The following is a 108,066-nucleotide window of genomic DNA, read 5'->3' as shown; positions in this document are numbered from 1 at the left end:
GAAGCGTTTTTGTGTTTAGTTAAGAGGTTTCAGTCTTGAGGGAGAGAGCAGGCCTTCTGCAGCCCTGGAAGGAAAAGAGGGGTGACCCTGGAAACAATAGGGCCACGTCCCAGCCTGCTCCAAACCTGCAGCATAAACTCCACGCCTCAGACCCTCTGTGTGCTTCTAGCAAAGTTTCTAAGAGGCCTCAGTTGGTTTTAGGGCAGGCAGACGGGCAGGATAGTAGGGTCATATTTATTGGGAGGGATTCCGATTGAGGAAATGTACGCCATTCCTACACACGCCTGTCCTATAACCTCAGTATTTGGTATTCAGACTTACCCTATTCAGTCCTGTAATGCACTCTACAGATGTGCCTACCTTCAGGGGAGGACTGGGACAATAATTAGTTCCTGGCATTTTGATCACACCAGCCCACATCAATGCATGCACCCCCATCCCCCTACCACCCACCCAGCTGGCCACCAACCATACACAAACACCCCATCCCCACACACCTACAACTGACCCGACACACCCTACTTAGACAAAGGCAGTAGTGCTGACACAACATTGGCAGTACAGTACAGCATTTCTCAACCATTTCTGTACCAGTGACTGACGAAACATGGTCCTCCTCTTTTTTTGAACCAGCTCATGTTGAAAGCAAATACAATATGTAAAAACACACTGGAGATAAAACTGACCACTATAACCTTGCCTCTGCTCTAGCCATTTTGTTTTCCTCCATGTTGTTGTGTCTGTCTGTCTCAGCATCTTCTCTGCTGTCACTCTGTTCTTCTTCTTTTGTTGTCGGTCTGTCGGTTTAAGACATATACAGTTGAAGTCGGAAGTTTACATACACCTTAGCCAAATACATTTAAACTCCGTTTTTCACAATTCCTGACATTTAATCCTTGTAAAAATGCCCTATCTTAGGTCCTTCATAAAACACCTTTGAGCCAGTCAGTTGTGTTGTGACAAGGTACACAAGATAGCCCTATTTGGTAAAAGACCAAGTCCATATTATGGCAAGAACAGCTCAAATAAGCAGAGAGAAACGACAGTCCATCATTACTTTAAGACGTGAACGTCAGTCAATCTGGAAAATGTCAATAACTTTGAAAGTTTCTTCAATTGCAGTCGCAGAAACCATCAAGCGCTATTATGAAACTGGCTCTCATGAGGACTGCCACAGAAAGGAAGACCCAGAGTTACCTCTGCTGCAGAGGATGAGTTCATTAGAGTTACCAACCTCAGAAATTGCAGCCCAAATAAATGCTTCACAGGGTTCAAGTAACAGACACATCTCAACATCAACTGTTCAGAGGAGACTGTGAATCAGACCTTCATGGCCTTGCTGCAAAGAAACCACTACTAAAGGACACCAATAAAAAGAACAGACTTGCTTGGGGCAGGAAACATGAGCAATGGCCACCGGTGTAAATCTGTCATTTGGTCTGATGAGTCCAAATTTGAGATTTTCGGTTCCAACCGCTGTGTCCTTTTGAGATGCGGAGTAGGTGAACAGATGATCTCTGTGTAGTTCCCACCATGAAAGCATGGAGGAGGAGGTGTGATGGTGTGGGGGTGCTTTGCTGGTAACACTGTTGGTGATTTATTTAAATTTCAAGGTACACATAACCAGCATGGCTACCACAGCATTGTGCAGCGATACGCCATCCCCTGGTTTGCGCTTAGTGGGAAGATCATTTGTTTTTCAACAGGACAATGACCCAAACACACCTCCAGGCTGTGTAAGGGCTATTTGACTAAGAATGAGAGTGATGGAGTGCTGCATCAGATGACCTGGCCTCCACAATCACCCGACCTCAACCCAATTGAGATGGTTTGGAATGAGTTGGACCTCAGAGGGAAGGAAAAGCAGCCAACAATTGCTCAGCATATGTGGGAACTCCTTCAAGACTGTTGGAAAAGCATTCCACTTGAAGCTGGTTGAGAGAATGCCAAGAGTGTGCAAAGCTGTCATCAAGGCAAAGGGTGGCTACTTTGAAAAATCTAAAATGTGACCTGTTTCAGGAAACCATGTGTATGTTGTGGGTCACTACTTCACCGTTTGAACGTAAACATTTTTTTATTATCAAAATGCTTTTTGTTGTTGTTGCAGAAATGCCTTCTCGAACATGTGAACTTTCATGTGCCTTAATTACAAACTTGTATGCCATCTGTAAATACAAATGACATTGTTAAATTATGAGCCTAGTTGGTTTATCCACAGAAAAAGCGAGCAACCTTCCCGCTAACCATGATTGGCTGAGATAATGAGTGGGCTGGACATGCCGAGAGATGGATTGGTCTGCCATATAGCATACTTCTGTCTATTTGAGCTGGTCAGTATGTCTAGGTAATCCTGTCTAACGAGGCTTAAAAAAATGTACCGCGTAGTAAAACTGCATAAGCCTAATGTCAAGTTAAAGTCTACTGTTAGCTAGCTAAAGTTACGTATATGCTCTCCACTTTCTGGAGGATTGAATTTTGAAATCAGTGGAATTCGAGTATGATAGCTAAGGAGATGGAGAAAACACCTGTCTGCGGATTTCATCTTTAAACTAAGGGCAGCCATGGTATCCGACAGGAGACATGTCCATCCATGATGTATACGGGTAAGATAGTCTAGGTAGCTACATTTTCAGATAATACACTTTTCTAATTTTGACAGAAAGTGGCTTCATTTCATGTTAAAGTGTACTGTTAACTAGCCAACCTTAGCTGGCTGGCTCCCTAGCTAATGTTACGTGTATGATCTTATTATTCATATCTCATAGCCATTTGCTTGACTAGTTATAGCCTAATGTTAGCTAGTTAATATTGAATCTGGTTGGTTAGCTACCTGCAGATTCATGCAGGGTAGTAACATCATGAGTTGGGATTATGGTTCATTGTTTACCTAGCTAGCTAGCTACATGTCTTAACAAAAGACTCTCGTCTGAGTGTGCCAGAGCGCAGAATAACTGATGAATTTACGAACGCTCAAAACCCATTGAACATGGCCGGAGTCAGTAAACGTCTGAAAAAAAGCATAAATAAATCGTTTCCAGCAGCACAGTTTTAGTCCCCAACGCTCTGGATAACATGAAAAATCGAACCAGCTCTGCTAGGGTGAGTAAAATGGTCAGAGTGGGGTGTTCTCTCATTATGTGTCTGGAAGTAGCTAGGAAGCCAGCCAATGTTAGCCAGTTAGCTTGGGTGCTTGAATGCTGTTGTCCGTTCGTTAATTCAGAGTTCTGACCTCACAATCTGACAGCACAGTTACAGTCACCGACGGTCTGGATAACACAACAGCCTAACAAGCTCTGCTAGGGCGAGTAATGTTCAGTGATCTGTTCTCTCATTTGTCTCTGGAAGTAGCTAGCAAGTTAGCTTGGGTGCTTGACTGCTGTTGTCTTATGGCTGCATGGGCAGTATTGAGTAGCTTGGATGAAAGGTGCCCAGAGTAAATGGCCTGCTCCTCAGTCCCAGTTACTAATATATGCATATTATTATTAGTATTGGATAGAAAACACTCTGAATTTTCTAAAACTGTTTGAATGATGTCTGTGAGTATAACAGAACTCATATGGCAGGCAGAAACCTGAGGAGAAATCCAAACAGGAAGTGAGAAATCTGAGGTTGGTAGGTTTTCAACACAGTTCCCATTGAAATCCCCTTGAGATATGAATGAAGTTGCACTTCCTAGGGCTTCCACTAGATGTCAACCGTCTATAGAATTTTAAATGAGGCTTCTATTGTGTTGTGGGACTGAATAGAACAGAATGAACAGGTGTCAGCCATTTTCTGGTCACGCGCATCCCACATAATATAATAATATATAATATATATGCCATTTAGCAGACGCTTTTATCCAAAGCGACTTACAGTCATGTGTGCATACATTCTACGTATGGGTGGTCCCATGATCCACTTGTAATCCGTTGCTCCTCAAGACATAAAGTAATTCTCCGGTTGGAACTTTATTGAAGATATATGATAAAAACATCCTAATGATTGATTCTGTACTTAGTTTGAAATGTTTCTTCGACATGTAATATAACGTTTTGAAGTTTTTGAAAAGGTCGACCAGCACCAGTGTTTGGATAGGTGTACCAATAAACGCTAATAAACGTAGCTAATTGGACATAAATAACGGACATTATCGAACAAATCAAGCATTTATTGTGGACCTGGGATTCCTGGGAGTGCATTCTGATGAAGATCATCAAAGGTAAGGGAATATTTAGCATGTAATTTATGGTTTATGTTGACTAAAACATGGCGGCTCATTTGACTTGATTGTTCTGAGCGCCGTCTCAGATTATTGCATGGTTTTCTTTTTCCATAAAGATTTTTTGAAATCTGACACAGCGGTTGCATTAACTACTTACACCTGCTTTCCCTGTAATGTTGTGTTAGCAATCTTTGTTGAAGAAAGCCACCAGGGACGGGTGGCCCACGTCAAATTCATCATTGGAACCACTTGATATGATTGGTCATATAAAAGCCTTGGGACCCAAATGCATAATGAGTGCTCTAACTCCCCCTTGTGGTGGTCTGAAGCAATGAAGCCATGACACTGGGTATCTCTAAGTCCTGCGGTGTAAGGTCCCTACTATTAAAGGAGGAACCACGGTATGCAATTAGGCAGAGCTGGGTTGTCGCCAGCAGAACGGCAATACAGGATCAACACGAAGAGTTGTCTTTATTGCGGGACTCTTGGTCATTTTGTGACCTCTTGTACTTTAAAAGACCAGGCTCACCGGTAGGAGCGAGTACTCTGCTTGGCCATATGGAGAACTGTTCTGCTTCCCTTGCTCGCACCCCTTTTCATGCCATTCTGCTTTGGGGAAACCAGTCTAAATCTCTCGGGGGCTGATGAGATGCTACCCTGGCTTCCGAGCTGAACATCCCCACTCAGCCCCTCTCCATTCCCATGGATGTTAGAGTGCTGGACGGGCGCTCTATAGGCTGGCTCACTCATAATACCACTCCCATCAACCTACATGTGTCAGGGAATCACAGCGAGACTATTTAATTTATATTTATCAAGTCTCCTCAGATTCCTGTGGTTTTGGTATTCTCCTGGCTCCAGCAACACAATCCCCTCATCAACTGGTCTACTGGTGCCATCATGGGCTGGAGTCTGATCTGCCACGCCCATTATCTGAAGTCAGCGTAACCTGCCCCAGGACATCTCCCTGGGGGCTCGGAAGGTGCCCTGGACATCTCCGCCATCCCTGCGGAGTACCAGGACCTCCGGGAGGTGTTCAGCAAGGCCCAGGCCACTTCGCTTCCGCCACACCGACCCTATGACTGCGGGATTGACCTTCTCCGTAGCACCACGCCGCCCCGGGGACGTCTGTACTCTCTGTCAGGACCGGAGACCAATGCTATGGAGACCTACATTGGGGACTCCCTAGCTGCAGGACTTATCTGTTCCTCTCCCGCCAGAGCAGGGTTCTTCTTCGTGGAGTAATGGGACAAGATCTTGTGCCCATGCATTGACTACCAGGGACTCAATGGCATTATGCCAGCAGCATACCACCCTGCATACCACTGCTGGCTTGCTTCTAAAGCTAAGCAGGGTTGGTCCTGGTCAGTTCCTGGATGGGAGACCAGATGCTGCTGGAAGTGGTGTTGGAGGGCCAGTAGGAGGCGCTCTGTCCTCTGGTCTAAAAAAACATCTAAATTCCCCAGGGCAGTGATTGGCAGTGACACTGCCCTGTGTAGGGTGCTGTCTTTCGGATGGGACGTTAAGCTGGTGTCCTGACTCTCTGAGGTCATTAAAGATCCCATGACACTTATCGTAAGAGTAGGGGTGTTAAACCCTGGTGTTAACCCTGGTGTTAACCCTGGTGTTAACCCTGGTGTTAACCCTGGTGTTAACCCTGGTGTTAACCCTGGTGTCCTGGCTAAATTCCCAATCTGGCCCTCAAACCATCACAGTCACCTAATAATCCCCAGTTTACAATTGGCTCATTCATCCCCCTCCTCTCCCCTGTAACTATTCCCCAGGCCGTTGCTGTAAATGAGAACGTGTTCTCAGTCAACTTACCTGGTAAAATAACGGATAAATAAAATGTAGAAACTGTTCAGAACCGCTACCACTAATTTACTTGGCCTTCAAGCCGCTCCAGGGGGCCACAGTGTTTTCCAAGCTGGATCTACGGAATGCCTACCACCTGGTGCGGATACGAGAGGGGGACGAGTGGAAGGCCGCCTTCAACATGGGTAGCGGCCACTACGAGTATCTGGTCATGCTTTTTGGCCTCACCAACGCCCCTGCTGTGTTCCAGGCTCTGGTAAATGATGTTCTCTGTGACATGTTGAACCGGTTCGTCTTTGTCTACATTGATGACATCCTCGTCTTCTCCCGCTCTCCCCAAGAATATGTGCTCCATGTCCGGCAGGTTCTTCAATGCCTTCTGGAGAATCAGTTGTTTGTGAAGGTGGAGAAGTGCGAGTTCCATCGCTCCACCATCCCCTTTCTGGGTTACTTCATCTCTGCTGGGAGTGTCCAGATGGACCCCTGGAAGGTGAGCGCCGTGGTGGATTGGCCTCAGCCTACGTCCAGGGTGCAGCTGTTTCCTGGGGTTTGTCCGTTTTTATCGCCACTTTATCCGGGGTTACAGCACCTTGGCTTCCCCCCTGTCTGCACTCACCTCTACCAAGGTTCCATTCACGTGGTCCTCTGCCGCTGACCGGGAGTTCCGGGACCTCAAACACTGCTTCACCACTCCTCCTATCTTGGTTCATCCTGAGCCTTCCCTTCAGTTCGTGGTGGAGGCCGATACTTCAGATGTCGGAGTGGGAGTGTCCTGTCCCAACGTTCTGCCCTGGACCTTAAACTGCATCCCTGTGCCTTCTTCTACCACTGCCTCAGCGCCACGGAGAGGAACTACGATGTGGGGAATCGAGTGCTTCTTATGGTGAAGATGGAGCTAGAGGAATGGAGGCACTGGATGGAAGGCGCGGAACATCTGTTCATTGTGTGGACCGACCACAAAAACCTGGCAGATAACCGGATGTTTATGCCTGACGCTGTCCTGGAGGAGGCCCATTCCTCCAGGCTTGCCTGCCTTCCGGACTCCCGTCAGAAACCTGGCCTTCGTGCGACAATGCTTTTAGTGGCCTACTATGGTTCCGGATGTCACCGTTTTTGTCGCACTGTCTGTGCTTAGAACAAGACTCCTCAGCAAGCTCCGGCTGGTCTTCAACCACTGCCTGTCCCTCACTGTCCCTGGTCCCACATATCCCTGGATTTTGTCGCGGGTCTCCCCCCGTCTCAGGGCAACACTGCCTGCCCTTGACCTGTCTTTTGCCTGCCTCTGTTGGATTAATAAACTGTTGTTAATTCGACGTTGTCTGCATCTGGGTCTTACCTGAAACGTGATACAGCATCCAGCCCAATAGTGATGAGGTAATGAGGTGTCTGAATTAATTTGTTGTGGCAGAGAGGATTGAAGTAGAACCCTTCAGGATTTAGCCAGGTTATCATTGTAATCCAAATGAGTGGTTCAGATTTATTCATTCTGATTTGTCTTACACAATTATTCCTCAGTTGCTTAAAAGCTTGCCAGTCCGGGCCTAAGCCTGTGTTCCTGGCCTTGAACCAAGCATCATCACTTTTTTGAATCACTTCTGATAATTCCGGAGTGTACCAAGCATTCAGTCTACCTTTAACCTTATTTTGTGAAGGGAGAACGATAATCCACAAAAATATTGAAGACATTGGCAAAAAAAAAATATCTTTGTGATGATGCAAGCCTTTGATTTTTGTATTCTCACATCACTAACACATTTGGGGATCAATGAAAGAAAGTAATCTAAATATATGAATACTCGTCTCAATTTCAGCACCAATTGATAGATTTAAAAATACTCTGATCTTGTAGATTATTTAAATTTAGGGAAGTATTTATAAATCATTTAAAAAAAATCTGGTTTTGATGGCCTTTACGCACAAAAGACAGAAAACGGTAGTTTGAGTCATTCTGAAAATTACCACATTCAGTTCTTCAACCCATGCTAATGTTGGATGATTCATGTACATAGTATTATAGTAGGGAGAATACTGTACAATAGTAGGCTCTACCCTCATCTAGTACCTGCACTAACCATGGAACTGTGTGATGACACGACCAAGTATTGCATCATACTATGGGTTCAAACTGTTACAGCTCGGTCTGCCCTCCGCTCCATAAAGATTTAATTTAGCCTACATCTTTAAAAATATATTATCAACTGTTACTAAGGATCCTCAGCCACAACTACACTTTCATGCCAGTGATTACAGAGGAAGCAACACATATTTTCTTTATGGAATGATAATGTAGGTTGTACCAACTGTAGCGAACTAACAGTAAATTGGCAGTTGAATATGTGTGGTCATTATGCCTACTGACGGTGGATACTGATAGTGGCTAATATTTAACATGATAGGAAACAGAGAAAGTCAGGGTAACCTAAAATTAAGAAATTGTAGAGTGGCCATCCCTTGAGGTTAAAAGGCAGTACAATTTAAAAAATCTGCATAATGGCACAGCATTTCACAAGTTCATATGTTGATATACTTCAGTTTGCTGACTATTTTTTCCATTTTTCTAAAATAGATGTCATTGAAATGTATATCTATATTTAAAATTCCCGTATCCAAATGGATGACTCATCTACTTGCTCTTATCAAGTTGTATATTATTATTATTATATTATTATTATATTATATTGCAGTGCACGAATGGTGTTATTTAAGTGCAATATATGCTTTTTCCACTTGGAAAAGGTAAGTTGGCTAGACTTTAATCATTGTTTCCTCAATGAATAAAGGTGGTGGAATTGTTAGGGAATTAGGTCGAGGTCAGAATATGCTGTATCTGTAGAACACACCTCTGTCACACCTTCATTTATTCCACCTCCATCCCAAACGAACAGCGGGTGAATAGCATGATGATTGTGATGATATCGTAATGATTGTTTGTTTTTGTCTTCCTGTGCAAAACAAAATCTGCTCCGATGTGCCCTAATTAATGTGACCTTGCAATCTGGCCACTCAGCAGTCAAGCAATCAGGTTTCTCCAGGGGTCGAGTGCTGTTTGTCCCACTGGTATGGTGGTTGCCTCTTTTAAAGAAGGGCAAATAACACATGTACATGTGTATAGTATATTACAATGGAGGGCTGGGGGGGGGGGGGGTTCTAGCTGTTTGCATTTCACACTTAAAATGTCATTAAGAGATTAGATTAGACCTGCAGTTTAGATTCAATACCAGAGCTGACCTTCCACTGCCTGTGCATCAACATGCATCACTATCAACACATCACACTGTTCTTAGATACCTCATCTTCAGCTTTTGGGAACTACATAGTCCCTTCTCCCTGGGCGGAGGGCTGAGCAAGCACCCAGAAGACCGAGAGGAGACCCACAGGATTTCCTGTCTCTGACCCTGCTCCAGACTGCCCATGCCTGGTTCTGTCTGACTGGGCTGCACACTGGGTGATTCCTGCGCTCCAGCCGCTTCCTGAACACATATCAGCACCTGCAGCACAACGTCCTGTGCTCAAGAGCCTTCCACTGGCTAGAGCGCGAATTGACTAGCAGAGCTCATGGTTTTGTCTCTCTCACTGACATTCTTTAGCTCTGTCACTCTCACTTGTTCGCTCATTTCTGCTCGCTCTTTTTTTGTCCTGAGTTAAACTTTTCTCTCATTTTTATCTGCTCCTTCCCTTTGTTCTGTGTCCTCGGGAACCCATTCTGTTTCTTTTTCTCTTGTTTTATAGCCCTACTGCTATATTTACTACTCCCTTCTCTATTTATTTTTTGCTTTCTCTCTCTTTTTCTCTCCCCCTCCCTTTTGTCTTTCAGCCAACGACTCTCCAAAGTGTTATTCAACTTCCTAATCGACTGTAATATTCCAGAGCCATTTTGGCTGGATGAAGTATCACTCCCCTTCCTTGTTAACAATAATATTCCGATAGGAAAGCTATTCTATTCCTGTAAGCCTAATTACAATTTCAGCCTATCAGGCTGCGAAAGCTAGAATTTTAGTAGAACTAAAAAGGGCTGATTTGATGGCTACTCATACAGCACACACAGTAATACCTGTTGTTATGATTAGCACTTCCTTCGTTTTATCTGCTGATTTTCCATAATCACATCAGTGGAGGTTTTGGGTGGTGTGTGTGTGTGTGTGCACGTGCGCAAATTTGTGTGTGTTTGGGAAAGTACATGCTTATGAGCGTGTATATGCAGACATTAGGTGTGGCCATTGTAGATTCAGGTTTGTGCAGTAAGAACAATCTCCGTGCCTTGCCCCTGTTTGGTGCTCTGTTGCCCCGGAGCTATGGGTTAACCCTGTTCCAGAATGGGACCCATGTCACCCAATCCTCCTCCTTCCCCACCCTCACCCTCTCCTTAACCCCATCCTCCCCCGGCCCCACCCTCACCCCGGGGCAGCAGCTGGGGGGGCTCGCTGGGCCTAATGAGTACCATGTTGTCTTTCCAGGACAGGATAAACTAAGGGTGGGAGGGTACGGCTGGAAACATGGCGCCCGGTTTCCAAGTACATGGAGCAATAAAGTGGAGGCTATTTCCACTCAACTGTCACAGTACAGAGGACACACAGAAAGTGTCTAGAATGGTTTGTAATGAGAGAAGCCAGTATAAAAACCATTGCACTGTCTCAGTCCTTGTAGAGATCACTGAACTGTAGAAATGCACTTTCTTATTGATTGATAACTGATAAGTTGGTGACAATGGGTTGTGGTATTACACGAATGTCACGTTCGTCATAATGATCGGACCAAGGCGCAGTGTTGTAAGCGTATATTTTTCTTTATTTAAGAACGAACACTGAACAAACGAACAAAATAACAAAACGAACCGTGAAGCTAATATGAGTAGTGCATCGGGCAACTAAACATAGAACAAGAACCCACAAACACAAAAGGGAAATGGCTACCTAAATATGATCCCCAATCAGAGACAACGATAAACAGCTGCCTCTGATTGGGAACAATATCAGGCCACCATAGACATACAAATACCTAGACCTACTAAACCCCTAGACATACAAAAACCCTAGACAATACAAAACGAGCATACCTACCCTCGTCACACCCTGACCTAACGAAAATATAAATAAAACAGAGATGTTAAAGGTCAGACTGTGACAATGAATGCCAATTACATAATTGGAAAAATGTGTAATTATAAGTTCACAAGAAAGCTGTCTAGTAAATCAAGCTGATGGAAAAACATAAATATGTATTGTCATTCTACACATAAAAACAACAGTTTTACTGCAGCTGGAAAAACCTGGGATTGGGCATGGGATAGGTGTGTGTTGTGTTGAGCATGCTGTAAGATATACCCTATCTGCATGACTCAACACATTTGTTTGGCGATAAGAAGACTGCTGAGGAACAGAGGAAATGGGAAGGATGGAGCTAAACCGAGCAGAGCATTCTTTCCATGGGCACTTCACTTGATTCATGAGGAGTGTGTAGTGTTTCAGCTGAATGTAAACTGTTTTATCACTGCACATTGTTTTAGAGTCTTAGAGTGATACTGACATGATATGATCATGGTGTGTGTGTGTGTGTGTGTGTGTGTGTGTGTGTGTGTGTGTGTGTGTGTGTGTGTGTGTGTGTGTGTGTGTGTGTGTGTGTGTGTGTGTGTGTGTGTGTGTGTGTGTGTGTGTGTGTGTGTGTGTGTGTGTGTGTGTGTGTGTGTGTGTGTGTGTGTGTGTGTGTGCAACTTGCAGGACCCTAGACTGTTACAAGGCCTTACCCCCAATGCTGAGTGCCAAGCAGAGATGCACCTTACCATGTTTACAGTCTTCGGAATGACTCGGCCGGGGATTGAACTTGCAAACCTTCCAATCTTCCAATATACTACATACTAGCTAGCGAAGCATTTAGGATGGTGGTTCACTCTACATTATGCTTCCCTTATATCCTCTTTCCACGAGACAGTGACACACGCCAACCTCACATCCCTAAGCTGACTGTCACTTCACTCGGTGTCACCCCATCTGACTAACCACAACACTGTCTTCATCTCCTCTGATGATTGAGGCGGCTGGGTGGATGCTGTTTATTATTACACAGAGCTGTGGCCGGATAACTTCTCCAGAGCAGGCGTGGGATTTGCTGAGTGGTTTATTCCACTGGCTGCTGGAGGTGCGGGAAACATGACAAGGCAGGCGAGATGACAAGTGTCATCACCATGCACCATGGTAAACACACACACACTAAACACACACTAAACACACACACACACACACACACACACACACACACACACACACACACACACACACACACACACACACACACACACACACACACACACACACACTAAATGCACACACACATACACACACACTAAACACACACACACATACACACACTAAACACACACACACACAGAGAGAGAGCACTAGAAGTCTCCTTGACTTGTTGTTCAGCCATACTGATGACAGATAGCACTCTGACTCTGAAAGTGTACAAAACACAGGAGCCCCACGGCTTGAGATTCCGAGCCCGGCCATAGATTTCACTTCTTTATCTCTGGGTAACTTCCTACACGTTATATACACACTGAGAGAGGTTTAATGTAATCACTGGTTGCCCTGAAGCCCCCAGGGGTCTGGGTTAGGGTCCCAGGAGTCGATTTCCTTCCCAGACTGAGGAGAGGGGGCAAGGGAGGTAGGTGGTCTCAAGGGGCCAGAGAGGTGTACACTGCACCCCTACCCCAGTTCACAGGGGCTTGCGTGAGTGAGTCAGTGCATGTGGAATTCTGCCAGCTCTTCCCACAATGGGTGGAAATGGGAATTTAATACAAAAGTTCTCACAGTCTCAAGGACCTTACCCCCTCCCTCCTCCTCCCCTCCTCCTCACTTTCACCCCCACTCCCGACACCACTGAAACCACAACTAAATGTCCAAAAAGTACTAAAACATGGAGGGGAGTGCACAGCTATAAATTCACCTCTACGGTTTGAGATTTAGTCACAGAACAGCTTTTGTCCACTAGATTTTGAGGTTTGGTGTTTTCAATTCAGATTAGCTTCAAGTAATACGACTGTAATGCAGTCACAGTGCAATATGCACGATAATGGATGCTGCTGTCCAGCATATCCTACATTCTTGGGGAAAAAAACTGCTATCTAAGAACATAAAAGGGTTTTTCCGGCTGTCCCAGTGGGAGAACCCTTTGAGTTCAAAAGAGTTCCACCTAGAACCAAAAAGGTTTCACCTATAGGGGACATCCCGAGAACCCTTTGAGTTCAAAAGAGTTCCACCTAGAACCAAAAAGGTTTCTCCTATGGGGACATCCCAAGAACCCTTTGAGTTCAAAAGAGTTCCACCTAGAACCAAAAAGGTTTCACCTATAGGGGACATCCCGAGAACCCTTTGAGTTCAAAAGAGTTCCACCTAGAACCAAAAAGTTTCTCCTACATCCCGAGAACCCTTTGAGTTCAAAAGAGTTCCACCAAACCAAAAAGGTTTCTCCTATGGGGACATCCTGAGAACCCTTTGAGTTCAAAAGAGTTCCACCTAGAACCAAAAAGGTTTCTCCTATGGGGACATCCCAAGAACCCTTTGAGTTCAAAAGAGTTCCACCTAGAACCAAAAAGGTTTCTCCTATGGGGACATCCCAAGAACCCTTTGAGTTCAAAAGAGTTCCACCTAGAACCAAAAAGGTTTCACCTATAGGGGACATCCCAAGAACCCTTTGAGTTCAAAAGAGTTCCACCTAGAACCAAAAAGGTTTCTCCTATGGGGACATCCCGAGAACCCTTTGAGTTCAAAAGAGTTCCACCTAGAACCAAAAAGGTTTCTCCTATGGGGACATCCCAAGAACCCTTTTTGGAACCCTTTTTCTAAGAGTGTATTGCTCTTTACAATAACAGTAACAGAATACAATCGTCATGTGATATGAGCCAATGTAAACTCCATAAACTTGATTGTTTGCTCTCCCACTGATGACCTTGTGCGAAGCAAGCGGAGAGACGGGGCGCTTTGCCTTTTGTCTGGCGGTGCCATCCAAAGCGAACCCGAAGTAATCAGCAGAAATCGCTCTTACAACAAACACTACTGATAATTACCTCAGGACAACAAAAGAGCTCGCTGGACAATAGACCATGTCTGAGGAGGGCCTGGGTTCCACCCTTTATATCCCCCTAAAACACATCCACGCAGGAAAGCACACACGTACATGCGCACCACACATCCATGTAACACACACACACACACGCACGCACGCACACACACGCACGCACGCGCACGCACACACACACGCAAGCGCACACACGCACACGCACACACACACGCACGCACACACACACGCATGCACACACACACGCAAGCGCACACACGCACACGCACATACACACACGCACACACACACGCACGCACACACACACACACACACACGCATGCACGCACACACGCACACACAAACACCCTGTCTCATGCTTCTTGAAGCCTCACTGCAGCCAGCAGTCAAAAGTAACTATGTTGACACAGCATCCAGTCTTTTCCCCTGTGGGCTTCCTCTCAGAGTCCACTCTCCCTGCAACTAGCAAGATGTCTGTTTGTCTCCCTGCATGTCTGTCTGCCCATGTGTTCCACCCTCGCTCCAGCTACCTCCTGAGAGCACATGTATGAAAATGATTTATTTATTTGCATTTTTATTTTCTTCTGGGAACTAGTGGTGCAACGTTTTTCAATCTTTCTGGGAACAAGCAGTGGTAATTCGGTACTGATGCAAACAAAAGAAGTGTGGAATTCACGTGACCCTGAGAGAGTCTGGTAGTGTGGCTGATGAGATGAGTCTCTGTCCTCATTGTCTTCAGAGATAAGTCGGGTCTTGCGAGCGTCATTTTTGTGACCTTGTGTCGAGGAAATAGGAAGGCCCTCTTAAGGTGATGGTCTATTTACATTATCAGGGACATGGAGGTCTCTGTCATAGAACCGAAGAGCCAGCAAACCTGAATCAACACGGTATCGTCCTCTGTTTAGATTGCATCAAAATGTAAACGTTCTGACCTGGAGACATAACAATAGTCTCCTGCTCTGGGCACCTCATCATAGTCTTTGTATTTTCCTGTGTGTGATCACATACAATGGTAACAGTGAAACGTTGTTTCCTCACCTATTTCAAGCTGTTTAGTACAATGACATAAAACAAGCATAACAAGTGAATTGTAGATTATATCAGAAGAGTATTTATCTGAACCAAACCCTTAGAAATAATTACGCTCCGTATAAAACCAGTTTCATGTAACTAAATGCAATCGAAAATGTAACCTACGGTCATCCCCAAAAGTAACTATTTATCATGAGAAGGGCCATAAACATTAACTAGTAATGGTGCATACTCCAAGAAAGGGTAAGATCTCACCTTTCTGGAAAAAAAATTGTTGTCAATTGCTGAAGTGTTGTCACTTTTGAGAACTCTCTCATCGAATACAGGACATTTCAAACAATTAGAAGTTGAGTCAACTTCAAATGCCTGGGGCCCATCAGGAAACATTAAGAAAACATTCCATTTCAAAGCCTGCCCCTCCAGAAATGAGACAAGTGTGTGGTACTTTAGTGTTTCTCATAATGAGTGTTAGAAAGTGAGAGAATGGACATGATCCATCCGATTGCAGCTGTAAGCATAGATACAACAAGTAGAATCTTCATAATCTTTTGGACCCTAACCGAAAGGTTGCTGGTTCGAATCCCGAGCTGACAGGGTATATTTCTGTCGTTCTGCAAGGCAGTTAACCCACTGTTCCCTGTGCGGCGATGACATGGATGTCGATTTCTGCAAGGCAGTTAACCCACTGTTCCCCGTGCGGCGATGACATGGATGTCGATTTCTGCAAGGCAGTTAACCCACTGTTCCCCGTGCGGCGATGACATGGATGTCGATTTCTGCAAGGCAGTTAACCCACTGTTCCCCGTGCGGCGATGACATGGATGTCGATTTCTGCAAGGCAGTTAACCCACTGTTCCCCGTGCGGCGATGACATGGATGTCGATTTCTGCAAGGCAGTTAACCCACTGTTCCCCGTGCGGCGGCCAAATGGCCAAATGACCACAATCTGCAGGGATCACAACTAATTTACTTGAGGGAAAGAACACAGCTATTACGTTACCCGGCTGTTGTTATTTCATAGATCTGACTTTGAAGTTTCGGAACATATCTGCAGAACAACACAATTGTGCATACTATTAGCATGGCGTCAGCATTGTGCATGTAGAAGCAGAGAGTGATAGGATATGTCTGAGGGAAATTCAAAACGCATGCATTTTTTTTTGTTGGGCATCTTCAAAACAGTGTGCAAATACATAAAGCAATGAAGACATCTGTTCCTAGATACATTTTCTATTATTGACTTGGCTAACAATGCATTTGTTGGACAAATGGAAATTGACTGTGAAAATAACTTCTATGTCTACTCTATAAAATGGTGCAACATTCTTCTCCAGTTCCTGAAATCAAAACCAATCTTGGCTGGAGAGTAAAAGCGACCTCTTTCCCCTCGTGACGCCCTTCCTTCCTCTCCCACCCAGAGTAAACCCATTTCACGAACAACAGATTCAGAACACTCAGATTGCAGAGGAGAATGTGAAACGGCCTGGAACAGAAACAGGGACAGAGTTATCGTCAAAAACAATTACTGGAATTTATGGAAATGCGCAAAGACGCGCGCGGTTCTTTGGCACACTGGGGACCATCGATGGAATGTAGAAGTGTCTACTTTTAAGTCAATCATTGGATTAGACACAACTGATTTCGGAATTGTCGCTGTGAGGATTACAATTATGATATACGTCTTATTTTTGTTGTGCCTCGTCCATGTGTCAGGTAAAAGTAAAACTTATTTGTAAAATCTTATTTGCATCCTAGAAATAAAAGGTCAACCAAGTGTTATCTTCTAAAAATACAAGTACATGGCTCAAGGTGCTTGTCCTTATTATATGAATCATGTCGACAGAGAGTGTAACCTACAGTAACCCCAGAAAGTATAACTTTTGCACGGCAAAACCTAACTACGATTTCTGAACATCAAAATGAATTTGACACAACAAATGAAGGGCTACAATAAAAGTCAAAGTGAAAAGCAGAAGGCAGCAGCCTCTTGAGAGAGCAGGATCTCATAGCAGTTTCCTGCCATTGTTCTGTAGATCAGGGATAGAATGCCACAGGGTTAGAATGCCACAGGGCTAGGATGCCACAGGGCTAGGATGCCACAGGGCTAGAATGCCACAGGGCTAGAATGCCACAGGGATAGAATGCCACAGGGATAGAATGCCACAGGGCTAGAATGCCACAGGGCTAGAATGCCACAGGGCTAGGATGCCACAGGGCTAGAATGCCACAGGGCTAGAATGCCACATTTGGATTTAATGGAGCAAAATGACCCACCATATGACTGGTTTTGTTATTTAGCTCAGAATGATTTCAGTTGGGGGGGGGGACTGATCCTAGTTCAGAATGTAACTGGAATGTGTCAAAATGTTGTTGTGTTATGCCTCGCCTAAGGCCTTCAAATTAAAATCTGGGCCTCAAGCCAGTTCCACTGCTTATTTTCATTATTTCCTTGAAATCAGGCACTGATTTAGACCTGCGACACCATGTGGGTGCAATTAATTATTAGGTAGAACAGAAAACCAGCAGTGTTCTGGACCTGGTAGTCGTAGGGTAAGATTTAACTACCCTTGCCCTAAGGTCTAGTAATGTTCATTTGGATTAGAATAGATAAACTGATCTCACATCAGATTGTAATAAGCAATAGGTCATTACAGTAGCTGCCCTTTGTTGTTTTACCTCATAACAGTTTAGATGACTGTATCAAATGAGTGGCGCCATCTCGTCCCTACAGGTGCGGTGACAGACCTGACCGTCATCTCCAACGCTGAGGCCTCCACCCCTCAGCTCTTCTCCATCTCCTGCCTCACTGGGGAGCGGGACGCAGCAGAGCTAGACCTGGACATCAAGAAGGACAACAGCATCCTCATCCTCTCCTCACGGCCACGTTACAGAGTCAAAAGGCCCAAGACCAAGGAGGTGGTGGCGAACGAGTTTGTGGGTGTGATGGACCTAACAGGCATCTTCTACTGCCATGCGTCCCAGGGAACTGATCCTCTTATAAACCTGGGTAAAGTGACTCTCATCAACAACTTCGCCAAAGGTAAGGAAGAGGCTCTAACTGAAAGAGTGTGTGTGTGTGTGTGTGTGTGTGTGTGTGTGTGTGTGTGTGTGTGTGTGTGTGTGTGTGTGTGTGTGTGTGTGTGTGTGTGTGTGTGTGTGTGTGTGTGTGTGTGCGTGCGTGCGTGCGTGCGTGCGTGCGTGCGTGCGTGCGTGTGTGCGTGTGTGTGTGTCTGTGAGAGAGACAGAGTTAACTTGTCTTCTTCTGTATGGCTCCTATCAGCCCTGTTTGTCCCGGCCCACCTCACGGTGACAGCAAACAGAGGCGACACAGTTCACCTGGCCATGCAGGTCCTGAGCTCCCAGAGGAGAGACGTCACCTGGAAATACAACGGTGAGTCGCACAGGGATAGAGGGAGGCATGGATGGGTGGATGGATGAAGGGCAGGCATTTATGTGTGAGCAGGGAATATATTCATCTGAATGAGACGATGGCAATATAGGCATTGTTGAATCATTCCCTTTGTATTTTAGAAACAAGTATCGAGTAGCCCCACCATGTGGATTATAATGTGTTCACATTAGTAAGAGCTTGTCCTATGTGCTGACTCGCTGTGTCGCAAAACCAGGTAACTATCACTACACGACCCACTGGGGTGATGTGTCCAACAGTACGGCTGTACTAACCCTGGAGGATGTGGCTAAAGCCAACGAGGGCATCTACAGTGCCAGCTTCGTGGGAGACAGTCCCATCAATGGAGCCTGGATGAGGCTGATTGTCAGAGGTGCAGTAGGGCTGTTCCCATTACACACACCTCCCACAAGACATGCACACTTGATATGCGTGGATGATGGTGTTGATACACTTTACTGACACTAGTCTGTGCTGTTGTTTATCTATTTTCCATCTGGATAGAAGCTTAACCAATAAGTTTTGTTGTTTTCCTCTGAAACATTTTTGATTGGTTGTGTCTTTGAATGTACATTTTTAGTACTCGGTTAGCGTTGTTAACGTGTTTATTACTACTGGCCATTACAAGAGTATGTATGGTGATTCACATATGGATGAGGTGCTTGTATCTGGGTGCGTCGGCCACTGACGCTCCTCCGCTGTCCTGCACAGACTGTGGCAGTAAGAAGTGGGGTGCCGACTGTGACAAGGACTGTCCAGAGTGTCTCAACGGAGGGGTGTGTCACCACCGGGACGGGGACTGCATCTGCCCACCGGGGTTCATGGGGATGCGCTGCGAGACAGGTGGGTGTGTGTGTAAGGGGCAGTGGCAATATGTTTAAAGCATAAGATTATAGTCGTTGAAGCTGACACATACGACAAATTAGCAATAGTGTGTGTGTGTGTGTGTGTGTGTGTGTGTGTGTGTGTGTGTGTGTGTGTGTGTGTGTGTGTGTGTGTGTGTGTGTGTGTGTGTGTGTGTGTGTGTGTGTGTGTGTGTGTGTGTGTGTGTGTGTGTGTGTGTGTGTGTGTGTGTGTGTGTGTGTGTGTGCGCGTGTGTGTGTGTGTGTGTGCGTGTGTGTGTGTGTGCGTGTGTGTGTGTGTTTGTTTGTGTGTGTGTGTTTGTGTGTGTGTGTGTTTGTGTGTGTGTGTGTGTGCGCGCGTATAAGTGCATGTTGGTAAAGACAAGTATATTATATTTCCAAACTGTCTGAAGTAACTGTACCTGTACTGTATCTATGTGTACTGTATTCCCACCCAGCCTGTAGAGAGGGAATGTTTGGGCTTAACTGCCAGGAGTCATGCAAGCCAGAGATGGACTGTAGAGGGCTGAGGTTCTGCCTGGCTGATCCTTACGGATGCTCCTGTGCCAGTGGCTGGTCTGGGAACCACTGCAACAGATGTGAGTTCATTTGTTATGCAGTGCATTCGGAAAGTATTCAGAGCCTTTTGACTTTTTCCACGTTTTGTTCCCCCTCATCAATCTACACACAATACTCCATGATGACAAAGCAAAACAGGTTTTTAGACATTTTGCGAATGAAGCTCCTTTGGCTGCGACTACAGCTTCCAGTCTTGTTGGGTTTGACGCTACAAGCTTGGCACACCTGTATTTGGGGAGTTTCTCCCATTCCTCTCTGCAGATCCTCTCAAGCTCTGTTAGGTTAGATGGGTCGCTGCACAGCTATTTTCAGGTCTCTCCAGAGATGTTAGATCGGGTTCAAGTCTGTGCTCTGGCTGGGCCACTCAATGACATTCAGAGACTTGTCCCAAAGCCATTTCTGCGTCGTCTTCGCTGTGTGCTTAGGGTTGTTGTCCTGTTGGAATGTGAACCTTTGCACTGAACCTTTGCCCTGAGCGCTCTGGAGCAGGTTTTCATCAAGGATTTTTCTGTACTTTGCTCCGTTCATCTTTCCCAGTCCTTGCCACTGAAAAACATCCCCACAGCATGATGCTGCCACCACCGTGCTTCACTGTAGGGATAGTGCCAGGTTTCCTCCAGACGTGAGCTTGGCATTCAGGCCAAAGAGTTCAATCTTCGTTTCATCGGACCAATTAGTCTTGTTTCTCACGGTCTGAGAGTCTTTAGGTGCCTTTTGGTTCACTCCTCGGCTCCGCCGACCACCCCATGTGCTCCGCCGACCACCCCATGTGCTCCGCCGATAACCCCATGTGCTCCGCCGACCACCCCATGTGCTCCGCCGATAACCCCATGTGCTCCGCCGACCACCCCATGTGCTCCGCCGACCACCCCATGTGCTCCGCCGACCACTCCATGTGCTCCGCCGACCACCCCATGTGCTCCGCCGACAACCCCATGTGCTCCGCCGACCACCCCATGTGCTCCGCCGACCACCCCATGTGCTCCGCCGTCCACCCCATGTGCTCCGCCGACCACCCCATGTGCTCCGCCGACCACCCCATGTGCTCCGCCGACCACCCCATGTGCTCCGCCGACCACCCCATGTGCTCCGCCGACAACCCCATGTGCTCCGCCGACAACCCCATACAAACCCCGGCGTCGTTGCTGTCCTCCCTTCTCTCCTTGTGTCTCCCGCCAAATCCTCCCAGGATTTCCTCCCAAGTCCAGGATCCCTTCCCATCCAGAATCTCCTCCCAAGTCCATGATCCCCTCTCCTCCTGGGCACACTGCTTGGTCCTGCTGTGGTGGGATATTCTGTCACGTTTGTCATAATAATTATCGGACCAAGCTGCAGCGTGATCTGGGTTCCACATCTTTATTTAAAATAAGTGAACCACACAACAAAACAATAAAGACTAAATGAAACGTGACGACAATGGAGTGCTAACAATATCCCAGAAATCACCAACATAGAAACAAAACTAAACCCCCAAATAGAAATTATAAACTAGACTAACCCCCAGTCACGCCCTGACCTACTCTACCATAGAAAATAAGGGCTCTCTATGGTCAGGACGTGACAGGAACATTTTTTATTTAATACATTTTAGAAAAAAGCTGGAACGTAACAGAATGTGGAAAAAGTAAAGGGGTCTGAATACTTTCCGAATTAACTATGTAGGGCTATGGCATATCTTAGATGGCCCAATTAATATTGATTGTAATTGTACAACCGACCTATCAACATGACTGCATGTGTTGAAATAGATACACAGAGTACATAACATGCATAGCCATATCAGGTAGCAATTCCATCACGACAGATCCCAACACCTTGGTTTTCCCATCCTAATGTCACCTCTCCCCCTCGTCCCCAGTCTGCCACAGGGACATGTACGGGGCAGACTGCAGGCTGCGCTGTAAGTGTAAGAACGGTGGAGTGTGTAACCGTTTCAGTGGATGCCAGTGTCCCACTGGCTGGAGAGGACGGCACTGTGAGAAATCAGGTAGGTAAGCATTACTTCCTCCTCCTCTTCCTCCTCCTTTTCCTTGCCCTCCTCCTCTTTTTCATCGCCACTGACACTACCAACATCAATACTAATAACGTCATCACAAGTAGCAGTAGCATCTTCGTCATCAACATCATAATCATCACCTCATTTATCTTCCTCTTCATCATCTGTTTCTTTCCCATCAGACCGCGCCCCCCAGATCTTGGACATGGCCAGTGGTCTAGAGTGGAACCTTCACTCCAGCCCCAAGATCCTGTGTTCCGCCACAGGCAACCCCCTGCCCAGCCACACCAGCATTGAGCTGCGCAAACTGGACAGCACTGTGATCAAGGTAGAGGCAATGGGAGGATGGGCGGCCATTTTACATTTGATTATTCAATTACTGGGAAACAAACTGTGATGGTGTAGTCAGTGAGATTTGTGAAATTCAATGTTTTTGTAATAGTGAAAATATGTCAATATTTATTATGATAATGTCAGTTGGCTCAGCATTACATCAGTCTGTAAGCAGCCTTATCAAAATATTTTTGGACCTCTAATTCAGGCGTCTCGTACTACCATGGACTCCAATAAGAGCACAGCCCAGTTTGATATTCCCCGTCTGTCCACTGAGCATGCTGGGTTATGGGAGTGTAGGGTTTCCACCAATGGGGGACAAGACTCAAGGAAGTTCAACCTCAGTGTCAAAGGTGAGAAGAGAAAAGTATTTTACTGGTCTATATCAGTCAATGTGAGGTGCTTAACATTGAGGGCAGGTTTCCCAGACAAAGATGAAGCCTAGTCCTGGACTTGAACATGCTTTTTAGTCCAGGACTAGGCTTGATTTGTGTCTGGGAAACCAGCCCTAAATATACACTGAGAAATGGTCTGGCGATAAAGATTTAATGTTCTGGTTGAGACTCATCAGATCACCCATTACTCAAATTCTCACCCACTTTTACTCCCCTCTCTCGCCAGAGCCACCGTGCCCCAGCACCCCTCCCAAGCTGCTGGAGAAGAGGAGTAAGCAGCTGGTGGTGATGCCTGTGGAGTCCTACAGAGGAGACGGACCCATCGACTCCACCAAGCTCCTCTACAAGCCCATGGAGACAGGAGACTCCTGGTCCTCCATCATAGGTGCATACAGATGGCGTTTGATCTCATGTAAAGTCACGGGAGTTACAACTACTATCCTGGCAACATAACATGTCATCCATTTCACAGGAAAAAATTGCCTTGCCTAAAAACAACGCAAGACAATTTGCCAATTCGTCATTATCAATATTAGATCCCTACTCTATATGGGTAATCCTGCCTGATTCTCTATGTTTCTGTGTTCCTGTCTTTTAGTGTACAGTAGAGAGCCTATAACTCTGATGAATCTGAAGCCATCTACACGCTACCACGTCCGTGTCCAGCTAACCCGTCCTGGGGAGGGAGGGGAGGGGACTCTGGGGCCTGAGGCCATCATGGAGACTGACTGTCCAGGTGAGCAGCAACAGTATGCCGGGATTCGTTTTTGTTTTTGCGGTGTCGAAATGCAATAGTCAGAGCAGAGGTTTGTAGGTAATTGGTGATGTGGTGTATGTGTGTGTGTGTGTGTGTGTGTGTGTGTGTGTGTGTGTGTGTGTGTGTGTGTGTGTGTGTGTGTGTGTGTGTGTGTGTGTGTGTGTGTGTGTGTGTGTGTGTGTGTGTGTGTGTGTGTGTGTGTGTGTGTGTGTGTGTGTGTGTGTGTGTGTGTGTGTGTGTTTCTAAGTTGTTTCTAAGTAGTAGTAGAGCTGAGTGCAGGCTCTAAATCTGAAAGAATGGTTCTTTAATTCTGTCTAGTGACCTAATAAGAATGTTCTTTTCCCATCTGTAAACGAGAGGCTGTGTCTAAGTAAATAGGAGAAGGAGAAAGTATCCCAGGCTGGAGGACCTTTCCATGACTGCGTGTTCTGTGTTGCTGCTGTAGAGCCCACTCTTCGACCAGAGATTGACTTCAGCTCGCTGGAGGGCCGCAACGCCACTGTGCGCTGGCTGTTGCATGGCAACGCGGACAGGGCCAGCGGGTTCTTAGTGCAGCTCTTCGGGCCCTCCCCCTCAGGAGAGAAGCTGAGAGAGGAGACCACCCTGCTCAATGTGCTCTCCACCAAGTTCTACAACCTGCAGTACCACCAAGACTACACAGTGGTCGTCAGGCTGCTCAACTGTGGCAGTCTGGGGCCCGCCTCTAAGCCGTACAGCGTCCGCATAAACAGCCAGGGTAACTAACAAGAGCTCCTCCTATTGGCTTAGCAGTGAGTGTTGACGACTGTCATTGGTGGAAGGATGGTGGATGGTTGGTGGCTCCCCCCTGCCCTCATGTCATATTTAAAGATGGGTTCATAAAGGAAAGGACATTTAGGAATGGATGACTTACTAAGGAAATACAGAAAGAAATTCAAGCACTTTAATGGTACAATTTGGCAATCGCCATATAGCCTAAGCTAACACCTTCTGACCAATACTAACCCCATTGATGTCTCCACTCTGTCCCTCTCCTCCCCTCTTTCCCCCAGGTCCCTCATCTCCTCGGAACGTCCAGGCTCTGCCCCTGTCTGTGTCTGCGGTGCAGGTGAAGTGGCAGCCCCCTGAGGACCCTAACGGGGGCATAGTGAAGTACATCATAGAGTACCAGTCGGTGGGACAGGGCAGCCTGCACCCCTGGGTAGATACTGACGATGGCAACAGGACAGCTAAAGATGTGACAGCGCTCAACGGGAGTACTCTGTACCAGTTCAGAGTGAGGGCCTTCTCTAAAGTACCCGGGGAGTGGAGCAAGTTTGTCCATGCCAGGACCCAGGGAGACGGTGAGAGACGGTTTAAAACAAAAAACATGTATGGAGTAAAAGGTGTTAAAGAGGTTCAAAAAGGCTTCAAAGTACATGGATTTAAAGTTTTCCACTTGAAAATCTACGGGGTTTTTTTCTTGTCCTTTTCAGTACTCATTAGAGGTCAAACGCCAAGTTTTGTTTGAATCCCACACGATCTGTGGTTTAGATCAAGCAATGCTGTAATCCCAAATGAATAACAAAGAAGGGTACCTCCATCTCATTGAATCACTTTAGATTGCCAATCTTTCCCTCTTGTTTGGGATTGAACTGGATGTAAACAACAGATCGTTGTCGGGACATGGACTCATTTTGACATTTGAACACATTTGAGGTCTGAAAATGTCCCAAAAACGTTGAGTGAAATTTTAGAGTGAACATAGATTTTTGTTGTTGTGAACTATCACTTTAAAACGTGAGGATACTTACATAATAAAAAGGATATTGTCAATGTGCATCTCCTCATATCACCTCTCCCTCTAGGTCCCCAGGACTTCACTCCTACCACCCAGGGTGTGGGGGGGCTTCCAGGCAGTGAGGGCTACCATTTGTTGGTAGCTGTGGTGGGGTCTGTGACGGTCACCTGTGTCACCATCCTGCTGGCCCTGCTGGCTCTCTTCTGCATCCGCAAAACTCTGCTCAACCGCAGACGCACCTTCACTTACCAGTCTGGATCGGTGAGAGATAGAAAGAGAGGACTCACAAACACACAAATATGCCATAAAAAAAAGCACCTAAACTGCAGTACCAGTCAAAAGTTTGGACACACCTACTCATTCCAGGTTTTTTCTAAATTTTTACTATTTTCTACATTGTAGAACAATAGTGAAGACATCAAAACTATTAATACCACATATGGAATCATGTATTAACCAAAAAAGTATTAAACTAATCCAAATATATTTTTTATTTGAGATTCTTCAAAGTAGCCACCCTTTGCCTTGATGATAGCTTTGCACACTCTTGGCATTCTCTCAACCAGCTTCATGAGGTAGTCATCTGAAATGTTTTTCAATTAACAGGTGTGCCTGGTTAAAAGTACATTTGGGAAATTTCTTTCCTTCTTAATGCGTTTGAGCCAGTTAGTTGTGTTGTGACAAGGTAGGGGTGGTATACAGAAGATAGCCCTATTTGGTAAAAGACCAATTCCATATTATGGTAAGAACAGCTCAAATAAGCAAAGAGAAACAACAGTCCATCATTACTTGATGACATGAAGGTTAGTCAATCCAGAAAATGTCAAGAACTTTCTTCAAGTGCAAAAACGATCAAGTGCTATGATGAAACTGGCTCTCAAGAGGACCGCCACAGGAAAGGAAGACTTACCTCTGCTGCAGAGGATAAATTCAATTGAGTTACCAGCCTCAGAAATGGCTATATAAATGAATGCTTCACAGAGTTCAAGTCACAGTCACATCTTAATATCAACTGTTCAGAGGAGACTGCGTAAATCAGGTCATCGTGGTCAAATTGCTGCAAAGAAACCACCACTAAAGGACACCAATAAGAAGAAGAGACTTGCTTCTGCCAAGAAACACGAGCAATGGACATTAGACTGGTGGAAACCTGTCCTTTGGTCTGATGAGTCCAAATTTGAGATTTTTGGATCCAAACGTTTTGTCTTTGTGAGGCGCAGAGTAGCTGAACGGATGATCTCCGCATGTGTGGATCCCACCGTGAAGCATGGAGGAGGAGGTGTGATGTTGAAGCATGGTGGAGGAGGTGTGACGGTGTGGGGCTGCTTTGCTGGTGACACTGTCTGTGATTTATTTAGAATTCAAGGCACACTTCACCAGCATGGCTACCACAGCATTCTGCAGGGATATGCCATCCCATCTGGTTTGCGCTTGGTTGCACTATCATTTGTTTTTAGACAGGACAATAACCCAACACACCTTCAGGCTGTGTGAGGGCAATTTGACCAAGAAGGACAGTGATGGAGTGCTGCATTAGTTGTCTTGACCTCCACAATCACCCAACCTCAACCCAATTGAGATGGTTTGGGATGAATTGGACCGCAGACTGAAGGAAAAGCAGCCAAACTATCCAAACCTTTGATTGGTACTGTATATTCCTTCACTAACAAGTAGGATAACCTGATTAGATAAATAAACACCCATACGTAGAATGTATGCACACATGACTGTAAGTCGCTTTGGATAAAAGCGTCTGCTAAATGGCATATATTATTATTATTATTATTATTAAACATTCCACACTATCTCAAACTTCGCATATAGACATGTTATGAGAAACACACCTCAATTCTGATAATTTCTATGCGTCGATTAAAAACAAACCCAACAAAATGATCATTGCAACCCGTAGGGAGAGGAGACCATCCTCCAGTTTAACAGTGGGACCCTGACCCTGACAAGGAGGCCGAAGCCTACCTCTGAGCCCCTCACCTACCCCATCCTGGAGTGGGATGACATCAAGTTTGAAGATGTGATCGGAGAGGGCAACTTCGGACAGGTCATCAAGGCCATGATCAAGAAGGACGGGGCCAAGATGAGCGCTGCTATCAAGATGCTAAAAGGTAGTAGATACCACACACACACATGTACCAACGCACGCATGCGCGCAGGCAACTCACTCAGACAGCAGTGGTGGTCGGTGATGTTTAAGATGGAGGATGATATATTTTTTATGAGCATGGATTTATTTCTATTATAGCATATTGGATGACTGTCATTCATATTCCATTCACCCAGCTCAATGTAACATCGATAGGTTAAGCCTACTACATGATACTTGAATTTTCCCAATACCCATCATGATGTTGCTACAACTTAGTCTATGAATGACAGTTTACAACGTAGGTGCACAGGTTGAGAGAACATTTTGAGTAATCAAGGTGACAGACAGTGACACTTTCAATACCGGCTTGCACACTATTGCTTGCATCTAGCTGATCTAGGGTGTATTCATTAGTCCAACAGTTGCAAACAAGAGTTTCTAATGGACAAATTCAGGTATGTTTATCCCAATTTTGTTCCGTTTGCTTCCGTTTAAGAAACGTTTTTCAACAGAATCGGCGGAATGAATACACCCCTGATCACACGCAAACACAGTTCACTTTCATAGTAGCCACATACAAACAGTATGAACATTTGGCTTGTTGTATAATTCCTTCTCGCATCTACACTCTCTCCTCTCAACTTTTCCCTTCACTTGTGGACTTCAGTGCATAACACATCAGCTGTCTGTGACCAGGGGAAAAAACCTTTCCAAGCCAAACCTAATAACTGCTAACCACTAAACACAGCCTACATCGTTGTCACCATATTAGCTAACGACATTAGCAATGTCATATTCAACATAGCTAATAGAACAAACGTGTTAGTAAACCCGCTACAATCATGCAGTACAGTATACAGTCAGCATCAGTATAGCAGTTACACCGGCGGGCCCCGGTAGCAATAAATTAATAAAACCAAAAGCTTACCATGACTTGGAAGAGTTCCAGTGTTGGATAGCCATAGCCAGCTAACTAACATAGCACCCCTCTCTGTTTGAACTGGGTGTTTGAGTAGGCTAACTAACATAGCATCCCTCTCTGTTTGAGCTGGGTGTTTGAGTAGGCTAACTAACATAGCATCCCTCTCTGTTTGAGCTGGGTGTTTGAGTAGGCTAACTAACATAGCATCCCTCTCTGTTTGAGCTGGGTGTTTGAGTAGGCTAACTAACATAGCATCCCTCTCTGTTTGAGCTGGGTGTTTGAGTAGGCTAACTAACATAGCATCCCTCTCTGTTTGAGCTGGGTGTTTGAGTAGGCTAACTAACATAGCATCCCTCTCTGTTTGAGCTGGGTGTTTGAGTAGGCTAACTAACATAGCATCCCTCTCTGTTTGAGCTGGGTGTTTGAGTAGGCTAAAAGTGAAAAAAAAGTCTCTATCTCGCGTCACATTCATTTTTAAAGAAATGAATTTGTTCAAAACTGTTCAACTATTGTTTTTCATTCTCTTTGCGTCAACTACTGACCACATTTTATGCACTGCGGTGCTATCTATAAATTATGCTTTCAGTACTAGATTCATTTTCTGATTCTTTGATTGGGTGGACATCATGTCAGTTCATGCTGCAAGAGCCCAGATAGGTTAGAGGATGTCATCTGTAAATTGTCATAATTACTGTGTAAGTCCATGGAAGGGGGTGAGAACCATGAGCCTCCTAGGTTTTGTATTGAAGTCAATGTACACAGAGGAGGACGGAAGCTAGTTGTCCGCCGGCTACGCTATGGCCCTACCCTACAGAGTGCTGTTGAGGCAAAATCGTGTGTTTTAATTAATTATTTGGATTATTATGTGAATATACAGTATCGTTCAAAAGTTTGGGGTCACTAGAAATGTCCTTGTTTTTGAAAGAAAAGCAACTTTTTTGTCCATTAAAATAACATCAAATTGATCAGAAATACAGTGTAGACATTGTTAATGTTGTAAATGACTATTGTAGCTCGAAACGGCAGATTTTTTATGGAATATCTACATAGGCGTTCAGAAGCCCATTTTCAACAGCCATCACTCCTGTGTTCCAATGGCACGTTGTGTTAGTTAATCTAAGTTTATCATTTTAAAAGGCTAATTGATCATTAGAAAACCGTTTTGCAATTATGTTAGCACAACTGAAAACTGTTGTTCTGATTAAAAGAATCAATAAAACTGGCCTTTAGACTTGAGTATCTGGAGCATCAGCATTTGTGGGTTCAATTACAGGCTCAAAATGGCCAGAAACAAAGACTTCTTCTGAAACTCATCAGCCTATTCTTGTTCTGAGAAATGAAGGCTATTCCATGCAATAAATTGCCAAGAAACGGAAGATCTCATACAACGCTGTGTACTACTTCCTTCACAGAACAGTGCAAACAGGTTCTATCCAGAATAGAAAGAGGAGTGGGAGGCCCCGGTGCACAACTGAGCAAGAGGACAAGTATATTAGAGTGTCTAGTTTGAGAAACAAATGCCTCACAAGTCCTCAACTGGCAGCTTCATTAAATAGTACCCGCAAAACACCAGTCTCAATGTCAACAGTGAAGAGTCGACTCCGGGATACTGGCCTTCTAGGCAGAGTTGCAAAGAAAAAGCCATATCTCAGACTGGCTAATAAAAATAAAAGATTAAGATGGGCAAAAGAACACAGATCCTGGACAAAGGAACTTCATTTCTCAGAACATCAATAGAATGACGAGTTTCAGAAGAAAGTACTTTGTTTCTGGCTATTTTGAGCCTGTAATCGAACCCAAAAAAGCTGATGCTCCAGATACTCAACCAGTCGAAAGGTCAGTTTTATTGCTTCTTTAATCAGAACAACAATTTTCAGCTGTGCTAACATAATTACAAAAGGGTTTTCTAATGATCAATTAGCCTTTTAAAATGATGAACTTGGATTAGCTAACACAATGTGCCTTTGGAACACAGGAGTGATGGTTGCTGATAATGGGCCTCTGTAGGTCTATGTAGATATTCCATTACAAATCAGCCGTTTCCAGCTACAATAGTCATTTACAACATTAACAATGTCTACACTATATTTCTGATCAATGTGATGTTATTTTAATGGACAAAATATTTGCTTTTCTTCCAAAAACAAGGACATTTCTAAGTGACCCCAAACTTTTGAATGTATGTATATTTAGTATAGTTTTATCTAAAAATGATATATATATTTTTTTAATGTTCCACTATTTTTATTTTTATGAAATTCACTGAGGAGGATGGTTTTCCCCTTCCTCATCTGAGGAGCCTCCTTTGACACACACTTACACTACCACACAAGCATGTACACACACACACACACACACACACACACACACACACACACACACACACACACACACACACACACACACACACACACACACACACACACACACACACACACACACACACACACACACACACACACACACACACACACACACACACACACACACACACACACACACACACACACACACAATCACATCAATAACTCATACTCACACACATAACAGTCAAAGAAACAAAACACACATTCTAACACAGTGATATAGTGTCACAAAGCTTCTTTCTCTGTACATGTTTGTAACTTGCTGTGTGTGCTGTTTTGTTTTAAGCAGAGTTTGCCTCGGAGAATGACCACCGGGACTTTGCAGGAGAGCTGGAAGTGTTGTGTAAACTGGGCCAACATCCCAACATCATCAACCTCATAGGAGCCTGTGAAAACAGGGGTGAGCACACCACCTACTGGCCATGCTGGGCAATGCTCTTAATTGATACTATACTAAAGTATGGACATTGTAATCTCAAGGGAAGACTTTTAAAGTACTGTATCTCTTTAGGAAACATTTAAATAAATAAGTCTGTATTCTTATATGATAGCTATAGTATTCTGATAGTGATTTTAATATTTACATTTGAAACTCTGTTACACTACATTGTGTTAGCGTATAGCCTTACGTTATCTACGTTTGGACCAAGCTCTGAGCATGACATTTCTATTTCCTAGCCACTTCTGACAGTTTTGGGAAATAATTGAATTGCCTGTTTCTCTTTGTATAAAGATCTACGATCGATAACATATGGTGGGGAGGAAGTTTAGAGTGGAAAGTACATTACCAGAGATTAAAAAAAAAAGATATATATATACATCCTACTAAACCACCGTGTGCCACAATCCTAATGGTTCTCAAGTAGCCTTGACTTAGCACTGGTGGTTCTCTCTCTCTCTTTCCCTCTATATATATTTATGATGATTACAGCGCAGAACTCAAATTCTATTTCTATGGATTACAGCATGATACTCAGTTAATGCCTTCCTGCCTTGAACATGATATTCTTATGGAGGCACAAATGGAACTGTTAGCGGGCATAGGTGTGTCTGTGATGGCCAATACAGCACGGCTTGGAACACTGCTCGTCCAATCAGCATCCAGGATCCAAACAACCAGTTTTATAATGACGATCACAGCACAGGACGAGAATTCTATTTCTATGGAATACAGAATGACGCTCCATTAATGCCTTCCTACCTCTCCATGGCAAACTTGAATGCAAACGGTGTCTCGCTAAACAACCTTCTCCATACAGTGTAGCAGTAAATCATTAACGTTCTTTACTTTCCTCCAACTGCTTCTCTCTACCCGTGTAGGGTACCTGTACATTGCCATTGAGTACGCCCCATATGGAAACCTGCTTGACTTCTTGCGTAAGAGCCGGGTCCTCGAGACAGACCCTGCCTTCGCCAAGGAGCATGGCACAGCCTCCACCCTCACCTCACAACAACTGCTGCAGTTCGCTGTCGACGTGGCCACTGGCATGCACTACCTTAGCGACAAACAGGTAGAGTATACACACGGGCATAGCCGTGAGCAGTGCTGAGTTTGCTGTAGCATCCCCCTGAAAAATCAGAATTTAAAAAAATGTATTGAAGAAAAAAAAAATGCAAAAGTAGTGGGCTTGGCCTTTACTAGTCCTGTATTAGTGGACCAGTAAAAAAGGTATATTACCAAACTTGGATATAAACAACATACAATTGGAAACACCCCCCCGCAAACGACTTCCCGTGGCTATGCACACAGGTACAGTTGAAGTGGGAAGTTTACATACACTTAGGTTGGAGTCACTAAAGCTTGTTTTTCAACCACTCCACAAATGTATTGTTAACAAACTATAGTTTTGGCAAGTCGGTTAGGACATTTACAAGTCATTTTTCCAACAATTGTTTACAGACAGATTATTTCACTTATAATTCACTGTATCACAATTCCAGTGTGTCAAAAGTTTACATACACTAGTTGACTGTGCCTTTAAACAACTTGTAAACTTCTAGAAAATGTTATCATGGCTTTAGAAGCTTCTGATAGGCTAATTGACATCATTTGAGTCAATTGGAGGTGTACCTGTGGATGTATTTCAAGATCCTACATTCAAACTCAGTGCCTCTTTGCTGGACATCCTGGGACAATCCAAAGAAATCAGTCAAGACCTCAGACCTCCACAAGTCTGGTTCATCCTTGGGAGCAATTTCCAAATGCCTGAAGGTACCACGTTCATCTGTACAAACAATAGTATGCAAGTATAAACACCATGGGACCACGCAGCCGTCATACCGCTCAGGAAGGAGATGCTTTCTGTTTCCTAGAGATGAATGTACTTTGGTGCGAAAAGTGCAAATCAATCACAGAACAACAGCAAAGGACCTTGTGAAGATGCTGGAGGAAACGGGTACAAAAGTATCTATATCCACAGTAAAACGAGTCCCATATCGACATAACCTGAAAGGCCGCTCAGCAAGGAAGAAGCCACTGCTCCAAAGCCACCATACAAAAGCCAGACTACGGTTTGCAACTGCACGTGAGGACAAAGATCGTACTTTTTGGAGAAATGTCCTTTGGTCTGATGAAACAAAAATAGAACTGTTTGGCCATAATGACCATCGTTATGTTTGGAGGAAAAAGGGGGATGCTTGCAAGCTGAAGAACACCATCCCAACCATTTAGCACGGGGGTGGCAGCATCATGTTGTGGGGGTGCTTTGCTGCAGGAAGGACTGGTGCACTTCACAAAATAGATGGCTTCATGAGGTAGGAAAATCATGTGAATATATTGAAGCAACACAATGAAGACATCAGTCAGGAAGTCAAAGCTTGGTCGCAAATGAGTCTTCCAAATGGACAATGACTCCAAGAATACTTCCAAAGTTGTGCCAAAATGGCTTAAGGACAACAAAGTCAATGTATTGGAGTGGCCATCTGTGGGAAGAACTGAGAAACCGTGTGCGAGCAAGGAGGCCTACAAACCTGACTCAGTTACACCAGCTCTGTCAGGAGGAATGGGCCCAAATTCACCAAACTTATTGTGGGAAGCTTGTGAAAGGCTACCTGAAACGTTTGACCCAAGTTAAACAATTTAAAGGCAATGCTACCAAATACTATTTGAGTGTATGTAAACTTCTGACCCACTGGGAATGTGGTGAAAGAAATAAAAGCTGAAAGAAATCATTCTCTCTACTATTGTTCTTACATTTAAAATAAAATCAAGTGGTGGTCCTAACTGACCTAAGACAGGGATTTTTATTTGGATTAAATGTCAGGAATTGTGAAAAACTGAGTTTAAATGTATTTGACTAAGGTGTATGTAAACTTCTGACTTCAACTGTACGTTGTGAACTCAAGGATATGGGAGGGTGGTTGCCAATTCCATGTTGTTTATATCCAAGTTTGGTAGTATCCTTTTTTTTTTTTTTTTTACAGCAATGCTATTCAATACACAAATGATGATTGATAAATATGACAGGGAATCTACAGGATCCTACATCAATGTAGATTTCCTCTCAGCATAAATTCATATGATATTCCCAGATGTGAGCTTCATATTTTCACCCTCTCCTCTCCTCTCTCTCTCTCTCTCTCTCTCTCTCTCTAGTTCATCCACAGAGACCTGGCAGCGAGGAACGTTTTAGTGGGAGACAACCTAGTGGCCAAGATAGCAGACTTCGGTCTGTCCCGAGGGGAGGAGGTCTACGTCAAAAAGACCATGGTGGGAGCTCAGTCACATACAGCACAGCACATTAAGGAACAATAGCTAGGATTCTAGTGTGTATCATCATTGGTCAGCCAACATCAAGTAGTACATTCTGAAGAGAATGTGAAAATGTTGCTCGGTGTCTCACACAAGAGCACTACTTACACTCTGTATGCATTTGGACACAGAAGCAACATTTTTATATTTGTCTCTTTACTCCAGCATTTTGGATTTGAGATGAAATGTTTGATATGAGCCGACGATACGGAACATCACTTTTTATTTGAGGGTATTTTCATGCTTATCTGTTGTACCATTTAGAAATTAAATCACTTTATGTATCTAGTCCCGCCTTTTGGAGAAGTCCAAAGTATTTGGACAAATTCACTTAGTGTATTCAAGTAGTCAAAAGTGTAGTATTTGGTCCTATATTCCTAGCACACAATGGCTACATCAAGCGTGTGACTCTACAAACTAGTTGGATGCATTTCCAGTTTGTTTTGGTTGGGTTTTGGGTTATGTGTTGCCTAAAAAATAACTGAATGGTAAATGGAGTGGACTGGAGTAAGTGAGTGGATCGAGATAGATAGAACACTTCTAAATGAATCCTGATAATGCCATGATTAAGAAACAGAATTAATGAATCATGAATAATGATGAGTGAGAAGATTACAGAGGCTACAACATAAAATCATTGATTAGTGATATAGTGGGGGGAGGGGGGGGTGATCCTTGTGCCTCTAACTTTCTCACTTGTCATTACTCACAATTCAGCCATGATTATCCATAACCGCATTAATGTAGAAATGTTCAGAAACATCTTTTATTCTTACTTACAATAAAATGGACTCCAAAATGACACATTATTCAGCATTTTGTTGCTATTTGATCAAATATAATCCGAAAGACGAACCAAAACAAACTGCAAATGTATCCAATGTGTTTGTGGAGTCACGAGCTTTGATGTAGTCATTGAGTGCAAAGAATATGGGACCAAATACTAAAGCTTTTGAAACAAATTGCTGGAGTATAGAGCCAAATGCTAAAACGTTGCTTTTACTGTCCAAATACTGTACATGTGGAGGGGAGAGTATGTCAGAAATGGGAAATAAGTCTGACATAAAAGTATCAGCTGAAGAGGGCAGTAGTGTGTTTGACATGGCAACAAGTTACCTTACAAGTCCAATGTTCCCTTACAGCTAGTAATGAGAAGAGAGAAGCACAGGACTTGGAGCATTATAATTCTGTACCAGACATACTTCATACTGTCAGTCAAAAGCACATTTTACAACTGAATTATACCAAGTTTTCCAATGGGATGTCTTGGCATTTTCTCTTTGTGCTGCAGGGGAGGTTGCCAGTGCGTTGGATGGCGATAGAGTCCCTAAACTACAGTGTGTACACCATCAAGAGTGACGTGTGAGTATCTGACTGGGAAAAGTATATTCAACTACACTGAACAAAAATATAAACGCAACATGTAAAGTGTTGGTCCCGTGTTTCATGAGCTGAAAAAGAGGATCCCAGAAATGTTCCATATGCACAAAAAACGTATTTCTCTCAAATGTTGTGCACAACATTTGATTACATCCCTGTTAGTCAGCATTTCTCCTTTGTCAAGATAATCCATCCACCTGACAAGTGTGGCATATAAAGAAGCTTATTCAACAGCATGATCAATACATAGGTGCATCTTGTGTTGTGAACCTTAAAAGGCCACTCTAAAATGTGCAGTTTTGTCACACAACACAATGCCACAGATGTGCCAAGTTTTTAGGGAGCGTGCAATTGGTATGCTGACAGCAGTAATGTCCACTAGAGGTATTGCCAGAGAATTTAATGTTTGTTTCTCTACTACAAGCCGCCTACAACGTTTTAGAAAATTTAGCAGTACACTCAACCAACCTCACATCCACAAACCTGGTGTAACAACACCAGCCGGGGACCGCCACATCCAGCTTCTTCACCTGCGGGATTATCTGAGACCAGCCACCCGGACAAACTGTCAGAAACCGTCTCAGGGAAGCTCATCTGCGTGCTCCTCGTTCTCACCAGGGTCTTGACCTGACTGCAGTTCGGCTTCGTAACTGACTTCAGTGGGCAAAGGCTCACATTAGATGGCCACTGGCACGCTGGAGAAGTGTTCTCTTCACGGATGAATCCACGTTTCATTTGTACCGTTTTAGATGGCAGACAGCGTGTGACGTCATGTGTGCGAGCGGTTTGCTCATGTCAACGTTGTGAACAGAGTGCCCCATGTTGGCAGTGGGGTTAGGGTATGGGCAGGCATAAGCTACGGACAATGATCACAATTGCATACATTTCACCCACTAGGCATGTTTGGGATGCTCTGGATCAACGTGTATGTCGGCGTGTTCCAATTCCAGCCAATATCCAGAAACTTTGCACAGCCATTGAAGAGGAGTGGGACAACATTCCACAGGCCACAATCAACTGATCAACTCTATGTGAGGTGGTCACCAGATACTGACTGGTTTTCTGATCCATGTGACCAACAGATGCATATCTGCTTTCCCAGTCATGTGAAATCCATAGATGAATTTATTTCAATTGACTGATTTCCTTATATGAACTGTATCTCAGTAAAATCTTTGAAACTGTTGCATGTTGCGTTTATATTTTTTAGTTCAGTATAGAACAAATCTTTAATTTATCTTTAGACACTTATGCCATGTCTTACACAGCTTCTGGTGAGGGCTCGAAGAAAATACAATGCCAGCAGTCACATCATTTTGCTCTCTCTCTCCACCCGGCTGTCCAAAACAACAAATCATGCCCCCCCCCCCCCCCCCCCCCCCCCCCCCAGCCGATGGTGAACTGCTAATTTAGTGCAGGGGAACTGACAACAGAACCCAGGGAGCCTAGAGGCATGGCCCGGCCTACTCATTAGGCAGGATTAGGATTAGGCTTTTTAGGTGAGCGCTGATGCCACCCTGTGATAAGCAGTGCCCACGTTGTCAAAGGCAGGGGAGCAAAGTATTTTGCTTTGTCCATTCCCAGCTCTCCTCTCCAGGGTGCTGTTGGAGAGACACATTACTGCTGCGGTCCACCACACAACGTTCTGTCAAAGAAAGAAATAAACTCTTAACAGAAATCACCTAGCAGATGTAGGATGTGATAGAACGAGTATTGTGGCCTTTTCTGTCGTCTACAGGCTGGAGATCAAATGTGTGACAAGGAAATGAGACGGGACACTTTTGACACCGTGCCGGTTTCTCCCATCAAATAGCCAAAACTAAAATGGCGCCCAATCAACAACAAAAATGTGCTGTCATGTTAGCAAACAACATATCCTAAAAACAGGACTGGTCAAAGTAGAGTGAACAATATGGAAACGGAACGTTACAACTGTTGTCAATGAGTTTCACCCCGTTGTAATGATTAGTGGTTTCAAGTTTGCATCTGTACATTTTGGACAAGCTGATCGGAGCTAGGCCCGACTTCTGCATTTCCTTCTATGTAAGCACATTGCAAATAGGCTCACGATAACTCCCGATAAAGTTGGGGAGCTGATATTCAGAGCTTAAATAACCACATTGATTAGTCACGGGAATCAGGACTAATGAAGCCAATGCAACAGCTTGTTTTACCACATAGATGGGCGTTCATGAAACTCCATAGTGAGCGACATGGATGGGCGCCACACCACAGTAAGCACGAGTCAATATCTTTTTGGGGTGTTTTACAAATGTTTGGCCTACCACATAGACGGGCATTCATAAAATGTTATTTCAGGCAACGCTGTAAGCACGGACCAACACTGACACTTTTTGGATGTCTTTTTTTTGGTGCAGTCCTGACCGGCCTTGATTTCTACATCCACGGTGGCTGGTTTTTGGTCTGGTCCGTACCACATCTGAGCCAGTCGTAGACGTTTATGTTTGGTTCAGATTCTTTCCGGTCTGGATCAGCCTTGACTTGGCCCAAACATAGATGTCTCTAAATGACGTATTTTCAACTTTCATTCAGAATCAAAAAAGGAACCTGATTTTAATGTCCGGGAAGATACAGATTTTCAACATCTGGAAAATACGTATTTTCTACTTTCATTCAGAACTTAAAATGGACCTAACTTACTTGTCTGGAAAATACATATTTTAGACATCTTTGACTTCATTTAGGGTGGCACAATGGCAAGGACCGGCCCTGCCAAGAGGAGCATAGTGGAGAGGCCACACTACCACATAGAGCCTGTCAAACACACACTATTTATACCCGGTTCAGAATTGACTGGAAGGCCCGAGGACAGCTACAGGAAGTGGAACGACTGAAGCTGGTTAGGTTAGCAAAGAGGAGAGACGTTTCTGTAGTAAACATGTTGTTAACAAGCTAGCTGCAGGTGTGTGTGTGTGTGTGTGTGTGTGTGTGTGTGTGTGTGTGTGTGTGTGTGTGTGTGTGTGTGTGTGTGTGTGTGTGTGTGTGTGTGTGTGTGTGTGTGTGTGTGTGTGTGTGTGTGTGTGTGTGTGTGTGTGTGTGTGTGTGTGTGTGTGTGTGTGTGTGTGTGTGTGTGTGTGTGTGTGTGTGTGTGGAGCCTTGTGTTGACGAGAGCAAAGGCACTAATTTGGTGACACACCACAGAATATAAACAAAGATAACCAGACCGCTACTCTGTGTTTATGTTCTAGAGAAAGGTAGAGCGAGAGAGAGAGAGAGAGCAAGCGATAGAGGGAGAGCAGAAGAGATTGTTTACCTCAAGCTGAGTCAATGGGTTCATCACTGTATTTGTACAGAATGACTGGCAGTTAACTGATTAACTTGCAGTGAGTTGGCTACATTGTCTTGTTAGTTGACAATCACATAGTCAGATGGTGGCTCTGTACAGATAGTGAAGAGTACTTGTTGTTTCTCTCTCTGCTTTTTACAGTTGTGAGGCTGCTCTAAAGTCATCTGCTTTTACTGTAATAAGACACTAGGATGCATTTACATTTCGTGCTATTACAAAATGATTCGGTATCAGTCAGTTGCATTCACACGCTAATGTAAAAATATGTCATTAAAATATATAAATAATTTAATTACAAGGCCACTAACTGTTCAATATCACTTAGATCTTCCTCATTCTCTTCCTACATTTTCCCTCTCTTTCCTCTCCCCTCTTTCTTTTTCTCAGGTGGTCTTTCGGTGTACTTTTATGGGAGATAGTGAGTTTAGGTAAGTTGATGTATAGTGATGCTGTGTGAATGTTGTACATATTATTAAATGAGGAATAGTAATAGCCCATATTCCTAGCAATGTGGGTTGTCAGTGATAAAATATATAACCAGTTCCCCCACAGCTTTCACACCAGAGAGAGAGGGGGAAGGTTCCCCAGCTGAGAGTTAACAGAGTAGGCATGCACAGAGAGTCAGCAGGACATCCCCCCTCACTCTGGGAAATATACTGTATCACATGAAAGGAAAAATCTACTTTGCATGCCCGCCTGATGATGATGATGATGATGATGATGATGATGACAATCATGAGCATGACAAAGAAAAAGATGAGTCAATCAACTCCTTTCTCTGTGTCATTGTATCAACGTAAAAGTGACCCGTTCCCCCCGTCCTCTCTTTGTGTATCAGGTGGTACTCCCTACTGTGGGATGACCTGTGCTGAGCTCTACGAGAAACTCCCCCAGAGCTACAGGATGGAGCAGCCCAGGAACTGTGACGACGAAGTGTAAGTGATGACCTGTGCTTGGACCTGTGCGTTTGTGTGTGAGAGAGGAGGAGGGAGGGGGTGTGTAATATGTGTATACTGTTTGCGCGCACCGTTATAGCTGGTTCATTGGTTATTTTTTATTCAGGTATGAGTTAATGAGGCAGTGCTGGAGAGACCGGCCGCATGAGAGACCTCCTTTCTCTCAGATCTCTGTACAGCTCAACAGGATGCAGGAGGCCAGGAAGGTAAGGAGACATTCACCTACAGTTTCACCTAGGACTCATCTTTTCAATAAGCTAGCAATTCCCTGATCTATCCCATAGGGCACAGAGGTAACCTGGTTCCAGACCTGTTTGTGTTGTCTTTCAGGAGTTGGCTGAGAGGGTCCTAGTTAGATAGAATTCCTCTTCAAATTGCATTCCTCACCTTAGTTCTCTAAATCATTCTACAGTCGTGGCCAAAAGTTGAGAATGACACACATATTAATTTTCACAAATTCTGCTGCCTCAGTTTGTATGATGGCAATTTGCATATACTCTAGAATGTTAGGAAGAGTGATCAGATGAATTGCAATTAATTGCAAAGTCCCTCTTTGCCATGCAAATGAACTGAATCCCCCTAAAAAACATTTCCACTTCATTTCAGCCCTGCCACAAAAGGACCATCTGACATCATGTCAGTGATTCTCTCGCTAACACAGGTGTGAGTGTTGACGAGGACAAGGCTGGAGATCACTCTGTTATGCTGATTAAGTTCAAATAACAGACTGGAAGCTTCAAAAGGAGGGTGGTGCTTGGAATCATTGTTCTTCCTCTGTCAACCATGGTTAACTGCAAGGAAACACGTGCCGTCATCATTGCTTTGCGCAAAAAGGGCTTCACAATCAAGGATATTACTGCCAGTAAGATTGCACCTAAATCAACCATTTATCGGATCATCAAGAACTTCAAGGAGAGCAGTTCAATTGTTGCGAAGAAGGCTTCAGGGCACCCAAGAAAGTCCAGCAAGCGCCAGGACCGTCTCCTAAAGTTGATTCAGCTTCGGGATCAGGGCACCACCAGTATAGACTCAGGAATGGCAGGAGGAAGGTGTGAGTGCATCTACATGCACAGTGAGGTGAATAATTTTGGAGGATGACCTGGTGTCAAGAAGAGCAGGAAAGAAGCCAATTCTCTCCAGGAAAAACATCAGGGACAGACTGATATTCTGCAAAAGGTACAGGAATTGGACTGCTGAGGACTGGGGTGAAGTCATTTTCTCTGACGAATCCCCTTTCCGATTGTTTGGGGCATCCGGAAAAAAAGCTTGTCCTGGAGAAGACAAGGTGAGCCCTACCATCAGTCCTGTGTCATGCCAACAGTAAAGCATCCTGAGACCATTTATGCGCGGGGTTGCTTCTCAGCCAAGGGGGTGGGCTCACTCACAATTTTGCCTAACACAGCCATGAATAAAGAATGGTACCAACACATCCTCAGAGAGCAACTTCTCCCAACCATCCAAGAACAGTTTGGTGACAAAAAAATAATTTTCAAGCATAATGGAGCACCTTGCCATAAGGCAAAAGTGATAACTAAGTGGCTTGGGGAACAAAATATCAAAATTTTGGGTCCATGGCCAGGAAACTCCCCAGACCTTAATCTCATTGAGAACTTGTGGTCAATCCTCAAGAAGCGGGTGGGCAAACAAAAACCCACAAATTCTGACAAACTCCGAGCATTGATTATGCAAGAATGGGCTGCCATCAGTCAGGATGTGGCCCAGAAGTTAATTGACAGCATGCCAGGGCGGATTGCAGAGGTCTTGAAAAAGAAGGGTCAACACTGCAAATATTGACTCTTTGCATCAACTTTGTAATTGTCAATAAAAGCCTTTGACACTTATGAAATGCTTGTAATTATACTTCAGTATTCCATTGTAACATCTGACAAAAATATCTAAAGACACTGAAGCAGCAGACTTTGTGGAAATTAATATTTATGTCATTCTCCAAACTTTTGGCCACGACTGTACACAATTAGAAAAAAAGGTGCTATCTAAAACCTTAAAGGGTTATTTGGCTATCCCCATAGGAGAACCCTTTGAAGAACTAGTTTTGGTTCCAGGTAAAAAAAACTTTTGGTTCGAGGTTGAACCCTTTTCGGTTCCATGTACTGTCCAGCCCTTTCCACAGAGGGTTCTACCTGAAACCAAAAAAGGTTCTACCTGGATCCAAAAATAACCCCTTTGGAACACTTTCTTCTACAAGTGTACTATCTAACTACCATCGTTTCTCCTAACCTCCCTCCCCAGGCCTACGTGAACATGGCGCTCTTCGAGAACTTCACCTACGCCGGGATAGACGCCACGGCCGAAGAGGCCTGACTACCAGCCCCCACAGCCCCCGGCAGGTCACGTAGCCCACGGGAGAGGCCCCGGGGCTCAGCCCTGCGTTACTGCCGCCCCCCCAGCTGCTGCCCAACGTGGGGACCGATGGAGTAGCAGACGATCCACCTGGACCACAAGGGTAAAGAGGGTGAAAGGTGAAAGGACACTGTGGAGGTCTTATGGGGGCTGGGAAGGGAGATGTGGAACTGGACACTGCAGTCCTTTCTGAAGGAGAGTATAGAAGAATGAGGGGCTGCATGACGTGCTTAACAACCCTGCCAGGTGGGTTGGCGGGTGGGGCTGAGGGTTGCCTTTGGGGGCGTGTTTGGGAAATGTGACACTAGTCTTGGGACACGTTGTGGTCCTTGTTTGGAGGACAGGATGGACAAGGAAGATGCTCCATGACATGATACTGTACTGCCGGAGTCACATGCTATTACACTGCCAGAGTCTGATGGGTGCTCAATGAACTTACAAGCCCTTCGTCAAAACGGAGAGAGGACTTTTTTTTTTGTGGACATATGCTCACACGTGTAGTTCGCTGTCCATTCTGAGAGATGGATTGAGATGGATCCGACTGGGGAAAAAACACTATGTTGCACTTGTCTATTCACTTATTTCTTGTTTTGTTGTAGGGGAGAGTGGGGTAAGCTGAACACTTTTTTACATTCATCATCACTCCGTTAAGGGAAATATAGTATCTTTCCATCAACAATATCTACATATATTTCAGGATGTTGTGTATCCCTGGAAGTAATAAATATGCATGTAAAAATGAGTTTTGAAAACATAGTGTGACCAAAAAAAGTGGTCTCTTGGTGACACCTACCTGTGTACTGAATTAACTATTACCACTACATGTTAAATCATCAAGCATATTTAAACACAGGCTTAACACCGAACAAACACTTTATTCTCGTTTTTGACACTTAACATAGGCCCTGTCGTCACCTCATATCCCAGTGATAAATGCATTATGCCTGGAAAGAAAACACTTGAATTTGCTCAACTTGCCATTGGCTCAACTTAACCCAAGGCAAACATTTTGACTATATTAGCCCACACAGCTACAAGGATGAACTTTCATGCTCGGTTTAGGCCCTCATATTGAAGCTCCCGTAGGGTGGTGCACAATCGGCCCAGTGTCGTCGGGGTTAAGGTTTGGCCAGGGTAGGCCATCATTGTAAAAAATAATTTGTTCTAAACTGGCGTACCTAGTTAATTAAAGGTTAAATATTAAAACATGTAAAACATCTAGAAACCCCAACTGATCCATAGAACAATCTTAAAATGATCTACTTTGGTTTAGATTAAAGCATCATGAAATCTCTAACACATTAAATGTATTTGACTTGGTGAAAATCAGTTTTTTTTTTTTTACCTAACCTGCTTATCATTTTTGACCTCTTCCTAAATATTAGGTCAAAAATGATTTATTTTTGTGTATTGTTTCCTAGAAACAAGGGTGGCTCAACTTACCCCACTCTCCCCTGTATCGCTTGCTTTACATAAGTATGTACCTCCTGTACTGTATTTGTTCCTTAGCGTGTCCTTATCGAGTTATATCATCCTCTTGTAAAAGTGTAGTATAAATCTTTTATACAGACAATTTGTTTACCTTTTTTGACATACTGTATGCTACCTGTATCCCTTTGGATGGTGTATCTACTGGAACTACTCTGTGAGAAAAGGGTTTGTTATCTTTAATAAAACCTCTCAGTGGTGACTGACTGGACTGAGGCACATAAATAACTTTAGCATTGAATCATCCCCCCCCCCCCCTGTTGGATCTAACCTAGCATCACCGGGAACCCGGTTTTGTGCCACGACGTGATTTTGGAGGTATGCCAATGCGAGACTAGATCTAAACCCATCAACTATGCCCCTATTGCCACTGTTTCTCAGAGTCCTGAAGTAAGGTAGAATAAACTGTTGTTTTTACTCATGGTGGAGAGAGGGGGCACACTATTGGCTTACTATTGTCCCTCTGAATGTCAGTGTGTTTGTGTCAGGGCTAAACCGCAGCCCAGGCTCTGACCGGGGAGGTCTGAGGTTGACAGGGCCCTGGCCTCTTCCCTGGTGCACAGAGCTGATCTTTTAGGACATACACCGACACACACCGACACCAACACACACACACACAGGGCCTGGCCTCTTCCCTGCTGCAGGGAGCTGATCTGTCAATGTATTTCCTCCTGCTGACAGGCAAAGCACTGAGGACTGACACGCAGGGCTCCGCTGACTTGAGCTTCCTGACAGCAGAACACACACACATACCGTAGATGGACACACACACGCACGCACACGCACGCACGCACGCACGCACACACACGCCTGTTTTACCAAACAATTGATTCCCATTCAAACCTCACCTTCACCCTGAACCTAACTCCTAACCCTTAACCCTAACGGTGAATGTGCTTAAAGATGGCGGCTCCCATGTACTTACCACAAATGCCTAGTTTGCTAAGTTCGCCATATTCTACATTGCTCTCCATTAGCACAGAATACATTATCCAATTTATAGCTCCAAGGTGGAGTCAGTAAAAAAACAAAAATGAAAAAGTAGATTGTGCTGATTTACTGGCACACTGAACCAGAGCATTGTAGTTTAACTCTGTGGGTAGTGCTAAAACGATGACATATCTGAATTCCTCCATCTTGATGTACCTTTGCCATTCTAACCCTAACTGTAACCCTAAAATAGCCTTTTTCCTTGTATAACCCTTCAAAAGGTCACCACGAATTTTCCTTGTTTTACTGTTCTTAGGACTTCTGTCCTCACAAGGATAGTCAACCCATAAACACTATAACATAAACTGGACCTCAGACAGTGCACCCAGGAGAAACGCACAGCTGTATTCTACTATCGACACAGATGGAGAAATGCACAGCTGTATTCTACTATCGACACAGATGGAGAAACGCACAGCTGTATTCTACTATCGACACAGATGGAGAAACGCACAGCTGTATTCTACTATCGACACAGATGGAGAAACGCACAGCTGTATTCTACTATCGACACAGATGGAGAAACGCACAGCTGTATTCTACTATCGACACAGATGGAGAAACGCACAGCTGTATTCTACTATCGACACAGATGGAGAAACGCACAGCTGTATTCTACTATCGACACAGATGGAGAAACGCACAGCTGTATTCTACTATCGACACAGATGGAGAAACGCACAGCTGTATTCTACTATCGACACAGATGGAGAAACGCACAGCTGTATTCTACTATCGACACAGATGGAGAAACGCACAGCTGTATTCTACTATCGACACAGATGGAGAAACGCACAGCTGTATTCTACTATCGACACAGATGGAGAAACGCACAGCTGTATTCTACTATCGACACAGATGGAGAAACGCACAGCTGTATTCTACTATCGACACAGATGGAGAAACGCACAGCTGTATTCTACTATCGACACAGATGGAGAAACGCACAGCTGTATTCTACTATCGACACAGATGGAGAAACGCACAGCTGTATTCTACTATCGACACAGATGGAGAAACGCACAGCTGTATTCTACTATCGACACAGATGGAGAAACGCACAGCTGTATTCTACTATCGACACAGACGCCCCTATCGAACTGTTTAACATTTCAGCCCTTCTACCAGGAAATAGGAACTGAAAAAGGATGCAACTTCTATAGAAGCACCCCTGTCTATCATCCCTGTCTGCGGTCCTCTTTGAGGCGATGCTCCAGCTGGTCCTATGGACCTAGCTGTCTCCGGTCAACTGACCAATAGATTAGTTGGAAGAGATAGTTGCTGAATTGTGGTCACAATGTGTTGACACAGTGCCTTCAGAACGTATTCACACCCCTTGACCCTTTTCCACATATTGTTGTCTTACAGCCTGAATTTGAAATGGATTACATAGAGATGTTGTGTCACTGGCCTACACACAATAGCCCATAATGTCAACGTGGAATTATGTTTTTAGAAATGTTTACAAATGAATAAAAAAATGAAAAGTTGAAATGTCTTGAGTCAGTAAGTATTCAACCTGTCTGTTATGGTAAGCCTAAATACGTTCAGGAGTACAAATGTGCTTAAGAAGTCACATAACATGTTGCATGGACTCACTTTGTGTGCAATAATAGTGTTTGACATGATTTTGGAATGACTTCCTCATCTTTGTACCCCACACATACAATTATCTGTAAGGCTCCTCAGTTAAGCAGTGAATTTCAAACACAAGCTGTGTTCGAATAGCCCTATTAAAATACTGTATACTACATACAGAATGAGAATATACAACATACTATATACTATTAGTTCATTTTAGTAGTGTTAATTTAACAACCGGTATCCTTTCAGTTGAGTGTACTAGCGTTATGTCTGTCTACCAGAAGTTGATGCTGTTGCTATGCAACCTTTTTTGCTAGCATGACAAATTACTAGCTAGACATTTTACAACTTTGGGTATATTTCGTAAATTCAATTTGGTGTGCCAGAGTGCGCTCTGGGTGTTCGTAAATTCAGAGCGTTGTCAGGGTCTACAAAGATACAGACCTCCTTCCTAACTCAGTTTCTGCTCAGGGATTTCACTATGAAGCCAATGGTGACATTAAAATAGTCACAGAGTTTAACGGCTGTGATAGGAGAAAACTGAGGATGGCTCAACAACACTGTAGATACTCCACAATACTAACCTAAATAACAGAGTGAAAAGAAGGAAGCCTGTACAGAATAAAAATAGGTTAAAAAAACATGCATCCTGTTTGCAAAAAGGCACTAAACTAATAATGAAACAAACGTGGCTAACCAATTAACTTTAAGGCCCTGAATACAAAGTTTTATGTTTGGGGCAAATCCAATACAACACATTACTAAGTAACGCTTTCAATGTTTTCAAGCGTATTGGTGGCTGCATCATGTTATCGGTATGCTTGTAATCATTAAGGACTGGGGAGTTTTTCAAGATAAAAAAGAAACAGAATGGAGCTAAGAACAGGCAAAATTCAAGAGGTAAACCTTCCACCAGACAACGGAGTTGCTTAACAAGTAGGCAGTGAATATTCCTGAGTGGCCAAGTTAACATTTGATTTAAATCTACTTAGAAATCTATCGCAAGACCTGTTGTTGTCTAGCAATGCTCAACAACTCATTTGACAGAGCTAGAAACATTTTGAAAATAATAATGCGTGGAAAGCTCTTAGATACTTACAGAGAAAGACGAGCTGTAATCTGTGCCACGGGTGCTTCTACAAAGTATTGCCTCAGGGGTGTGAATACTTATGTTAATTCGATATTTCTGTATTTCATTTTCAATACATTTGCACACACTTCTAAAAACATATTGTCACTTCGTCATTATGGTGTATTGTGTGTAGATGGGTGAGAAAACAATGATTTGACCCATTTTGAATTCAGGCTGTAACACAACACCATGTAAAGAAGTCAAGGGGTGTGAATACTTTCTGGAGGCCCTGCATGAGTCATATAACTGACTTTTTCTGCAGACTCTGAATAAAGGATGACATGTTCAAAGATTTCCATTTGATCTTAGATGTTTGGTGAGAGAGTTTAGAGTAGCCATAATGGCTTATAGTGTAAGAGAGGTATGTAATTGAGTGTGTGAAAAATATAAGTTTACAATGTGTGTCAGAGGCCAACCTCTCTTTCACCCCCATCTGGGTGCCGGACTGGCTCAATCCACACAACACACACTTCCTGTAGCATGAGGACCTGTCAGATAGGGCCTCCCCTCATTACTAACCCCCAGACCACACAACACACTGACACTCTCGGACATAGAAGTTAATGGATAGTGATGGGGTAGGTTAGACATACCTGTCTGGATGTAAATGTCATGGATCTCAATCTCTGCATCTGGCTCTGGACCATATTATGCTGGGTGGATGTTCTGGGGCAGGGGACCAGGGATGGGGCTGTCCCTCATCTGTCAAAGAAAGGTATGACATTGGAGCACCTGTTTTTATCTTAAACAACAAAATAGATAACAATAGTAAACTGTCCACCAGTATGTACAATATCTGAAATAGTGTCACTTGTCAGAGCTACCCAAATCAAGGCAATAATGTTGATCCTCTCACAGCTGTCCCTTGTTCTCTGCTGAGGATTTATGCCAATTTGTCTGTTAAGCACTGATATGACATGTTCACAGACAAGTGCATCAGTAGACGAAAGGAAATGTAGAACTTTCAAAATACAGAAAGTGTCACAGTAAACCACAGAAAAACGCATCATACTGTGACACTTTCTGTATTTTTGAAAGTTCTACATTTTGAAAACTTGATTGCTGACATGCAAAACGTTTTGGTACTTTATCAACAGTGGACTAATGAAACAAATACCGAATTATTGTTTTTTGAGTAGTATTTTCCTTTAACGACCTGGGGAATTCTATGTTAACGTGTCATACTAGGTGTTCTACATTACACGCGTCATTTTTATGACACGGTATATTTCATGAAACCCATCCTATCGGTGTGTACTACACTCCATAACAGATGTTCTGATGTTGGCGGATGATGCAGATCCAAAGTGTTTTACCAGGACTCAGTATGACTTCACCTGTTTCTGGGAGATGCCAGACAACAAGTCTTGTGACTTCTTCTATAGTAACGATGAGTATGTTCAGTGTATTCTGGTCATTCACAAAACAACAATCATTTCAGCAAGAAATGAAATACACTAACAGTTGAAGTGGACCTGACACTACACTCCATTCTGCCAGTCACCGATGCCAGTCATATTCTCTCTGTCTCTTCAGTCGGGAGGAGAAGAGGTGTAATCTGATTCTCCAGAGGACAGAGGAAGGGAAAGTCCTCCATGTCTGCTCCTTCCCTCCCTCTGATGTCTTCCTGTTCACCTTCACACACATCAGAGTGATGGAGGGCGGCTCCAACTACTCACTATACGCACGCACGGTCAGCGTCGAGGACCAGGGTGAGAGAGAGAGCGAGAGAGAGAGAGAGCAAGAGAGCGAGAGAGAGCGCAAGAGAGAGAGAGAGAGAGAGAGAGAGAGAGAGAGAGAGAGAATGCTAATTTTTTGGTTGTTTGAAATTTAATGTTCTTACTTTCCAGTAGTGGCGTATCTTTTCGGCTTCATTCTTTCTTCTCTCTTATTTCTCCTCCGCCTCTCCTCAGTTCTCCTGGATCCTCCTGTGAATGTATCCCTTCACCCGACAGGGCAGACTGGGCAGTTCCAGGTGGAGTGGCACACACCCAGAGAGTGGGAGAACAACATGCAGTATGGGATACGTTACTCCTCCCAGAGCCTGAGGGAGAGAACTGAACTGGTAGGCCGACTGAAACTCGAAATCAACACCAATTCAACCAGTCAGATTAGCTGCAATTGGAAAAAGAAAGATGAAAGTTTGGTAAAAAAAAAAATCTAGTATGACTGGGACATTCACTATTAGTTTGTCTACTCAACTTGATGGTTGGCTACAGGGCATCCATTTGTGTCAGAAAGTCATCCTCACCCAAACCCCATGCTGGTGTGGAACTCCTATGATATCTGTACCCTCCCTGTCCCCAGATAAAGCCAGTGAGGTCCCAAATCCACAGCCTGGTCTCTCTGGCGCCAGGGGAGGTGGTCAGCGTCCAGCTGAGGGTCAAACCCAACGGCTACAGCGAGAAAGAGACCAGTGGTCATTGGAGCGACTGGTCGGTCCCCAAAACTGCCATGGTTCCTCAGAGTGCAGGTCTGTGGTAGTAGTATTGCTGTAAATCTGTAAATGTGGTGTAGAGACACTAAATATGGTCACTTTACATTACTGAGTTAGGTGATGGAGTTTTACTATAATTTTTCCCCAGCTGATATCTCATTGTTGTGCCACACTTCTGACCTGCAAAACATCACCTGCCAATGGAATGGGCAGGCCTACAGAGATGATACCTACACCATATACTACAAGCTGGGACCCAGGTATTTACAAATTCATTTCTCCAAAGAGCTTAATGCAAAGCCTTCCTCAAAGTAATCTAAATGTAGTTTTACAGCCAAAACATGATCATTGGCTATTTAACCTCTCTTGTTGTGTATTCTCTGCAGTGAAAGTGAGGGCTGGAGAGAGTGTATGCAGAATGAGAACATCTCCTACCATTGCAGTTTCCATGGAGCAGAGTCCAGTGAGATACGGGTCAAACTCAGCGCTGGTTCTGCTACTCCCAGGCGGACCTTCTACACTGAGCCTTTCAGACTCAACAACAGCAGTGAGTCACACTGATAAAATACCAACTGGCAGCTGTGAAATCCTCCCTTCATTAAAAAAGGAGGCTACCGTCTACCGGTATTCTACGTTTCCATTGAGTAAAAAAATGGAAAGTGGTCGAGTCTCGCATGCCTCTTGCTGTTTTGCTGACAATGAAGTAAGATATTGATAATCATCTGTAACAGACAGTGCACTCTGTATTGCTGGACATGCACTAATCATCTCTGCAAAACTCCTGTTATGTCTCTCTCTCCTCTCCCTATGTTGCGGTCAGTTCAAACAGCCCCTCCTGGGAGGCTGAGGGGACAATGGGAGAAGGGCAGGCTGTGTCTGAAATGGGACACACCCTTATTGGCCCTGTCTGTCCACCTGATGTACCAGCACCGCTACCAGCCTCGAGAGGAGACTGTCTGGAAGGTACAGCATTATCTAAATGATCTTCTTCTGTTTACTTCATTCTGTTGTGTGGTAGAACCCTGCCTCTGTCCTTATAGCATGTAAACAGAGAACGACATGTTTTGTCACGAGTTTGTATTTTGCATTACAGTACACATACCAATCACCCACCAGTAACTGGGTGCAATTGTGTGTTGTCCTCTCTCCCTAGCTGGTGATCCTGCCGGGCCCAGAGACCAGTACCTGTCTGGACATTCAGACTGGAGTTCAGTACTATATCCAGGTCAGAGCCAGACCCAACGGGTCAGTCTACGCTGGCTACTGGAGCGACTGGTCACCCCGTCTCACTGTGGACATGCCCTCAGACATAGGTACAGTAAAACAATCACTTATTATGTTTAACTTCTGGAGATATCCTCCTTCTCAAACTCTTCGAGAATTCTTTAATGTAACTCAACAGGTGCCCTCATCTCCTGCATCCCTCTCATGATGCTCGTTGTATCAGTCGTCTTTATCTCCATGTTCTCCAGGTATCTCAGGTAAAATGCATTTTTTAACGTTTTGTTTCATAATAAAAAAATCTGTTTTTTTACCATGAATGTAGTATTCTTACCACCCTATTCATGAACATGTGTGCTGAAACATGTTATCTTCTTCCACCAGTAAGCTCAAACAGTATCTGTGGCCACCAGTCCCAAACCTTGACAAAGTACTCCACGGCTTCCTGACAGATATCAACGGACAGACTTGGGTAAAAACGTAATTCATTACAGTACACCGTGGATTAACGGACCTAGATCAATTGAAAGGGTCAAGATTTAACAATGAAATGTGTTCAATATGCAACACATTTAGTTTATCGTTGTGCGCACGCATTGGAAACCATTGGATCTGAGTATGTCTGTACGCTCCTGTGTGACCTCCATAGGACCCTCCCTTCAACATCAAGCAGTGTTCAGAGGAGACCCCAGCTTGTGTCGTGGAGATCATGTCTGAGAGGGAGGCTTCAGGCAGAGGGATGCTTCCTTTACTACTCTCCTCAGAGCAAGGCACTTCAGGCGGGGAGGAGGAGAGCCTGCCTACCCTGGTCCTGGAGGTCAGTCCAGACTACGTGACCCTGACCCCGGATGACGTCATCCCCCGTCTTGGAGGGAACGAGTACGTGTACGATGGGGAGGTGGGGGCGGAGTCTCAGAGCCTGTGGGTGGGGGGAGAGGAGGTGCTCCAGGTGAGGTGTCACTGCTCCTTTACTAGGTCCTCCAGCTTCCCATCATCCTCCAGTACCACGGACATCCTCAACCACTCCTACCTACTGCTGGCCGAGCAACCCATTAAGAGACTGGACTATCCAGGGCAGCAGGGCGCCCCCCAGGGCAGCAGGGTCTATGTCAACCTGGAGGACACAAGCTCAGCAAACACAAATGCCTGATTGGCACTCTGGCACAGCACAACACAACAAGGGCACACAAATTCATGAAAAGGACATGGATGAAACCAAGTACAAAATACAAGGGGGAGGCTTTAAATGTCAAATGTGCTATTCTCAAAACAAGGATGTATTTAGGATATTCAACTTTGCACAATGCTGGATGAAATATCTTTACGTGCCTAGGAAAAATGTAAGACACAGCTCAAGTGTGCTTGTGGATATAAAAGGTGCTTCAGAATGGACAGTTACAAAACATCAACACAATATCCATTACATCACTAATAAAACAGGCCATTGAATATGCCATTAATTTGTAGCATGTACAGTACATTGTAAAAAGGTGTGACTATTATTATAGATTTAGTTTGGGATTTGTGGGATAACATGCCGGGTGTACCCAAATCTGGATGAACCGAGAGGGACTTTGATATTTCCCTTGGACATACTCCAAATATGTATCTATTTTGCTTGTCTTATGCCTGGATGTACAGTATATGTCTATTGTTAACTTTTCACCCTACAAACGATGCTCTCTTCATTCTAGCCATGTCTGGAAAGCCACACCTGTGCGAGTAACGTGTTCAAGTAATGTACATGAAGAATGGAAAAGTAAACCTGCAAGTATTGTTAAATATCTTTCTGACTTTTGTATATTCAAACAAAAAAGAATACAGAAAATCATAAAACAAACAAGAGCAACATTAAAATGTTTGAATAAGGATAAATGAGGAAAGTTAAATGGTTAACTCTGATGAGGAACTCTAGTTCTCCCATCAACACAATGAGTCAAAGCCAGATCTAAATATCCTTCCAATAGTTTGTAACAAGGGTCATTTTCAGCAAACACACACAAAACCAAGTAAGTCATGCTCTCTTGTGTGCTTGGATTAGAACAGAATTCCATAATAAAATACGATGCCGTTTCCCTTTCAAATGCTTCCAAAAAAACGAATGGTGCTGACAACAATAACAACATTGAAAACAACATTGGTAAAATAAATATTAAAAACACAGGATCCTTGTCCTAAAAAAAACAGCCTCGGCCTTGAAGACAGCATCAAACCAAACTGTGAGCCTCTAAAAAAGCCACCATATCACCTTGTATATACGGTATGGTCAGATTCATTGACACAGTAAGGGGTGTCTGTGGGATTCATGTTCCCAGTCCTGAGTGGTACAGTAGTATTGGCTGTGGTCAAGGGCAGGCATGGGACTATGTGGTCCAACGGTTGACATGGAGAGTTTCAGTGTGAGAGAGGGATCTTGGTTCTCACAAAACAGTACATTGATCAATTGACAGAGATAGTGCTGATAGAGCCAGTTTCGTTTCCCCTATCTGTCTCAGGAACTGATATCCTTACAGTTTAATGCTTGACTGCAACTGAAACCTGGTGATACTGCAGCTCTCCTGAACTGAGATTTTTTTGTTGTTGTTATGTTAGGACCAACCTGGTCAGAAAACACAGAGTGGACCCCTGTCTGGACCCCTGGTGGTCTCTCTGTCGGCCTTGCGTGCGTAGAGCACGTCGTCCTGGCTGACGTCGAGTCTGACCCTCTGTAGTACGTCTAGATGGCTGGCCTCCAGCAGCAGCAGACAGCACGCCCTCGGGTTCTGACACGCGGCTAGACCCTTAGACACACTGATGGGCTGCGGGCCCTCCACACGAAACAACGCCTGGTGCTGCACTAACACCTAGAGGGAGGGTGGAGGACTTTAGATAAGGGAATCTCGGGGAAAATTCACAATGCAGGTAAAAGACGGAAAGATGTGTGTTGAGCAAGAGCTGTAGTTAGTCAATGTTGACCTCAGTAGGGTCTATACCTGTTGGAAGGTGATCGCCTCCAGTCACAGCCGCCTGAACTCAGCGATGACCGCCCTCAGGAAGAGCTGCTCCTACACCAATGCACACCGAACACACATCGATTTCACATACATCGACAGCTCTCTGGGCCAATGGGAACCAATTGACAGCTCTGTGAACTTCTCATCCAGGGCCTCCATCACATGATACCCACCAATCCTGTGGAGGGTGGGAGAGGGACAGCGGTCAGAGACAGACACACCACTCACCGATAGGTAAACACTTCACAGTATCACTGGCAGACCTTTCCAATCCATGGTTCCAATCGATGACATTAACTGATCAATCAAGAGGCAGGAAGAAAAGAAACCCAGAAGAACTGGAACGCAAGGACCTGAATTGTGCACCCCTTGGGATGGATAATAAAACAACAAAAAAAGGCCTACCTTTCTAGAGATGAGCTGCAGAGCATCCTCCTCAAAGGACTTGAACTTGTTCAGTCTGGACATGATGATCTGCTACAGCTGGACGGATGGAACGAGACAGAGACAGAGACAGAGACAGAGAGAGAGAGAGAGAGAGAGAGAGAGAGAGAGAGAGAGAGAGAGAGAGAGAGAGAGAGAGAGAGAGAGAGAGAGAGAGAGAGAGAGAGAGAGAGACACACACACATACAGTTTTAAGCACGGTAAGATGCAGTTAAACACACTCAAACACTTTCATCCACACTGCACACACTATTAGAGTTGCAATAATGCAAAATTACACTTCATAAGCAATACAGAAACAGAATATATAAAGTTGAAGACCTGTCAGAAGCTCATTAGTAAGCTCCTTAAAAAGTACAAATGCATATGAAATGAAGGTGGCGGCAGCGTAGCCTAGTGGTTAGAGTGTTGGACTAGTAACCGGAAGGTTGTGAGTTCAAACCCCCGAGCTGACAAGGTACAAATCTGTCGTTCTGCCCCTGAACAGGCAGTTAACCCACTGTTCCCAGGCCGTCATTGAAAATAAGAATATGTTCTTAACTGACTTGCCTGGTTAAATAAAGGTAAAAAAAAAAAAAAATGATTGCGTGATTGCGAGCCAGTATAACAGCGCCCTCATGTGGTGGTGGACATGGTGCCTCTTTGGCCAATCAAACAGGTTGTACATGACGTTCTGCTTCCTGGTCCACAGCAAGTCCAGCTAAGGAGTGGAACACAGGGTCAGTCATAGAAATGGAATGACTAGAGCAAGCATCCCCATTCAAGTCAAGTTGCAATGGGGTCCAAGAAATGTGTAGAGTAGAAATAATGAGACAAATATGGAATGGGCACAATTCTCTGTCTTGATATCTATTATCGGCATCTCCCACTTGGGGTCAACGATGGTCACAACCAAAATAAAAAGACATTCTCCTATCCTTACAGAGTCGAGACAGAGTCTCAGCCAATAGCACGGTGGTCTCCTTCTTGGGGGCGGGGTTACTGAAACTCTTTTCCAATAGGGCTGCAGTGTGGTCAGCGGTCGCCTTCTGGTCAGTTTCTGAAAGAGGAGACCCGATCAGGACTTACACTGATACACTATATATATATAAAAAGTATGTGGACACCTCTTCAAATTAGTGAATTTGGCTATTTCAGCCACACCCGTTGCTGACAGGAGTATAAAATCCAGCTCACAGCCATGCAATCTCCATAGACAAACATTGGAAGTAAAATGGCATTACGGAAGAGCAGTGACTTTCAACGTGGCACCGTCATAGGATGGCGCCTTTCCAGCAAGTCAGTTTGTCACATTTCTGCCCTGCTGGAGCTGTCCCAGTAAACTGTAAGTGCTGTTATTGTGAAGTGGAAAAGTCTAGGAGCAACGACGGCTCAGCTGTGAAGTGGTAGGCCACACAAGCTCTCAGAACGGGACCGCCGAGTGCTGAAGGGTATAAAAATGGTCTGTCCTCGGTTGTAACACTCACTACTGAATTCCAAACTGCCTCTGGAAGCAACGTCGGCGCAAAAACTCCTCGTCAAGAGTTTCATGAAATGTGTTTCCATGGCTGAGGGATGAATCTGGGTTAGGTGGAAGCCAGGAGAACGCTACCTGCCTGAATGCATAGTGCCAACTGTAAAGTTTGGTGGAGGAGAAGTAATAGTCTGGGACTGTTTTTCATGGTTCGGACATTGTTGACAATTCTGTGCTTCCACCTTTGTGGCCGGCCACAGTTTTGGGATGCCCTTTCCTGTTTTAGCATGATAATGCCCCATGCAGAAACATGCACAAAGCGAGATCCTTACAGAAATGGTTTGTCGAGATCGGTGTGGAAGAACTTGACTGGCCTGCACGGAGCCCTGAACTCAACCCCATCGAACAACTTTGGGATGAATTGGAACGGCGACTTCGAACCAGGCCTAATCGCCCAACCTCACTAATGCTCTTGTGGCTGAATGGAAGCAAGTTCCCGCAGCAATGTTCCAACAGATAGTGGAATGTCTTCCCGGAAGAGTGGAATCTGTTATAGCAGCAAAGAGGAGACCAACTCCATATTAATGCCCATGATTTGGGAATGAGATGTTCGACAAGCAGGTGTCCACATATTTTTGATAATGTAGTGTAGTTCCTCACGGAATTACGTTTCAGTGGACACGCCGTACGGATGTAAAAATCCCTCAAAATCTGCCATTGGCACCCATACAAATTAGCCCCAAGGTTGCCTTGTTAAATCGGGTTCATTCTCTTAAATAAACACCATGACTGGTTTCTCATTAGCTGGGAATGTTGCTTGAAATGTTCGACACAACACACATTGGTAATATTGTGATTTTGTAATAGACTGTCACAGACCCAATTAAAAAAAGTCAACATTGGCCATTGATTATGTAACTTTGTTTACATGTTGGGGTTACAAAAAATTGAAATCAAAACGGGGCCGCGGACATGCAGATAGTTCATTAGCACGTCTGTCGGTTTTCTGTGCAACATGGAAATATGTGGGAACCCTCAAGGCGTCCTCAGACATAGGTTTGTTTTGCTCTGAGCAGAACTTGGCTCTGCGAGGTGAACGTCTGTGCTTGCATGCTCCCTTATTATAATACCTTTGTTTGAAAAACTAGAGAAAAGCGGCAATATTGCGGTTTGTCCCTCTTGAAACACCGTAGCAACAAATACACTTCCTCAAAATTGTCAGAATTAATCAAAGATAACTCAATAATTCTGTTATTAATTTTGACATTTTTGCAGAGGTCTTAGTCGAGCTATTTTACACCTAACTAACTCAATTTTAAAAATGTGCATGAAAACCTGTCTTCTGTTGTTGAATGACAACAAACACTTCATTGAATAATCCCTACTGCTGACCAATCACCAATGAAGGGCGTAGAATTTGGCTACTGAACTGTGACAAGACTCAAGAGAAAATGTGTGCTGAACAACAACAACAGAAAAAACTTATTAAACTTTTCAAATTGTACAAAAATATACGGAAGTTGAATTACACATTCAAAATACATATTTAGCAAATAACATAACCAAGCACATAGGTTTAAGAAAAGGAAATAGAAAATGAAAAAAATATATGTTTATATATAGCTAGCATGCTAACCTTATTCAGCCAGCTAATGTTATCTGTTGTTGCTACACCTTATTCAAAAGATTAGCCAGCTGGCTACAGTTGGTTCTGGAGCTGGATTTGTCATAAGCAATTTGTGAAATGTTCACCAGATGGATAGGGGAAACCAGTATCTTTGACTTTGCCATATATTGTTATAGCCAAAGTCCTGGCATATTTCATAAATTGCAACTCTGAATCCGCCATAGATATAGAAAAATCAATATGGATAGCCTAATTATTGAACGATTTGGATTAGTGTCACGTTGTTCTACAGTGTAATGGACACGGTGCCACCTTCGGTAGGCTGCCGGCAGGCTATTCAGCTGCGCTATAGCAGTGATAAGTCAGCCTGTGCTCATGTCATGGTTCTCACAGCTAGGGGAAGTCAAATCATAGGCTACAATGACTTTGCTCATGATGCACGCCGCAAATTATATGTAAAACCACCCAGTTTATAATACAGGAAAAACACTTGTGATTTCTAGCTGCACCAATCTAAAGCAGTGAAACATGGTCAAAACCATTCATCTTGGGGTGGTGGGGGGAGCGGAGTCCCAAAATACAATACATGCAAGTTTACCATTTATAAAATGGTCATATACACTCAGTGTACAAAACATTAAGAACACCTTCCTAATATTGAGTTGCGCACCTGGTCAGTCTATGACATGGAAAGAAAAGGTGTTCTTAAATAAATGTTTTCTACACTTAGTTTGGTGTATATAAACTCAGCAAAAAAAGAAACATCCTCTCACTGTCAACTGCATTTTTTTCAGCAAACTTAACATGTGTAAATATTTGTATGAACATAACAAGATTCAACAACTAAGACGTAAACTGAACAAGTTCCACAGACAAAACCGTGACTTGTCAGTGAAGAGCACTTTTTGCCTGTCTGTCTGGTCCAGTGATGGTGGGTTTGTGCCCATAGGCGACATTGTTGCTGGTGATGTCTGGTGGGGACCTGCCTTACAATAGGCCTACTGGTGTAACTCGGACAGTCGTTATTGCCATCCTGTACCTGTCCCGCAGGTGTGATGTTCGGATGTACTGATCCTATGCAGGTGTTGTTACAAGTGGTTTGCCACTGCGAGGACGATCAGCTGTCCACACTGTCTCCCTGTAGCGCTGTCTTAGGTGTCTCACAGTACGGACATTGCAATTTATTGCCCTGGCCACATCTGCAGTCCTCATGCCTCCATGCAACATGCCTAAGTCATGTTCATGCAGATGAGCAGGGACCCTGGACATCTTTCTTTTGGTGTTTTTCAGAGTCAGTAGAAAGGCCTTTTTAGTGTCCTAAGATTTCATAACTGTAACCTTAATTGCCTACCATCTGTAAGCTGTTAGTGTCTTAACAACCGTTCCACATGTGCATATTCATTAATTGTTTATACTTTATTGAACAAGCATGGGAAACAGTGTTTAAAAGTTTTACAATGAAGATATGTGAAGTTATTTGGATTTTTACGAATTATCTTTGAAAGACCGTGTCCTGAAAAAATGACCTTTCTTTTTTTTTTGCTGAATTTATATAATTTTTCACTGATATGAAAGATAGCGTCAGGGCTTTTAACAAACTTCCTCGGCCAGAAAATACTATTGTCAATATGTGCTAACTAGCTAGCTGCCATCCTCACAAAGCGACAGGAACTCATATCTGAGTAAATGGCTAAATTGATCAAATTCCAAGTAGTTTAAAATAAATAAAAGACAGGGCAAATAATAGAGCTAAATGAAGATGCACATATAATGTAGCCACAGGGCTCCCGAGTGGCGCAGCGGTCTAAGGCACTGCATCTTAGTGCAAGAGACATCACTACAGTCCCTGGATTGATTCCAGGCCGTATCACATCCGGCCGTGATTTGGAATCCCATAGGGCGGCGCATAATTGGCCCAGCGTCGTCCGGGGTAGGCCGTCATTGTAAATAAGAATTTGTTCTTAACTGACTTGCCTAGTTAAATAAACTTTAAAAAAAATAGTTATCCTTAACACGTGTAACACTTTACACGAGAAAATTGCGTGTTTGGCATGTGACTGAAAAGTTTCATCCAATGAACGCCTTCACAATCTGCCCCGGAAGTGTAAATTGTTGCACCGGAAGATATACTGTAAAAATGCGAATTCGTTTCGCACAGGAAAACATTTTCATTCCGTTTTGAACTGTGAAGATGGCAAACAGGACGGTTAAAGATGCCAACAGTATACATGGAACAAATCCACAATACTTGGTAGAGAAAATTATTCGTACTCGAATCTATGAATCAAAATACTGGAAAGAAGAATGCTTTGGACTGACGGGTGAGTTGTGGCCATAGAGAATGATAGAGGCCCTGTGTGGCCAAAATGACTTTTTAGCATGGGCCGCGCCATTGAGGGCTTCCACCATTTTAAAGTAGTCAACCGGGTGGGGATTCCTATGGGTTGTAGCCTCAATGGCACTGTCCATAGACGCAATAATAACACAGATATAAGATGAGTCCTCTAACAATCTCTATGGTCTTAACTAGCTAATGCTAGTTAGCTTGAAATACAAATACCACAAATGTAAACAAAGTGCGCTAGTTAGCATCTAGTCTATTTTACCCTGTTACATTTGATTTGTTACTCTCAATTGAGGTTTGTGCACATCAGAAGTAATAGCTAGCGAACTATGCCTGGTACATATTGATTATTTCTTCTCACTGGTTTCTCTCTGATCAACAGCTGAGCTTGTCGTTGACAAAGCCATGGCGCTGAAGTTTGTCGGTGGAGTTTATGGCGGAAATATCAAACCGACACCGTTCCTGTGTCTCACTCTGAAGATGCTGCAGATCCAGCCAGAGAAAGACATCATTGTAGAATTTATCAAAAACGAGGATTTCAAGTAAGTTTTGGCTTTCGGGCAGGTTGTAGTATAAGAAGCATTTCTGTATTTAGTGTTTAAAACGTTTCATGTATCACTATCTTCTAACTCCCAGCTTGACAAATGTGATTTAAAAAAAATAAATCGGAACCTAAATACCTTACACACCCATTGTGGCAACCTCACTGTGATGGTTTCCACACCATAGATATGTCCGCTTGCTTGGCGCCATGTACATGAGGTTGACTGGGACATCAGTGGATTGCTACAAATACCTGGAACCACTGTACAACGACTACAGAAAAATCAAGAGTCAGAACCGAAATGGGGGTGAGTGTTTACGTGTAATCGTGGAATGATTATACAATGCAAAATGGCCTACTTTTGAGTTAAATGGCACTTTCTCCTCTCACCCTCTGTTTCAGAGTTTGAGCTGCAACACGTCGATGAGTTTATTGATGAACTGCTACACTCTGAGAGAATGTGTGACATAATCCTTCCCAGGCTTCAGGTAAGTCTTCTACCCGTGTACGTGCTCACGTGCTTTGTTTCGCTGACCTAGATCACTGATTTTGTGTGTGTGTGTGTTGACTACAGAAAAGGCAGGTTCTTGAGGAGGCGGAGCTGTTAGACACGCGCATCAGTGCCCTGGAAGAAGACCTGGATGAGGTGGAGACCAGCGAAGAGGAAGATGAGGAGGAGGAGAAGGTAGTAGTCTAAACTTTATCCCCCTATCCACCAATAAACTGCCTAAGCTAACTGTACATTTGCGTAAACTTACACTAGTGTAAGTGGGTGGAGGAATTCTGTTTCACTGTCCATGTCTGTCTCTGTCTGTTCAAATGTCTACAGACAGAGAGAGTTCAGACCCCAGAGCCCCACAGACGGAGTTACCGAGACAACGATCGGCCTCGCCGCTCGCCCTCTCCACGCTACAGACGCAGCAGTCGTTCACCCAGACGGTAACTAACCAGCCATGCATGTATCTCAGTTTATAGTAGGGGTGTAATGAATGTTTAAGATATGAGTGCATTGATCCACGAGACCCCAAACCGATCCAATTCTAGCATGCGTCAGTCATAAAGTCGATTCCAACATTACAAATCACTTCCTTTAAAAACAAGGCTCATTACTTTCTTAAAATAACAAATCTTTTGTGACAACTGATGTAATTTTTCGATATCTTTGGTAATGTTAACTTCATAACGGGGACCACAATCACTTTGCGAACTGCACTGCATGACCAAAAATTGAGGGAAGAGAAGCTCTGTTAAAAACTTCCAATACCTTTTAGTTTTTTTTAGACCGGGGAGAAATCCGAAGTTGTGCTATACACCGAGTGTACAAAACATTCGGAACACCTTCCTAATATTGAGTTGCATCCCCTTTTGACCTCAGAACAGTTTCAATTAGGTGAGGCATGGACTCTACAAGATGTCAAACATTCCATGTTGATGAATTAGTAGGTGGTGATTTAAGATCAAAAGTGTGGGGGCAAACATGCATGCCCCCCCCTTCTCTTATGGTTCAGTTTAGGTGCCGACATACACCAATAGATGTCTTGAAAGCTTCCTAGTTCGTAGTCATTTCCTATAACATCCTCAAGACACTAAAGATTGTGCATCCTTTTTATTCCGTCTAGGAGGAGCAGATCACCTAAGAGACGAAGGTATGAAGCCATGTTTTCTGCTTGGATTCTTCTCTGCTGGATTTCATATTTTCCTTGGTTTGAATTCCAAACGGATGGTATTGAATATAATAACACCGAGCCTACTTGGAAGTGTTTTAAATTCTACATGAACTGAGACTTAATTCACTTAGGGTCAGTGTTACTTGCAAACAGTGCCCTGTATTAATGATGCGTGCGTTGCTTGTCTCTCCTTTGCACAACAGCCCATCCCCCAGGCGAGAACGTCACCGCAGCAAAAGCCCCCGTCGCCACCGCTCCCGAGAGAGACGTCACCGCTCGAAGTCCCCAGGTATCATAGCGATGGCTACCATACCGTCCTGCAACGCACACGATTAAAAAGTCAAACCAGTGTTTTATATTTGTGCTGTGTGACACATTTTCAGCTGTACTCATTAGACTTTAAGATGTTTGGAACAATCGTTCCCCCTGCCCAGTCTGACCTCGAGCTGTCTCCATTTTGTCCCAGGGCATCACAGAAGCCACAGGCATCGCAGTCACTCCAAAACCCCAGAGAGGTGAGTGATGATAGAAGAGGAAGATCCTCACCACTATTCTGGGATCTCCAATATTTAAAAAAAAGCTGCTCTGTGTTCATAGTGTAGTTGAACTGTCTTGAATACCATCAAATCAGAGAGGGAGACATTTTAGTGAGTATATCACCAACTTTTGTCTTTCTTCATCTCTATTCTAGGAGTTCAAAAAAGAGCCACAAGAAGAGTCGAAGAGGAAACGTGTGATCCACTTTGTATTTTGTTCTCTTTGACAGTTCCTTTTTTTGACTTGGACATTAATGTGGCCAAATTTGTACGGAATCCCTTGTATTTTGTTTGAGAAAGTAATTGCATTTTAAGATATTTTCAGACCATGTAGCAGAAAGAATCCATTTCAATTTTATTTCTAAAATCTGCAGCTCATATAGAACTGTCCACAACCCTATGTATCAGTGAATAAAGTTGCTTGGTGGTTTGAACATAAGACTGAGAATGTCATGTCTGCACAGTCTCCTTGTATGAACTTTCTGGCCAAGCAGCTAAGGGACCATGGTAACAACGGTTGTTAATCCCAATTATAATAGTTTTACCAAAACCATTATTGTAAAAACAATTGGTAATGTGATGTGTCTCACTACAGAAGTTGGGACATAGTTGCATATTATTATGGATGTGTGTCATCAATGCATATAACGATGTCCTCGTTTTGAATGTGTGATTTGTTTGTGGTATGAGTTGCACCCTGAAACTCACATTTATACAAATAACTTATTTTATGTGCTTTTGACAGAACATTTGTCACAAATTGCTTAACCGTCACCCGGCAGCGACCAAAGATGATAAAAACAAGACATACAATATGTCACCTTCAATTTGATTAACCTTTTTGATTGGTTAATTCTACTCCTTGCTCTTATTTTTTATGTTAAGTGTATTGGATATTATAAAATAAAAATCTCCTGGAGTCCAAGTCAAACCAAGATTTTATTTCTGAGCTCCTAGAGAATAACAGTTACAAAGCGCAGTGTACAGTCAAGTCCAAAGCTTTGGGTGATATCACATATTTATTGTTCTTGGGCGGGACTCTGTTCCGTTTTGATCTATACAAGGACACAGGATTACACTCCCAAGACAGGAGATGATAATAGGACAGTTTCACAAGGTTAGTCACATGCTCCGTTATGTGGACCCACAATAAAATGTCCCATTAGTTAGCAAGAAATTCCTGGATTTCTGCACATCTTACATTTTTCTCTTCTCTGATCTTCCTCAACATTTTTAGACTTTCTACCATATTTGTTAGAATTTGGTATTTCTGCTGCCCTCTTGTGATAATCAATTGATCCATTGTAATCCTTAATGGAGGAATACAGGTATGTAGCGTATTGGTTGTAGAGCAACTAACTTGGATGGCTCCTGTACACTGGCGAGTAATTCCTCATAGATCTGATTGGCTAATTCCCTTGTCAATTCTTGATTTTGAAGAGATGCTTGCAAGCTCCAGTTTGACCTTAATTAACATCTCTGGGTAGAGTAAGACCACATCCATATAGAGACTGATGGCTTTGTTGATCAAGCTCTGCCTCAGACTATCACCCAAGACGTGGCTCGATTGCCACTCCTTTCTCCCAGGCTCCATCCTAATAGCCATTTGGAAGTACTCTATCGCTTTCTGTCTTTTGTCCTGGCCACACTTCATAAGGGTCCAGGCTTTTTCAGCACATACCTCGGGGTGCAGTTCTCCCTGGGACGGTGAGGGGTAATCCCGTAGCAGTGCCTCGACCTTTGTCACATATCCCTGGCTCTCTGCCAGGTTTATCCAGGTGATAGTGAACTCAGGCTAGGTTTCCATAGTGGACCAGCAGCCAAGGACCCATTGTGTCTAAAGGACTGTTTTGGTGAAAGGCCTCCTCTGCCTTATTACTGAGGCACTGTAGGGCCATGTTAGTGGAGCCCAGGGTGTGGTGTACATAAGCCCACATGTTGTACTTCTGACCCAGCCACGGATAGCTCTCGTCGCTGCCAATGTCCTCCAGGTGATCTCTGATACTGAGCAGCTTGTACCTGCTGACCTCCAGCCCCCAGGTGAAGTGACACTCCAGCTTCTCCAGTTTAGTCCTCGGGGCTGTCTGAGTAGGGCTGGTTAAAAACAAGGCTTTGAACATGGCAACGTAATTACATTGAGACTCGGGTTGTTTCACTTTAAAATGTATACCAAACAAAAAAACATTGATTTCAAAATGTAACAACTCGTACAACTATGAACAAGGACGACTTTGAAAAAGTTCCAACTGAAAACTTTACAAAAACACATTTACAGGAAGAAATGTGCAGATAATGTTTGGCAACAGAATACGTCCGAGGAAGATTTTACCATAATTTTACTGTAATTTTACCAAAAGGTGCATCAGCATAGTTTTTCCAGTAAATGTTTGCTTATTTTATTGTTCAAAGTAGACATTGTGCATAGAGTTGTATGGTTTGTTAAACTATAAAAATCAATGGTTTTTGTTTGGCATACATTTCAACGTGAAAAATTGTAGTTGCAGCGTAATTCCCTTTCATGGAAATGAACAACATTAAACTATGTTAACATTTTAGCAGAGACTCTTATCCAGAGTGACTTACAGTAGTGAGAGCATACATGTTTCTCTTTTTTCATACTGGTCCCCTGTGCGAATCAAACCCACAACGCTGGCGAACTTGCAAGTGCCATGCTCTACCAACTGAGCCACACTTTTAAGCATCAAGAGTTAATGTGACACAAGTACATCTACATTTAGTTATTTTACAATGAAAACGATTGGATCTGCTGTTTTGTGGTAGATGTTTTATTTACAGAGTACTTACTTCATAGTTGGGCAGTCGAGTAATTATTGTGGATGTCCCTGAGTTTCCTGGACAAGTGAGTGTCAGTGAACAGTTATTCTTGCCCTGGAATTGCGTTCCCATGCAAAACTAGACAGATCGCTAATAACTGAGTCTTCAATAAAACTACCAATGCGTGACTTTTCCTTAGAGAATATATTGAAAACGTTTATGTTATTGAACTGCAAAAATACAGAAAATAATATACTTTACTATTCAAATCACATGGACATATTGTAGCTGTACATCATACATTTCGAGTCGAAGTTGCATAAATACAAAGCACATGACTTGGTCCCATGTCTGGCATGACGCCAAACCAGATACACCTCTGTACAATAAAGCATATTACACTAGAAACAGTAAGACTAGTATGTTTTACAATTCGCATACATGACGCACGAGCAAACTAATACAGCTGACGGCAAACATGAAAGGCAAGTCAATTTGCGCGAGGAAATGTAACCAACTAACATCGATAAGAAAGCAATTATATCAATAACAATGTTGGCATCACTAGCAATGTGATTGAATTGAACTAACAAACAAATATTGTCCGAGGCTGAAGCGTGACGTTATTTTCAGCTGTTGTCTGCGTGTTTGACTACTCTACATCCCGTTTCCGTGCATTCCTTCTAAGTACCAGAAAGCTCCACTAGGGGGCGAAAAAATCATGGAACACAATGAAAGTCCATTTAAACCACTATAATAAAATAATCTGTTAACCTTTCTCGATACATTGCAGTCAATGTTCCTTCCAAACTGCGCACGTGCGCGGGCGCGCTGCTCACCCGGGACTGCAGCCAGAAGAAATATCAACCAGCACTGAGAAGCATGAGATTGAACTTCACTCAACTTTCTAGTTTTTCCCTTCAGTTAACACTATCAACTTTTCCCTTGAAAAGCAAATCAGGTAAAGAGTTTTTTTCCCGTGTTAAAGGGGTGGTGTTGTATTTTGAGACAGGCTTGAAGAAATTAAGTAGCCAATAAGCAACAGGTAGCATAATTTGTCTGAATCGCTGTAATAATGGAATGGGAATAATAATGCATTTTATTTTGTAAAGTGGTTTATTGCATCAAACAACACATTTTCAGTCACCTCCTTATCTGAAGGACAATTGGATAAGACCTGCATGTTATTTTCCAAAAGTCTCATGGAATGTAGGCCTACATGGAACACCACACATTGCCTACTACTGTAGCCTGAATGATAGAACAGCTATTTCCATGTAAAAAATGTTATTGGGTGCATTTATCCATTGTTTTTGATGGTAGGCCTACATTATGATAAAATAGCCACAGTAGCCTACTTGGACACTGATATAAGGGTAACCTAAAGTGAGTACAGCCTCAGTGTTCACTGTAAACGCTCACCAAAAGTTGCACATCATTTTCACAACGTTCAAATGTACGTGTTCAGCATACCTGAAATTTGCTCAGTGCCGGAAATAATTAGAGGGAACATTGGTCACAGGGATGACGTTTTTCTCAATACATTGCAGTCAATGGGAAACGATGAGTGTCACAGGGTGGATGTTTTTGTTTTGTTTCTCTCATGCCTGTCTCCCACTCTCTACCTCCTCTTTTTACTCTCTCGTTCTCTTCTCTCTCTCCCCTCCTTCCCCTTTCTTTCACCTCCTCCCCCTCTTCCCACTCTCCCCATTCTCTCTCTCTCTCCTTCTTTCCCCTCCATTCTCCCTAATCCTCCTTCTTTCCCCCCCTCCACCTACTCTCATCTCCCTCTTCCTCCTCTCTCTCCATCGTCCCTCCTTCACCCTCTTCCCTTCCCTCACCCCCTGCCCCTCCATACTTCTTTCCCTGCCCACCCCACTTCTCATCTCTCGCTCCCTCTCCTTCCTCTCTCCCCATCTCTGTTTGTCTGTTGACTTCTTCCTTCTTTCCTTCTTTCCTTCTTTCCTTCTTTCCTTCTTTCCTTCTTTCCTTCTTTCCCTCCCTCCCTCCCTCCCTCCCTCCCTCCCTCCCTCCCTCCCTCCCTCCCTCCCTCCCTCCCTCCCTCCCTCCCTCCCTCCCTCCCTCCCTCCCTCCCTCCCTCCCTCCCTCCCTCCCATCTCTCTCTCTCCGCTCTCTCCCTCATCCCTCCTTCACCCTCCCCTCTGTACAACTCTTCCAGATACAGTGGGTTAAAAAAGTATTTAGTCAGCCACCAATTGTGCAAGTTCACCCACTTAAAAAGATGAGAGGCCTGTAATTTTCATCATTGGTACACTTTAACTATGACAGACAAAATTAGGGGAAAAAATCCAGAAAATCACATTGTAGGATTTTTAATGAATTTATTTGCAAATTATGGTGGAAAATAAGTATTTGGTCACCTTCAAACAAGCAAGATTTCTGGCTCTCACAGACCTGCAACTTCTATAAGAGGCTCCTCTGTCCTCCACTCGTTACCTGTATTAATGGCACCTGTTTGAACTTGTTATCAATATAAAATATACCTGTCCACAACCTCCAACAGTCACACTCCAAACTCCACTATGGCCAAGACCAAAGAGCTGTCAAAGGACACCAGAAACCAAATTGTAGACCTGCACCAGGCTGGGAAGACTGAATCTGCAATAGGTAAGCAGCTTGGTATGAAGAAATCAACTGTGGGAGCAATTATTAGGAAATGGAAGACATACAAGACCACTGATAATCTCCCTCAATCTGGGGCTCCACGCAAGATCTCACCCTGTGGGGTCAAAATGATCACAAGAACAGTGAGCAAAAATCCCAGAACCACACGGGGGGACCTAGTGAATGACCTGCAGTGAGCTGGGACCAAAGTAACAAAGCCTACCATCAGTAACACACTACGCCGCCAGGGACACAAATCCTGCAGTGCCAGACGTGTCCCCCTGCTTAAGCCAGTACATGTCCAGGCCCATCTGAAGTTTGCTAGAGAGCATTTGGATGATCCAGAAGAAGATTGGGAGAATGTCAAAAGTTCAATCGTACCTGAATAAATTATACTGCTATTTTTAGGACATCAGGCACCATCAGTTTGCTCTATCAGTGTTGCTGTGGACAGGTTAATTAGTAATTAGGGAGGTGTATTCATTGATCAGCAATTTATAATTAAAAGTGGCTGCATGGTTCTGCAGATTTGCAGCTTGTTCAGCATTCTTCTGTCACATTTTGTCCAAAAGAAAATTCTTACCAATCATTGACCCACACGAGGCATATGTGTTCATTTTAAAATAAAAAAAACGTACTTATTTTAGAAGATAATAGTTTTAGCTAGCGAAATGTAGGCATATGTGTTCATTCTAAAATCGAAAACTTACTTGACAGTGCTTTTCCCGCCTACCCTCTTGGAGGTGTGGCTGTGACTCTTCAGTTATTCATTCAAATAAAAATAAAAAATCCCGTTTGGAACAATGACATCCCCGTGTCACTTTAGAATGATCAATGTAGCCTTTTCTGAAATATAAACTGCTGTCTTTTTTAAAAAGAGTAAACTATGCAGTATGTAGTACTCACTGGCCCATATGACATACAGTAATTGCCCTCTTTTAACATTCACCTTTGAACTCTGAAATCAAGTATGTGGCTGGACAAAATATCAAATGTAATCATTCTTACGTATACTGTTTGGGCATCAATTATGGTGTTGTCAGATACTGTACAGGTGGATATTTTGCAACATGTTGATGAAAGGTTGATTGTTTCATGATCCGGTCCGTTGTTTTTTTTGTTTTTTTTAAAACCTTTATTTAACTAGGCAAGTCAGTTAAGAACAAATTCTTATTTGGCCTACTCCTTTCATCTTCAATGATGTGAAGGAACTCATCCACTTTATATGGTAGTATGACAACTGTTTTAGATCCTCAGCTTCCTGAAGTAAATGATGCTCTCTATCAAACGCTACGCCAAACGCCAAACGCCAAACGCTACGCCACGTGAATGACTAGCCTCACAAAGCCACCTGATCCTGCGAGCTTACATAAAATGCAGTGCAGCGTTTTAATGCAGGGGAGAACAACTACCCCCTCTCATTGAAGCCACAAAGTTCAAGGCCGACCGCCTTCATGGTACCAATAATTACTTCTATTACACCAGATGTAAGTCCTTGAACCGATTATTTACAAAAATCAAACACAGGGTCTCCCGGGTGGCGCAGTGGTCTAGTGCCACCAGAGACTCTGGGTTCGAGCCTAGGCTCTGTCGCAGCCGGCCGCTATGGGGAGGTCCATGGGGCGACGCACAATTGGCTTAGCGTCGTCTGGGTTAGGATATCCTTGTCTCACTAGCGACTCCTGTGGCGGGCCGGGCACAGTGCACACTAACTCCTTTGGTAGGATAGTCTTGACCGGAGCTCATCCAGTTTATTCTCCAATGATTGCACGTTGGTCAATTGGACGGATGGTAGAGGCGGGTTAACAACTTGCAGGTTAATTAATAATAATAATAATAATATATGCCATTTAGCAGACGCTTTTATCCAAAGCGACTTACAGTCATGTGTGCATACATTCTACGTATGGGTGGTCCCGGGGATCGAACCCACTACCCTGGCGTTACAAGCGCCATGCTCTACCAACTGAGCTACAGACACAAGGCATCCAGACCTGCATCCCCTGTATCTGCGTCTTCTCTTCACAGGAATTTGGGCCTGGTCGGGTTCCTGGAGTAAATCCTCCGCGTCCGACTCATTAAATACTTTTTTTTTGGTGCAGTTCGAGATGAGTAATCGCTGTTTTGATATCCAGAAGCTCTTTACAGTCATAAGAGTCAGTGACAGAAATATTATGTTCAAAATAAGTTACAAATAACTTGAAAAAAAAACATTACATTTTACTATTATACATTTTATGCATACAAAATATACCCATACACCTGATGACCGTGTCAGCGTGCATGTGCCTGGCCCGCCACAGGAGTCGCTACAGCGCGATGGGACAAAGACTTCCCTGCCGGCCAAACCCTCCCCTAACTCGGACGACGCTGGGCCAATTGTGCGTCGTCTTATGGGTCTCCCGGTCATTACCGGCATGGGTATCGAACTAGCAACTGTAGTACTGCGGTGTGGTGCAGTGTCTTAGACCTCTGCGCCACTCAGGAGGCTCCATCCACACGGTTTTTAATGCTGATCAATTGCCTTGCACAAAGTATCAAAATACTAAAATACTACTTAAACAGGACTCTTAAATAATTTTATTGAAATGTTAATTTAAAAAATTTGATCACAGAAACAATGAGAAAATGTGGAAAAATAAATAAATAATTAAATGTTATTTAAAGCAGCCCGTGCAATCATCTGCCAGAGAGTAGCCCCAATCGGCCCGAGACCCAAGTAATACATTTAGGCCAGATAACTCACACCGGAATCGGCCCGTGCTCAATCCCTGCATCCTAGCCGAGATGGAACAAGAGGAGTGAGAGATACACTACCGGTCAAAAGTTTGGGGTCACTTAGAAATGTCCTTGTTTTTGAAAGAAAATAAAATGTTTTTGTCCATTAAAATAACACAACATTTATCAGAAATACAGCGTAGACATTCAAATCAAATCAAATGTTATTTGTCACATACACATGGTTAGCAGATGTTAATGCGAGTGTAGCTAAATGCTTGTGCTTCTAGTTCCGACAATGCAGTAATAACCAACAAGTAATCTAACTAACAATTCATAAACTACTGTCTTATACACAGTGTAAGGGGATAAAGAATATGTACATAAAGATATATGAATGAGTGATGGTACAGAGCGGCTTAGGCAAGATACAGTAGATGGTATTGAGTACAGTATATACATATGAGATGAGTATGTAAACAAAGTGGCATAGTTAAAGTGGCTAGTGATACATGTATTACATAAAGATGCAGTAGATGATATAGAGTACAGTATATACGTATACATATGAGATGAATAAGGTAGGGTATGTAAACATTATATTAGGTAGCATTGTTTAAAGTGGCTAGTGATATATTTTCCATAATTTTCCATCAATTCCCATTATTAAAGTGGCTGGAGTTGAGTCAGTGTGTTGGCAGCAGCCACTCAATATTAGTGGTGGCTGTTTAACAGTCTGATGGCCTTGAGATAGAAGCTGTTTTTCAGTCTCTCGGTCTCCGCTTTGATGCACCTGTACTGACCTCGCCTTCTGGATGATAGCGGGGTGAACAGGCAGTGGCTCGGGTGGTTGTTGTCCTTGATGATCTTTAAAATTGCTAAGGTCCTTGTGTAATGTGATATTGTACCCTAGCCTAATTGTCATTTGTATATTATTTATATATACTTGTGTTCCCACATGTACTTCCAAGTATTGATTTGTTGGTAAAAATGTTTTTTTTTTAAATACACCTTTAAAACAAAAAAAAATACTCTGCCCTCACGCAAGCTGGTTTGGTGCTTGTTCATTGAGCAACAATGTTACCAAAAATAATACAGCAATTACAATATACAATCTACTATTTTAACAATGTACCTGATAGAAACAGCACAACATTGCACGGCTCACCATCCAACTCTGCACTCCTGGTTTGGTGCTTGTTCACTGGATGGGTGTGGATGATTGATTGTCCACAACGCAAGAAGAGTACTGTTACACTCACACTCCAGTACAGTAGGAGGCGGTGTAAGCATCCCACGATTGCGATACGCCAATACAAATTTGAGGAAGAAGAAGAAGAAGAACGAATGGTTCATGAACTTCACGTCACTAAAGCTCGCAGGATCAGGGTGCTTTGCGAGACTAGCGGCCGACAGAGCAGCGGAAGAATTTAGTGTGAGAGTCTTCAGTCTAGCAGTTGGCAGCCAGCTTCCATTTACACAAAGGCAACTCCAGCGATTGTCCTGCAAGCTGCGGCCGGCGTAAGTGTTGAGTTATTACTTGCTAGCTAGATAGCTACTACAATTTAACTTGAGTTGTTATGCAAATGTATACATATCAGACAACCAGTCAGCAACGAGTGCTCTTGTTACCGTTAGCTAGCCAGCTAACGTTAGCTGCATTGGTTTGTTAAAACCTCATTACCGTTCTCTTGGCAGCAGGATATTGTTCTGGCAGGATGATATTTATTCAAAATAAGAGTCCCCAATCAAAGACATGCTAAACTTTGGCAATATCGTTTTTTCCCACTCTAGTGCAATACAACTGTTTTCACAGCGTTGCAACAAAAGCGGCAATCAGAAGTTGAAACAATAACAAAGCCTAGCCCCCACAGTTTTTTACTGAAACAGGGAAGGGATGGGGAAGTGTTCCACTCTCAACTTAATTGACCGAGCTGTGGATGCAAGGACTGACCATCCATGTTATCAACTTTATAGTTTTAATTAATAAGCATGTTTTAAAGCTAAATTATTGGAACATATGGACAACTTTTATTTTTTATATTTTATTATTTATACCAGCATTTCTGTAGAAAGTGTACACCAGTACTAGTATGTTGAAAGCTATTATGTAAGGCTATATGTTGCCTAGTTAAATAAATGTCATATGTAAATAAATACACTTTTAATAAAATACAAATATATATGTAATTGGAACTACTCCAGTCTACACAACTTTAATTGGTCTATTGTGTTGGGCAAAGGGTTTAATTAATAGAGTGTGCTGGTGACTCCTTGTTCCCCCTCACTCCATTCACTGCAATGCAATACGCTGCATATGAATTACATATCGGCTTATAGAGAAAGAAACGACTCTGCCGATGTAAAAGTAGGTTTGGGATTACTATGTAGGGTCTGTAGATCTGGTGTTATTTCTTGGGGGACTGAGGTTTACATACCCAGCAGCACTTTCAAATCCATCCATTCCAGTGGTCCAATTAATTAACTGTAGGCCTATAAATTACATATTGGCCTACATAAAAAATAACTGCTTTGTAAAAGAGGGGTTGGGAGTACTCTAGGATCTGTAGAAACTATATATATAGTGTTATTTCATGGGGCACTGAATAATATGTAGTGTTGCTGTCCTTGTATGCCACCAATTACATTGGCCACAATGCAAGTCACTGTATATGCATTACATATTGGGTTAAAGATATATATATATATATTTTTAAATTATTTGTGCCAATGTAAAAGTGGAGATGGAAGTGTTTTAGTTGTCGCTTGTGGGCCATCAGGTGATGTTTTAGTCTGGGGTCCCTGGAGATCTGTCCGACCTTGTCCCCACCACCATTATTAACATTTCTGGCGAAGACGTTCCGCTAGCGACCTACCTGGACAACATCCTGTGAAATTGCAGAGCGCCAAATTCAAAATACAGAAATAGTCATAATAAACATTCATTAAAAAATGCAAGTGTTATACATTGGTTTAAAGATTAATTTCTTGTTAATCTAGCCACTTTGTCAGATTAAAAAAGGCTTTACAGTAAAAGTATACCATGAGATTATGAGGACAGCGCCCCGCATACAAAAGCATGAAAAACATTTTCCAACCAAACAGTCAGAAATAGCGATAAAATAAATCTCTTACCTTTGCAAAAAAGATGAAGATCTTCAATCCCAATGGTCTGTTACACAATGAATGGTCGTTTTGTTTGATAAAGTCCTTCTTTATATCCCAAAAATGTCTGTTTATTTGGCGCGTTTGATTCAGAAATATACCGGTTCCAACTCGCCCAACATGCCTACAAAGGATCTAATAATATACCTGTAAACCTGGTCCAAACATTTCAAACAACGTTTCTAATCCAACTGCAGGTACCCTAAAATGTAAATAATCGATACAATTTAAGACGGAATACACGGTTTCCAATACCGGAGAAAAACAACACTGCGCACGCTCTCATTCACACGCACCAAAATACTAGAGTCTACCTGAGTGACACTTAGAAAGAATACGACTACTTCTTAATTTTTCAAAAATAAAAACATTGAACAATTTCTAAAGACTGTTGACATCTAGTGGAAGCCATAGGAACTGCAATCTGGGACCTAATAATTCAGCTTCCCCATAGAAAAGCATTGGAAAATCCAATAACCATAATTCTTTTTTTTTCCTGGATGGATTGTCCTTGAGGTTTTGCCTGCCAAATCAGTTCTGTTATACTCAGACATTAGTTGAACAGTTTTAGAAACTTTAGAGTGTTTTATATCCAATACAACCATGCATATCCAAACTTCTGAATACATAACAAAACAAACAACATTTATGGTCTGGACAGTGCAGAGATAATCTTACACTTAAGAGTCCAGCGTAAGTATGAGCAGGTGGGCCCATCAGGTGAGGCTTGAGGCGAGGGTACTAATGGGGTCCACTAGAATTGGTAGTCCTGGAGACCTGGCCAGCGTTCCTTCCACTCCCAGAAGTCAAAGTTGCACCCATACACCGCAGTTCCTCGAACAAAGTGTCAAAATTCGCATAATCGTCACTCAGGTGTTCTTTATCGTGGCACCAGAGGCAAGGTGAGCCCTTCTGTGAGTCACACCCAGCTCCCACGCTTGGCATTCATACTCCAATGCTAGCTGCTCCTGGTACTTTAGATGGTTTTGGGAAGTCAAGAAGTGGCATTGCAGGGTTTTAGTCATTTGCAAGACATTGTCTTGGAAATTGTTTGTCATGTTTTGACGCAACTAGTAATGGTAATTAAGGATTTACCCGAGTCCACTTCAACAGAGCAGCACAGAGAAGTTCTCTAAATCCCTTTCCTGCGTTAGCCATGAATGGACTGTATATAAGGTTGTTGCCAGGAGCTAATAGACAGACAATGTCCGGGATAAGGTTTTGTGGGGTACAGCATTGAAGCTCTAGCTCCAGGAGCGGAAAGCCAGGCCAGCCAAAAGCCAGGCCAGCATGACCTGTGTGACCCTTGCGATTTGGCATCGGCACAATGCCATCCACTAAGGCACCAAGGTGGGAACCACCAGCACAAACTGAAAGAAAAGGACGCACATTATATTTAGAAATGAATGCTAAGTTTTTGTGACACTAATTATTTTATGCAAATTAAACCACTTCACCTCATTAATCGAGGTCTGTCTCGGCAAGACCGTCTTGTAATGCTTGCTGGGATTGATTGTTGATTTCCCCCCCCATCCCCTGGTGCATGTTTTGGTTTTTGCCCTAGCACTATACAGCTGATTCAAATAATCAATGCTTGATGATGTTGGTTATTTGAATCATAAATTCCTTCTTGCATTCTTCAACACTGATTAAAATGTCATATATTTTCAATGAGTTGGCCATCTTGCAATATTTTGAAATTTAGGCTTTTATTTTAAAGGTTTCCTCATTACCATAGGAAAGTTACATCTTCGTTAGTTTTGCTAGCAGAAAAATGGTTAAGACCTCCTAGCTAGCCAAATACAGTATTTATGGGTGTGATGAACCTGTGGTGGTGGTAATTTTTAATTTAAAAAAAAAATTATAAATATTTCCTTTAAAAAAAAAATATCCTTCATTAGTTAATTTGAATTATCTAGGCGTGTTAGCTACTAATTAGTTATACTACTAGCCATGTTACGTTTATTAACATTAATGGGTTATTTATTTTGCACAATCAAATATTTGTTGTTATGCTACCGTTCGATAACTGTGCACATAAACTAGCTAGCTACTGCATTCTTCAACTTCTGCTCTCTGCTTTCAACATGACGATAACTGTGCACATAAACTAGCTAGCTACTGCATTCTTCAACTTCTGCTCTCTGCTTTCAACATGACGATAACTGTGCACATAAACTAGCTAGCTACTGCATTCTTCAACTTCTGCTCTCTGCTTTCAACATGACGATAACTGTGCACATAAACTAGCTAGCTACTGCATTCTTCAACTTCTACTCTCTGCTTTCAACATGACGATAACTGTGCACATAAACTAGCTAGCTACTGCATTCTTCAACTTCTGCTCTCTGCTTTCAACATGACGATAACTGTGCACATAAACTAGCTAGCTACTGCATTCTTCAACTTCTGCTCTCTGCTTTCAACATGACGATAACTGTGCACATAAACTAGCTAGCTACTGCATTCTTCAACTTCTGCTCTCTGCTTTCAACATGACGATAACTGTGCACATAAACTAGCTAGCTACTGCATTCTTCAACTTCTGCTCTCTCTGTTTTCAACATGACGATAACTGTGCACATAAACTAGCTAGCTACTGCATTCTTCAACTTCTGCTCTCTGCTTTCAACATGAATGATAACTGTGCACATAAACTAGCTATCTACTGCATTCTTCAACTTCTGCTCTCTCTGCTTTCAAGATGACGAGGTGATTGCAACTAATTAGTCACTGCAACTGGTCATCAGCTTGGACTGGATGCTGTTTTGGCATATGCGTTATTGTTGTAACGTGCTCAGCAGTAGGAGGTGGAGGGGTTTGCAGTCTCGTGCCACAGTCAGGTATGGACACCTGGACACCGAATCCTCGCGCAAAACCGTTCATCCCTCGCCAGCAACGGAGCCTCTATCTCACCTGGAAGTACAAATTAACTAACAAGCGAGCTCTCCGCCGAGGCTGCCAGGTGAACCCAGATACATGTTGTTTTGCAAGTTCAGCGACCATTCACTGTCACTTTTGGTTACCCTAAATTTGAGGTATTTTTGAGAAATCAACTTGACTTTTTCCTCTGTGCAGGCTGGAGCGGTTCTATTTCTGCTGGTCACAGTCGTTGTAAATATCAAATTAATCTTAGACACAAGAAGAGTAGCCAATGAGGAAGAGGCAGTGCAGGAGTATGGTGAGTTCTTGTCAATTCTTCCATTTGTTTCACACTTTTCCATTTTCGATGTCAAAAGCTGTTTCTCACTAACTGTAGCCTAACAAAGTTGTTGATCTATGGAATTCGTACTGCTGAGCAATGTTATGTCAACTTATGAAGCAACTTTCCACAATTCAAAATGGCTGAACTTTCTCATGCTCGTTTAAAGACGACGCCCTGCCCAACATGGAAACCCCACGCAAGACGGCGAGCGGTAGGAAGGTCCTGGACATTGAGGTGTACTCCAGCCGCTCCAAAGTCTATGTGGCAGTGGACGGCACCACTGTGAGTACTTGTAGGCATTTCACTATAAGCCTACCCTTTTCACACTACTGAGCCAAACTCAGCTGAACTCCACTGGCCTAGGTACATATCCTCCGTAGTTTCTGGAAAATACAATGAATTTGAATAAATAAAGATCTGGCTCTGGTGTGAGATCTGGCTCTCGTGTGAGATCTGGCTTATTGTTGATGTGTGTCTTATAAACTGGGTTTCATAGTGTGATTTATGATGTAACTATTGATATTGAAAGGTGCTTGTGTCGTCTGTGTGTCCCTCTCCAGGTGTTGGAGGATGAAATGCGGGAGCAGGGCCGAGGCATTCACGTGATCGTCCTCAACCAGGCTACAGTAAGTAAGCACTTCTGACTCTTCACCTAGAGACACACTGAAACGGGTGTTTTTCCCTCTGCACTTGTGAGCAGTGTTTCAATTTAGCCTTTGTTTTTCAAGCATTTATGAACCACAACATGTCGAACAACATAATGAGATGAAACTACTAGTCTTGGTAGTAGGCAATTCCATGGTAAGAGTGATCCCGAGACTCAGGTTTTTCACTTTAAAATGTCAAACAAAAACCAATCATTGCAAAGTTAAACAAACCACACAACTGTATGCACAAGGTCTACTTTGAACAATTCCCACGTGTTGCTGAAACACGTTTACTTGAGGAACAGTTAAGATACAAAGTTTGTTACGAGAATGGTTTTGGCTGTTTGTGCCGTCATTCAGTTACCAAACTTTTCATTTGCACTGTTCTCCAGGTAAATGTGTTTTTGTCAAATGTTCAGTGGAAATGGTTAAAAGTAGTGCTTGTGCATAGAGTTGTATGGTTTAACTTTGCAGTCATTGTTTTATAGTTTAACATTTTAAAGTGAAAAATCGTGTCTCAGTTTGTTACTGTGGAATATTGCTCAACCAACCTCTCCTCTCTAGACAACGTCTGTTTGTTGGTCTGCAGCATAAATGTCACTTTGTTGTGTGTGTGCAGGGCCATGTGATGGCCAAGAGGATATTTGACACCTACTCTCCCCATGAGGACGAGGCCATGATCCTCTTCCTCAACATGGTGACGCGTGGCAGGGTCCTCATTTTCACCATCAAGGTGAGTCACTCACTAACTCCCTTCCGGTTTTGCGTATGTATATACTATAGTATAGGTTAGTTCTTGATGCATTATTAGTGACTTGCATCAAAGCTATTGTATTTGCATGCAATACACTTGAAACGCTCAATGGGCTAATGTAGAGTAAGGCTAATAATTTAGCCTGACGATGCAGTGTTTTGTGCCTGTCTGTTTGTGTTGTATTGTTTACCTTTAGGATGAGGGGACGTTCCACCTGAAGGAGTCTGCTAAAAACCTGCTGAAGGGGCTTGGGAGCCAGGCGGGCCTCAACCTCAGCTGGAGAGACATGTGGACCTTGGTGGTGAAGAAAGGAGGTATAGGAACAGATGTTCACACACACACACATTACAGTTACTGCTAGGGGTGTGAACGTTTAAATGTTAAAACGTTTAAATGAAATTGGGATCTTTACGTTAAGAAAAATCCCTAACCAAAGACTTGTTTTTCCCCCACAAAATGTAAATCAGTGCAGTTATTTTCCGTGTTATAGCCTAACTTGATTACCGGCTATAAAGGCCTGGGGAAAGTTGTAATTTAAATCAAACCAGAGAGGAAGAAGCGAACATCAGGCTACTTTTGGTGAATTTGCAAGGCGTACCTTGACATTGCAAGGAATAGAGTAATTATTTCTGCCTGCCCCCTCCTCCCTCTCCCACGCGCTGGCTGGCCTGCTCTTTCTCTTCAAATAATAATGTGAGTGTGTTCAGTCTTTGGTCTGTTGCATGTAGAATATCCTAAGCTATTCATTGATGATAAGCCCTGCTTTACTGAAGTTGTGTGAAATTGCAGCATATTGCATTGCGAAATACAGCTTTTTTTTAATGTATTGAAGATGGGCCTAGTGCACGGTCATGACTCTGCCTGGTGGCTGACCTGCCTGTACTGTGCCCCTCCCCTCTCCGTCCCTCGCTAGTTCGCTATAAAATATGCAAGCGTTTGATTAGTTGCCGTACTAATTCCTAGCGGAATCTAATATTGATATTCAGAAATGGGAGTCCACACCGGCAGTATGGACCCCTCCGCTACGTCATTGTCTTTAAGTTGGAAAAATGCCAGAGAAAGGCAAGCGACCGCAGTGATTTCCTGTATGGCAATACTTTGAGAAGTAAATGCAAACTTTGCGAGGTGGAATTGAGGTACAGTAATGGTATAAAAAAAAAAAAAAAAATGGAACCTTTTTATTTAACTAGGCAAGTCAGTTAAGAACAAATTCTTATTTACAGTGACGTCCTACCAGGGAACAGTGTGGTAACTGCCTTGTTCAGGGGCAGAACGACCGATGTTTACCTTGTCAGCTTGGGGTTTTGATCCAGCAACCTTTCGGTTACTGGCCCAACGTTCTAACCTCTAGGCTACCAGTACTACCATTACAACAGTAATGGTTGTACAGGTGCAATGCTTATCCATCTGAAAGGGATGTGAGACCCAACAGCTGCATTGTGAAACGTTATGACATTTTTCTTATCGTTTTATCCTAGATTTTGTCCATTTGTGTGTCATGCTGTGTGGGTGTGTTGACGATGAGCTGCTTGGGATGTTTTGTTTTCAGGTCAGTTGTATGGTGAGAAACACTCCAAGTCCCCAGCCCTGTCTACCTGGGGAGATCCTGTTCTGCTGAAGACTGAGGTGCAGCTCACTGCTTCTGAAGGTACCTACCTAGCCTCCCATCATTTCATCTCCCTCCTCACCTTGCTCCACGCTCAATCATCCTTTACCAATCATCCTTTACCAATCATCCGTTATCTGCCGCTATTAAGAGAAATTATCTTAAATATACAGTCTACACAGCCCTTGTGCAGTCTTCATTTGCAACCCTTGTGCAGTCTTCATTTTGCTGCCTTAAAAATATATCTTAAAAGGGACCCTACTCCACACTTTCAAATTGAAAGCAAAATAATATAACATTTACCATATGAATAATCAAGATTTGTTGATTGGATGTCTTCTCTCCCCATAGTTCATAATTGGTGGGAGCTTCTTTTAAAAACTGAATAATTTTGAATAAGAGTCTACCAACCTTGCACAGCTCTTAAGGCAATGTATATCAATTGTTTTTGTCAAAAATGGCTCAAGCTCAGTAAATATGGTTGGGAATCTTTGATGGACAGCAATATTCAAACCTTGTCTCTAATCTTCAAGCAGATTTAAGTCAGGGCTGAGACTGGACCATTTAGGAACGTCTCACCAGCTCTTGGGAAGCCACTGGTCTGTCTTTGGGCATTAAAATGTGTGTAATTGTCTCTCTGAAAAATACAACCATTCTTGAGTTTTCAAATCAAATTGTATTTGTCACGCTTTGTAAACAGGTGTAGACTAACAGTGAAATACTTAGTTGTGTGCCCTTCCCAACAATGCTGAGAAAAACAATAACCCGACAAACTTGGCTATATACATGGGGTACCAGTACCGAGTCGATGTACGAGGTAATTGAGGTAGAGTAGTATTCACACCCCTTGTCTTTTTCCTCATTTTGTTGTTACAAAGTGTGATTAAAATACAGCAAAGCAGACTGAACCAGGTTTTCCTCTTGGATTTTGCCTGTGCTTAGCTCCATTAGGTTTATTTTATCCGGAAAAACTCCCCAGTCCTTAACGATTACAAGCATACTCATAGTATGATGCAGCCATCAACATGCTTGCAAATATGGAGAGTGCAACTCAGTAATGTTTGGGGAAAATCCAAAACAACACTTTGTATTCAGGACAAAAAAGTGAATTGCTTTGCCACATATTTTGCGGTATTCCTTTAGTGCCGCGTTGAAAACAGGATGCATGTTTTGGAATATTTTTATTCTGTACAGGCTTCCCTTTCTCTCTGTCAATTAGGTTAGTATTGTGGAGTAACTACAATGTTGCTGATCCATCCTCAGTTTTTTTTCCTACCACAGCAATTAAACTATGCAACTGTTTCAATCCTCTAGTCTAAGCTGGGGGGGGGGCATTTTTTAAGATGCTCATACCCTCATACCAAGGATAATTGATCTATTTGATTTAAAATGGTAGACATCTACACCCCCTCCATTTTTCTTTTTTCTTCTCTACTTTCCAAAAGTTTGGGGTCACTTAGAAATGTCCTTGTTATTGAAAGAAAAGCACTTTAAAAAAAATATTTAAATTGATCAGAAATACAGTGTAGGCATTGTTAATGTTGTTAATGACCATTGTAATGCTGGAAATGGCAGATATAAAATAAAACATTTTTTTAATGGAATATCTACGTAGGCATACAGAGGGCATCATCAGCAACCGTAATCAATTCTCACGTCATTGTGCCCCCTGCTCCGTGCGAGACAAAGCCCAGAGAGGAGGCTCTCAGTTTGTGGCTGAACAGTTTGTTTGTGCGTTTAACTCTGCCTGTAATCACGCTGGATGATTCAGAATCCATTGAAGAGCTTGAACTGTTCATTGACGAGAGATATGTTTCTTTGAGTTTCGGAGGATTCAAGCATTGTTAAGGACAACCAACCCAATCAACAAAACAAACCAAAACCAGGTTGGCCAATAGGTATCAATGATGGAACCAAACCATCCCCTAGTAAGAGCGAGTGGGGAGAGGTTTACTGATATGGATGTGGACTGGTTAAAATCCATCAATGAAAAGATTGCCAAACTTGATATATTACGAGAGGACATTAATGCATTATGTGCCAGTCTAGAATTCAGCCAACGTCAGATTGATGATCTAAGGAAAGAGAACACGGAGCTGAAAGGTACTGTAGACTCTATTCATGGCAAGGTGGAGCTGAAAGGTACTGTAGACTCTATTCATGGCAAGGTGGAGCTGAAAGGTACTGTAGACTCTATTCATAGCAAGGTGGAGCTGAAAGGTACTGTAGACTCTATTCATAGCAAGGTGGAGCTGAAAGGTACTGTAGACTCTATTCATAGCAAGGTGGAGCTGAAAGGTACTGTAGACTCTATTCATGGCAAGGTGGAGCTGAATGGTACTGTAGACTCTATTCATAGCAAGGTGGTGCTGAAAGGTACTGTAGACTCTATTCATGGCAAGGTGGAGCTGAAAGGTACTGTAGACTCTATTCATGGCAAGGTGGAGCTGAATGGTACTGTAGACTCTATTCATGGCAAGGTGGAGCTGAAAGGTACTGTAGACTCTATTCATGGCAAGGTGGAGCTGAAAGGTACTGTAGACTCTATTCATGGCAAGGTGGAGCTGAAAGGTACTGTAGACTCTATTCATAGCAAGGTGGAGGTGGTGCAAAGGGAGAGCAAACAACTTAAAGAAACCTTGCTTGATGTACAATGTCGATCAATGCGGAAGAATCTAATATTTTCAGGGATACCGGAGAATGACAACAGCAGAGGCTGTGAGGACACAGTCTGAGACTTTATATCAACTAAACTAAAACTGCCCACTGATGTTGTGCGTAATGTCACTTTCTCCAGAGTCCATAGAATAGTTAAGGCCTCTGGAAATAGGCCACGGGCTGTTATTGCATGTTTTGACAAATTTAAGTCAAAGGAAATGACGAAGAACATGGGGAGAGAACTGAGACACTGTTTTTGGAATGAATGATAACTTCCCCACCGAGATCAAAGGAGAAAAAAAACTCTATCCCATGAAGGAAAAGCGTTGCCTGAATCAACGAGTCTCCATGGTGATGGATAAACTTTATATCAACGGGCAATTGTATCGGGACTCTGGAGTAACTCCCTGGCTATTTTAATTTAATGTTCAAATTTGAGTTTGTGTGTTGTCATGATACACAACTTCAACTATAACGGATACATGCTCTATTGATCTCCACTTGACAAGGAAAGGGTTGCATATAGCTCAGGTTAATATATGTAGCCTTCCTAACAAAATACATGAGGTTTTTAACTTGGTCATATTTTGGCTTTGAACAAAACACTTTTAGATGCATCTGTAAATGATGGGCAAATTAACATTCATGCATATAGTCTACTGAGAAGAGACAGGAATAGGAATGGTGGGGGTGTAGCACTGTACATTCAGAATCATATACCTTTTTAAGAGAAGGGATGACCTTCATGTATGTCAAGTAGAGGCACTATGGGCTCAAGTACATCTGTCTCACCAGGCACCCATATTGGTAGGATGTGTGTATATGACACCTTAGAGCTAGGTGGTCTATCTGGATAACTTATGTACTGGGTTTCACCAGGCCACAGATAGCAACAGAGATGTATTTATCTTGGGTGATTTTAATATACATTTAGAACAAAATTGATGAGATATACCAAGAACTGTGGTTTGAAACAAATGGTTAATGATACTACTAGATCATCAATTAAGTTGGGTCATCATTCAGACACATGCATTGATCTGATTTTCTGTAATATACCATTACAATGCTTAAAAGCCAGATCAATGCCAGTGGGCTGGACGGACCATAATATTGTGACCATAACCACGAACACCAAGGTTCCAAAGAAACCTCCTAGGATTGTGGTCAAGAGAAATGTTAAAACATTTAATCATGAGCTATTTCTAAATGATTTGGCTGCTGATTTATCTAGAGGATGATTTAAATCACGCTACACAATGTTTTATTGATTTGCTCACTGAGGTAATGGACCATCATGCCCCGATATGAAAGAGTACAGTTGGTGCTCGTCCATCTCCGTGGATTGATGAACTGGGTGAGGCTTTTTCTCAAAGAAATATGGCAAAAGTCTTAGCAGCCAAGTCAAAATTAGAAATTGATGAACAGAATTATAGAACATGACTTAATTATGCAGTTAAATTGAATGGAAAGACAAAAAGTTGTTTTACAACCTTTTTATTGATTGTAAAAATGATTCTAAAAAGGTATGGAACACAGATGTACCAAGTAAGCCCTTAACTATCTCATCATGCCCATCTAGTGTGGAGGTTGACGGGAGAATAATAACAGAACCAGTTGATATTGCCAATCATTTTGCAGATTTTTTTACAAAGAAAATTAATTTACTGAGCAACAATGTAGACATACATTCATCCAAACAAGCTATTGTCCAATGGATTGATGATCATATTATGAGCAACAAGACCTGCTCTTTTAGTCTGCAAACGATGTCGGTGGAGGAGGTGTTAAACCTTTTGAAGTTAATTACCTGATTATAAATCTACAGGTTATGGTCTTATGGACAATTTTTTTTTTTGCTTCACTGTGCTGCTCCCCAGATTGCAGTTCCACTGAGATGCATATTTAATTGGTCACTGGAAAAGGGGATGTTTGCAAATGTATGGAAGCATGCGAAACTGTGTCCTATTCCGAAAGACTGCGAAGAACCCATTACTCCTGCCAAAAGTCGACCAAGTAGTCTACTCCCTACACTCAGTAAAATATTGGAGGGTATTGTGAGTAGACAAATATAGGAGTACATGGAAAAGAATGATCTGATTACAGCCAATCGGCATGCTTATCGCAAAAAACATTCCACTACCACTGCATTGGTTGACATGACTGACAAGTAGCTCAATGCTATGGATAATATAATGTTTAAGTGTACTATTTTTAGATTTCAGTGCAGCATTTAGTGGATCATGAAATAATTTTGACAAAATTAATGCATTATGTTTTTGAGGTAGCATTGAATTGGGTACAGTCATATCTAACTGACAGGAAACAGTCCACCTATATCAATGGTTCATTTTCTTCCCCTAATGTGTTAAAATGTGGAATACCGCAGGGCAGCTGCCTTGGGCCACTTCTTTATTTAATATATACCAACGACCTTCCCTTTGCCTTAGCTGAAACTCAAGCTACTATATTTGCAGATGATACTACAATTTATGCAGCAAGACAATCGGTTCAACAGGTACAGCAAGCTTTACAAGGAGATTTGGAGAATATTAGGGAGTGGGTTTGCCAAAACAAACTTGTTTTAAACAACAAGAAAACCAAAGTTTATGTTGGTCTGTTCCACTAGGAAAAGGCCAAAACAGCTTGGGATACAATTAAGTACAAATTGAAGAGGTGGCAGAAACCAAACTATTGGAATAAATAATAAATTCACTGAGCAAACCAGAAACCTTTCAATATATACATTTAAACATTATTATTATTTTAAAACCATTTAAATATAATACATAAATGTTGTGGGACTATAGTAGATGAAGAATCAATATATTTTACATTGAGTGTTTATTGGGTCATTATGTTAGTATATTATGTATGTTTGTAATAGTGTGTTATATGGAAATTTGATTTATCCAAATGGGGACTAAAAGGGATCCAAATCAAACCATCACTCCTGTGTTCCAATAGCACGTTGTTAGCTAATCCAAGTTTATACTTTTAAAAGGCTAATTGATCATTAGAAAACCCTTTTGCAATTATTATAGCACAGCTGATGACCGTTGTTCTGATTAAAGAAGCAATAAAACTGTCATTCTTTAGACTAGTTGAGTATCTGGAGCATTAGTATTTGTGGGTTCGATTACAGACTCAAAATGGCCAGAAACAAATACTTTCTCCTGAAACTTGTCAGCCTATTTTTGTTCTGAGAAATGAAGGCGATTCCTTGCGATAAATTGCCAAGAAATTTAAGATCTCGTACAACGCTGTGTACTACTCCCTTCACAGAACAGCGCAAACTGGCTCTAACCAGAATAGAAAGAGGAGTGGGAGGCCCCGGTGCACAACTGAGCAAGAGGACAAGTACATTGTTGTGAGGCGTCTGTTTCTCAAATTTGACAAGTCTTCAACTGGCGGCAGCTTTTAAATAGTACCCGCAAAACACCAGTCTGAACGTCAACAGTGAAGAGGTGCCTCTGGGATGCTGGCCTTCTAGGCAGAGTTCCGGTGTCTGTGTTCTTTTGCCCATCTTAATCTTTTCTTTTTATTGGCCAGTCTGAGATATAGCTTTTTCTTTGATTTAGAAGGACAATAGTGTCATGATTGTGTTATTTATCAGCAGCAAATAATTTGACCACGTTCCTTGCTGATTTGATAGCATTCTGTTTTACGTTATGATAATAAGCTGTTAATGGACTGTTTTATTTACTATAACTCTCTTGCTAATCACATTTATTGTAAGGGACACACAAACACACTACAGTAGGCCTTTTAGAATATTGCAAAACATATCCATGACTATCCAAGTTGATGAGCAGGAAACAAACGATGCCAGTCAGCCTGCACAGCCGGCCCATCGAAACTACACCTAAACCACATGATGTTGGTGGCACCTTAATTGGGGAGGACGTGGTAATGGCTGGAGCGGGATAGGGGGAATGATATTAAATACAGCAAACACATGGTTTCCATGTATTGATGCCATTCAATTTTTTTTGCTCCATTCCAGTCATTATTATGAGCCATCCTCCCATCAGCAGCCTCCACTGACCTAAACTATACCGAAACAAATTTCACACATAAATGGTTGGCATATAGACTAGATTAAATTGACAATCTGATGAGTGACAATATTATCAGTTGTCAAATTGTACATGAAGAGAGAGGTGTGTCTTGTAATTGACAGATGCAGGGAAAGGAGCATAACTTTTTCAAATCACATGCAGGTAAAACATTTTGATTTCTATATAGTATCAGAAAGAAACGGCAGAATTTTCTATGACACTTACCTTTGTCAAATAACACAAAATTCAAGAGGTGCAACTCCATTTCCAAATGTAACTTTTTCCAGGAATATCCGTGCTGTCAAAGTGTTCAGCACATGACCACTCACGCGTCAGCATTGCTCTGACTACTAAGCAAAAACTAGTAACTTAATCAAATATGCTATTTTGTCTTCAATGGATGAATGGGTGATAGAAACCAGAACTGATAATGGTGCATGTGACTTCAATGAACTGAATGATGAGGATGATTGAATTTGATTCTGTTAAGTTCATGTATTAAGTATCCCTATTATTATGGGGCTATCACTCTGTCAAGAGTGCGGCGCCTGCGTGGGAAGTTTGGTTGTTGATGGACCTAGCCTTGAGTGGGATGGCTACATTGTAGTGTGTTCATACAGTATAGTAAACTTTGTTAAAATCAATTTGTTTGTTAAAATCAATTTGCGGGGGACTCCTGAGTTACGCAGCGGTCTATGGCACCGTATCACTACAGACCCGGGTTCGATCCCAGGCTGTCACAGCTGGCTGTGACCGGTGGACGCATGAGGCGGCGCACAATTGGCCCAGCGTCGTCCGGGTTAGGAGCGGGTTTGGTAGGCCGAGATTTCCTTGGCCCATCGTGCTTTAGCAACTCCTGTGGCGGGCCGGGCGCATGCATGCTGGCACGGTCGCCAGGTGTACGGTGTTTCCTCTGAACATTGGTGCGGCTTGCTTCCGGGTTAAGCAGGCATTGTCAAGAAGCAGTGCGGCTTGGCTGGGTCGTGTTTCTTAGGATGCATGGCTCTCGACCTCCGCCTCTCCCGAGTCTGTACAGGAGTTGCAGCGATGGGACAAGACTGTAACTACCAATTGGATACCCTTTTTTTTCGTCCAATTTCGTGGTAAAAAACATTGGGGTCGTACTTGGCCCACCCTGATTTAGAACCTAACTTCTTTTCACTTTATCATACATGCTAGTATTGTGGCGTGAATGCAGTGTTGTTGATCCTCTATCTTTAAGTATTGTGGTGGCAGCATCATATTATGGGTATTCTTGTCACCAGCAAGGGACTGGGAAGTTTGTCAGGATCAAACTAAATATGAGGAACAAAGCCCAGTTAGTAAAGTTAGAGGATAACCTGATGTAGTCTTCTGGAAAAATGACACTATCCCGGGGTTTTCAGCTGGACAATGACAAATGTTAATACCAATGTTAATACCAGAATGGCTTTCCAAGAGGTGGTGAGTGTTCCAGAAAGGTGCATTCTCAGTCCTGGTTTAATCTGCTTGAAAATCAGTTTTTAAAATTTTTAATATTGCTGTCCAGAAGAAAAAGAAACGGTGTGCTGGCTAGCAGAATAGAAACTTGAAAATAAAAGAGAGCCGCACACTCTAGGAGCTCAGATGCAAAAATGTAATACCAACGTTTCGACAGCCAAGCTGTCTTCCATCGGGGTATAATCACAAACACTGCGGGATGACTTGTTTATATAGTGTCAAAAGACACGGGTGTCTGTAATCATGGCCAAGAGTGGCCTAATATCATTGGTTAATAATCAAATATTAAAATGTCATACAAAGAACAGCATACAAACAAATGGATAGCATACGATCATAGATTAATTTGACTACACAAGTTTACAAACAATTACAATGGCAAAGTCACAATAATCACAAGAATGGCTTAAGATCAAAGTCTACGTTGAGACCGAAGGGCGCAAGGGTCTTTAAATTAAAGATCCAGGCAGCCTCTCGTTTTAACAATAAATTATCAAGGTCACCCCCTCTCCTAGGGAGGGTGACATGTTCGATGCCAATATAACGCAGAGACGAAATCGAGTGTCCTGCCTCCAAGAAGTGGGCCGCAACTGGATAAGTAAAGTTTTTACACCTAATGGTGTTACGATGCTCTGAGATACGTACTTTTAATTCGTGCTTTGTTTTACCTACATAGTTTTTACCACAAGGACAAGTTATAAGATTAATAACTGCCTTACTGGAGCACGTAATAACACCTTTTATTGGGATCGATTTCCCTGTTTGTGGGTGTTTGAAGGACCTTCATTTATAAGTGCCATTGCATTGAGCACAGCCATTACATTTGTAATTTCCATCCAGTAAGGGCGCAAATAGACGTTGTTCAGGAATATCTTGGGGTGGTAAATCAGAGTTTACCAATTTGTCTCTGAGATTTCTGCCCTGCGAGAATACGACCAAGGGAAGGTCTGAAAACACATAACCGAGACCATCATCGGATTTTAGAATGTGTTTGTGAACAATTCCCTTAATTTGTTCAGAGCACTTTGAATAGCGGGTAGTTAGAACGCAAGAATGTGTCTTTTTGCGAGACTGACCATGAAAAAGGTCATAAAGGTCATAATATTGCTGTCCGTCAATTATTCCCAACCAAGTTTACTGAGTAATTTTGAGAAAAACAATTGATTTGTGTTTCTCTAAGAGTTGTGCCAGGTTGGTAGTCTTATTCAGTGATTTACAGCTGTGATGTCTGCCAAAGGCACTTCCACAAAGTATTAACTTGGGTGTTGAAGGCAAATGCAATCAATACATCTTCATTTTTTATGAAGATTCATTTTCGATATTTTGTCTTTTACTTTGAAAGTGTGGACTAGGTTGTGTAGATCGGTTAAAAAATATATATAATTTGAGGCAGAAAAATCAGATGACTGCAAGGGGTGTGTATACTTTTACTTGTCAGGTGGTTTTATGCTCCTGCACCATCTCAACTCCTTCTACTTGTCAGGTGGTTTTATACTCCTGCACCATGTCAACCACCATCTCAACTCCTTCTACTTGTCCTGTGGTTTTATGCTCCTGCACCATGTCAACCACCATCTCAACTCCTACTACTTGTCGTGTGGTTTTATGCTCCTGCACCAAGTCAACCACCATCTCAACTCCTTCTACTTGTCCTGTGGTTTTATGCTCCTGCACCATCTCAACTCCTTCTACTTGTCAGGCGGTTTTATGCTCCTGCACCATGTCAACCACCATGTCAACTCCTTCTACTTGTCCTGTGGTTTTATACTCCTGCACCATGTCAACCACAATCTCAACTCCTTCTACTTGTCCTGTGGTTTTATGCTCCTGCACCATGTCAACCAGCATCTCAACTCCTTCTACTTGTCCTGTGGTTTTATGCTCCTGCACCATCTCAACTCCTCCTACTTGTCAGGTGGTTTTATACTCCTGCACCATGTCAACCACCATCTCAACTCCTACTTGTCAGGTGGTTTTATACTCCTGCACCATGTCAACCACCATCTCAACTCCTTCTACTTGTCCCGTGGTTTTATGCTCCTGCACCATGTCAACCACCATCTCAACTCCTACTTGTCCTGTGGTTTTATGCTCCTGCACCATGTCAACCACCATCTCAACTCCTTCTACTTGTCCTGTGGTTTTATGCTCCTGCACCATCTCAACTCCTTCTACTTGACCTGTGGTTTTATACTCCTGCACCATGTCAACCACCATCTCAACTCCTACTTGTCCTGTGGTTTTATGCTCCTGCACCATGTCAACCACCATCTCAACTCCTTCTACTTGTCCTGTGGTTTTATGCTCCTGCACCATGTCAACCACCATCTCAACTCCTTCTACTTGTCAGGTGGTTTTATACTCCTGCACCATGTCAACTACAATCTCAACTCCTACTACTTGTCCTGTGGTTTTATACTCCTGCACCATGTCAACCACCATCTCAACTCCTTCTACTTGTCAGGTGGTTTTATACTCCTGCACCATGTCAACCACCATCTCAACTCCTTCTACTTGTCATGTGGTTTTATACTCCTGCACCATGTCAACCACAATCTCAACTCCTTCTACTTGTCATGTGGTTTTATACTCCTGCACCATGTCAACCACCATCTCAACTCCTTCTACTTGTCCTGTGGTTTTATGCTCCTGCACCATGTCAACCACCATCTCAACTCCTTCTACTTGTCCTGTGGTTTTATGCTCCTGCACCATCTCAACTCCTTCTACTTGACCTGTGGTTTTATACTCCTGCACCATGTCAACCACCATCTCAACTCCTACTTGTCCTGTGGTTTTATGCTCCTGCACCATGTCAACCACCATCTCAACTCCTTCTACTTGTCCTGTGGTTTTATGCTCCTGCACCATGTCAACCACCATCTCAACTCCTTCTACTTGTCAGGTGGTTTTATACTCCTGCACCATGTCAACTACAATCTCAACTCCTACTACTTGTCCTGTGGTTTTATACTCCTGCACCATGTCAACCACCATCTCAACTCCTACTTGTCAGGTGGTTTTATACTCCTGCACCATGTCAACCACCATCTCAACTCCTTCTACTTGTCATGTGGTTTTATACTCCTGCACCATGTCAACCACAATCTCAACTCCTTCTACTTGTCATGTGGTTTTATACTCCTGCACCATGTCAACCACCATCTCAACTCCTTCTACTTGTCCTGTGGTTTTATACTCCTGCACCATGTCAACCACCATCTCGACTCCTTCTACTTGTCCTGTGGTTTTATGCTCCTGCACCATGTCAACCACCATCTCAACTCCTACTTGTCCTGTGGTTTTATGCTCCTGCACCATCTCAATTCCTTTTACTTGTACTCTGGTTTTATGCTCCTGCACCATCTCAACTCCTCCTAATTGTCAGGTGGTTTTATACTCCTGCACCATGTCAACCACCATCTCAACTCCTTCTACTTGTCCTGTGGTTTTATGCTCCTGCACCATCTCAACTCCTTCTACTTGTCAGGTGGTTTTATACTCCTGCATCATGTCAACCACCATCTCAACTCCTTCTACTTGTCCTGTGGTTTTATGCTCCTGCACCATCTCAACTCATTCTACTTGTCAGGTGGTTTTATACTCCTGCACCATGTCAACCACCATCTCAACTCCTTCTACTTGTCCTGTGGTTTTATGCTCCTGCACCATCTCAACTCCTTCTACTTGTCAGGTGGTTTTATACTCCTGCACCATGTCAACCACCATCTCAACTCCTTCTACTTGTCCTGTGGTTTTATGCTCCTGCACCATCTCAACTCCTTCTACTTGTCAGGTGGTTTTATACTCCTGCATCATGTCAACCACCATCTCAACTCCTTCTACTTGTCCTGTGGTTTTATGCTCCTGCACCATCTCAACTCCTTCTACTTGTCAGGTGGTTTTATACTCCTGCACCATGTCAACCACCATCTCAACTCCTACTTGTCCTGTGGTTTTATGCTCCTGCACCATCTCAATTCCTTTTACTTGTACTCTGGTTTTATGCTCCTGCACCATCTCAACTCCTCCTACTTGTCAGGTGGTTTTATACTCCTGCACCATGTCAACCACCATCTCAACTCCTTCTACTTGTCCTGTGGTTTTATGCTCCTGCACCATCTCAACTCCTTCTACTTGTCAGGTGGTTTTATACTCCTGCATCATGTCAACCACCATCTCAACTCCTTCTACTTGTCCTGTGGTTTTATGCTCCTGCACCATCTCAACTCCTTCTACTTGTCAGGTGGTTTTATACTCCTGCACCATGTCAACCACCATCTCAACTCCTTCTACTTGTCCTGTGGTTTTATGCTCCTGCACCATCTCAACTCCTTCTACTTGTCAGGTGGTTTTATACTCCTGCACCATGTCAACCACCATCTCAACTCCTTCTACTTGTCCTGTGGTTTTATGCTCCTGCACCATCTCAACTCCTTCTACTTGTCAGGTGGTTTTATACTCCTGCATCATGTCAACCACCATCTCAACTCCTTCTACTTGTCCTGTGGTTTTATGCTCCTGCACCATCTCAACTCCTTCTACTTGTCAGGTGGTTTTATACTCCTGCACCATGTCAACCACCATCTCAACTCCTTCTACTTGTCAGGTGGTTTTATACTCCTGCACCATGTCAACTACAATCTCAACTCCTACTACTTGTCCTGTGGTTTTATACTCCTGCACCATGTCAACCACCATCTCAACTCCTTCTACTTGTCAGGTGGTTTTATACTCCTGCACCATGTCAACCACCATCTCAACTCCTTCTACTTGTCATGTGGTTTTATACTCCTGCACCATGTCAACCACCATCTCAACTCCTTCTACTTGTCCTGTGGTTTTATGCTCCTGCACCATGTCAACCACAATCTCAACTCCTTCTACTTGTCCTGTGGTTTTATACTCCTGCACCATGTCAACCACCATCTCGACTCCTTCTACTTGTCCTGTGGTTTTATGCTCCTGCACCATGTCAACCACCATCTCAACTCCTACTTGTCCTGTGGTTTTATGCTCCTGCACCATCTCAACTCCTTCTACTTGTCAGGTGGTTTTATACTCCTGCACCATGTCAACCACCATCTCAACTCCTTCTACTTGTCCTGTGGTTTTATGCTCCTGCACCATCTCAACTCCTTCTACTTGTCAGGTGGTTTTATACTCCTGCATCATGTCAACCACCATCTCAACTCCTTCTACTTGTCCTGTGGTTTTATGCTCCTGCACCATCTCAACTCCTTCTACTTGTCAGGTGGTTTTATACTCCTGCACCATGTCAACCACCATCTCAACTCCTTCTACTTGTCCTGTGGTTTTATGCTCCTGCACCATCTCAACTCCTTCTACTTGTCAGGTGGTTTTATACTCCTGCACCATGTCAACCACCATCTCAACTCCTTCTACTTGTCCTGTGGTTTTATGCTCCTGCACCATCTCAACTCCTTCTACTTGTCAGGTGGTTTTATACTCCTGCATCATGTCAACCACCATCTCAACTCCTTCTACTTGTCCTGTGGTTTTATGCTCCTGCACCATCTCAACTCCTTCTACTTGTCAAGTGGTTTTATACTCCTGCACCATGTCAACCACCATCTCAACTCCTTCTACTTGTCCTGTGCGTTTTTATACTGAATTCCACACTCGAAGTTCCCTTGTGGGGGAAAAAAATAAAAATGAAATGTGTCAGTGAATTGTAATTGGGTGTCATTCTCCTCTCTCCCCCTGCAGATGCAGAGTGCCATTGGGCTGACACAGAGCTGAACAGGAGGAGAAAACTCTTCTGCAGTAAGGTGGAGGGCTACGGCAGCATCTGTAGCTGCAAGGACCCGGCCCCCATTGAGTTCAACCCAGACCCAGTAAGGCCCACGTTCCCCATTTTTTTTTTTTTTTTTTTTTGGACTTTTATTGGCATCCTATTCCCGATTTAGTGCACTACTTTTTTAAAACTAATTTTATAAGGGCCCTTCTGGATGATTGAACTCAAGCTGTCCCCCCTCCCCCTCCTTTCTCTAGCTCCCCCACAACAATGTGTTCAATGTTCCTGTGGCGGTCATCGCTGGGAACAGACCTAACTATCTGTACAGGTATGACTGTGATTCTGATGGGAAGGGACGGGGTCTGGAAGTAGGGTTACGACCAGCTCTTTCTTCTCCATGTTAGGATGCTGAGGTCTCTGCTCTCGGCCCAGGGGGTCAACCCACAGATGGTCACAGTCTTCATCGATGGATACTATGAGGTACGGAGTTCCTTCTCTTTGTCTTCACCCTCCTCAACCATCTTCTCAACTGTATGGTATTTCATTTATTGCGCTTAAAGCTGTATGTGTGTGCTTGCGCGCATGTGTGTGTTCGTACAGGAGCCCATGGATGTGGTGGAGCTGTTTGGACTGAAGGGGGTTCAACACACTCCCATCAGCATCAAGAATGCCAGAGTATCACAGGTGAGATGTCTGTCAGCCAACTCACTCATCACACTCAGAGCAGCCTCCATCACAGACCAGCTGAAACGGAGTCAGTCACAACACAGTCATTAGTCAACTAGAAGTCACTTATTTTGTCAAACACCAATAAATAAGACAATCAAAGGCAATGTTGTGTTGTAATGCACACCAGTGTTTTGGCATCCATCACCCACTCCTTACCACCTCTATACATCTGTCTGCTCTCTCCTTTCAGCACTACAAAGCCAGTCTCACTGCAACCTTCAACCTACACCCAGTGAGTATTTTCATCTTTCTGTCCACCAAATCCAGATAAGTTATTATGGTTGTGGTTGATTTCTGCCATTGTGGTCGATTTGTGATTGATTTGCAGGATGCCGACTTTGCCATAGTCCTGGAGGAAGACCTAGATATCTCCATAGATTTCTTCAGGTAAGATCTCTCTCATTTTAGATAGAATGGATTTGGATTTCACATGACTGGGAATACAGATATGCATCTGTTGGACACAGATACCTTAAAAAAAAAAGTAGGGACGAGGATCAGAAAACCATAGAGTTTGATCGGGCTGTTGATTGTGGAATGTTGTCCCACTCCTCTTCGAATGCTGTGCGAAGTTGCTGGATATTGGTGGGAACTGGATCACAGTGTTGTTCATGTCGCTTCAGAGCGTCCCAAACATACTCAATGGGTGACATGTCTGGTGAGTATGCAGGTTGTGGAAGAAATTGAACATTTTCAGCTTGCAGGAATTGTGTACAGATCCTTGCGACATGGGTCCGTACATTATCATGCTGAAACATGAGGTGGTGGCGGTGGATGAGTGGCACGACAATGGGCCTCAGGATTTCATCACAGTATCTCTGTGCATTCAAATTTCCATCTATAAAATGCAATTGTGTTCGTTGTTTGTAGTTTATGCCTGCCCATACCATAAACCCATAGCAACATGGGTCACTCTGTTCAAAACGTTGACATCAGCAAACCTCTCGCCTACACGATGCCACCTGCCCTGTACAGTTGAAACCGGAATTCATCTGTGAAGAACACACTTCTCCAGTGTGCCAGTGGCCATCGGAGGTGAATATTTACCCACTGAAGTCAGTTACAACGCCACGGTCAAGACCCTGGGTAGGACGATGCGCACGCAGATGAGCTTTCCTAAGACTGTTTCTGAGTTTGTGCAGAGGTTCTTCGGTTGTGAAAACTCAGTTTCATCAGCTGTCTGGGTGGCTGGTCTCAGACAATCGTGCAGCTGAAGAAGCCAGATGTGGAGTTCCTGGGCTGGCTTGGTTACACATGGTCTGCGGTTGTGGGGCCAGTTGGACGTACTGCCAAATTCTCTAAAATGACGTTGGAGGCAGCTTATGGTATAGAAATTAGCATTCATGATACAGTCAGCATGCCAATGCACGCTCCCTCAACTTGACATCTGTGGCATTGTTGTGTGACAACTGCACAGGTGCACCTGTGTAATCGTGCTGTTAAATGAGTTTCTTGATATGCCACACCTATCATGTGGATGGATTATCTTGGCAAAGGAGAAATGCTCACCAACAGGGATGGATGTAAGCACATTTTTGCACAGCATTTGAGAGGGCAGCTTTTTGTGTGTATGGAACATCAGAGGAGAAGGGCCATGGTCAGGGAGGTGACCAAGAACCAAATGGACACTCTGACAGGGCTCCAGAGTTCCTCTGTGGAGATGGGAGAACCTTCCAGTAGGACAACCATCTCTGCAGCACTCCACCTATCAGGCCTTTATGGTAGAGTGGCCAGACGGAAGCCACTCCTCTGTAAAAGGCACATGACCGCCCGCTTAGACTTTGCCAAAAGGCTCCTAAAGGACTCTGACCACGAGAAACAAGATTCTCTGGTCGGATGAAACCAAGATTGAACTCTTTGGCCTGAGTGCCAAGTGTCACGTCTGCAGGAAACCTGTCACCATCCCTACAGTGAAGCACGGTGGTGGCAGCATCATACTGTGGGGATGTTTTTCAGCGGCAGGAACTGGGAGACGAGACGGGACCAAGGGAAAGATGAACGGGGCAAAGTACAGAGCAATCCTTGACTAAAACCTGCTCCAGAGGGCTCAGTACCTCCGACTGGGGTGAAGGTTCACCTTCCAACAGGACAACTACCCTAAGCACACAGTCAAAACAACACAGGAGTGGCTTCGGGACAAGTCTCTGAATGACCTTGAATGGTCCAGCCAGAGCCCGGACTTGAACCCGAATGAACATCTCTGGAGAGACTCGAAAATAGCTGTGCAACCTGACAGAGATTGATAGGATCTGCAGAGAAGAATGCGAGAAACTCCCCAAATACACGTGTGCCAAGCTTTTAGCATCATACCCAAGAAGCCTCAAGGCTGTAATCGCTGCTAAAGGTGTTTCAACAAGTACTGAGTAAAGGTTCTGGCTACTTATGTAAACGTGATATTTCAGTTCAAAATTGTATAAATATTTTAACATTTCAACAAACCTGTTTTTTGCTTTGTCGTAATGGGGTATTGTATAGAATGAGGGGGGTAACTACATCCATTTTTTAATAAGGCTGTAATGCAACAAAATGTGGAAAAACTGGAGTCCGAATACTTTTATTCAGACCCTAAGAATTTCCCCAATTTAACGTTACGTTACAGCAAATTGCTCATCAAGCTACGCACAATAACCCATAATGACAAGGCAAGAACAGGTTCAGAAATGTTTGCAAATGTATAAAGAATACAAGTAAGTGAACATTCATTTACATAAGTATTCAGACCCGCTTTCGACACCTTTTAGAGTCCTTGCCCACAACGAATTGAGGCTGTTCTGAGGGGTGAGGTGCAACTCAATATTAGGAAGGTGTTCTTAATGTGTAGTACACTCAGGTGAGAGGGAGCGAGAGAGAACGAGACTTCAATCTCAGCGCAAAGATCATTGGAAGTTTGTCAGTGAGTTTAATGTAGATGAGTTTGTGCTTTAGAATGAATGACTATTATTGACCAAAAGGGGGCAGTAGATCCACATGCTTCCTGCTTTACTAAATCTCTCTTCTTTGTGTGCCCCAATCCTTAAATGCATTAACTGTTGAACATGTGCTACTTCTCCAGCACTGTCCTCCATTAACTAATGAGAAATGGCTGACAAACATTTGGAGTATGGGGCCAACTGAATTCAATGCTTGTTTAACCTCGCAAACATCCTCTTCGGAAGAACTGGTAGAGATGGTTCAACTGTCACATACTGGAATGGAATGTATTTGTGGTAGGGAATCATAGACTTGGATCAACTTTATTCATCCCCAGCATGAAGACATCTAAGTGAAGACATCTATGCGACTCTTGTCCCTCAACCAATGTGACAGATCAGTGCAGGCGGAATCGACGCGACATCTGAAATAACAATGGTTGGTGACATGTTATGGTTGTTGTTCCTGTCCAGTTTCCTGAGCCAGACCGTCCATCTGCTCAACGAGGACGACAGCTTATACTGCATCTCGGCCTGGAACGACCAGGTCAGTGTCCTTCTCTCGATACTTTCCACACTTTAAACGTTTTCCTTTCGTTGCTGTAGCTCAGTTGGTAGAGCATGGCTAGTGGGTTAGGGGGCCCCCCACCTCAACATTTGTGACACGTCTTGATGACAGAGAAATTGTTTTTTAAAGTAAATTTCCTGCAATTGTACACATTTTGCCATACAGCAAAAAAAAATGTTTTAAGTGCCCACGTGTAGAATTGAACTTTTTTTCAGCTGAAAGACGATGCCAATAGCTTACCAATGATGTTGCACAACCACTTAAGTCAAGTCATGTCATTGTTTTAGTATGATATACTGTCATTGTTTTAGTATGATATACTGTCATTGTTTTAGTATGATATACTGTCATTGTTTTAGTATGATATACTGTCATTGTTTTAGTATGATATACTGTCATTGTTTTAGTATGATATACTGTCATTGTTTTAGTATGATATACTGTATCTGGAGATGAAATGGGAAATCCCGAAGTGATATTTTCAGTGCCAATGCTGTGTGTTTCCCCTATATGACGTGCTAATACTTTTCAGTCTCTTTCTTTTCAGAGCTGGGTTTTATTTGAATGTTACCACCCACCAGCATGGCATTGCTTATTAATCAGAAACACCTGCAAAGTTCTTTCTCGAGTCGCGACTGAGCTGAGCAATATAATAGATCAAGTTTGGCTTAGCCAAACAGCTTTTCCCATAGCCTGCGCTTGGCTGCCTGCGATGGGGAGCAAATTAAACGTATGTTTTTGCACCTCTGTTTTTTTACCAGGAAATTATCATAATCCATTGGATCATTTGTCAAGTTTCACTTATTTTTGAGCTAGTCTGTATAAAAATATTAACTCGGCAAAAAAAGAAACGTCCCTTTTTCAGGACCCTGTATTTTTAAAGATAATTCATAAAAATCCAAATAACTTCACAGATCTTCATTGTAAAGGGTTTGAACACCGTTTCCCATGCTTGTTCAATGAACCATAAGCAATTAATGAGCATGCACCTGTGGAACGGTCGTTAAGACACTAACAGCTTACAGACGGTAGGCAATTAAGGTCACAGTTATGAAATCTTAGGACACTAAAAAGGCCATTCTACTGACTCTGAAAAACACCAAAAGAAAGATGCCAAGTGTCCCTGCTCATCTGTGTGAATGTGCCTTAGGCATGCTGCAAGGAGGCATGAGGACTGCAGATGTGGCCAGGGCAATAAATTGCAATGTCCGTACTATGAGACGCCTAAGACAGCGCTACAGGGAGACAGGATGGATAGCTGATCGTCCTCAGTGGCAGACCACGTGTAACAACACATGCACAGGATCAGTACATCCGAACATCACACCTGCGAGACAGGTACAGGATGGCAACAACTGCCCGAGTTATACCAGGAACGCACAATCCCTCTATCAGTGCTCAGACTGTCCGCAATAGGTTGAGAGAGGCTGGACTGAGGGCTTGTAGGTCTGTTGTAAGGCAGGTCCTCACCAGACATCACCAGCAACAACGTCGCCTAAGGGCACAAACACACCGCCGCTGGCCCAAACAGGACTGGCAAAAAGTTCTCTTCGCTGGCGAGTCGCGGTTTTGTCTCACCAGGGGTGATGATCGGATTCGCGTTTATTGTCGAAGGAATAAGCGTTACACCGAGGCCTGTACTCTGGGGCGGTGTGTCACAGCATCATTGGACTGAGCTTGTTGTCATTGCAGGCAATCTCAACGCTGTGCGTTACAGGGAAGACATCCTCCTACCTCATGTGGTACCCTTCCTGCAGGCTCATCCTGACATGACTCTCCAACATGACAATGCCACACTGCTCGTTCTGTGTGTGATTTCCTGCAAGACAGGAATGTCAGTGTTCTAGCATGGCCAGCGAATATCCCGGATCTCAGTCCCATTGATCACGTCTGGGACCTGTTGGATCGGAGGGTGAAGTTCCCAGAAATGTCCGGGAACTTGCAGGTGCCTTGGTGGAAGAGTGAGGTAACATCTCACAGCAAGAACAGGCAAATGTGGTGCAGTCCATGAGGAGGAGATGCACTGCAGTACTTAATGCAGCTGGCAGCTACACCAGATACTGACTGTTACTTTTCATTTTTACCCCCCCCGTTCAGGGACACACTATTCATTATTCATTATTTCTGTCACGTCTGTGGTACTTGTTAAGTTAGTCTGTTGTTGAATCTTGTTATGTTCATACAAATATTTACACATGTTAAGTTTTCTGGAAATAAGCTCAGTTGACAGTGAGGGAATGTTTCTATTTTTGCTGAGTTCATATACACTAAGTATAGAATCTTTAAAAATGTTATTTATTTAAGAACACCATTTCTTTCCGTGTCATAGACTGACCAGGTGCGCAACTCGATATTAGGAAGGTGTTCTTAATGTTTTGTACAGTGAGTGTATGACCATTTTATAAATGGTAAACTTGCATGTATTGTATTTTGGAACTCCGCTCCCCCCACCACCACAAGATGAATGGTTTTGACCATGTTTCACTGCTTTAGATTGGTGCAGCTAGAAATCACAAGTGTTTTTCCTGTATTATAAACTGGGTGGTTTTAAATATCATTTGCGGCGTGCATCATGAGCAAAGTCATTGTAGCCTATGATTTGACTTCCCCTAGCTGTGAGAACCATGACATGAGCACAGGCTGACTTATCACTGCTATAGCGCAGCTGAATAGCCTGCCAGCAGCCTACCGAAGGTGGCACCGTGTCCATTACAATGTAGAACATCGCGCCACTAGTCCAAATCGTTCAATAGTTAAGACTATCCATGTTACTTCCATGTTACATTTCCCTAATTGCTTATGACAAATCCAGCTCCAAAACCAACTGTAGCCAGCTGGCTAATCTTATGAATAAGGTGAAGCAACAACAGATAAGATTAGCTGAATAAGGTTAGCATGCTAGCTAAATACACTGACAGCTGTCAGGCCCCTACTTGTGATTTCTCCACACCGTGTGGAAATCAACAGAACATACCCACCCCCAATTCGTGAATATGTATTAGCAGGCTGCGTCATTCTTCGGGAGGTGGGACCTAAACGAGAATTTCCTCCATAGGACAGTAATCATGTAGAAATAGGGGTGGATTTGCCCACTGGTGGGGGTCTTGTTACAATTCTACACATTTTGCCATGACTTGTGCCACGTTAATATGATATCTGAGTGAGAATGACTAACAAAATCAATAGGGGGGCCCATGGAGGACAGGGCCCCATTCGGCTGGCGGCGAGCCGAACCAACGAGTGGGCTGACATACTCCCTTAATAGACCTTCGCTTGAAAAAAGAGAGAAAAAAAAATACATTTCCTCAAATTAGTCAATCTAAAATAACTCAAGAAATGTCATTCATTTTTATGTTTTTGCAGAGGATCTTAGATGCGTATTTTTACATCTCACTAAGCTGTTTGGTGCAGTAGTTCTCAATGAAAAAATTTGCATGAAAATGAGTCTCAATGATTGACAACAAAGACTTTCTGAAGAATTACTACTCTTGGCCAATCACTGACGAAGGGGCGTAGACTTCGGCTCCGCACTTTGGCTTTCCTCTAGAAAAAATGTCTTGTGCCCGAACAGCCTTAAAACCCACACCAAAGTCCAAAATGAACAAAAACGTCACGATGTCATCATATACGCACAAACTCTTCCGAACTGTTTTGGTTGGGAAGCATGCAGACACCGCTTATTTCGCTTATGCCTTGAGCTGGCCCTGCACCCATGACACTAAGTTGCTTTGGATAAAAGCGCCTGGGAATTGGCATATATTACTGTAATGTGTGGAAATAGTGTTTTATGTAGTTTTTAATATCTGCTATGCAGGGTTATGAGCACACCGCAGAGGACCCAGCTCTCCTCTACAGAGTGGAGAGTATGCCAGGCCTGGGCTGGGTGCTGAAGAAGAGTCTCTACAAAGACGAACTGGAGCCCAAGTGGCCCACGCCTGAGAAGGTACTAGCGTGTGTGTGTGTGTGTGTGTGTGTGTGTGTGTGTGTGTGTGTAGTTTCCGAAACTGATAGTTCATGACAACGTGTGTATAGCTGTGGGACTGGGACATGTGGATGCGTATGCCAGAACAGAGGAAAGGCAGAGAGTGTATCATCCCTGACGTGTCCCGCTCCTACCACTTTGGCATCATCGGACTCAACATGAACGGCTACTTCCACGTAAGGCCCTCTTCTTCACTACTAGAATACTATAGTATAGCCTTTCGTGCCATCTGCTCAGGCTGGTATCCATTTTTAAAGTGAACTTGATGATGAATCAGGATACTGACATTTTCTCAGTGGGTTTTCATAAGCTGGTTATGGGTTTGACCTGTCTTGCATTTGAGTGTTTCTTCCTAATTTATCCTCTCTAGGAAGTGTATTTCAAGAAGCACAGGCTCAACACGGTTCCTAATGTCCAGCTGAAGAATGTTGACGGCTTGAAGAAAGATGCCTACGAGCTGGAGATTCAGAACTTACTTAAGTGAGTGAGCATGTATCAGATATAGTCCACAAATTAAGCTGTGTGCGCATGTGAGTTTAAAAATATATATATATTTCCACCGAGATTTGCTTTCAAATGGATAGTCGTTGCCTCAATAACTAAGTCTATGGGAAAAGCTAGAATGTCTGCGCTGACGCTAGTAGCAAAGTACACAGAAAAGTACCCTTGTCACCACTGCTGAAAAAAATCAAAACTTTTCGGTGACTAACATATGTGTTATTCTGTGTTGTGCTCAGGGAGGCTGATGTACTGGACCACAGTAAGAACCCATGTGAGGACTTGTTCATCCCTGATACAGAGGGGAAGACCTATGTCATGTACATCAAGATGGAGCTGGAGACTGACACATCCACCTGGACTGAGCTTGCCAAGGTAGAGGGGGATGGGAGATATAGAGACGAGATCTTCACATTTCAATATACAGTGTCTTCGGAGAGTATTCAGATGAGATGTTTCTACTTGATTGGAGTCCACCTGTGGTCAATTCAATTGATTAGACATGATTTGGAAAGGCACACACCTGTATATATAAGGTCATACAGTTTGCAATCCAAGCCTCTTCCTTGAGCTGGCCAAACTGAGCAATCAGGGGAGAAGGGCCTTGGTCAGGGAGGTGACCAAGAACCAGATGGACACTCTGACAGAGCTCCAGAGTTCCTCTGTGGAGATGGGTGAACCTTCCAGAAGGAAAACCATCTCTGTAGCACTTCACCAATCAGGCCTTTATGATAGAGTGGCCAGACTGAAGCCACTCCTCAGTAAAAGGCACATGACAGCCAGCTTGGAGATGGCAAAAAGGCACCTAAAAGACTGTCAGACCATGAGAACCAAGTTTCTCTGGTCTGATGAAAGCAAGATTGAACTATTTGGCCTGAATGCCAAGCCTCACGCCTGGAGGAAACCTAGCAACATTTCTACAGTGAAGCATGGTGGTGGCAGCATCATTCTGTTGGGATGTTTCATCATTCGGCAGGGACTGGGAGACTAGTCAGGATCGAGGGAAGATGAACGGCGCAAAATAGAGAGATCCTTGATTAAAACCTGCTCCAGATTGCAACAGGACAACGACCTTAAGCACACAGCCTAAACAATGCAGGAGTGGCTCTGAGAGCCCGGATTTCAACCTGATCGAACATCTCTGGAGAGACCTGAAAATAGCTGACAGCTTGAGGATCTGCAGAGAAGAATGTGAGAAACTCCTCAAATACAGATGTGCCAAGCTTGTAGCGTTACCCAGGAACACTTGAGGCTCTAATCTCTGCCAAAGGTGCTTCAACAAAGTACTGAGTAAAGGGTCTGAAAATGTATGTAAATGTGATATCAGTTTGTCTATAAACCTGTTTTTGCTTTGTCATTAAGGGGTATTGTGTATATATTGATGACGAAAATAAAAATGTAATCCATTTCAGAATGAGGCCTGTAAAGTAACGGTTTTTCACCTTAAACTGAATCTGTATCAAACTGTTGCTGATTTGTTGTCACATGAGAACTTTTTTTTTTTTTTGGCGGACTAACGTGTGTGTGCTGTCCTCCTCAGTGTCTCCATGTGTGGGATCTGGATGTGAGAGGGTACCACAACGGCATGTGGAGGCTCTTCAGGAAGAGGAACCATGTCCTGGTTGTGGCCGTTCCCATCTCGCCATACTCGTAAGTTATTATAGTGCGTCACTGTGGTTATGGTTAAGGCCCCTCTGCACATTTTATTAAACATTTTATTTAACTCGACAGTTAAGAACAAATTGCAGTACTTCATAATAGAATGACAATGTATACTCAACTAAACTTCTTTTTTTTTGAACCAGAACAGAATCCCAATCCAACTTATTTCCACCGCTAAAATCTATTTTTCCCTCTGTCTTCACTTTGGTCAGTGTGAAGAAGCCAGTGAACGTTACACCCATCCACCTAGAGCCTCCGCCCAAAGAAGAGGGAGCTCCCATGGAGCAGCGTTAGCCCAACACCACCACACACCCTTTCACAATGCGACTCGACTGGTATTATGGTCATTCTTGCAGGGGCTTGGGGCGTCAGAGAGCCATTTTCTTTACACTACAACACTCAGAGGGGGGGGGGTATGTGGTGTAGAAGTGATCCACACTGCCTACTGAGGTCGCTTTAGAATCTTGATTCCTGAGGTCAGATTTGGCGCCAGATCTGTTTCTTTACACTGTAAAAATAGTCTCTTTTTGAAACCGGTTTCAAAATAGTGTAAAAGGTGGAGTAGCCCAACACCACCACACACACGCTCTCTCTAGCCTGGCCTTAACGCCTGCACCCTTACCCTACTACCAACACCACCCTCCTGGCCTTACCACAGACAGCAAGGCTTCTTGGAAGTGGTGTTTTTATGGTGGTGGTCAGACACTGACTGGACTGCACCACTGATCATCATTGGTCTTTCACTGTGTGGAGGTTCACTAGAAGAAGGTTTTTGACGAAGTGGGAGATTGACCGTATTAGGCTGTGCCACAGGATTCCGTCCAAATGGTTACGTGTATATAGCTATGCCCCTTACTGACACTCCACCTGTGAATTCTCGGAGAAGAGGAGAGGGGACAGAGGCTGGACCAGGAATGGAGTACAAAAGGGATCTGTTAACATTTACTGCATCTTTGATGCGTCTCCTTTACGACGGTTGGATGATGTATGGAAGAAACAAACTGGATGAAAAGGAGAGGGAGGATAATTGACACTCAAATCTCACCCCCAGCTTTGTGGGGACACAACCGCATAAATAAGTGGCTTCCGATGAAACTTGCCCAACCAGAAAATATTGTATTTTTATTTTATTTCTAAGTGCTTTGTCAATCCTGTATACATTTTAACTTATGTTTATTTATTTCACTTGCCAGTATATCAACCAACAAGTGGTTGAAATGTTTTATTTTTAATCTGATTTTTATTAATATCAAATTTTTACTTTTAATTTTTACTTTTATTTTTAGGCCTAACGTTTACAGATCTGATATATTAATGTACAATTAAAGTCAGAAGTTTACATACACCTTAGCCAAATACATTTAAACTCAGTTTTTCACAATTCCTGACATTTAATCAGAGTAAAAATTCCCTTGTTGTTTCAGGTAGCCTTCCACAAGCTTCCCACAATAAGTTGGGTGAATTGACCCATTCCTCCTGACTGGTTTGTTGGCCTTCTTGCTCACACATGCTTTTTCAGTTCTGCCCACAAATCCTCTATGGGATTGAGGTCAGGGCTTTGTGATGGCCACTCTAATACCTCGACTTTGATGTTCTTAAGCAATTTCGCCATAACTTTGGGAGTATGCTTAGGGTCATTGTCCATTTGGAAGACCCATTTGCGACCAAGCTTTAACTTCCTGACTGATGCCTTGAGATGTTGCTTCAATATATCCACAATTTTCCTACCTCATGATGCCATCTATTTTGTGAAGTGCACCAGTCCCTCCTGCAGCAAAGCACCCACACAACATGATGATGCCACCACTGTGCTTCACGGTTGGGATGGTGTTCTTCGGTTTGCAAGCCTCCCTCTTTGTCCTCCAAACATAACGATGGTCATTATGGCCAAGCAGTTCTATTTTTTTTTCATCAGACCAGAGGACATTTCTCCAAAAAGTACGATCTTTGTCCCCATGTGCCATTGTAAACCGCAGTCTGGCTTTTTTATGGCGGTTTTGGAGCAGTGGCTTCTTCCTTGCGGAGCAGCCTTTCAAGTTATGTCAATATAGGACTTGTTTTTCTGTGGATATAGATACTTTTGTACCTGTTTCCTCCAGCATCTTCATAAGGCCCTTTGCTGTTGTTCTGGGATTGATTTGCACTTTTCGCACCAAAGTACGTTCATCTCTAGGAGACAAAACGCGTCTCCTTCCTAAGCGGTATGACGGCGTTGTGGCCCCATGGTGTTTATACTTGCATACTATTGTTTGTACAGATGCATGTGGTACATTCAGGCGTTTGGAAATTGCTCCCAAGGATGAACCAGACTTGTGGAGGTCTACAGTTTTTTCCTCTGAGGTCTTTGCTGATATCTTTTGATTTCCCCATGATGTCAAGCAGAGGCACTGAGTTTGAAGGTAGGCCTTGAAATACATCCACAGGTACACCTCCAATTGACTCAAATGATGTCAATTAGCCTATCAGAAGCTTCTAAAGCCATGACATAATTTTCTGGAATTTTCCAAGCTGTTTAAAGGCACAGTCAACTTAGTGTTTGAACTTCTGATCCACTGGAATTGTGATACAATCTGATTGGTGGAAATAATCTGTCTGTAAACAATTGTTGGAAAAATGACTTGTCATGCACAAAGTAGTTGTCCTAACCGACATTCCAAAACTATAGTTAACAATACATTTGTGAAGTGGTTAAAAAACCAAGTTTTAATGACTCCAATCTAAGTGTATGTAAACTTCTGACTTCAACTGTACATAGATACATCTGAATAAAAAGGCTCCGCTTATTTTTAATTTGTTTCATTAACCTGTGTTTTAAAGTGCTAGTCGTTGCAGATTAGGCACATAAGAGATTTGGCTCCCTATTTCCCCATATACTGCACTACTTTTGACCAGAGCCCCGTGGGCCCCGGACAAAAGTCGTACACTCTTTAGGGTGCCATTTGCCACGTAAAGAACAGTGGTTAACATCAACCCGTGAACACTAAAGTCTGTTGTCTGTCTGTTTCAGCACATATGATGGTCTCTGCACAGTGTGGTTGAGAGACATTTCAAGGTACTACTGGTGGAGGCTTTCTGAAGTACTATCACTTTTTAAAAATGTTGGATATGTTATCAATATCTACTGTAGGGTTGAATGGTGATGAAATTGTTTGTAAAAGTAGTTATATTGTATCAGTTTTTTTGCAGAGGTTTGTGTGTGTGCTGCAGTGCATTTCATCAGTACCATGCCGATATCCTTCAGCTAAAACAATGGTTTTCATTTCAGTCACAATAACCACTTGTTATATTTGGTGTGTGTGTGTGTGTGTGTGTGTGTGTGTGTGTGTGTGTGTGTGTGTGTGTATTGTTGTCTAGCTCTACAGTCCTCTAATTTCAAAGATAAATCTATTATAATGGAGGTTTGTCTGTTTGATAATGGTCCATAAACATTTTTTTTGCAGTTTGACTTACATGTGAAGTATTAGTC

At 43.2% G+C, this 108,066-nt stretch overlaps 5 protein-coding genes across 8 annotated transcripts; 4 read left to right on the top strand and 1 right to left on the bottom strand.

Moving 5' to 3' along the window:
• The first annotated feature begins 16,560 nt into the window (after window positions 1-16,560).
• LOC124038011 (tyrosine-protein kinase receptor Tie-1-like) lies at window positions 16,561-44,035 on the top strand. Of its 2 annotated transcripts, none has more exons than XM_046353364.1 (23): window positions 16,561-16,837; window positions 17,856-18,164; window positions 18,405-18,515; window positions 18,751-18,906; window positions 19,245-19,376; window positions 19,834-19,974; window positions 21,813-21,941; window positions 22,133-22,278; window positions 22,492-22,636; window positions 22,905-23,063; window positions 23,277-23,414; window positions 23,881-24,171; window positions 24,467-24,757; window positions 25,262-25,455; window positions 27,107-27,317; window positions 30,876-30,986; window positions 31,907-32,097; window positions 34,182-34,295; window positions 35,629-35,699; window positions 39,412-39,452; window positions 39,863-39,959; window positions 40,087-40,186; window positions 42,231-44,035. In XM_046353364.1, the coding sequence occupies exons 1-23, from the start codon at window positions 16,795-16,797 to the stop codon at window positions 42,300-42,302; spliced, it is 3,393 nt and encodes a 1,130-aa protein (XP_046209320.1). In that variant the 5' UTR covers window positions 16,561-16,794; the 3' UTR covers window positions 42,303-44,035. The 2 variants fall into 2 exon arrangements, with proteins under 2 accessions (XP_046209320.1, XP_046209319.1); XM_046353363.1 differs by having other exon boundaries at window positions 30,873-30,986.
• A 4,003-nt stretch (window positions 44,036-48,038) lies between these two features.
• Window positions 48,039-53,269, top strand: LOC124037152 (thrombopoietin receptor-like). 2 transcript variants are annotated; one of them, XM_046351815.1, is made up of 12 exons: window positions 48,039-48,250; window positions 48,809-48,929; window positions 49,072-49,247; window positions 49,449-49,600; window positions 49,843-50,008; window positions 50,121-50,232; window positions 50,416-50,519; window positions 50,793-50,935; window positions 51,126-51,285; window positions 51,375-51,453; window positions 51,578-51,665; window positions 51,843-53,269. In XM_046351815.1, exons 1-12 carry the CDS (start codon window positions 48,148-48,150, stop codon window positions 52,341-52,343), a joined length of 1,905 nt encoding a protein of 634 aa, XP_046207771.1. In that variant the 5' UTR covers window positions 48,039-48,147; the 3' UTR covers window positions 52,344-53,269. The 2 variants fall into 2 exon arrangements, with proteins under 2 accessions (XP_046207771.1, XP_046207770.1); XM_046351814.1 differs by having other exon boundaries at window positions 48,042-48,250; window positions 50,359-50,519.
• Window positions 53,270-59,827: 6,558 nt separating this feature from the next.
• LOC124037151 (pre-mRNA-splicing factor 38A-like) lies at window positions 59,828-63,235 on the top strand. Its single transcript, XM_046351813.1, has 10 exons — window positions 59,828-60,031; window positions 60,437-60,596; window positions 60,784-60,905; window positions 61,001-61,086; window positions 61,173-61,283; window positions 61,428-61,537; window positions 62,218-62,244; window positions 62,469-62,554; window positions 62,732-62,780; window positions 62,957-63,235. The coding sequence occupies exons 1-10, from the start codon at window positions 59,902-59,904 to the stop codon at window positions 63,000-63,002; spliced, it is 927 nt and encodes a 308-aa protein (XP_046207769.1). The 5' UTR covers window positions 59,828-59,901; the 3' UTR covers window positions 63,003-63,235.
• Window positions 63,236-64,045: 810 nt separating this feature from the next.
• Window positions 64,046-64,921, bottom strand: LOC124038690 (interferon-induced protein with tetratricopeptide repeats 5-like). The gene is given in 2 exon segments (XM_046354777.1): window positions 64,046-64,566; window positions 64,568-64,921. Coding segments are annotated over 2 exon segments (726 nt in total). The 3' UTR covers window positions 64,046-64,194.
• Window positions 64,922-72,285: 7,364 nt separating this feature from the next.
• pomgnt1 (protein O-linked mannose N-acetylglucosaminyltransferase 1 (beta 1,2-)) lies at window positions 72,286-106,050 on the top strand. Of its 2 annotated transcripts, none has more exons than XM_046353361.1 (21): window positions 72,286-72,440; window positions 76,789-77,049; window positions 77,163-77,265; window positions 77,456-77,571; window positions 77,850-77,915; window positions 78,556-78,669; window positions 78,887-79,004; window positions 80,240-80,338; window positions 94,225-94,352; window positions 94,510-94,580; window positions 94,657-94,732; window positions 94,853-94,936; window positions 95,172-95,213; window positions 95,310-95,368; window positions 98,365-98,437; window positions 102,273-102,401; window positions 102,491-102,616; window positions 102,811-102,920; window positions 103,178-103,313; window positions 104,479-104,588; window positions 104,813-106,050. In XM_046353361.1, the coding sequence occupies exons 2-21, from the start codon at window positions 76,930-76,932 to the stop codon at window positions 104,892-104,894; spliced, it is 1,962 nt and encodes a 653-aa protein (XP_046209317.1). In that variant the 5' UTR covers window positions 72,286-72,440; window positions 76,789-76,929; the 3' UTR covers window positions 104,895-106,050. The 2 variants fall into 2 exon arrangements, with proteins under 2 accessions (XP_046209317.1, XP_046209318.1); XM_046353362.1 differs by having other exon boundaries at window positions 72,306-72,440; window positions 76,886-77,049.
• The last annotated feature ends 2,016 nt before the right edge of the window (window positions 106,051-108,066 follow it).

Source organism: Oncorhynchus gorbuscha, linkage group LG06 (genome assembly GCF_021184085.1).
Source record: "Oncorhynchus gorbuscha isolate QuinsamMale2020 ecotype Even-year linkage group LG06, OgorEven_v1.0, whole genome shotgun sequence".
NCBI lineage: Eukaryota > Metazoa > Chordata > Actinopteri > Salmoniformes > Salmonidae > Oncorhynchus > Oncorhynchus gorbuscha.
This window is presented reverse-complemented; position numbering and strand designations above follow the sequence as displayed.

Bases quoted from the DNA above. Each gene is read 5' to 3' on its own strand.
- LOC124037152 (XM_046351814.1), top strand. From the start codon at position 48,148: ATGGATCTCAATCTCTGCATCTGGCTCTGGACCATATTATGCTGGGTG. The intron at 50,233-50,358 runs GTATTTACAAAT...TATTCTCTGCAG, and splicing joins TACTACAAGCTGGGACCCAG to TGAAAGTGAGGGCTGGAGAG. The intron at 51,286-51,374 runs GTACAGTAAAAC...GTAACTCAACAG, and splicing joins GGACATGCCCTCAGACATAG to GTGCCCTCATCTCCTGCATC.
- pomgnt1 (XM_046353361.1), top strand. From the start codon at position 76,930: ATGGACACCTGGACACCGAATCCTCGCGCAAAACCGTTCATCCCTCGC. The intron at 78,670-78,886 runs GTGAGTCACTCA...GTTTACCTTTAG, and splicing joins TCCTCATTTTCACCATCAAG to GATGAGGGGACGTTCCACCT. The intron at 95,369-98,364 runs GTAAGATCTCTC...GTTCCTGTCCAG, and splicing joins ATCTCCATAGATTTCTTCAG to TTTCCTGAGCCAGACCGTCC.
- LOC124038011 (XM_046353363.1), top strand. From the start codon at position 16,795: ATGATATACGTCTTATTTTTGTTGTGCCTCGTCCATGTGTCAG. The intron at 35,700-39,411 runs GTGAGTATCTGA...TCTTTTTCTCAG, and splicing joins TACACCATCAAGAGTGACGT to GTGGTCTTTCGGTGTACTTT. The intron at 39,960-40,086 runs GTAAGTGATGAC...TTTTTTATTCAG, and splicing joins AGGAACTGTGACGACGAAGT to GTATGAGTTAATGAGGCAGT.
- LOC124037151 (XM_046351813.1), top strand. From the start codon at position 59,902: ATGGCAAACAGGACGGTTAAAGATGCCAACAGTATACATGGAACAAAT. The intron at 60,906-61,000 runs GTGAGTGTTTAC...CCTCTGTTTCAG, and splicing joins GAGTCAGAACCGAAATGGGG to AGTTTGAGCTGCAACACGTC. The intron at 62,245-62,468 runs GTATGAAGCCAT...TTTGCACAACAG, and splicing joins AGATCACCTAAGAGACGAAG to CCCATCCCCCAGGCGAGAAC.